Source organism: Ambystoma mexicanum, chromosome 12 (assembly GCF_040938575.1).
Source record: "Ambystoma mexicanum isolate Mex_15411 chromosome 12, UKY_AmexF1_1, whole genome shotgun sequence".
NCBI classification, from domain to species: domain Eukaryota; kingdom Metazoa; phylum Chordata; class Amphibia; order Caudata; family Ambystomatidae; genus Ambystoma; species Ambystoma mexicanum.
The window spans coordinates 7,659,843-7,804,021 of NC_090936.1; positions in this window are offsets into that span (position 1 = coordinate 7,659,843).

A 144,179-nucleotide genomic window follows, 5' to 3' on the forward strand; every position below is an offset into this window, starting at 1 on the left:
CGTGTGGTGTTATTCCACTTACTCTGCACCTGTCTGCTGGGCCTCCTGGCCCGGATGTGTGGTGTTATTCCACCTACTTTGCACCTGCCTGCTGCGCCGCCTGGCCCGGGCGTGTGCTGTTATTCGTGTGGTGGTATTCCACCTACTCTGCACCTGTCTGCTGCGCCCCCTGGCCCGGGCGTGTGGTGTTATTCCACTTACTCTGCACCTGCCTGCTGGGCCTCCTGGCCCAGACGTTTGGTGTTATTCCACCTACTCTGCATCTGGCTGCTGCGCCTCTTGGCCCGGGTGTGTGGTGTCATCCCACTTACTCTGCCTCTGCACCTGCCCGCTGCGCGTCCTGGCCTGGGCATGTGGTGTTATTCATGTGGTTTTATTCCACTTACTCTGCACCTGCCTGCTGCGCCTCCTGGCCTGGGCGTGTGGTGTTATTCCACTTACTCTGCACCTGCCTGCTGCGCCTCCTGGCCCGGGGGTGTGGTGTTATTCCACTTACTCTGCACCTGCCTGCTGCGCCTCCTGGCCCGGGCATGTGGTGTCATTCCACTTACTCTGCACCTGCCTGCTGCGCCTCCTGGCCTGGGCATGTGGTGTTATTCATGTGGTTTTATTCCACTTACTCTGCATCTGCCTGCTGCGCCTCCTGGCCCGGGCGTGTGGTGTTATTCTATTTACTCTGCACCTGCCTGCTGCGCCTCCTGGCCCGGGCGTGTGGTGTTATTCCACCTACTCTGCATCTGCCTGCTGCACCTCTTGGCCTGGGCGTGTGGTGTCATCCCACTTACTCTGCCTCTGCACCTGCCTGCTGCGACTCCTGGCCCGGGCGTCTGGTGTTATTCCACGTACCCTGCACCTGTCTGCTGCACCTTCTGGCCTGGGCGTGTGGTGTTATTTGTGTAGTGTTATTCCACTTACTCTGCACCTGCCTGCTGCGCCTCCTGGCCCGTGAGTGTGGTGTTATTCCACTTACTCTGCACCTGCCTCCTGGCCCGGGCGTGTGGTGTTATTCCACTTACTCTGCACCTGCCTGCTGCGCCTCCTGGCCCGGGCATGTGGTGTTATTCGTGTGGTGTTATTCCACCTCCTCTGCACCAGCCTTCTGCGCCTCCTGGCCCGGGCGTGTGCTGTTATTCATGCAGTGTTATTCTACCTACTCTGCACCTGCCTGCTGCGCCTCCTGGGCCGGGTGTGTGGTGTTATTCGTGTGGTGTTATTCTACCTACTCTGCACCTGTCTGCTGCGCCTCCTGGCCCGGGCGTGTGGTGTTATTCCACTTACTCTGCACCTGTCTTCCGCGCCTCCTGGCTGGGGTGTGTGGTGTTATTCCACCTACTTTGCACCTGCCTGCTGCGTCTCCTGGCCCGGGCATGTGGTGTTATTCGTGTGGTGTTATTCCACCTCCTCTGCACCAGCCTGCTGCGCCTCCTGGCCCGGGCATGTGCTGTTATTCGTGCAGTGTTATTCTACCTACTCTGCACCTGCCTGCTGCACCTCCTGGGCCGGGTGTGTGGTGTTATTCGTGTGGTGTTATTCCACCTACTCTGCACCTGCCTGCTGCGCCTCCTGGCCTGGGCGTGTGGTGTTATTCCACTTACTCTGCACCTGTCTGCTGCGCCTCCTGGCCTGGGTGTGTGGTGTTATTCCACCGACTCTGCACCTGCCCGCTGCACCTCCTGGCCTGGGCATGTGGTGTCATTCATGTGGTTTTATTCCACTTACTCTGCACCTGTCTGCTGCACCTCCTGGCCCAGACGTTTGGTGTTATTCCACTTACTCTGCACCAGTCTGCTGCACCTCCTGGCCTGGGTGTGTGGTGTTATTCCACCTACTCTGCACCTGCCCGCTGCGCCTCCTGGCCCGGGCGTCTGGTGTTATTCCACGTACTCTGCACCTGCCCGCTGCGCCTCCTGGCCCGGGCGTGTGGTGTTATTCCACCTACTCTGCATCTGCATGCTGCGCCTCCTGGCCCGGGCGTGTGGTATCATTCCATTTACTCTGCATCTGCATGCTGCACCTTCTGGCCTGGGCATGTGGTGTTATTCATGTGGTTTTATTCCACTTACTCTGCACCTGTCTGCTGCGCCTCCTGGCCCAGGCGTCTGGTGTTATTCCACCTACTCTGCACCTGTCTGCTGCGCCCCCTGGCCCGGACGTGTGGTGTTATTCCACGTATCCTGCACCTGTCTGCTGCACCTTCTGGCCTGGGCGTGTGGTGTTATTCCACCTACTCTGCACCTGCCTGCTACGCCTCCTGGCCCTGGCGTGTGGTGTTATTCCACCTACTCTGCACCTGCCTGCTGCGCCTCCTGGCCTGAGCGTGTGGTGTTATTCCACTTACTCTGCACCTGTCTGCTGGGCCTCCTGGCCCAGGCGTGTGGTGTTATTCCACCTACTTTGCACCTGCCTGCTGGGCCTCCTGGCTTGGGCATGTGGTGTTATTCGTGTGGTGTTATTCCACCTACTTTGCACCTGCCTGCTGCGCCTCCTGGCCCGGGCGTGTGCTGTTATTCGTGTGGTGTTATTCCACCTACTCTGCACCCCCTGCTGCGCCTCCTGGGCCGAGTGTGTGGTGTTATTCGTGCAGTGTGATTCTACCTACTCTGCACCTGCCTGCTGCGCCTCCTGGCCTGGGCGTGTGGTGTTATTCCACCTACTCTGCACCTGCCTGCTGCGCCTCCTGGCCTGGGCGTGTGGTGTTATTCCACTTACTCTGCACCTGCCTGCTGCGCCTCCTGGCCCGGGTGTGTGGTGTCATTCCATTTACTCTGCACCGGCCCGCTGCGCGTCCTGGCCTGGGCATGTGGTGTTATTCATGTGGTTTTATTCCACTTACTCTGCACCTGCCTGCTGCGCCTCCTGGCCTGGGCGTGTGGTGTTATTCCACTTACTCTGCACCTGCCTGCTGCGCCTCCTGGCCCGGGGGTGTGGTGTTATTCCACTTACTCTGCACCTGCCGGCTGCGCCTCCTGGCCCGGGCGTGTGGTGTCATTCCACTTACTCTGCACCTGCCTGCTGCGCCTCCTGGCCTGGGCATGTGGTGTTATTCATGTGGTTTTATTACACTTACTCTGCATCTGCCTGCTGCGCCTCCTGGCCCGGGCGTGTGGTGTTATTCCATTTACTCTGCACCTGCCTGCTGCGCCTCCTGGCCCGGGCGTGTGGTGTTATTCCACCTACTCTGCATCTGCCTGCTGCACCTCTTGGCCTGGGCGTGTGGTGTCATCCCACTTACTCTGCCTCTGCACCTGCCTGCTGCGACTCCTGGCCCGGGCGTCTGGTGTTATTCCACGTACCCTGCACCTGTCTGCTGCACCTTCTGGCCTGGGCGTGTGGTGTTATTTGTGTAGTGTTATTCCACTTACTCTGCACCTGCCTGCTGCGCCTCCTGGCCCGGGAGTGTGGTGTTATTCCACTTACTCTGCACCTGCCTGCTGCGCCTCCTGGCCCGGGCGTGTGGTGTTATTCCACTTACTCTGCACCTGCCTGCTGCGCCTCCTGGCCCGGGCATGTGGTGTTATTCGTGTGGTGTTATTCCACTTCCTCTGCACCAGCCTTCTGCGCCTCCTGGCCCGGCATGTGCTGTTATTCATGCAGTGGTATTCTACCTACTCTGCACCTGCCTGCTGCGCCTCCTGGGCCGGGTGTGTGGTGTTATTCGTGTGGTGTTATTCTACCTACTCTGCACCTGTCTGCTGCGCCTCCTGGCCCGGGCGTGTGGTGTTATTCCACTTACTCTGCACCTGTCTTCTGCGCCTCCTGGCTGGGGTGTGTGGTGTTATTCCACCTACTTTGCACCTGCCTGCTGCGTCTCCTGGCCCGGGCATGTGGTGTTATTCGTGTGGTGTTATTCCACCTCCTCTGCACCAGCCTGCTGCGCCTCCTGGCCCGGGCGTGTGCTGTTATTCGTGCAGTGTTATTCTACCTACTCTACACCTGCCTGCTGCACCTCCTGGGCCGGGTGTGTGCTGTTATTCGTGTGGTGTTATTCCACCTACTCTGCACCCCCTGCTGCGCCTCCTGGGCCGAGTGTGTGGTGTTATTCGTGCAGTGTTATTCTACCTACTCTGCACCTGCCAGCTGGGCCTCCTGGCCTGGGCGTGTGGTGTTATTCCACTTACTATGCACCTGCCTGCTGCGCCTCCTGGCCTGGGCGTGTGGTGTTATTCCACCTACTCTGCACCTGCCTGCTGCGCCTCGTGGCCTGGGCGTGTGGTGTTATTCCACTTACTCTGCACCTGCCTGCTGCGCCTCCTGGCCCGGGTGTGTGGAGTCATTCCACTTACTCTGCACCGGCCCGCTGCGCGTCCTGGCCTGGGCATGTGGTGTTATTCATGTGGTTTTATTCCACTTACTCTGCACCTGCCTGCTGCGCCTCCTGGCCTGGGCGTGTGGTGTTATTCCACTTACTCTGCACCTGCCTGCTGCGCCTCCTGGCCCGGGCGTGTGGTGTTATTCCACTTACTCTGCACGTGCCTGCTGCGCCTCCTGGCCCGGGCGTGTGGTGTCATTCCACTTACTCTGCACCTGCCTGCTGCGCCTCCTGGCCTGGGCATGTGGTGTTATTCATGTGGTTTTATTCCACTTACTCTGCATCTGCCTGCTGCGCCTCTTGGCCCGGGCGTGTGGTGTTATTCCATTTACTCTGCACCTGCCTGCTGCGCCTCCTGGCCCGGGCGTGTGGTGTTATTCCACCTACTCTGCATCTGCCTGCTGCACCTCTTGGCCTGGGCGTGTGGTGTCATCCCACTTACTCTGCCTCTGCACCTGCCTGCTGCGACTCCTGGCCCGGGCGTCTGGTGTTATTCCACGTACCCTGCACCTGTCTGCTGCACCTTCTGGCCTGGGCGTGTGGTGTTATTTGTGTAGTGTTATTCCACTTACTCTGCACCTGCCTGCTGCGCCTCCTGGCCCGGGAGTGTGGTGTTATTCCACTTACTCTGCACCTGCCTGCTGCGCCTCCTGGCCCGGGCGTGTGGTGTTATTCCACTTACTCTGCACCTGCCTGCTGCGCCTCCTGGCCCGGGCATGTGGTGTTATTCGTGTGGTGTTATTCCACTTCCTCTGCACCAGCCTTCTGCGCCTCCTGGCCCGGCATGTGCTGTTATTCATGCAGTGGTATTCTACCTACTCTGCACCTGCCTGCTGCGCCTCCTGGGCCGGGTGTGTGGTGTTATTCGTGTGGTGTTATTCTACCTACTCTGCACCTGTCTGCTGCGCCTCCTGGCCCGGGCGTGTGGTGTTATTCCACTTACTCTGCACCTGTCTTCTGCGCCTCCTGGCTGGGGTGTGTGGTGTTATTCCACCTACTTTGCACCTGCCTGCTGCGTCTCCTGGCCCGGGCATGTGGTGTTATTCGTGTGGTGTTATTCCACCTCCTCTGCACCAGCCTGCTGCGCCTCCTGGCCCGGGCGTGTGCTGTTATTCGTGCAGTGTTATTCTACCTACTCTACACCTGCCTGCTGCACCTCCTGGGCCGGGTGTGTGCTGTTATTCGTGTGGTGTTATTCCACCTACTCTGCACCCCCTGCTGCGCCTCCTGGGCCGAGTGTGTGGTGTTATTCGTGCAGTGTTATTCTACCTACTCTGCACCTGCCAGCTGGGCCTCCTGGCCTGGGCGTGTGGTGTTATTCCACTTACTATGCACCTGCCTGCTGCGCCTCCTGGCCTGGGCGTGTGGTGTTATTCCACCTACTCTGCACCTGCCTGCTGCGCCTCGTGGCCTGGGCGTGTGGTGTTATTCCACTTACTCTGCACCTGCCTGCTGCGCCTCCTGGCCCGGGTGTGTGGAGTCATTCCACTTACTCTGCACCGGCCCGCTGCGCGTCCTGGCCTGGGCATGTGGTGTTATTCATGTGGTTTTATTCCACTTACTCTGCACCTGCCTGCTGCGCCTCCTGGCCTGGGCGTGTGGTGTTATTCCACTTACTCTGCACCTGCCTGCTGCGCCTCCTGGCCCGGGCGTGTGGTGTTATTCCACTTACTCTGCACGTGCCTGCTGCGCCTCCTGGCCCGGGCGTGTGGTGTCATTCCACTTACTCTGCACCTGCCTGCTGCGCCTCCTGGCCTGGGCATGTGGTGTTATTCATGTGGTTTTATTCCACTTACTCTGCATCTGCCTGCTGCGCCTCTTGGCCCGGGCGTGTGGTGTTATTCCATTTACTCTGCACCTGCCTGCTGCGCCTCCTGGCCCGGGCGTGTGGTGTTATTCCACCTACTCTGCATCTGCCTGCTGCACCTCTTGGCCTGGGCGTGTGGTGTCATCCCACTTACTCTGCCTCTGCACCTGCCTGCTGCGACTCCTGGCCCGGGCGTCTGGTGTTATTCCACGTACCCTGCACCTGTCTGCTGCACCTTCTGGCCTGGGCGTGTGGTGTTATTTGTGTAGTGTTATTCCACTTACTCTGCACCTGCCTGCTGCGCCTCCTGGCCCGGGAGTGTGGTGTTATTCCACTTACTCTGCACCTGCCTGCTGCGCCTCCTGGCCCGGGCGTGTGGTGTTATTCCACTTACTCTGCACCTGCCTGCTGCGCCTCCTGGCCCGGGCATGTGGTGTTATTCGTGTGGTGTTATTCCACCTCCTCTGCACCAGCCTTCTGCGCCTCCTGGCCCGGGCGTGTGCTGTTATTCATGCAGTGTTATTCTACCTACTCTGCACCTGCCTGCTGCGCCTCCTGGGCCGGGTGTGTGGTGTTATTCGTGTGGTGTTATTCTACCTACTCTGCACCTGTCTGCTGTGCCTCCTGGCCCGGGCGTGTGGTGTTATTCCACTTACTCTGCACCTGTCTTCTGCGCCTCCTGGCTGGGGTGTGTGGTGTTATTCCACCTACTTTGCACCTGCCTGCTATGTCTCCTGGCCCGGGCATGTGGTGTTATTCGTGTGGTGTTATTCCACCTCCTCTGCACCAGCCTGCTGCGCCTCCTGGCCCGGGCGTGTGCTGTTATTCGTGCAGTGTTATTCTACCTACTCTGCACCTGCCTGCTGCACCTCCTGGGCCGGGTGTGTGGTGTTATTCGTGTGGTGTTATTCTACCTACTCTGCACCTGCCTGCTGGGCCTCCTGGCCCGGGCGTGTGGTGTTATTCCACTTACTCTGCACCTGTCTGCTGCGCCTCCTGGCCTGGGTGTGTGGTGTTATTCCACCGACTCTGCACCTGCCCGCTGCACCTTCTGGCCTGGGCATGTGGTGTCATTCATGTGGTTTTATTCCACTTACTCTGCACCTGTCTGCTGCACCTCCTGGCCCAGACGTTTGGTGTTATTCCACTTACTCTGCACCTGTCTGCTGCGCCTCCTGGCCTGGGTGTGTGGTGTTATTCCACCTACTCTGCACCTGCACGCTGCGCCTCCTGGCCCGGGCGTCTGGTGTTATTCCACGTACTCTGCACCTGCCCGCTGCGCCTCCTGGCCCGGGCGTGTGGTGTTATTCCACCTACTCTGCATCTGCATGCTGCGCCTCCTGGCCCGGGCGTGTGGATCATTCCATTTACTCTGCACCTGCCCGCTGCACCTTCTGGCTTGGGCATGTGGTGTTATTCATGTGGTTTTATTCCACTTACTCTGCACCTGTCTGCTGCGCCTCCTGGCCCAGGCGTCTGGTGTTATTCCACCTACTCTGCACCTGTCTGCTGCGCCCCCTGGCCCGGACGTGTGGTGTTATTCCACCTACTCTGCACCTGCTGCTGCGCCTCCTGCCCTGGGCGTGTGGTGTTATTCCACTTACTCTGCACCTGTCTGCTGGGCCTCCTGGCCCAGGCGTGTGGTGTTATTTCACCTACTTTGCACCTGCCTGCTGGGCCTCCTGGCTTGGGCATGTGGTGTTATTCGTGTGGTGTTATACCACCTACTTTGCACCTGCCTGCTGCGCCTCCTGGCCCGGGCGTGTGCTGTTATTCGTGTGGTGTTATTCCACCTACTCTGCACCGCCTGCTGCGCCTCCTGGGCCGGCGTGTGGTGTTATTCCACTTACTATGCACCTGCCTGCTGCGCCTCCTGGCCTGGGCGTGTGGTGTTATTCCACTTACTCTGCACCTGCCTGCTGCGCCTCCTGGCCCGAGCGTGTGGTGTCATTCCACTTACTCTGCACCGGCCCGCTGCGCGTCCTGGCCTGGGCATGTGGTGTTATTCATGTGGTTTTATTCCACTTACTCTGCACCTGCCTGCTGCGCCTCCTGGCCTGGGCTTGTGGTGTTATTCCACTTACTCTGCACCTGCTTGCTGCGCCTCCTGGCCTGGGCGTGTGGTGTTATTCCACTTACTCTGCACCTGCCTGCTGCGCCTCCTGGCCCGGGCGTGTGGTGTCATTCCACTTATTCTGCACCTGCCCGCTGCGCCTCCTGGCCTGGGCATGTGGTGTTATTCATGTGGTTTTATTCCACTTACTCTGCACCTGCCTGCTGCGCCTCCTGGCCCGGGCTTGTGGTGTTATTCCACTTACTCTGCACCTGCCTGCTGCGCCTCCTGGCCTGGGCGCGTGGTGTTATTCCACCTACTCTGCACCTGCCTGCTGCACCTCCTGGCCCGGGCGTGTGGTGTTATTCCACCTACTCTGCACCACCTGCTGCGCCTCCTGGGCCGGGCGTGTGGTGTTATTCGTGCGGTGGTATTCCACCTAATCTGCACCTGCCTGCTGGGCCTCCTGGCCTGGGCGTGTGGTGTTATTCCACTTACTATGCACCTGCCTGCTGCGCCTCCTGGCCTGGGCGTGTGGTGTTATTCCACTTACTCTGCACCTGCCTGCTGCGCCTCCTGCCCCGGGCGTGTGGTGTCATTCCACTTACTCTGCACCGGCCCGCTGCGCGTCCTGGCCTGGGCATGTGGTGTTATTCATGTGGTTTTATTCCACTTACTCTGCACCTGCCTGCTGCGCCTCCTGGCCTGGGCTTGTGGTGTTACTCCACTTACTCTGCACCTGCCTGCTGCGCCTCCTGGCCCGGGCGTGTGGTGTTATTCCACTTACTCTGCACCTGCCTGCTGCGCCTCCTGGCCCGGGCGTGGGGTGTCATTCCACTTATTCTGCACCTGCCCGCTGCGCCTCCTGGCCTGGGCATGTGGTGTTATTCATGTGGTTTTATTCCACTTACTCTGCACCTGCCTGCTGCGCCTCCTGGCCTGGGCGCGTGGTGTTATTCCACCTACTCTGCACCTGCCTGCTGCACCTCCTGGCCCGGGCGTGTGGTGTTATTCCACCTACTCTGCACCTGCCTGCTGCGCCGCCTGGCCCGGGCGTGTGGTGTTTTTCCACTTACTCTGCACCTGCCTGCTGCGCCTCCTGGCCCGGGCATGTGGTGTTATTCCACCTACTCTGCACTTGCCTGCTGCACCTGCTGGCCCGCGCGTGGGGTGTAATTCCACCTGCTCTGCACCTGACTACTGCGCCTCCTGGCCTGGGCGTGTGGTCTTATTTGAGTGGTGTTATTCCACTTACTCTGCACCTGCCTGCTGCGCCTCCTGGCCCGGGCGTGGGGTGTCATTCCACTTATTCTGCACCTGCCCGCTGCGCCTCCTGGCCTGGGCATGTGGTGTTATTCATGTGGTTTTATTCCACTTACTCTGCACCTGCCTGCTGCGCCTCCTGGCCTGGGCGCGTGGTGTTATTCCACCTACTCTGCACCTGCCTGCTGCACCTCCTGGCCCGGGCGTGTGGTGTTATTCCACCTACTCTGCACCTGCCTGCTGCGCCGCCTGGCCCGGGCGTGTGGTGTTTTTCCACTTACTCTGCACCTGCCTGCTGCGCCTCCTGGCCCGGGCATGTGGTGTTATTCCACCTACTCTGCACTTGCCTGCTGCACCTGCTGGCCCGCGCGTGGGGTGTAATTCCACCTGCTCTGCACCTGACTACTGCGCCTCCTGGCCTGGGCGTGTGGTCTTATTTGAGTGGTGTTATTCCACTTACTCTGCACCTGCCTGCTGCGCCTCCTGGCCTGGGCATGTGGTGTTATTTGTGTGGTGTTATTCCACTTACTCTGCACCTGCCTGCTGCGCGTCCTGGCCCAGGCGTGTGGTGTTATTCCATCTACTCTGCACCTGCCTGCTGCGCCTCCTGGCCTAGGCGTGTGGTGTTATTCTACCTACTCTGCACCTGTCTGCTGCGCCTGCTGGCCCGAGCGTGTGGTGTCATTCCACCTACTGTGCACCTGCCTGCTGCGCCTCCTGGCCCAGGCGTGTGGTGTTGTTCCACCTCCTCTGCACTGCGTGCTGCGCCTCCTGGCCCGGGCGTGAGGTGTTATTCCACTTACTCTGCACCTGCCTGCTGCGCCTCCTGGCCCGGGCGTGTGGTGTCATTCCACTTACTCTGCACCGGCCCGCTGCGCGTCCTGGCCTGGGCATGTGGTGTTATTCATGTGGTTTTATTCCACTTACTCTGCACCTGCCTGCTGCGCCTCCTGGCCTGGGTGTGTGGTGTTATTCCACCTACTCTGCACCGCCTGCTGCGCCTCCTGGGCCGGGCGTGTGGTGTTATTCGTGCGGTGGTATTCCACCTAATCTGCACCTGCCTGCTGGGCCTCCTGGCCTGGGCGTGTGGTGTTATTCCACTTACTATGCACCTGCCTGCTGCGCCTCCTGGCCTGGGTGTGTGGTGTTATTCCACTTACTCTGCACCTGCCTGCTGCGCCTCCTGGCCCGGGCGTGTGGTGTCATTCCACTTACTCTGCACCGGCCCGCTGCGCGTCCTGGCCTGGGCATGTGGTGTTATTCATGTGGTTTTATTCCACTTACTCTGCACCTGCCTGCTGCGCCTCCTGGCCTGGGCTTGTGGTGTTATTCCACTTACTCTGCACCTGCCTGCTGCGGCTCCTGGCCCGGGCGTGTGGTGTTATTCCACTTACTCTGCACCTGCCTGCTGCGCCTCCTGGCCCGGGCGTGGGGTGTCATTCCACTTATTCTGCACCTGCCCGCTGCGCCTCCTGGCCTGGGCATGTGGTGTTATTCATGTGGTTTTATTCCACTTACTCTGCACCTGCCTGCTGCGCCTCCTGGTTCGGGCTTGTGGTGTTATTCCACTTACTCTGCACCTGCCTGCTGCACCTCCTGGCCTGGGCGCGTGGTGTTATTCCACCTACTCTGCACCTGCCTGCTGCACCTCCTGGCCCGGGCGTGTGGTGTTATTCCACCTACTCTGCACCTGCCTGCTGCGATGCCTGGCCCGGGCGTGTGGTGTTATTCCACTTACTCTGCACCTGCCTGCTGTGCCTCCTGGCCCGGGCATGTGGTGTTTTTCCACTTACTCTGCACCTGCCTGCTGCGCCTCCTGGCCCGGGCATGTGGTGTTATTCCACCTACTCTGCACTTGCCTGCTGCACCTGCTGGCCCGCGCGTGGGGTGTAATTCCACCTGCTCTGCACCTGACTACTGCGCCTCCTGGCCTGGGCGTGTGGTCTTATTTGAGTGGTGTTATTCCACTTACTCTGCACCTGCCTGCTGCGCCTCCTGGCCTGGGCATGTGGTGTTATTTGTGTGGTGTTATTCCACTTACTCTGCACCTGCCTGCTGCGCGTCCTGGCCCAGGCGTGTGGTGTTATTCCATCTACTCTGCACCTGCCTGCTGCGCCTCCTGGCCTAGGCGTGTGGTGTTATTCTACCTACTCTGCACCTGTCTGCTGCGCCTGCTGGCCCGAGCGTGTGGTGTCATTCCACCTACTGTGCACCTGCCTGCTGCGCCTCCTGGCCCAGGCGTGTGGTGTTGTTCCACCTCCTCTGCACTGCGTGCTGCGCCTCCTGGCCCGGGCGTGAGGTGTTATTCCACCTCCTCTGCACTGCCTGCTGCGCCTCCTGGCCCGGGCGTGTGGTGTTATTCCACCTCCTCTGCACTGCCTGCTGCGCCTCCTGGCCCGGGCGTGTGGGCGCCGTGCCACCCTCATTAGCAAGGAGCTGCCCTGGGGTTGTGGTGTTGTGCTCGTGGACCTGCGGTGACTTAATTAACCGTGTGGCTGCTGTCTCTGCATGGAAGGCATGACCAATGCCGAATGCCAAGGAACCAATATCACTCCAATAGGCGCGTCTCCACAGGCGCGATCACAGGTGTTGGAGCGCCACACCCTTGCAGGGGCTGTAGCGCATGCAAATTAATTCATGTCCCCCTTCTGTGTGCCTAGGCCATGGCTTGATTATACACTGGTGCTTCTCCTGCATCACTCTTTCCCTGTGCACCTCTTTCTCACTGGTATTTCGCCTGCATCACCTTTTCCCTATGCACCTCTTTGTCACTGGTACTTCTCCTTCATCATTCTTTCCCTTTGCACCTCTTTCTCAGTGGCTTTTATCCTGCATCACTCTTTCCCGCTGCATCTCTTTCCCACTGGTATTTCTCCAGCATCACTCTTTCAATGTGCACGTCTTTCTCACTGGTATTTCTCCTGCATCACTCTTTCCCTTTGCACCTCTTTCTCAGTGGTATTTCTCCTGCATCACTCTTTCCCTTTGCACCTCTTTCTCAGTGGTATTTCTCCAGCATCACTCTTTCCCGCTGCACCTCTTTCCCACTGGTATTTCACCCGCATCACTCTTTCCCGCTGCACCTCTTTCCCACTGGTATTTCGCCCGCATCACTCTTTCCCGCTGCACCTCTTTCCCACTGGTATTTCTCCTGCATCACTCTTTACCTGCACACCTCTTTCTCATTGGCCCTTCTCCTGCATCACTCTTTCCTTGTGCACCTCTTTCTCACTGGTATTTCTCCGACATCACTCTTTCCCCCGGCACCTCTTTCTCACTGGTATTTCTCCCGCATCACTCTTTCCCTGTGCACCTCTTCTTCACTGGTATTTCTCCTGCATCACTCTTTCCCTGTGCCCCTCTTTCTCAGTGGTATTTCTCCCGCATCACTCTTTCCCTGTGCACCTCTTCTTCACTGGTATTTCTCCTGCATCACTCTTTCCCTTTGCACCTCTTTCTCACTGGCCCTTTTCCTGCATCTCTTTCCCTGTGCACCTCTTTCTCACTGGTATTTCTCCTGCATTACTCTTTCCCTATGCACCTCTTTCTCATTGGTATTTCTCCCGCATCACTCTTTCACTGTGCACCTCGTTATCAATGATATTTCTCCTGCACCACTCCTTCCCTGTGCACCTCTTTCCCACTGGTATTTCTCATGCATCATTCTTTCCCTATGCAACTCTTTCTCACTGGTATTTTTCCAGCATCATTCTTTCCCTGTGCAACTCTTTCTCACTGGTATATTTCCAGCATCACTCTTTCCCTGTGCACCTCTTTCTCACTGGTATTTCTCCAGCATCACTCTTTCACTGTGCACCTCTTTCTCATTGGCACTTCTCCTGTATCACTCGTTCCCTGTGCAGCTCTTTCTCACTGGTACTTCTCCTGCATCACTCTTTCCCTATGCACCTCCTCTTCACTGGTACTACTCCAGCATCACACTTTCTCTGTGCACCTCTTTCTCACTGGTATTTAGCCTGCATCACTCTTTCCCTCTGCACCTCTTTCTCACTGGTACTTCTCCTTCATCACTCTTTCCCTTTGCACCTCCTTCACCCTGGTATTTCTCCTGCATCACTCTTTCCCTGAGCATCTCTTTCTCATGGGTACTCATCCCGGATCACTCTTTCCCTGTGCCCCTCTTTCTCACTGGTATTTCTCCTGCATCACTATTTCCCTGTGCCCCTCTTTCTCAGTGGTATTTCTGCTGCATCACTCTTTCCCTTTGCACCTCTTTCTCAGTGGTATTTCTCCAGCATCACTCTTTCCCTGTGCCCCTCTTTCTCACTGGTATTTCTCCTGCATCACTCTTTCCCTGTGCCCCTCTTTCTCAGTGGTATTTCTCCTGCATCACTCTTTCCCTTTGCACCTCTTTCTCAGTGGTATTTCTCCAGCATCACTCTTTCCCTGTGCCCCTCTTTCTCACTGGTATTTCTCCTGCATCGCTCTTTCCCTGTGCCCCTCTTTCTCACTGGTATTTCTCCAGCATCACTCTTTCCCTGTGCCCCTCTTTCTCACTGGTATTTCTCCTGCATCACTCTTTCCCTGTGCCCCTCTTTCTCAGTGGTATTTCTCCTGCATCACTCTTTCACTTTGCATCTCGTTCTCAGTGGTATTTCTCCAGCATCACTCTTTCCCAGTGCCCCTCTTTCTCACTGGTATTTCTCCTGCATCACTCTTGCCCTGTGCCCCTCTTTCTCACTGGTATTTCTCCTGCATCACTCTTTCCCTTTGCACATCTTTCTCACTGGTATTTCTCCTGCATCACTCTTTCCCTGTGCCCCTCTTTCTCACTTGTATTTCTCCTGCATCGCTCTTTCCCTGTGCCCCTCTTTCTCACTGGTATTTCTCCAGCATCACTCTTTCCCTGTGCCCCTCTTTCTCACTGGTATTTCTCCTGCATCACTCTTTCCCTGTGCCCCTCTTTCTCAGTGGTATTTCTCCTGCATCACTCTTTCACTTTGCATCTCTTTCTCAGTGGTATTTCTCCAGCATCACTCTTTCCCTGTGCCCCTCTTTCTCACTGGTATTTCTCCTGCATCACTCTTGCCCTGTGCCCCTCTTTCTCACCGGTATTTCTCCTGCATCACTCTTTCCCTTTGCACCTCTTTCTCACTGGTATTTTGCCGCGTCACTATTTCCCGGTGCACCTCTTTCTCACAGGTACTTCTCTTGCATCACTCTTTCCCTGTGCCCCTCTTTCTCAGTGGTATTTCTCCTGCATCACTCTTTACCTTTGGACCTCTTTCTCAGTGGTAGTTCTCCAGCATCACTCTTTCCCTGTGCCCCTCTTTCTCATTGGTATTTCTCCTGAATCACTCTTTGCCTGTGCCCCTCTTTCTCAGTGGCATTTCTCCTGCATCACTCTTTCCCTTTGCAACTATTTCTCAGTGGTATTTATCCAGCATCACTCTTTCCCTTTGCACCTCTTTCTCACTGGTACTTCTCCTTCATCACTCTTTCCCTGAGCACCTCTTTCTCATGGGTACTCATCCCGGATCACTCTTTCCCTGTGCACCTCTTTCTCACTGGTACTTCTCTTGCATCACTCTTTCCCTATGCCCCTCTTTCTCAGTGGTATTTCTGCTGCATCACTCTTCCCCTTTGCACCTCTTTCTCAGTGGTATTTCTCCAGCATCACTCTTTCCCTGTGCCCCTCTTTCTGAGTGGTATTTCTCCTGCATCACTCTTTCTCAGTGGTATTTATCCAGCATCACTCTTTCCCTTTGCACTCTTTCTCACTGGTATTTCTCCTGCATCACTCCTTCTGTTTGCACCTCTTTCTCAGTGGTATTTATCCAGCATTACTCTTTCCCTATGCACCTCTTCTTCACTGGTACTACTCCAGCATCACACTTTCTCTGTGCACCTCTTTCTCACTGGTATTCAGCCTGCATCACTCTTTCCCTCTGCACCTCTTTCTCATTGGTACTTCTCCTTCATCACTCTTTCCCTTTGCACCTCCTTCACCCTGGTATTTCTCCTGCATCACTCTTTCCCTGAGCATCTCTTTCTCATGGGTACTCATCCCGGATCACTCTTTCCCTGTGCACCTCTTTCTCACTGGTACTTCTCTTGCATCACTCTTTCCCTATGCCCCTCTTTCTCAGTGGTATTTCTGCTGCATCACTCTTCCCCTTTGCACCTCTTTCTCAGTGGTATTTCTCCAGCATCACTCTTTCCCTGTGACCCTCTTTCTCAGTGGTATTTCTCCTGCATCACTCTTTCTCAGTGGTATTTATCCAGCATCACTCTTTCCCTTTGCACCTCTTTCTCAGTGGTATTTCTCCAGCATCACTCTTTCCCTGTGCCCCTCTTTCTCGCAGGTACTTCTCTTGCATCACTCTTTCCCTTTGCACCTCTTTCTCAGTGGTATTTCTCCAGCATCACTCTTTCCCTTTGCACCTCTTTCTCACCGTTATTTTGCTGCGTCACTCTTTCCCGGTGCACCTCTTTCTCACAGGTACTTCTCCTGCATCACTCTTTACCTGCACACCTCTTTCTCATTGGCCCTTCTCCTGCATCTCTTTCCCTTTGCACCTCTTTCTCACTGGTATTTCGCCGCGTCACTCTTTCCCAGTGCACCTCTTTCTCACTGGTATTTCGCAGCGTCACTCTTTCCCGGTGCACCTCTTTCTCAGTGGTGTTTCTCCTGCATCACTCTTTCCCTTTGCACCTCTTTCTCAGTGGTATTTCTCCTGCATCACTCTTTCCCTTTGCACCTCTTTCTCACTGGTACTTCTCCTGCATCACTCTTTCCCTTTGCACCTCTTTCTCACTGGTATTTCGCCGCATCACTCTTTCCCGGTGCACCTCTTTCTCAGTGGTATTTCTCCTGCATCACTCTTTACCTGTGCACTTCTTTCTCACTGGTATTTCTCCTGCATCACTCTTTCCCTTTGCACCTCTTTCTCACTGGTACTTCTCCTGCATCACTCGTTCCCTTTGCACCTCTTTCTCACTGGTATTTCTCCTGCGGCACTCTTTCCCGGTGCACCTCTTTCTCACTGGTATTTCGCTGCGTCACTCTTTCCAGGTGCACCTCTTTCTCAGTGGTATTTCTCCTGCATCACTCTTTCCCTGTTCACCTCTTTCTCACTGCTACTTCTCTTGCATCACTCTTTCCCTGTGCCCCTCTTTCTCAGTGGTATTTCTCCTGCATCACTCTTCCCATTTGCACTTCTTTCTCACTGGTATTCAGCCTGCATCACTCTTTCCCTCTGCACCTCTTTCTCACTGGTACTTCTCCTTCATCACACTTTCCCTTTGCACCTCCTTCATCCTGGTATTTCTCCTGCATCACTCTTTCCCTGAGCACCTCTTTCTCACAGGTACTTCTCTTGCATCACTCTTTCCCTGTGCCCCTCTTTCTCAGTGGTATTTCTCCTGCATCACTCTTTCCCTTTGCACCTCTTTCTCAGTGGTATTTCTCCTGCATCACTCTTTCCCTGTGCCCCTCTTTCTCAGTGGTATTTCTCCTGCATCACTCTTTCCCTGTGCCCCTCTTTCTCACTGGTATTTCTCCTGCATTACTCTTTACCTGTGCACCTCTTTCTCACTGGTATTTTGCCTGCATCACTCTTTCCCTGTGCACCTCTTTCTCACTGGTACTTCTCCTTCATCACTCTTTCCCTTTGCACCTCCTTCATCCTGGTATTTCTCCTGCATCACTCTATCCCTGAGCACCTCTTTCTCACAGGTACTTCTCTTGCATCACTCTTTCCATGTGCCCCTCTTTTTCACTGGTATTTCTCCTGCATCACTCTTTACCTGTGCACCTCTTTCTCACTAGTATTTTGCCTGCATCACTCTTTCCCGGTGCACCTCTTTCTCACTGGTACTTCTCCTGCATCACTCTTTCCCTGTGCCCCTCTTTCTCACTGGTATTTCCCCTGCATCACTCTTTCCCTGTGCACTTCTTTCTCACTGGTATTTCTCCTGCATCACTCTTTCCCTGTGCCCTCTTTCACAGTGGTATTTCTCCTGCATCACTCTGTCCCTGTGCCCCTCTTTCTCAGTGGTATTTCTCCTGCATTACTCTTTACCTGTGCACCTCTTTCTCACTGGTATTTTGCCTGCATCACTCTTTCCCTGTGCACCTCTTTCTCACTGGTACTTCTCCTTCATCACACTTTCCCTTTGCACCTCCTTCATCCTGGTATTTCTCCTGCATCACTCTTTCCCTGAGCACCTCTTTCTCACAGGTACCTCTCTTGCATCACTCTTTCCCTGTGCCCCTCTTTCTCAGTGGTATTTCTCCTGCATCACTCTTTCCCTGTGCCCCTCTTCCTCACTGGTATTTCTCCTGCATTACTCTTTACCTGTGCACCTCTTTCTCACTGGTATTTTGCCTGCATCACTCTTTCCCTGTGCACCTCTTTCTCACTGGTACTTCTCCTGCATCACTCTTTCCCTGTGCCCCTCTTTCTCACTAGTATTTTGCCTGCATCACTCTTTCCCTGTGCACCTCTTTCTCACTGGTACTTCTCCTGCATCACTCTTTCCCTGTGCCCCTCTTTCTCACTGGTATTTCCCCTGCACCACTCTTTCCCTGTGCACTTCTTTCTCAGTGGTATTTCTCCTGCATCACTCTTTCCCTGTGCCCCTCTTTCTCAGTGGTATTTATCCAGCATCACTCTTTCCTTTGCATCTCTTTCTCACTGGTATTTCCCCTGCACCACTCTTTCCCTGTGCCCCTCTTTCTCAGTGGTATTTCTCCTGCATCACTCTTTCCCTGTGCCCCTCTTTCTCAGTGGTATTTATCCAGCATCACTCTTTCCTTTGCACCTCTTTCTCACTGGTATTTCGCCGCGTCACTCTTTCCCGGTGCACCTCTTTCTCACTGGTATTTCGCCTGCATCAATCTTTCCCTTTGCACCTCTTTCTCAGTGGTATTTCTCCTGCATCACTCTTTCCCTGTGCCCCTCTTTATCACTCTTTCCCTGTGCCCCTCTTTATCACTGGTATTTCTCCTGCATCACTCTTTACCTGTGCCCCTCTTTCTCACTGGTCTTTCTCCTGCATCACTCTTTCCCTGTGCCCCTCTTTCTCAGTGGTAATTCTCCTGCATCACTCTTTCCCTGTGCCCCTCTTTCTCACTGGTATTTCTCCTGCATCACTCTTTCCCTGTGCCCCTCTTTCTCACTGGTATTTCTCCTGCATCACTCTTTTCCTGTGCCCCTCTTTCTCACTGGCATTTCTCCTGCATCACTCTTTCCCTGTGCCCCTCTTTCTCAGTGGTATTTCTCCTGCATCACTCTTTCCCTGTGCCCCTCTTTCTCACTGGTATTTCTCCTGCATCACTCTTTACCTGTGCCCCTCTTTCTCAGTGGTATTTCTCCTGCATCATTCTTTCCCTGTGCCCCTCTTTCTCAGTGGTATTTTTCAAGCATCACTCTTTCCCTTTGCACCTCTTTCTCACTGGTATTTCGCTGCGTCACTATTTCCCTTTGCACCTCCTTCACCATGGGATTTCTCCTGCATCACTCTTTCCCTGTTCACCTCTTTCTCGCTGGTACTTCTCTTGCATCACTCTTTCCCTTTGCACCTCCTTCACCCTGGGATTTCTCCTGCATCACTCTTTCCCTGTTCACCTCTTTCTCACTGGTACTTCTCTTGCATCACTCTTTCCCTGTGCCCCTCTTTCTCACTGGTATTTCTCCCGCATCACTCTTTACCTGTGCCCCTCTTTCTCAGTGGTATTTCTCCTGCATCACTCTTTCCCTGTGCCCCTCTTTCTCAGTGGTATTTTTCCAGCATCCCTCTTTCCCTTTGCACCTCCTTCTCACTGGTATTTCGCCGCGTCACTATTTCCCTTTGCACCTCCTTCACCCTGGGATTTCTCCTGCATCACTCTTTCTCTGTTCACCTCTTTCTCACTGGTACTTCTCTTGCATCACTCTTTCCCTGTGCCCCTCTTTCTCAGTGGTATTTCTCCTGCATCACTCTTCTCATTTGCACTTCTTTCTCACTGGTATTCAGCCTGCATCACTCTTTCCCTCTGCACCTCTTTCTCACTGGTACTTCCCCTTCATCACTCTTTCCCTTTGCACCTCCTTCATCCTGGTATTTCTCCTGCATCACTCTTTCCCTGAGCACCTCTTTCTCACAGGTACTTCTCCTGCATCACTCTTTCCCTGTGCCCCTCTTTCTCAGTGGTATTTCTCCTGCATCACTCTTTCCCTGTGCCCTCTTTCTCACTGGTATTTCTCCTGCATCACTCTTTACCTGTGCACCTCTTTCTCACTGGTATTTTGGCGGCATCACTCTTTCCCTGTGCACCTCTTTCTCACTGGTACTTCTCCTGCATCACTCTTTCCCTGTGCCCCTCTTTCTCACTGGTATTTCTCCTGCATCACTCTTTCCCTGTGCACGTCTTTCTCATTGGTATTTCTCCTGCATCACTCTTTCCCTGTGCCCCTCTTTCTCAGTGGTATTTCTCCTGCATCACTCTTTCCCTGTGCCCCTCTTTCTCACTGGTTTTTCTCCTGCATCACTCTTTCCCTGTGCACGTCGTTCTCACTGGTATTTCTCCTGCATCAGTCTTTCCTTGTGCCCCTCTTTCTCACTGGTATTTCTCCAGCATCACTCTTTCCCTTTGCCCCTCTTTCTCACTGGTATTTCTCCTGTTTCACTCTTTCCCCATGCCCCTCTTTCTCAGTGGTATTTATCCAGCATCACGCTTTCCTTTGCACCTCTTTCTCACTGGTATTTCGCCACATCACTCTTTCCCGGTGCACCTCTTTCTCACTGGTATTTCGCCTGCATCACTCTTTCCCTTTGCACCTCTTTCTCAGTGGTATTTCTCCTGCATCACTCTTTCTCTGTGCCCCTCTTTTTCAGTGGCATTTCTCCTGCATCACTCTTTCCCTGTGCCCCTCTTTCTCACTGGTATTTCTCCTGCATCACTCTTTCCCTGTGCCCCTCTTTCTCAGTGGTATTTCTCCTGCATCACTCTTTCCCTGTGCCCCTCTTTCTCACTGGTATTTCTCCTGCATCACTCTTTCCCTGTGCCCCTCTTTCTCACTGGTATTTCTCCTGCATCACTCTTTACCTGTGCCCCTCTTTCTCAGTGGTATTTCTCCTGCATCACTCTTTCCCTGTGCCCCTCTTTCTCGGTGGTATTTATCCAGCATCACTCTTTCCCTTTGCACCTCTTTCTCACTGGTATTTCGCCGCGTCACTATTTCCCAGTGCACCTCTTTCTCACAGGTACTTCTCTTGCATCACTCTTTCCCTGTGCCTCTCTTTCTCAGTGGTATTTCTCCTGCATCACTCTTTCCTTTGCACCTCTTTCTCACTGGTATTTCGCAGCGTCTCTCTTTCCCAGTGCACCTCTTTCTCAGTGGTAGTTCTCCAGCATCACTCTTTCCCTGTGCACCTCTTTCTCACTGGTACTTCTCCTGCATCACTCTTTCCCTGTGCCCCTCTTTCTCACTGGTATTTCCCCTGCATCACTCTTTCCCTGTGCACTTCTTTCTCAGTGGTATTTCTCCTGCATCACTCTTTCCCTGTGCCCCTCTTTCTCAGTGGTATTTCTCCTGCATCACTCTTTCCCTGTGCCCCTCTTTCTCAGTGGTATTTATCCAGCATCACTCTTTCCTTTGCACCTCTTTCTCACTGGTATTTCGCCGCGTCACTCTTTCCCGGTGCACCTCTTTCTCACTGGTATTTCGCCTGCATCACTCTTTCCCTTTGCACCTCTTTCTCAGTGGTATTTCTCCTGCATCACTCTTTCCCTGTGCCCCTCTTTATCACTGGTATTTCTCCTGCATCACTCTCTACCTGTGCCCCTCTTTCTCACTGGTATTTCTCCTGCATCACTCTTTCCCTTTGCACCTCCTTCATCCTGGTATTTCTCCTGCATCACTCTTTCCCTGAGCACCTCTTTCTCACAGGTACTTCTCTTGCATCACTCTTTCCCTGTGCCCCTCTTTCTCACTGGTATTTCTCCTGCATCACTCTTTACCTGTGCACCTCTTTCTCACTAGTATTTTGCCTGCATCACTCTTTCCCTGTGCCCCTCTTTCTCACTGGTATTTCCCCTGCATCACTCTTTCCCTGTGCACTTCTTTCTCAGTGGTATTTCTCCTGCATCACTCTTTCCCTGTGCCCCTCTTTCTCAGTGGTATTTCTCCTGCATCACTCTTTCCCTGTGCCCCTCTTTCTCAGTGGTATTTATCCAGCATCACTCTTTCCTTTGCACCTCTTTCTCACTGGTATTTCGCTGCGTCACTCTTTCCCGGTGCACCTCTTTCTCACTGGTATTTCGCCTGCATCACTCTTTCCCTTTGCACCTCTTTCTCAGTGGTATTTCTCCTGCATCACTCTTTCCCTGTGCCCCTCTTTATCACTGGTATTTCTCCTGCATCACTCTTTACCTGTGCCCCTCTTTCTCACTGGTATTTCTCCTGCATCACTCTTTCCCTGTGCCCCTCTTTCTCAGTGGTAATTCTCCTGCATCACTCTTTCCCTGTGCCCCTCTTTCTCACTGGTATTTCTCCTGCATCACTCTTTCCCTGTGCCCCTCTTTCTCAGTGGTATTCCTCCTGCATCACTCTTTTCCTGTGCCCCTCTTTCTCACTGGTATTTCTCCTGCATCACTCTTTCCCTGTGCCCCTCTTTCTCAGTGGTATTTCTCCTGCATCACTCTTTCCCTGTGCCCCTCTTTCTCACAGGTATTTCTCCTGCATCACTCTTTACCTGTGCCCCTCTTTCTCAGTGGTATTTCTCCTGCATCATTCTTTCCCTGTGCCCCTCTTTCTCAGTGGTATTTTTCCAGCATCACTCTTTCCCTTTGCACCTCTTTCTCACTGGTATTTCGCTGCGTCACTATTTCCCTTTGCACCTCTTTCACCCTGGGATTTCTCCTGCATCACTCTTTCCCTGTTCACCTCTTTCTCGCTGGTACTTCTCTTGCATCACTCTTTCCCTTTGCACCTCCTTCACCCTGGGATTTCTCCTGCATCACTCTTTCCCTGTTCACCTCTTTCTCACTGGTACTTCTCTTGCATCACTCTTTCCCTGTGCCCCTCTTTCTCACTGGTATTTCTCCCGCATCACTCTTTACCTGTGCCCCTCTTTCTCACTGGTATTTCTCCTGCATCACTCTTTCCCTGTGCCCCTCTTTCTCAGTGGTATTTTTCCAGCATCCCTCTTTCCCTTTGCACCTCCTTCTCACTGGTATTTCGCCGCGTCACTATTTCCCTTTGCACCTCCTTCACCCTGGGATTTCTCCTGCATCACTCTTTCTCTGTTCACCTCTTTCTCACTGGTACTTCTCTTGCATCACTCTTTCCCTGTGCCCCTCTTTCTCAGTGGTATTTCTCCTGCATCACTCTTCTCATTTGCACTTCTTTCTCACTGGTATTCAGCCTGCATCACTCTTTCCCTCTGCACCTCTTTCTCACTGGTACTTCCCCTTCATCACTCTTTCCCTGTGCCCCTCTTTCTCAGTGGTATTTCTCCTGCATCACTCTTTCCCTGAGCACCTCTTTCTCACAGGTACTTCTCCTGCATCGCTCTTTCCCTGTGCCCCTCTTTCTCAGTGGTATTTCTCCTGCATCACTCTTTCCCTGTGCCCTCTTTCTCACTGGTATTTCTCCTGCATCACTCTTTACCTGTGCACCTCTTTCTCACTGGTATTTTGGCGGCATCACTCTTTCCCTTGCACCTCTTTCTCACTGGTACTTCTCCTGCATCACTCTTTCCCTGTGCCCCTCTTTCTCACTGGTATTTCTCCTGCATCACTCTTTCCCTGTGCCCCTCTTTCTCACTGGTATTTCTCCTGCATCACTCTTTCCCTGTGCCCCTCTTTCTCAGTGGTATTTCTCCTGCATCACTCTTTCCCTGTGCCCCTCTTTATCACTGGTATTTCTCCTGCATCACTCTTTCCCTGTGCACGTCGTTCTCACTGGTATTTCTCCTGCATCACTCTTTCCTTGTGCCCCTCTTTCTCACTGGTATTTCTCCAGCATCACTCTTTCCCTTTGCCCCTCTTTCTCACTGGTATTTCTCCTGCTTCACTCTTTCCCCGTGCCCCTCTTTCTCAGTGGTATTTATCCAGCATCACGCTTTCCTTTGCACCTCTTTCTCACTGGTATTTCGCCACATCACTCTTTCCCGGTGCACCTCTTTCTCACTGGTATTTCGCCTGCATCACTCTTTCCCTTTGCACCTCTTTCTCAGTGGTATTTCTCCTGCATCACTCTTTCTCTGTGCCCCTCTTTTTCAGTGGCATTTCTCCTGCATCACTCTTTCCCTGTGCCCCTCTTTCTCACTGGTATTTCTCCTGCATCACTCTTTCCCTGTGCCCCTCTTTCTCACTGGTATTTCTCCTGCATCACTATTTCCCTGTGCCCCTCTTTCTCAGTGATATTTCTCCTGCATCACTCTTTCCCTGTGCCCCTCTTTCTCACTGGTATTTCTCCTGCATCACTCTTTCCCTGTGCCCCTCTTTCTCACTGGTATTTCTCCTGCATCACTCTTTACCTGTGCCCCTCTTTCTCAGTGGTATTTCTCCTGCATCACTCTTTCCCTGTGCCCCTCTTTCTCGGTGGTATTTATCCAGCATCACTCTTTCCCTTTGCACCTCTTTCTCACTGGTATTTCGCCGCGTCACTATTTCCCTTTGCACCTCTTTCTCACAGGTACTTCTCTTGCATCACTCTTTCCCTGTGCCTCTCTTTCTCAGTGGTATTTCTCCTGCATCATTCTTTCCTTTGCACCTCTTTCTCACTGGTATTTCGCAGCGTCTCTCTTTCCCAGTGCACCTCTTTCTCAGTGGTAGTTCTCCAGCATCACTCTTTCCCCGTGCCCCTCTTTCTCAGTGGTATTTATCCAGCATCACGCTTTCCTTTGCACCTCTTTCTCACTGGTATTTCGCCACATCACTCTTTCCCGGTGCACCTCTTTCTCACTGGTATTTCGCCTGCATCACTCTTTCCCTTTGCACCTCTTTCTCAGTGGTACTTCTCCTGCATCACTCTTTCCCTGTGCCCCTCTTTCTCACTGGTATTTCTCCTGCATCACTCTTTGCCTGTGCCCCTCTTTCTCAGTGGTATTTATCCAGCATCACTCTTTCCTTTGCACCTCTTTCTCACTGGTATTTCTCCTGCATCACTCTTTGCCTGTGCCCTTCTTTCTCAGTGGCACTTCTCCTGCATCACTCTTTCCCTTTGCACCTCTTTCTCAGTGGTATTTCTCCTGCATCACTCTTTCCCTGTGCCCCTCTTTCTCACTGGTATTTCTCCTGCTTCACTCTTTACCTGTGCACCTCTTTCTCACTGGTATTTTGCCGGCATCACTCTTTCCCTGTGCACCTCTTTCTCACTGGTACTTCTCCTGCATCACTCTTTCCCTTTGCCCCTCTTTCTCACTGGTATTTCTCCTGCATCACTCTTTCCCTGTGCACGTCTTTCTCACTGGTATTTCTCCTGCATCACTCTTTCCATGTACCCCTTTTTCTCACTGGTATTTCTCCTGCATCACTCTTTCCCTGTACCCCTTTTTCTCACTGGTATTTCTCCTGCATCACTCTTTCCCTGTGCCCCTCTTTCTCACGGGTAGTTCTCCAGCATCACTCTTTCCCTGTGCCCCTCTTTCTCACTGGTAGTTCTCCAGCATCACTCTTTGCCTGTGCCCCTCTTTCTCAGTGGCACTTCTCCTGCATCACTCTTTGCCTGTACCCCTCTTTCTCGGTGGCAGTTCTCCAGCATCACTCTTTCCCTGTGCCCCTCTTTCTCACTGGTATTTCTCCTGCATCACTCTTTCCCTGTGCCCCTCTTTCTCACTGGTATTTCTCCTGCATCACTCTTTCCCTGTGCCCCTCTTTCTCAGTGGTAGTTCTCCAGCATCACTCTTTCCCTGTGCCCCTCTTTCTCACTGGTATTTCTCTTGCATCACTCTTTGCCTGTGCCCATCTTTCTCACTGGTATTTCTCCTGCATCACTCTTTGCCTGTGCCCCTCTTTCTCACTGGTATTTCTCCTGCATCACTCTTTCCCTGTGCCCCTCTTTCTCAGTGGTAGTTCTCCAGCATCACTCTTTCCCTGTGCCCCTCTTTATCACTGGTATTTCTCCTGCATCACTCTTTGCCTGTGCCCCTCTTTCTCACTGGTATTTCTCCTGCATCACTCTTTGCCTGTGCCCCTCTTTCTCACTGGTATTTCTCTTGCATCACTCTTTGCCTGTGCCCATCTTTCTCACTGGTATTTCTCCTGCATCACTCTTTGCCTGTGCCCCTCTTTCTCACTGGTATTTCTCCTGCATCACTCTTTCCCTGTGCCCCTCTTTCTCAGTGGTAGTTCTCCAGCATCACTCTTTCCCTGTGCCCCTCTTTCTCACTGGTATTTCTCCTGCATCACTCTTTGCCTGTGCCCCTCTTTCTCACTGGTATTTCTCTTGCATCACTCTTTGCCTGTGCCCCTCTTTCTCACTGGTATTTCTCCTGCATCACTCTTTGCCTGTGCCCCTCTTTCTCACTGGTATTTTGCCGGCATCACTCTTTCCATGTGCACCTCTTTCTCACTGGTACTTCTCCTGCATCAGTCTTTCCCTGTGCACGTCTTTCTCACTGGTATTTCTCCTGCATCACTCTTTCCCTGTACCCCTTTTTCTCACTGGTATTTCTCCTGCATCACTCTTTCCCTGTGCCCCACTTTCTCACGGGTAGTTCTCCAGCATCACTCTTTCCCTATGCCCCTCTTTCTCACTGGTAGTTCTCCAGCATCACTCTTTGCCTGTGCCCCTCTTTCTCAGTGGCACTTCTCCTGCATCACTCTTTGCCTGTACCCCTCTTTCTCAGTGGCAGTTCTCCAGCATCACTCTTTCCCTGTGCCCCTCTTTCTCACTGGTATTTCTCCTGCATCACTCTTTGCCTGTGCCCCTCTTTCTCACTGGTATTTCTCCTGCATCACTCTTTCCCTGTGCCCCTCTTTCTCACTGGTATTTCTCCTGCATCACTCTTTCCCTGTGCCCCTCTTTCTCAGTGGTATTTCTCCTGCATCACTCTTTCCCTGTGCCCCTCTTTCTCACTGGTATTTCTCCTGCTTCACTCTTTACCTGTGCACCTCTTTCTCACTGGTATTTTGCCGGCATCACTCTTTCCCTGTGCACCTCTTTCTCACTGGTACTTCTCCTGCATCACTCTTTCCCTTTGCCCCTCTTTCTCACTGGTATTTCTCCTGCATCACTCTTTCCCTGTGCACGTCTTTCTCACTGGTATTTCTCCTGCATCACTCTTTCCATGTACCCCTTTTTCTCACTGGTATTTCTCCTGCATCACTCTTTCCCTGTACCCCTTTTTCTCACTGGTATTTCTCCTGCATCACTCTTTCCCTGTGCCTCTCTTTCTCACGGGTAGTTCTCCAGCATCACTCTTTCCCTGTGCCCCTCTTTCTCACTGGTAGTTCTCCAGCATCACTCTTTGCCTGTGCCCCTCTTTCTCAGTGGCACTTCTCCTGCATCACTCTTTGCCTGTACCCCTCTTTCTCGGTGGCAGTTCTCCAGCATAACTCTTTCCCTGTGCCCCTCTTTCTCACTGGTATTTCTCCTGCATCACTCTTTGCCTGTGCCCCTCTTTCTCACTGGTATTTCTCCTGCATCACTCTTTCCCTGTGCCCCTCTTTCTCACTGGTATTTCTCCTGCATCACTCTTTCCCTGTGCCCCTCTTTCTCAGTGGTAGTTCTCCAGCATCACTCTTTCCCTGTGCTCCTCTTTCTCACTGGTATTTCTCTTGCATCACTCTTTGCCTGTGCCCATCTTTCTCACTGGTATTTCTCCTGCATCACTCTTTGCCTGTGCCCCTCTTTCTCACTGGTATTTCTCCTGCATCACTCTTTCCCTGTGCCCCTCTTTCTCAGTGGTAGTTCTCCAGCATCACTCTTTCCCTGTGCCCCTCTTTATCACTGGTATTTCTCCTGCATCACTCTTTGCCTGTGCCCCTCTTTCTCACTGGTATTTCTCTTGCATCACTCTTTGCCTGTGCCCCTCTTTCTCACTGGTATTTCTCCTGCATCACTCTTTGCCTGTGCCCCTCTTTCTCACTGGTATTTCTCTTGCATCACTCTTTGCCTGTGCCCATCTTTCTCACTGGTATTTCTCCTGCTTCACTCTTTGCCTGTGCCCCTCTTTCTCACTGGTATTTCTCCTGCATCACTCTTTCCCTGTGCCCCTCTTTCTCAGTGGTAGTTCTCCAGCATCACTCTTTCCCTGTGCCCCTCTTTCTCACTGGTATTTCTCCTGCATCACTCTTTGCCTGTGCCCCTCTTTCTCACTGGTATTTCTCTTGCATCACTCTTTGCCTGTGCCCCTCTTTCTCACTGGTATTTCTCCTGCATCACTCTTTGCCTGTGCCCCTCTTTCTCACTGGTATTTTGCCGGCATCACTCTTTCCATGTGCACCTCTTTCTCACTGGTACTTCTCCTGCATCAGTCTTTCCCTGTGCACGTCTTTCTCACTGGTATTTCTCCTGCATCACTCTTTCCCTGTACCCCTTTTTCTCACTGGTATTTCTCCTGCATCACTCTTTCCCTGTGCCCCTCTTTCTCACGGGTAGTTCTCCAGCATCACTCTTTCCCTATGCCCCTCTTTCTCACTGGTAGTTCTCCAGCATCACTCTTTGCCTGTGCCCCTCTTTCTCAGTGGCACTTCTCCTGCATCACTCTTTGCCTGTACCCCTCTTTCTCAGTGGCAGTTCTCCAGCATCACTCTTTCCCTGTGCCCCTCTTTCTCACTGGTATTTCTCCTGCATCACTCTTTGCCTGTGCCCCACTTTCTCACTGGTATTTCTCCTGCATCACTCTTTCCCTGTGCCCCTCTTTCTCACTGGTATTTCTCCTGCATCACTCTTTCCCTGTGCCCCTCTTTCTCAGTGGTAGTTCTCCAGCATCACTCTTTCCCTGTGCCCCTCTTTCTCACTGGTATTTCTCTTGCATCACTCTTTGCCTGTGCCCATCTTTCTCACTGGTATTTCTCCTGCATCACTCTTTGCCTGTGCCCCTCTTTCTCACTGGTATTTCTCCTACATCACTCTTTCCCTGTGCCCCTCTTTCTCAGTGGTAGTTCTCCAGCATCACTCTTTCCCTGTGCCCCTCTTTCTCACTGGTATTTCTCCTGCATCACTCTTTGCCTGTGCCCCTCTTTCTCACTGGTATTTCTCCTGCATCACTCTTTGCCTGTGCCCCTCTTTCTCACTGGTATTTCTCCTGCATCACTCTTTCCCTGTGCACGTCTTTCTCACTGGTATTTCTCCTGCATCACTCTTTCCCTGTACCCCTTTTTCTCACTGGTATTTCTCCTGCATCACTCTTTCCCTGTGCCCCTCTTTCTCACTGGTATTTCTCCTGCATCACTCTTTACCTGTGCCCCTCTTTCTCAGTGGTATTTCTCCTGCATCACTCTTTCCCTGTGCCCCTCTTTCTCGGTGGTATTTATCCAGCATCACTCTTTCCCTTTGCACCTCTTTCTCACTGGTATTTCGCCGCGTCACTATTTCCCAGTGCACCTCTTTCTCACAGGTACTTCTCTTGCATCACTCTTTCCCTGTGCCTCTCTTTCTCAGTGGTATTTCTCCTGCATCACTCTTTCCTTTGCACCTCTTTCTCACTGGTATTTCGCAGCGTCTCTCTTTCCCAGTGCACCTCTTTCTCAGTGGTAGTTCTCCAGCATCACTCTTTCCCTGTGCACCTCTTTCTCACTGGTACTTCTCCTGCATCACTCTTTCCCTGTGCCCCTCTTTCTCACTGGTATTTCCCCTGCATCACTCTTTCCCTGTGCACTTCTTTCTCAGTGGTATTTCTCCTGCATCACTCTTTCCCTGTGCCCCTCTTTCTCAGTGGTATTTCTCCTGCATCACTCTTTCCCTGTGCCCCTCTTTCTCAGTGGTATTTATCCAGCATCACTCTTTCCTTTGCACCTCTTTCTCAGTGGTATTTCTCCTGCATCACTCTTTCCCGGTGCCCCTCTTTCTCACTGGTATTTCGCCTGCATCACTCTTTCCCTTTGCACCTCTTTCTCAGTGGTATTTCTCCTGCATCACTCTTTCCCTGTGCCCCTCTTTATCACTGGTATTTCTCCTGCATCACTCTTTACCTGTGCCCCTCTTTCTCACTGGTATTTCTCCTGCATCACTATTTCCCTTTGCACCTCCTTCATCCTGGTATTTCTCCTGCATCACTCTTTCCCTGAGCACCTCTTTCTCACAGGTACTTCTCTTGCATCACTCTTTCCCTGTGCCCCTCTTTCTCACTGGTATTTCTCCTGCATCACTCTTTACCTGTGCACCTCTTTCTCACTAGTATTTTGCCTGCATCACTCTTTCCCTGTGCCCCTCTTTCTCACTGGTATTTCCCCTGCATCACTCTTTCCCTGTGCACTTCTTTCTCAGTGGTATTTCTCCTGCATCACTCTTTCCCTGTGCCCCTCTTTCTCAGTGGTATTTATCCAGCATCACTCTTTCCTTTGCATCTGTTTCTCACTGGTATTTCGCCGCGTCACTCTTTCCCCGTGCCCCTCTTTCTCACTGGTATTTCGCCTGCATCAATCTTTCCCTTTGCACCTCTTTCTCAGTGGTATTTCTCCTGCATCACTCTTTCCCTGTGCCCCTCTTTATCACTGGTATTTCTCCTGCATCACTCTTTACCTGTGCCCCTCTTTCTCACTGGTATTTCTCCTGCATCACTCTTTCCCTGTGCCCCTCTTTCTCAGTGGTAATTCTCCTGCATCACTCTTTCCCTGTGCCCCTCTTTCTCACTGGTATTTCTCCTGCATCACTCTTTCCCTGTGCCCCTCTTTCTCAGTGGTATTTCTCCTGCATCACTCTTTTCCTGTGCCCCTCTTTCTCACTGGTATTTCTCCTGCATCACTCTTTCCCTGTGCCCCTCTTTCTCAGTGGTATTTCTCCTGCATCACTCTTTCCCTGTGCCCCTCTTTCTCACTGGTATTTCTCCTGCATCACTCTTTACCTGTGCCCCTCTTTCTCAGTGGTATTTCTCCTGCATCATTCTTTCCCTGTGCCCCTCTTTCTCAGTGGTATTTTTCCAGCATCACTCTTTCCCTTTGCACCTCTTTCTCACTGGTATTTCGCTGCGTCACTATTTCCCTTTGCACCTCTTTCACCCTGGGATTTCTCCTGCATCACTCTTTCCCTGTTCACCTCTTTCTCGCTGGTACTTCTCTTGCATCACTCTTTCCCTTTGCACCTCCTTCACCCTGGGATTTCTCCTGCATCACTCTTTCCCTGTTCACCTCTTTCTCACTGGTACTTCTCTTGCATCACTCTTTCCCTGTGCCCCTCTTTCTCACTGGTATTTCTCCCGCATCACTCTTTACCTGTGCCCCTCTTTCTCAGTGGTATTTCTCCTGCATCACTCTTTCCCTGTGCCCCTCTTTCTCAGTGGTATTTTTCCAGCATCCCTCTTTCCCTTTGCACCTCCTTCTCACTGGTATTTCGCCGCGTCACTATTTCCCTTTGCACCTCCTTCACCCTGGGATTTCTCCTGCATCACTATTTCTCTGTTCACCTCTTTCTCACTGGTACTTCTCTTGCATCACTCTTTCCCTGTGCCCCTCTTTCTCAGTGGTATTTCTCCTGCATCACTCTTCTCATTTGCACTTCTTTCTCACTGGTATTCAGCCTGCATCACTCTTTCCCTCTGCACCTCTTTCTCACTGGTACTTCTCCTGCATCGCTCTTTCCCTGTGCCCCTCTTTCTCAGTGGTATTTCTCCTGCATCACTCTTTCCCTGTGCCCTCTTTCTCACTGGTATTTCTCCTGCATCACTCTTTACCTGTGCACCTCTTTCTCACTGGTATTTTGGCGGCATCACTCTTTCCCTTGCACCTCTTTCTCACTGGTACTTCTCCTGCATCACTCTTTCCCTGTGCCCCTCTTTCTCACTGGTATTTCTCCTGCATCACTCTTTCCCTGTGCACGTCTTTCTCACTGGTATTTCTCCTGCATCACTCTTTCCCTGTGCCCCTCTTTCTCAGTGGTATTTCTCCTGCATCACTCTTTCCCTGTGCCCCTCTTTCTCACTGGTATTTCTCCTGCATCACTCTTTCCCTGTGCACGTCGTTCTCACTGGTATTTCTCCTGCATCACTCTTTCCTTGTGCCCCTCTTTCTCACTGGTATTTCTCCAGCATCACTCTTTCCCTTTGCCCCTCTTTCTCACTGGTATTTCTCTTGCATCACTCTTTGCCTGTGCCCCTCTTTCTCACTGGTATTTCTCCTGCATCACTCTTTGCCTGTGCCCCTCTTTCTCACTGGTATTTCTCTTGCATCACTCTTTGCCTGTGCCCATCTTTCTCACTGGTATTTCTTCTGCATCACTCTTTCCCTGTGCCCCTCTTTCTCAGTGGTATTTTTCCAGCATCACTCTTTCCCTTTGCACCTCTTTCTCACTGGTATTTCGCTGCGTCACTATTTCCCTTTGCACCTCTTTCACCCTGGGATTTCTCCTGCATCACTCTTTCCCTGTTCACCTCTTTCTCACTGGTACTTCTCTTGCATCACTCTTTCCCTTTGCACCTCCTTCACCCTGGGATTTCTCCTGCATCACTCTTTCCCTGTTCACCTCTTTCTCACTGGTACTTCTCTTGCATCACTCTTTCCCTTTGCACCTCCTTCACCCTGGGATTTCTCCTGCATCACTCTTTCCCTGTTCACCTCTTTCTCACTGGTACTTCTCTTGCATCACTCTTTCCCTGTGCCCCTCTTTCTCACTGGTATTTCTCCCGCATCACTCTTTACCTGTGCCCCTCTTTCTCAGTGGTATTTCTCCTGCATCACTCTTTCCCTGTGCCCCTCTTTCTCAGTGGTATTTTTCCAGCATCCCTCTTTCCCTTTGCACCTCCTTCTCACTGGTATTTCGACGCGTCACTATTTCCCTTTGCACCTCCTTCACCCTGGGATTTCTCCTGCATCACTCTTTCTCTGTTCACCTCTTTCTCACTGGTACTTCTCTTGCATCACTCTTTCCCTGTGCCCCTCTTTCTCAGTGGTATTTCTCCTGCATCACTCTTCTCATTTGCACTTCTTTCTCACTGGTATTCAGCCTGCATCACTCTTTCCCTGAGCACCTCTTTCTCACAGGTACTTCTCCTGCATCGCTCTTTCCCTGTGCCCCTCTTTCTCAGTGGTATTTCTCCTGCATCACTCTTTCCCTGTGCCCTCTTTCTCACTGGTATTTCTCCTGCATCACTCTTTACCTGTGCACCTCTTTCTCACTGGTATTTTGGCGGCATCACTCTTTCCCTTGCACCTCTTTCTCACTGGTACTTCTCCTGCATCACTCTTTCCCTGTGCCCCTCTTTCTCACTGGTATTTCTCCTGCATCACTCTTTCCCTGTGCCCCTCTTTCTCACTGGTATTTCTCCTGCATCACTCTTTCCCTGTGCCCCTCTTTCTCAGTGGTATTTCTCCTGCATCACTCTTTCCCTGTGCCCCTCTTTATCACTGGTATTTCACCTGCATCACTCTTTCCCTGTGCACGTCGTTCTCACTGGTATTTCTCCTGCATCACTCTTTCCTTGTGCCCCTCTTTCTCACTGGTATTTCTCCAGCATCACTCTTTCCCTTTGCCCCTCTTTCTCACTGGTATTTCTCCTGCTTCACTCTTTCCCCGTGCCCCTCTTTCTCAGTGGTATTTATCCAGCATCACGCTTTCCTTTGCACCTCTTTCTCACTGGTATTTCGCCACATCACTCTTTCCCGGTGCACCTCTTTCTCACTGGTATTTCGCCTGCATCACTCTTTCCCTTTGCACCTCTTTCTCAGTGGTATTTCTCCTGCATCACTCTTTCTCTGTGCCCCTCTTTTTCAGTGGCATTTCTCCTGCATCACTCTTTCCCTGTGCCCCTCTTTCTCACTGGTATTTCTCCTGCATCACTCTTTCCCTGTGCCCCTCTTTCTCACTGGTATTTCTCCTGCATCACTATTTCCCTGTGCCCCTCTTTCTCAGTGATATTTCTCCTGCATCACTCTTTCCCTGTGCCCCTCTTTCTCACTGGTATTTCTCCTGCATCACTCTTTCCCTGTGCCCCTCTTTCTCACTGGTATTTCTCCTGCATCACTCTTTACCTGTGCCCCTCTTTCTCAGTGGTATTTCTCCTGCATCACTCTTTCCCTGTGCCCCTCTTTCTCGGTGGTATTTATCCAGCATCACTCTTTCCCTTTGCACCTCTTTCTCACTGGTATTTCGCCGCGTCACTATTTCCCTTTGCACCTCTTTCTCACAGGTACTTCTCTTGCATCACTCTTTCCCTGTGCCTCTCTTTCTCAGTGGTATTTCTCCTGCATCATTCTTTCCTTTGCACCTCTTTCTCACTGGTATTTCGCAGCGTCTCTCTTTCCCAGTGCACCTCTTTCTCAGTGGTAGTTCTCCAGCATCACTCTTTCCCCGTGCCCCTCTTTCTCAGTGGTATTTATCCAGCATCACGCTTTCCTTTGCACCTCTTTCTCACTGGTATTTCGCCACATCACTCTTTCCCGGTGCACCTCTTTCTCACTGGTATTTCGCCTGCATCACTCTTTCCCTTTGCACCTCTTTCTCAGTGGTACTTCTCCTGCATCACTCTTTCCCTGTGCCCCTCTTTCTCACTGGTATTTCTCCTGCATCACTCTTTGCCTGTGCCCCTCTTTCTCAGTGGTATTTATCCAGCATCACTCTTTCCTTTGCACCTCTTTCTCACTGGTATTTCTCCTGCATCACTCTTTGCCTGTGCCCTTCTTTCTCAGTGGCACTTCTCCTGCATCACTCTTTCCCTTTGCACCTCTTTCTCAGTGGTATTTCTCCTGCATCACTCTTTCCCTGTGCCCCTCTTTCTCACTGGTATTTCTCCTGCTTCACTCTTTACCTGTGCACCTCTTTCTCACTGGTATTTTGCCGGCATCACTCTTTCCCTGTGCACCTCTTTCTCACTGGTACTTCTCCTGCATCACTCTTTCCCTTTGCCCCTCTTTCTCACTGGTATTTCTCCTGCATCACTCTTTCCCTGTGCACGTCTTTCTCACTGGTATTTCTCCTGCATCACTCTTTCCATGTACCCCTTTTTCTCACTGGTATTTCTCCTGCATCACTCTTTCCCTGTACCCCTTTTTCTCACTGGTATTTCTCCTGCATCACTCTTTCCCTGTGCCCCTCTTTCTCACGGGTAGTTCTCCAGCATCACTCTTTCCCTGTGCCCCTCTTTCTCACTGGTAGTTCTCCAGCATCACTCTTTGCCTGTGCCCCTCTTTCTCAGTGGCACTTCTCCTGCATCACTCTTTGCCTGTACCCCTCTTTCTCGGTGGCAGTTCTCCAGCATCACTCTTTCCCTGTGCCCCTCTTTCTCACTGGTATTTCTCCTGCATCACTCTTTCCCTGTGCCCCTCTTTCTCACTGGTATTTCTCCTGCATCACTCTTTCCCTGTGCCCCTCTTTCTCAGTGGTAGTTCTCCAGCATCACTCTTTCCCTGTGCCCCTCTTTCTCACTGGTATTTCTCTTGCATCACTCTTTGCCTGTGCCCATCTTTCTCACTGGTATTTCTCCTGCATCACTCTTTGCCTGTGCCCCTCTTTCTCACTGGTATTTCTCCTGCATCACTCTTTCCCTGTGCCCCTCTTTCTCAGTGGTAGTTCTCCAGCATCACTCTTTCCCTGTGCCCCTCTTTATCACTGGTATTTCTCCTGCATCACTCTTTGCCTGTGCCCCTCTTTCTCACTGGTATTTCTCCTGCATCACTCTTTGCCTGTGCCCCTCTTTCTCACTGGTATTTCTCTTGCATCACTCTTTGCCTGTGCCCATCTTTCTCACTGGTATTTCTCCTGCATCACTCTTTGCCTGTGCCCCTCTTTCTCACTGGTATTTCTCCTGCATCACTCTTTCCCTGTGCCCCTCTTTCTCAGTGGTAGTTCTCCAGCATCACTCTTTCCCTGTGCCCCTCTTTCTCACTGGTATTTCTCCTGCATCACTCTTTGCCTGTGCCCCTCTTTCTCACTGGTATTTCTCTTGCATCACTCTTTGCCTGTGCCCCTCTTTCTCACTGGTATTTCTCCTGCATCACTCTTTGCCTGTGCCCCTCTTTCTCACTGGTATTTTGCGGGCATCACTCTTTCCATGTGCACCTCTTTCTCACTGGTACTTCTCCTGCATCAGTCTTTCCCTGTGCACGTCTTTCTCACTGGTATTTCTCCTGCATCACTCTTTCCCTGTACCCCTTTTTCTCACTGGTATTTCTCCTGCATCACTCTTTCCCTGTGCCCCTCTTTCTCACGGGTAGTTCTCCAGCATCACTCTTTCCCTATGCCCCTCTTTCTCACTGGTAGTTCTCCAGCATCACTCTTTGCCTGTGCCCCTCTTTCTCAGTGGCACTTCTCCTGCATCACTCTTTGCCTGTACCCCTCTTTCTCAGTGGCAGTTCTCCAGCATCACTCTTTCCCTGTGCCCCTCTTTCTCACTGGTATTTCTCCTGCATCACTCTTTGCCTGTGCCCCTCTTTCTCACTGGTATTTCTCCTGCATCACTCTTTCCCTGTGCCCCTCTTTCTCACTGGTATTTCTCCTGCATCACTCTTTCCCTGTGCCCCTCTTTCTCAGTGGTATTTCTCCTGCATCACTCTTTCCCTGTGCCCCTCTTTCTCACTGGTATTTCTCCTGCTTCACTCTTTACCTGTGCACCTCTTTCTCACTGGTATTTTGCCGGCATCACTCTTTCCCTGTGCACCTCTTTCTCACTGGTACTTCTCCTGCATCACTCTTTCCCTTTGCCCCTCTTTCTCACTGGTATTTCTCCTGCATCACTCTTTCCCTGTGCACGTCTTTCTCACTGGTATTTCTCCTGCATCACTCTTTCCATGTACCCCTTTTTCTCACTGGTATTTCTCCTGCATCACTCTTTCCCTGTACCCCTTTTTCTCACTGGTATTTCTCCTGCATCACTCTTTCCCTGTGCCCCTCTTTCTCACGGGTAGTTCTCCAGCATCACTCTTTCCCTGTGCCCCTCTTTCTCACTGGTAGTTCTCCAGCATCACTCTTTGCCTGTGCCCCTCTTTCTCAGTGGCACTTCTCCTGCATCACTCTTTGCCTGTACCCCTCTTTCTCGGTGGCAGTTCTCCAGCATAACTCTTTCCCTGTGCCCCTCTTTCTCACTGGTATTTCTCGTGCATCACTCTTTGCCTGTGCCCCTCTTTCTCACTGGTATTTCTCCTGCATCACTCTTTCCCTGTGCCCCTCTTTCTCACTGGTATTTCTCCTGCATCACTCTTTCCCTGTGCCCCTCTTTCTCAGTGGTAGTTCTCCAGCATCACTCTTTCCCTGTGCCCCTCTTTCTCACTGGTATTTCTCTTGCATCACTCTTTGCCTGTGCCCATCTTTCTCACTGGTATTTCTCCTGCATCACTCTTTGCCTGTGCCCCTCTTTCTCACTGGTATTTCTCCTGCATCACTCTTTCCCTGTGCCCCTCTTTCTCAGTGGTAGTTCTCCAGCATCACTCTTTCCCTGTGCCCCTCTTTATCACTGGTATTTCTCCTGCATCACTCTTTGCCTGTGCCCCTCTTTCTCACTGGTATTTCTCTTGCATCACTCTTTGCCTGTGCCCCTCTTTCTCACTGGTATTTCTCCTGCATCACTCTTTGCCTGTGCCCCTCTTTCTCACTGGTATTTCTCTTGCATCACTCTTTGCCTGTGCCCATCTTTCTCACTGGTATTTCTCCTGCTTCACTCTTTGCCTGTGCCCCTCTTTCTCACTGGTATTTCTCCTGCATCACTCTTTCCCTGTGCCCCTCTTTCTCAGTGGTAGTTCTCCAGCATCACTCTTTCCCTGTGCCCCTCTTTCTCACTGGTATTTCTCCTGCATCACTCTTTGCCTGTGCCCCTCTTTCTCACTGGTATTTCTCTTGCATCACTCTTTGCCTGTGCCCCTCTTTCTCACTGGTATTTCTCCTGCATCACTCTTTGCCTGTGCCCCTCTTTCTCACTGGTATTTTGCCGGCATCACTCTTTCCATGTGCACCTCTTTCTCACTGGTACTTCTCCTGCATCAGTCTTTCCCTGTGCACGTCTTTCTCACTGGTATTTCTCCTGCATCACTCTTTCCCTGTACCCCTTTTTCTCACTGGTATTTCTCCTGCATCACTCTTTCGCTGTGCCCCTCTTTCTCACGGGTAGTTCTCCAGCATCACTCTTTCCCTATGCCCCTCTTTCTCACTGGTAGTTCTCCAGCATCACTCTTTGCCTGTGCCCCTCTTTCTCAGTGGCACTTCTCCTGCATCACTCTTTGCCTGTACCCCTCTTTCTCAGTGGCAGTTCTCCAGCATCACTCTTTCCCTGTGCCCCTCTTTCTCACTGGTATTTCTCCTGCATCACTCTTTGCCTGTGCCCCTCTTTCTCACTGGTATTTCTCCTGCATCACTCTTTCCCTGTGCCCCTCTTTCTCACTGGTATTTCTCCTGCATCACTCTTTCCCTGTGCCCCTCTTTCTCAGTGGTAGTTCTCCAGCATCACTCTTTCCCTGTGCCCCTCTTTCTCACTGGTATTTCTCTTGCATCACTCTTTGCCTGTGCCCATCTTTCTCACTGGTATTTCTCCTGCATCACTCTTTGCCTGTGCCCCTCTTTCTCACTGGTATTTCTCCTACATCACTCTTTCCCTGTGCCCCTCTTTCTCAGTGGTAGTTCTCCAGCATCACTCTTTCCCTGTGCCCCTCTTTCTCACTGGTATTTCTCCTGCATCACTCTTTGCCTGTGCCCCTCTTTCTCACTGGTATTTCTCCTGCATCACTCTTTGCCTGTGCCCCTCTTTCTCACTGGTATTTCTCCTGCATCACTCTTTCCCTGTGCACGTCTTTCTCACTGGTATTTCTCCTGCATCACTCTTTCCCTGTACCCCTTTTTCTCACTGGTATTTCTCCTGCATCACTCTTTCCCTGTGCCCCTCTTTTTCACTGGTATTTCTCCTGCATCACTCTTTCCCTGTGCACGTCGTTCTCACTGGTATTTCTCCTGCATCACTCTTTCCCTGTGCCCCTCTTTCTCACTGGTATTTCTCCTGCATCACTCTTTCCCTGTGCCCCTCTTTCTCACTGGTATTTCTCCTGCATCACTCTTTCCTTGTGCACCTCTTTCTCACTGGTATTTCTCCTGCATCACTCTTTCCCTGTGCCCCTCTTTCTCACTGGTATTTCTCCTGCAACACTCTTTCCCCGTGCCCCTCTTTCTCAGTGGTATTTATCCAGCATCACTCTTTCCTTTGCACCTCTTTCTCACTGGTATTTCGCCACGTCACTCTTTCCCGGTGCACCTCTTTCTCACTGGTATTTCGCCTGCATCACTCTTTCCCTTTGCACCTCTTTCTCAGTGGTATTTCTCCTGCATCACTCTTTCTCTGTGCCCCTCTTTCTCAGTGGCATTTCTCCTGCATCACTCTTTCCCTGTGCCCCTCTTTCTCACTGGTATTTCTCCTGCATCACTCTTTCCCTGTGCCCCTCTTTCTCACTGGTATTTCTCCTGCATCACTCTTTACCTGTGCCCCTCTTTCTCAGTGGTATTTCTCCTGCATCACTCTTTCCCTGTGCCCCTATTTCTCGGTGGTATTTATCCAGCATCACTCTTTCCCTTTGCACCTCTTTCTCACAGGTACTTCTCTTGCATCACTCTTTACCTGTGCCTCTCTTTCTCAGTGGTATTTCTCCTGCATCACTCTTTCCTTTGCACCTCTTTCTCACTGGTATTTCGCAGCGTCTCTCTTTCCCAGTGCACCTCTTTCTCAGTGGTAGTTCTCCAGCATCACTCTTTCCCTGTGCCCCTCTTTCTCAGTGGTATTTATCCAGCATCACTCTTTCCTTTGCACCTCTTTCTCACTGGTATTTCGCCGCGTCTCTTTCCCAGTGCACCTCTTTCTCAGTGGTAGTTCTCCAGCATCACTCTTTCCCTGTGCACCTCTTTCTCAGTGGTAGTTCTCCAGCATCACTCTTTCCCTGTGCACCTCTTTCTCAGTGGTATTTCCCCTGCATCACTCTTTACCTGTGCACCTCTTTCTCACTGGTATTTTGCCGGCATCACTCTTTCCCTGTGCACCTCTTTCTCACTGGTACTTCTCCTGCATCACTCTTTCCCTGTGCACGTCTTTCTCACTGGTATTTCTCCTGCATCACTCTTTCCCTGTACCCCTTTTTCTCACTGGTATTTCTCCTGCATCACTCTTTCCCTGTGCCCCTCTTTCTCACGGGTAGTTCTCCAGCATCACTCTTTCCCTGTGCCCCTCTTTCTCACTGGTAGTTCTCCAGCATCACTCTTTGCCTGTGCCCCTCTTTCTCAGTGGCACTTCTCCTGCATCACTCTTTGCCTGTACCCCTCTTTCTCAGTGGCAGTTCTCCAGCATCACTCTTTCCCTGTGCCCCTCTTTCTCACTGGTATTTCTCCTGCATCACTCTTTGCCTGTGCCCCTCTTTCTCACTGGTATTTCTCCTGCATCACTCTTTCCCTGTGCCCCTCTTTCTCACTGGTATTTCTCCTGCATCACTCTTTCCCTGTGCCCCTCTTTCTCAGTGGTAGTTCTCCAGCATCACTCTTTCCCTGTGCCCCTCTTTCTCACTGGTATTTCTCTTGCATCACTCTTTGCCTGTGCCCATCTTTCTCACTGGTATTTCTCCTGCATCACTCTTTGCCTGTGCCCCTCTTTCTCACTGGTATTTCTCCTGCATCACTCTTTCCCTGTGCCCCTCTTTCGCAGTGGTAGTTCTCCAGCATCACTCTTTCCCTGTGCCCCTCTTTATCACTGGTATTTCTCCTGCATCACTCTTTGCCTGTGCCCCTCTTTCTCACTGGTATTTCTCCTGCATCACTCTTTGCCTGTGCCCCTCTTTCTCATTGGTATTTCTCTTGCATCACTCTTTGCCTGTGCCCATCTTTCTCACTGGTATTTCTCTTGCATCACTCTTTGCATGTGCCCCTCTTTCTCACTGGTATTTCTCCTGCATCACTCTTTCCCTGTGCCCCTCTTTCTCAGTGGTAGTTCTCCAGCATCACTCTTTCCCTGTGCCCCTCTTTCTCACTGGTATTTCTCCTGCATCACTCTTTGCCTGTGCCCCTCTTTCTCACTGGTATTTCTCTTGCATCACTCTTTGCCTGTGCCCCTCTTTCTCACTGGTATTTCTCCTGCATCACTCTTTGCCTGTGCCCCTCTTTCTCACTGGTATTTTGCCGGCATCACTCTTTCCATGTGCACCTCTTTCTCACTGGTACTTCTCCTGCATCAGTCTTTCCCTATGCATGTCTTTCTCACTGGTATTTCTACTGCATCACTCTTTCCCTGTACCCCTTTTTCTCACTGGTATTTCTCCTGCATCACTCTTTCCCTGTGCCCCTCTTTCTCACGGGTAGTTCTCCAGCATCACTCTTTCCCTATGCCCCTCTTTCTCACTGGTAGTTCTCCAGCATCACTCTTTGCCTGTGCCCCTCTTTCTCAGTGGCACTTCTCCTGCATCACTCTTTGCCTGTACCCCTCTTTCTCAGTGGCAGTTCTCCAGCATCACTCTTTCCCTGTGCCCCTCTTTCTCACTGGTATTTCTCCTGCATCACTCTTTGCCTGTGCCCCTCTTTCTCACTGGTATTTCTCCTGCATCACTCTTTCCCTGTGCCCCTCTTTCTCACTGGTATTTCTCCTGCATCACTCTTTCCCTGTGCCCCTCTTTCTCAGTGGTAGTTCTCCAGCATCACTCTTTCCCTGTGCCCCTCTTTCTCAGTGGCAGTTCTCCAGCATCACTCTTTCCCTGTGCCCCTCTTTCTCACTGGTATTTCTCCTGCATCACTCTTTGCCTGTGCCCCTCTTTCTCACTGGTATTTCTCTTGCATCACTCTTTGCCTGTGCCCCTCTTTCTCACTGGTATTTCTCCTGCATCACTCTTTGCCTGTGCCCCTCTTTCTCACTGGTATTTCTCTTGCATCACTTTTTGCCTGTGCCCCTCTTTCTCACTGGTATTTCTCCTGCATCACTCTTTGCCTGTGCCCCTCTTTCTCACTGGTATTTTGCCGGCATCACTCTTTCCATGTGCACCTCTTTCTCACTGGTACTTCTAATGCATCAGTCTTTCCCTATGCACGTCTTTCTCACTGGTATTTCTCCTGCATCACTCTTTCCCTGTACCCCTTTTTCTCACTGGTATTTCTCCTGCATCACTCTTTCCCTGTGCCCCTCTTTCTCACGGGTAGTTCTCCAGCATCACTCTTTCCCTATGCCCCTCTTTCTCACTGGTAGTTCTCCAGCATCACTCTTTGCCTGTGCCCCTCTTTCTCAGTGGCACTTCTCCTGCATCACTCTTTGCCTGTACCCCTCTTTCTCAGTGGCAGTTCTCCAGCATCACTCTTTCCCTGTGCCCCTCTTTCTCACTGGTATTTCTCCTGCATCACTCTTTGCCTGTGCCCCTCTTTCTCACTGGTATTTCTCCTGCGTCACTCTTTCCCTGTGCCCCTCTTTCTCACTAGTATTTCTCCTGCATCACTCTTTCCCTGTGCCCCTCTTTCTCAGTGGTAGTTCTCCAGCATCACTCTTTCCCTGTGCCCCTCTTTCTCACTGGTATTTCTCTTGCATCACTCTTTGCTTGTGCCCATCTTTCTCACTGGTATTTCTCCTGCATCACTCTTTGCCCGTGCCCCTCTTTCTCACTGGTATTTCTCCTGAATCACTCTTTCCCTGTGCCCCTCTTTCTCAGTGGTAGTTCTCCAGCATCACTCTTTCCCTGTGCCCCTCTTTCTCACTGGTATTTCTCCTGCATCACTCTTTGCCTGTGCCCCTCTTTCTCACTGGTATTTCTCCTGCATCACTCTTTGCCTGTGCCCCTCTTTCTAACTGGTATTTCTCCTGCATCACTCTTTGCCTGTGCCCCTCTTTCTCACTGGTATTTCTCCTGCATCACTCTTTCCCTGTGACCCTCTTTCTCACTGGTATTTCTCCAGCATCACTCTTTCCCTGTGCCCCTCTTTCTCACTGGTATTTCTCCTGCATCACTCTTTCCCTGTGCCCCTCTTTCTCAGTGGTATTTCTCCTGCATCACTCTTTCCCTGTGCCCCTCTTTCTCAGTGGTATTTCTCCTGCATCACTCTTTCCCGGTGCACCTCTTTCTCACTGGAATCACTTTAAACATATGTGGTAGAAAGTGTCAGAGGGGCACAGAAGACAGATACATTTGGGATTGAATGCAGAATGAGCAGGAATCTTTACGGTTGATGTTGCATTTCCGATTGTAAAAGAGCTAGAATGAGCCAGGAACAGTCTTCATCTCAGTTTTAAGTTGATTGCAAAAACAAAAAACAATCGGCATATAGGCTCCCAAATCTGCAGGGTTCTGTTTAAACCAAGCAAGTTATGGAACAGGCAGGTCTCCGCTGCCCCTTGGCTTCGGTTCAGGCAGCGTTCTGTGTTGGTGCTGCCCCTTGGCTTTGGTTTGGGCAGCCCCCTGTGTCAGTGCTGCCCCTTGGCTTTGGATCAGGCAGCCCTCTGTGTCTCTGCTGCCCCTTGGCTTTGGTTCAGGCAGCCCTCTGTGTCTGTGCTGCCCCTTGGTTTTGGTTCTGGCAGCCCTCTGTGTCTGTGCTGCCCCTTGGTTTTGGTTCTGGCAGCCCTCTGTGTCTGTGCTGCCCCTTGGCTTTGGTTCAGGCAGCCCTCTGTGTCTGTGCTGCCCCTTGGCTTTGGTTCAGGCAGCCCTCTGTGTCTGTGCTGCCCCTTGGTTTTGGTTCTGGCAGCCCTCTGTGTCTGTGCTGCCCCTTGGCTTTTGTTCAGGCAGCCCCCTGTGTCAGTGCTGCCCCTTGGCTTTGGTTCAGGCAGCCCTCTGTGTCAGTGCTGCCCCTTGGCTCCGGTTCAGGCAGCCCTCTGTGTCAGTGCTGCCCCTTGGCTCCGGTTCAGGCAGCCCTCTGTGTCTGTGCTGCCCCTTGGTTTTGGTTCTGGCAGCCCTCTCTGTCTGTGCTGCCCCTTGGCTTTGGTTCAGGCAGCCCTCTGTGTCAGTGCTGCCCCTTGGCTCTGGTTCAGGCAGCCCTCTGTGTCGGTGCTGCCCCTTGGTTTTGGTTCAGACAGCCCTCTGTGTCTGTGCTGGTCCTTGGCTTTGGATCAGGCAGCCCTCTGTGTCGGTGCTGCCCCTTGGTTTTGGTTCAGGCAGCCCTCTTTGTTGGTGCTGCCCCTTGGTTTTGGTTCAGGCAGCCCTCTGTGTTGGTGCTGCCCCTTGGTTTTGGTTCAGGCAACCCTCTGTGTTGGTGCTGCCCCTTGGTTTTGGTTCAGGCAGCCCTCTGTGTTGGTGCTGCTCCTTGGCTTTGGTTCAGGCAGCCCTCTGTGTCTGTGCTGCCCCTTGGCTTTGGTTCAGGCAGCCCTCTGTGTCAGTGCTGCCCCTTGGCTCTGGTTCAGGCAGCCCTCTGTGTCGGTGCTGCCCCTTGGTTTTGGTTCAGACAGCCCTCTGTGTCTGTGCTGGTCCTTGGCTTTGGATCAGGCAGCCCTCTGTGTTGGTGCTGCCCCTTGGTTTTGGTTCAGGCAGCCCTCTTTGTTGGTGCTGCCCCTTGGTTTTGGTTCAGGCAACCCTCTGTGTTGGTGCTGCCCCTTGGTTTTGGTTCAGGCAGCCCTCTGTGTCTCTGCTGCCCCTTGGCTTTGGTTCAGGCAGCCCTCCGTGTCTCTGCTGCCCCTTGGCTTTGGTTCAGGCAGCCCTCTGTGTCAGTGCTGCCCCTTGGCTCCGGTTCAGGCAGCCCTCTGTGTCAGTGCTGCCCCTTGGCTCCGGTTCAGGCAGCCCTCTGTGTCTGTGCTGCCCCTTGGTTTTGGTTCTGGCAGCCCTCTGTGTCTGTGCTGCCCCTTGGCTTTGGTTCAGGCAGCCCTCTGTGTCAGTGCTGCCCCTTGGCTCTGGTTCAGGCAGCCCTCTGTGTCGGTGCTGCCCCTTGGTTTTGGTTCAGACAGCCCTCTGTGTCTGTGCTGGTCCTTGGCTTTGGATCAGGCAGCCCTCTGTGTCGGTGCTGCCCCTTGGTTTTGGTTCAGGCAGACCTCTTTGTTGGTGCTGCCCCTGTTTTTGGTTCAGGCAGCCCTCTGTGTTGGTGCTGCCCCTTGGTTTTGGTTCAGGCAACCCTCTGTGTTGGTGCTGCCCCTTGGTTTTGGTTCAGGCAGCCCTCTGTGTTGGTGCTGCTCCTTGGCTTTGGTTCAGGCAGCCCTCTGTGTCTGTGCTGCCCCTTGGCTTTGGTTCAGGCAGCCCTCTGTGTCAGTGCTGCCCCTTGGCTCTGGTTCAGGCAGCCCTCTGTGTCGGTGCTGCCCCTTGGTTTTGGTTCAGGCAGCCCTCTGTGTTGGTGCTGCCCCCTGGTTTTGGTTCAGGCAGCCCTCTGTGTCTGTGCTGCTCCTTGGCTTTGAAGCTGTTAAGGTTTGATTTATGGTTGTGTGGTCTCCGGAACAGGCACATTAAAGGTTAAACGCTATTCCACCCTAAATTGTAGCTGATATTTGCAGACCATAAACGCATGTCTGAGAGGTAAAAGTTCAGTCCGTGTATATATTGCCTGTTAAATAGGGGCACTAAATCATTCTGACGTGTATGAAATGAAAAGCTTCGCTGTTAGTTTCTTTGTCTGAAGGGGAGACATGCCACGTGACACCGTTACAAGGAATATTATTTGAACATCAAGTTAATAGCCTTATTTATTTATTTACGAATCCCATTCGCCCGCCATTCATTACATGTAAAGTCTTTTTGCAGCGGGTATGTTATTTTATTTTGAAAGCGCTCGTGTCATTGGTGCTAAATAGAGACACGGCTTCACTTGCTCGCCCCAGTTAGGGCGCCCTGAAAACCTACACGTGACTTCTGGGCGCTTGGTGGCTTGCTTATGAGGGGTGGTGAGGCCTTCACCAGCTATGATGCAACCATTGGCCGAGGATCCCTCTCGGCTACACAGCAGCAGTATTTAAAGTGAGTGCTGCAAATAGTCGTGTGGGGAGTTTGCAATGTGGTAGATTCTGTTTATATTTTTATTTATTTTTCATTTCCATGCCGTGATTATGGTTTCGTTGAAGGTGGTATTGCTAACGGTTGTAGATATTACTTGTTTATAGATTACAAGCTTTAAGACACAAAAAAACAGTGAATTTCTTTTTTAGGGTAAGCGTGTGACGTTCTAACTTTTCGGCATGTTCGAATGTTTCCGTGTTGTCCTGGTATTAATATTTTCCAAATCGAGTGTTAAATGTCAGTTTCCAGATGTCATACGTATGCATGTCTTGCTTTTCCCACATGTTGTGTTTTGTCCTTTTCATAAGGTGGGTTATTCTGTGTGTGTGTGCACGCTTCTGCTGGTGTGCGTCTTTTCTGCTTCGTGTTGTGTTCACGCCAACATTGTATTGAGACCTTCAAAGGTCATAGCAGGCATGATTTTTCATTCTGATCTGCTTCTGTATCTTCTTCTGTTTCCATATCTGCGGTGGGTGTTTTACAAATATCGATGCAGAGATACGAAGTGTGTGTGTGAGGAGGCACTGCAGACATTTGCCTACATTTGCATATTTCCTTTCCTCTGGGTGGCCCATGCGATTGCCGCTTGTCCTAGTTTTCCGGACAGTATTGCTCAGTCCGTCACTCTCTCTATAAGTGAGAGCTCCGCCCAGCATTAAATAGTCACTGGGTCGCTTTGCAGTTCTCTGAGCACACCTCACCCGCATTAGCCCCCCTTATCATGATGATCTGCTTCATTAGGTCTCTGTTAGATCCGGTGTGATCAACCATTTTTGACGTTAAATCTGCTACAGAACAGGCGTTATAAGCAATTATTTAGCGGGGTGGGGGGGGGCTAACCCGGAGTCAGCCCCCTCCTTTCTTGTCTGGCGCCTTTCTTGGCTAGGGGTCAGTCTCAACAAGATTTGGCATTGTGCACCAGGCTCTCCTACCAGGCACCACTGGGGTGAAATGACTTCTGTCCCACATGGATGCCTACTCAGGTCTCACACTTCGACAAACCAAGAAGCAGGCAACACAATCCTACAGGTAAGACAGGCACAGCCAAGAGATGAACCTCCTTCGCCTGGTGTGGTAACGTGGGCCGAGGGAAGGCTACACTCTCAAGAGTGGTGTGAATGTAAAACACTAGCCACCCAACCCGCAAAGAACAAAAGTCCAAAATAAAGGACTATGCAATCAAGGGTCTACAAAAATATATATGCTTTAAATAAAATCACCATATGTAAATAGAATACACTACAAAAACCCACCTCTGTGGCAAGAGCACAGCATGTGCAAGAGGTAGGAGGCTGCAGCCCTCTGCCTTTCACCACGTGTTACTACCAAATCAACCACATTGTTTGGGAAAGGATATGTCCATGTGCAAAAAAGGGATTAAATGGGACAAAACCAGTCTCTTGGGCCCAAAGATGGACAGGGGGCAGTTAAGAATCAATAATGCTTTCTCACTGTTCTTGGCGAGGCAACAGCAGTGAACCAGGCTTCTTGGCGCTGTCTGAGTTGTTAGAAGATCCTGCAAGTGCCAAAAGCAGCATGTGTTGAACGCCTCAAAGCAGTTTCATGGGGGGGAAACACCAGGACGATGGTTGATCTGGCTCTCGGGTTACTGTGAGTCCCAATCCAGGGTCTCCGAGACAAGATAGGTCCTTGTTCTCCAAAACACGGGGAGGCTGGAGAATACTTATGGGGGTTTCTTACCTCCAGTGAGGTGCCGACATAGTCCGTGCACCCCACATATGTGGTCCCCGGTGCAGCCCTGCAAGGGAAGGTGATCACTTTGGTGTGTCGCTGTCAGACATTCTGTGATGGTGTGAACGGTTCCATGTCATTCCATCGCCTGTTTTTATTTTGCGATATTTGTTGCTGTAGATTTTTTTGCCACAAAAACTCATCTAATGTTTTTTTTTGTTTTTTGTTGGGGGGTTTACCCCCCAAATCCCCCTTCCCACCTATTTATAATCTATTCCAGAAATACCCCAAAACTTTATATCCCTCTATCCACCCCCATATTATTCGATGGGTTTTTGCAGTAAAAAATCTGCAGCAAAAAATGCTGCAAAAAAAAAACGATGAATGGACGTCATACCTGTGTGAACAGGTGTGGCATGCACACTGCACCAATCCCTGCAAGGCTCTTACACAATGTGGACCCGTTTATGTGCAAGGAGTTTCCAGCTGGTGGCGAACGACAGTTCTTTCAAAACTAGGCCGCTGTCTCCTCAAGAGGTCAGTGCTGGGCTACTGTTGAAACTGACATCGTTTAGTTTACTTCCGGTTGCTTCTCAAGCAAAACAAGCCCTTCCTCCGTGCAGGGCAGCGTGACTCTGCAATGGGGCGCGCTACATTGCACACTTCCCCTCCCCCACAGAGGAGGACGGTGTGCTCGTGCACGCTGACGGCGTGCAGGGCCGCTGGGATACTCGGGAGAGCTTGGTTTATTCCAGGAGCCATAAACATTTATGTTCGTGTCGTTTGGCAAGAGCTTAAATTAAGCAGAATGGAAATAAAGGCAAGAGGATGTTTTTTGCACTTTGCTGCTTTAATACTGTGGATCTGGGCTAAACGTTTCTTTTAAAGGCTACCCTACTATAAAGAGTCTCTCTTCCTACCATTATGGTTAATGCATTATATATATATATATATGTGAAAAAGTCCATGCTAGGCCTAGGCCGAGTTCCTTTATAAGGTCATGGAACTCATTACACGCTTTACGTACAGTAGTCGATATTGTATTCCTTATAATACATGGCCATACACTGTCATCCCTCTAATACCTTTAATGCGATTAACGAGATCTTGCAATTAGTGACAATTTAGAATCTAAAAGAAAAGCTACGATACAGCGGGAAAAGTAGTTAAAGAAGTTTTCATTTTGTGCTTTAAAATAAGTAATACCGCAGATTCTGGCTCTGAATGAACCTGCGGCTGAAAACTGTTCCTTATCAATTGATGGCTGCTAATCTCCGCAATTCTATCTAAAAGTGACGCATGCCAATCTCTGCAATTCTATCTAAAGGTGACGCATGCCAATCTCTGCAATTCTATCTAAAAGTGACGCATGCTAATCTCCACAATTCTACCTAAATGTCACACATGCTAATCTCCGCAATTCTATCTAACAGTGACGCATGTCAATCTCTGCAATTCTTTCTAAAAGTGATGCATGCTAATCTCCACAGTTCTATCTAAATGTGACACATGCCATTCTTCGCAATTCTATCTAAAAGTGACGCATGCTAATCTCCACAATTCTGTCTAAATGTGACGCATGCCAATCTCCACAATTCTATCTAAAGGTGACACATGCCATTCTTCGCAATTCTATCTAAAAGTGACGCATGCTAATCTCCACAATTCTGTCTAAATGTGACGCATGCCAATCTCCACAATTCTATCTAAAGGTGACGCATGCCAATCTCTGCAATTCTATCTAAAAGTGACGCATACTAATCTCCACAATTCTATCTAAATGTGACGCATGCCAATCTCCACAATTCTATCTAAATGTGACACATGCCATTCTTCGCAATTCTATCTAAAAGTGACGCATGCTAATCTCCACAATTCTGTCTAAATGTGACGCATGCCAATCTCCGCAATTCTATCTAAAAGTGACGCATACTAATCTCCGCAATTCTATCTGAAAGTGACGCATGCTAATCTCCACAATTCTATCTAAAGGTGACGCATGCCAATCTCTGCAATTCTATCTAAAAGTGATGCATGCTAATCTCCACAATTCTATCTAAATGTGACGCATGCCAATCTCCACAATTCTATCTAAATGTGACACATGCCATTCTTCGCAATTCTATCTAAAAGTGACGCATGCTAATCTCCACAATTCTGTCTAAATGTGACGCATGCCAATCTCCGCAATTCTATCTAAAAGTGACGCATACTAATCTCCGCAATTCTATCTGAAAGTGACGCATGCTAATCTCCACAATTCTATCTAAAGGTGACGCATGCCAATCTCTGCAATTCTATCTAAAAGTGATGCATGCTAATCTCCACAATTCTATCTAAATGTCACACATGCTAATCTCCGCAATTCTATCTAAAAGTGACACATGCTAATCTCCACAATTCTATCTAAAGGTGATGCATGCCAATCTCTGAAATTCTATCTGAAAGTGACGCATGCTAATCTCCACAATTCTATCTAAATGTGACTCATGCCAATCTCTGCAATTCTATCTAAAAGTGATGCATGCTAATCTCCACAATTCTATCTAAATGTCACACATGCTAATCTCCGCAATTCTATCTAAAAGTGACACATGCTAATCTCCACAATTCTATCTAAATGTGACGCATGCCAATCTCCACAATTCTATCTAAATGTGACTCATGCCATTCTTCGCAATTCTATCTAAAAGTGACGCATGCCAATCTCCACAATTCTATCTAAATGTGACTCATGCCATTCTTCGCAATTCTATCTAAAAGTGACGCATGCTAATCTCCACAAATCTATCTAAATGTGATGCATGCCATTCTCCGCAATTCTATCTAAAAGTGACGCATGCTAATCTCCACAATTCTATCTAAATGTGACGCATGCCAATCTCTGAAATTCTATCTAAAAGTGACGCATGCTAATCTCCACAATTCTTTCTACAAGTGACTCATGCTAATCTTCGCAATTCTATCTTAAATGTGATGCATGCTAAACTCCACAATTCTATCTAATGGTGACACATGCCAATCTTGCAATTATATCTAAATGACACGTGCTAAACTTCCCAATTCTATCTAAAAGTGACGCATGCTAATCTCCACCTCTACAATTCTATCCCCTTTAAACATGACGAAATGGCAACTGTGGCCAATTAATATAATGTGATGCCAGGTATGATCTCCCTACAGATTGACACTAGATTCAAATGCGTCTGTAGTTGGAGTGACTTCCATAGCTGGTGTGTTGAAAGGTTTTCCCTTTGAAAGGTTCTCCTTGGACCACCACTGCAGCGACGGAACCAGAGGTTGCAAAACCACCACTAGATTGTCCCACAGACCGCTTGCTTGAGACCATGGTTACGCCAGCCACTCTTGCATAGGACTCATCTTCGGGTGTATGCGCATTGACTTTTGCACTGTAACCTGATGACTTGCTATGCATTGACACAAAACATTCTCAGGCGATTGGCCAAAAATGTGTAAAGATGGCAGGTTTCATTAAAGGGGCAAAGAGCTGATCTAGTATTTAATTGCTCTGCACAAAAGAAGTTAGAAGCTGGTTTCTATGTAGCACTTTGGACGATATGACACCATAGGAGTAGCATCGAATTGGGAAATAACACTTGGTATTACAGTGCTTAGAAGCAGGAGGAATCCTGCTGAGATGTAGCCTATCCTTGAAGGAAGCCTGCACTTTTATTGCTTTCAGAAAACTAAATGCAGTATCATGATTTGCCAGCTGCCTGGAGTCAAGGGTTTTTGAGTTGATATGGTGCTTAGGTCAGGCCAAAAACATCTCAACCTTGGATGCAACAAATGTCTGTTGGTAAATTCGGGTGCTAGACAAGACAGACTAACACCCACCCCTTTATCCAATGAATTGACTATCATTAAATCGGCCAATATTACCAGCTATTCTCACAGAGTTTAGAAGCTGGTGCGCTATATCACAATTTGTTAATATTATTAATTTATGTATTTTATATTTTATTATTCGATTATCCCAATAAAAATACTCGGAAGTTACACATTGTCAGAAAGATGTGTAGTTTGCCCAGCCTCTCAGAAAGCTCCTTCTTAACGCAAGCCCTATTTCAGTATTCACCGAAACGCTGAAACGCGCCTCATATCGTTCAAGGATATGATCCGCCATAAATACACTTTTAAATAAATTGCTCAGAAATTTGAAAATAGAGCAGTTCCCTTTAAGCCAAGTCTTGGCCTTTGTCGCTTTTAGAAACTTGCATTTGGAAGCTTTAGCTATCCGTGGTAGCACATTCTGGCAATATGCAATTTCTTCTGAGAAGCACAATGCTGCGATGTGATCAGCGCCTGGAACTTTGATGTGATATTAATTAACGTGGCCCTCCTTATCTTGCGCCCTTTCCTTTGGATGTGTCGGCACAGGAGAACAATGCACAAAGGACCCAACCCTGCCGGGATCCGGCAATCTTTGCAATCAAGCCCTTGCAAGGTCACCTGCGCAGCCACGGAATCCAACCCCTCATGAAAGGAAAAGTCATTAGAATGGAAAATGTATGTTTGTCCTCTTGACCCCCTGAAGGACAGATCATTTAATGTGGATTTGCATCGAAAAAAGCACAGGAAGCTCTTAAGTGCAAGAGACACGTTCCTAATTCTCTTTCAGGCATATATATATATATATACATTCAAGGAAAAACCTTTAGTGACATTAAGGGACATTAAGGTGACAATTTAACACAACAAAACTCCCCTGAAATCAAGCTAAGTCTGCCCTAACTTCGCACACCCCTGTTGCGCAGCCTATGACCACAATGATTACATCACTGGTGACGTCAGCTCTGCACTCCCCAGTGGCCAGAGTGGAACTCCTGCACATGGACACAGCTTTCTTCCAGTCCTTGGACAGCTGATGCCTTCTCTATACTGGACTCTATTCTTCTCGCCATGACGTCGCTGCGCCCTGCAATGCTTCTCGCCATGAGGCCGCTTCTGCCGCTGCTGTGCAACTCAATTTCTCCTTTATTGCCTTTTAATTCTCCTCTCTTTTCTCTCTCCATGGGATAGGACTCCTGCGGGCAGTGGGTCCCACCCCTTCATACTTATAATTCAGATGTCATCCCCTTCCCCATCCAAATTACTACAAAGGAAAGCTTCACAAGTAGTGATAGGAGGCATGCGTAGCTGCTATTTCTCACAATGTACTCCTTGTAATGAACTATTCTAAAATGACATTTAGACCATCGTTACATCTCTACATATATGTGCAAGTACCTAGAGGGGCTGATTCATGGAATCATTTACGCTGAAAAACGGGGATTTGTGCGCCGTTCTGCCCGCAAATCCCCATTTGTTAAACGGGGATTTGCGGGCAGAATGGCACACAATAATTCCATGATTCAGCCCCAGGGGATCATAAGGGTGCCATCAGTTAAATAATCCTTGTTGTCCTATATGATGTTATTAATGATGTCATCAGTGAAGTCAGACATGATGGTATTAGCGATGTAACCACAATATCACATCACTAATTGCATCGTCTATGACATCATTGATGCAATCACTGATTACATCACAACATTAACCGACCATGGGCTGTGGCAACGACATTACACAATATGAGGCCACTGTAAACTGGGATGTCATCATTGTGGTCATAGGCTGCATGGCTTTAGCTGAATTTCAGGGGTTTTGTTGCGTTAAGTACTCACGTTAATGTCCTTCCAACTATTGTTTTTCCTTTAATTTCAAGGGTTTTGTTATTACATGCTTGCTGCCCACTGTATATTTTGGAACACTACCATACCTCAGTCACTCTGTTTTAAAACAGTTGCAACCCATCATTCAAAGACGCTCATCAATCACAAACTGATTTTGACCTGTCTGTTTAACACTGCTATTGTTATGTATAAAAGATTTCAGGCTTTGAGAACTCACAATGTTTTAGGCAATGCGCAGTGATATTAAATTATTTGCCATGGATCACACACTTTGGTTAAGCAGCGTGCTACAAGCCCCTTTGTGTTATGGCCAGTCTCTTGGTGACTGTTGTAATACATCGTACGGCCCCCCAACTAACTTTATTTAAGAGGCACGAAAAAAGCATTTTGGGGAATATTTTCTAATATATAATATATATACATCTATATATCAACAGCTTATTCCAGTTTAATGACTTTCTCTTCATCCAAGTGTTCCAGTAACTTTGCACAAAGACTACACTCAATATATCTTAAAATAGAACTTTACAGGACACGCATCTTTCTACATATATAATAAAAAAAAATGTCATAGCGGCGGCTATGAGAGAGGATGATGCGATTGCTTAAACGGCAGGCACGGTTCATCGCAGCAACAACGCATATCTGGTATACAGTTACCACGAAGTATAGCCGCGTCTGTGATAAAATATAAACAAATGTGTTTTGTTTTAACATACACTTTATTACATTGACCAATTAAACATTATTGATCCATTTATGCAGTCTTTTTATGGTCTCCTTTTATAACTGAAAAGCTGGCCCTGAACAGGGACATTTTGAGGGAGAGGGAAGGAGGCTGGAAATGGGTAGGGAAGAACACTAGGGGTTGATACATATAATAATGGGTTAAAAAGGCACACATTTATTTGGATTTTCTTTCTTCTATTTTTTACTTCAATGTTTTCACAAAAAGGGGCTAAAAATTGTCACATAAAAAAGATGCCTACTGGTGGCACTGAACCTGGTGTTTACAAATGATTCTTACCCATCCAGGTACGATGGCATCTCCCTCCACAACCCAATTGCGACATATGCAAAACACAGATTGTGGGCGCACACACACGCACATACGCATGCACTGCGCCAGATTGTGGGCTGGCAGCAGTGTAGGAGGTTCAGTAGTATTCCTTGAGGATGCACTTGTATCTGGTAGTCATGAAGGACAGAAGAGCTAGCACTTTAATTTAATTGTGCATTTGTAAGTCGCTTACACAGCAAGAAATTGTGTTTCAAAGCGCCCACAGGGCAATGGGGAGGCAACATGGGAACGAAAGGCAAATATAACAACAAAAGAAAGAGGCCTTGTGAACATTCAGAGCGTGCAAGTGCAGAGAGAGAGAGGGGGAATGAGGGGTGGTGGTGCTGGGAGTTCCATAGAAGGAAGTGCCTGGCAGAGATCACTTGGTAACTGCTGCTGTGTTCAGACAACATGTCAAACAGGGAGGAAAATGAAATAATAAAAAAAGACACCACAAAAAAAGACTTTACCAGTTAAAATGAAAAAAATAAAATAACAAATGTATACAAAACACAAGACAAAGTAAAGAGGGTTAGGAGGAAAAGAGGACAAGGAGCTTCCTGTAACATATATATGGTCTTGTGAGGATAGCTCAGGGGCAACACGCTCTTTGGAAGCAAAACGACGTGTAGAAACACAGGTTTGATACCTGGGTCCGCACTCAGAAACCTGTGGGTATCAAGCGCGTTACAATTACAATATACAAGGTTTCCGCAGCTATGCCCACAAACCAACCACTGTGCGCATTTTGAAGCTGAGGTTTGTCCTTAACATTATTCTAGTGGACCCGTAGTAGATGATTGATAGTAGCCTGGTGCAATATCTACTGTGTTTGTCTATTAGTCAGAATCATTTACCTCCATACACCCTAGCTAGAAACAAAGGACCCAGTTGACACGGCACAATTCATAAAAAACATCTCAGACTGACTTACTCTTGACTAACATCTGGAGAGGACTATTCAAGTCACAAAGTCACAGTCAGTTAATCTGAATAACTCTGACTGACACATTGTTTACTTCTAGTCCATCAGATTCTCCTCACTCCCACCACTGTGCCAGTTTCTCCTCTCTGCTACCCTGCTGACTCTCACTTCCCCATATACACACACAGGCCATCTCACACGTACTCTTAACTACCCTTCTCTCTATTCTTCCTCCAGTCAATCTTTCACAAACCTACAACTCAATTGCTACTACCCTCTGGGGTGAACAAGGAATGATACGCGAACAGAGAAGACTCGTAGTGATTTCTATAGATTTTTATTGAAATAATAAGGCTTGAAACATACCTAACCGTCCCTGTGCTAGGAGGTATTACCCAACCTCAACTAAAACTAAGGGTCTGTCCAGTGTCAAGATGTCCAAAATGAAATGTCCTGTGTCCGAAATACTATCCTAGCCCTCACACTTCAAAAGTAACCATAAAGTACTAAGGGTAGTGCCTCTGGAATAGAAAGAGCACAAATGTTCAAGTTAAAAAAAAAGGCAAATGCCTACAAAAGGTTCCAAATGAACAAGGTACACACTTCCGGGGGACAACTCCCTTTCCCTGTTTTTTTTCCACAACAAAAACAGTACACTTCCTGGGGATTACTCCCCCAGATTTCTTTCCACAACATGAAGCAGTTCAAACAAGCCAGAATCTTAAGGGCTTCTGTCCTCCTTATGATTCCCTTTTCAAAAAGAAATGATGGAACTCAAAAGCCACATCCCAGACTCGCAGGATGCCTGGTATACTCTCCTGCCAGACGTCTTTCATCCTCAATATTTAGTTCACGGTCCAAAGGCCATGAGTCTTCTTTGGCGCTTTATTTATGTTGTTCACTTTCCCTTTAATAAAGTTAACTTTGCATGGTATACTTTTCCAGGGCTTTTCCTTGTATACTTCACTTTCACACTTGGGAATTTGCCTTTGCTTGATTTACTTCCCTGCCGGGTTTGGTATGTATTTCCCCAAGATTTTGACTTAGTCTCTTTTTAAAATACTTGAGTTTGCCTGGTATACTTTTCTGCCAGGATTTATATGCAGCTTTCTTTCTTCTCTCCCACAAAGTAATATTTTCCCACTATTGTTTTGACAACTCTTGTTTAACACAGTTCGCTTTGTTTTCTATACTTTCAATTACTTGGATTCCTTTTTAGGGGACCAGTGACCTGTTCGTGGTCTGTTTCACAGCCCCTTTAAGCTCTTAGCCTCTCTTTTAGTGTGAAGCAGCATTCACCCTCAAACAACCCGTTCTCCTCTCCCGGGCTTACCGGATGCTTCAGTGGTCTCTTGCTGTTCAACCTTTCGGGTTGCCGCCCAGCGCGTGGTCTGCCAGTTGATGTTCCTTCACGTGCCTCGTTCTGCGGTATGCAGCTCTCACTGCTTCTCATGTTCTGGCGGCGAGCCGCTTGTCATTTGGTTTCCCCTTACAACGGCAGGTGTTTCTCCAGCCCCTCTCTCCCCGGCATGGTGGGTGTCTCTCCGGCTCTGGCACTTTCCATTCCCATTACTGCTCTTTTTCTCCTCTGTAAGCTTGGGTGAATTTAAACTTGTGGGCAAGGTGGAGTGCCTTCCAGAGACTACACTGTTGCATTGGCTCCTTGGTCTTAGTCATCCTCATTGCTCCGGTAATCTTCCTCAACCCAATACTTCCATATATATGGGATTGAAAAATGGTTCTGGGTATATTACTTCTACAGGTACTATCAGTAAGGTTTATGGGTGACTGATGGGAGCTAGGACAATAAGCCATAAAGGCACGAGACATAGAGTGGATTTCCCTAAATGTGTTTTCATCTGCCGATGCCTTGCTATCCCCCTGATGGACACCTCGCGCCATTTGTGGACCTTCCTCATATAGCTGCCCCCCAGGGTCAGGATCAGGTAGCGGTTTCTGTCTCCTGGCCACATGGGGAAAGGCCGCCCCTGGAAAAGATTCATCACACCTCACCGCCACTCTCTCACAACATTCCAACTGTCTCTTTGCAATGGTCGTTCACCTCCATGTCTGGGTTCCCCCTGGTAATTTAGGGTGACCAAACCCAAGTTCCTTGCAACATTTTTTTAAAAAAAGGTAGCAGGCACCCCGCTCTAGAAAGAACATGGCGGTGAGTCTGCAGCCATCACTTTTTACTCACTGTAGCTTTCACAGATGGGAAATATCCATTTGCATATCAGTCTTTGTCCCGCCCACATGGGCAGTCCAGTACCGAAATGCTATGGCAATTCCTCTCTGAACAAGAGTACCACCAGCAACCCCATACACGTGTTTCAGACTTGTTGGGCCTCATCAGTGAGGTGGAGCTGTGCCTCTCTGAGCAAAGTGAGCAGGGGGTCCACGTCTGGGTGCCCCCAGGTAATTTAGGGTGACCAACCCCAAGTTCCTTGAATATTTTCTATTTAAAAAGTAGCAGGCACCCGTCTCTAGAAAGAACATGGCATGATAACCTGTTCTGTGGTTCTTTCCTACTTTGAGAGTCTTCAGCCATCACTCTTTGCTCACTGTACCTTTCACAGATGGGAAATATTCATTTGCATATCTGTCTTTGTACGCCCACATGGGCAGTCCAGCACTGAAATGCTATGGCAATTCCCTTCTGAACAAGAGTAACACCAGCAACCCCAGACACGTGTGTCAGCCTTGTTGGGCCTCATCAGTGAGGTGAAGCAATATTTTCATCCACATTTCTCTTGTCTGCATGGCTCTTGTGAGCTTGGGTATCGCACCCATATGTAATCCCAACGTTCCTTTAGGAGCGTGCCTTTAAGTGCACTTTCCCACTTACGTGTCCTTTCCCACCTTTTTATGCAAAGCCACTTGAGATCTTTAACCTGTGCATTTAGGACTTTATAGGTGTACGAGACAAAAATCTTGGCCCCTGTGTGTGTCATGATCTACTTTTCGAACTGAGTCAGCTCCCTTGTCGCTGCCCTTTTGATGCATGGGGTGTACAGCCAGTGATATAGTTGTTCATATTTGTATCTGTCGTTAGCGTTCAGATCAAGCTGTGATGTGGAGTCTACAAATGATTTTATAAGTTGCGCCTGGTACATGTCCCCAATCATTTTACACCCCGCATCCTCCCACTTCTGGAATGCCCCTTTCTCCATTCCCAGCCGGAATTCTGGGTTATTAAATAGTGGCATAAAGGGGGCCAGGTCCTTAGTTAAAGTTCCCTTCTGGGTAGCTTTATTCCATATACTTAAAGATGTTTTCATAATCTCACTGATTTGCACATTGGGGTGTTGGTGTTGTTTTCTTATCCATAGATGTCAGGTGGGTGTCGTCGCCACCGCCCTATTTTGTGTGGCCCATATTTTCTTTGACTTATCCAGTATCCATTCTTTCAGCACCCATAATTGGGCCGCCTCATAATATTTCCTAAAGTGTGGCAGGGCGCAGCCTCCGTCTTTTTTCTGTGCCGTCACAACCGCACGTGATACTCTGGGTGTCTTATTTTGCCATATGTATGCTGTGATTATTTTCGTGAGAGATTTAAAGAAGGCCGCTGGGGTCCTGATCGGGGGGGCTTGGAACAGATACATACGTTTAGGTAATATGGTGATCTTAACTGCTGTTATCCGGCCCCACCATGATATTGATAATGGATTCCATCTCGTCATATCCCGTTTGATTTTATCTAGGAGTTGTGGGTAGTTCTGGGCATAAAGCTTGTCTATTTATCTTGTCAGGGTAATTCCCAGGTATTTTTTCACTACCTTCAATTGTAGGGCCTCTGCTACTGCTTGGATATGTGCTGTATTCCCGGCTAAAATCAGAATTTCTGACTTTTGTCTGTTTATTATTCGACCCGAGAGGAAACCTTATCTTTCTATCTCCTGCATGAGGGTCAGGAGTGATCTCTCTGGGTCTCCCAGCGCCACCAGCATGTCATCTGCGTATGCAGCGATCTTATGGGCCTGCTGTGCCATGTCTATGCCTTTATTTCCTGTAGGTCTCTGATTCGTGCTAGTAGGGGTTCCAGAAATATTGCATATAGAAGGGGTGATAGCGGGCATCCTTGTTTGGTCCCACTCTCTATCTGTACTTTCTCAGATAACCCACCGTTCACCGCTATCCGTATTGTCGGGGAGTTATAGTTTGCCCTAATCATGTTTATGAATACTTCCCCCATACCCATTTGTCTCAATATATGGGAGAGAAGCGACCACTCGACGCGGTCAAATGCTTTCTCTGAGTCGAATGCCAACACTATAGCTGGGAATTGCATAATCCCTATTTTCTCCGCCATGTGGATTACCCTTCTGATGTTGTCGTGTGTTTGTCTTTTCGGAACAAACCCAGATTGGTCCTGGTGGATCAGCTTTGGAAGGACTCGGGTCATTCTAGTAGCAAGCATCTTGGTGTGTAGCTTAGCGTCTAGATTGATTAGTGCTATCGGCCGATATGCGCTATGGAGTTGTGGGTCCTTTGCCTGCTTGTAAAAGACCAAGACCTTTGCCTCATTCATCGATTGAGTGACATTCCCTTTCCCTTTAAAAAGTATTAAACAGTGCTGTGAGGACCAGGGCTAGTATATCTTTGGATATCTTATAGAATTGTGCTGTTTTAGGCGTCCAGGCCTGGGGCTTTATTCCTAGGTAGGTCCTGAATTGCTTTATTCACCTCCTCCACTGTGATTTCCCTGTCTAGGTGTTGCCTTTCCTCTTCCGATATTACTGGGAGATGGACCCTTTTTAGATAGGCCGTTTGCTGTTCCTCATCTGGATGATCCGAGGATCTCTGATAAAATTGTTTAAATACGTGCCCTATGTCTGTGGTTAATGTCTTCGCTTGCCCTTTGTCATCTTTTAGTGATTTAACTGCCTGGGTCTGCTGTTTCCCATTTAGTTGCCTAGCTAGATGTTTGTCAGCTTTATTCGCCTTGACCTACTTCCAGTGCTTTGCAAATAATAGGTCCCTTTCCGCCTTTTTGGTGTGCAGGGATTCCAGCTGCCTTTGGGCGTGTCTCATGGCTTTTTGTAATTTAGTGGCTGGCTTTTGCGTGATTTCCACGTGCAATGCCCTTTTGTTTGCCTCCAGCTCGATTTCCCTTTGGCAATTCTGCTTCTCCCTCTGTGCCTTGAGCAATAAGGTGTCCCCTTGTCACCACCTTCAAGGCCTCCCACAGTGTTTCCCTGGATGTCCCTGGGACATCATTACAGGTGAGATATTCTGTGAGGTGTTCTTTGAGGGTTTTCCCCAGGACAGGATCTTTGATTGTTTCCGCTGGGAAGCGCCACCGCCATAGCCCAGAGTGGCCCAGTGTCAATGAGAGGTCTGCCCACTTTGGGGCATGATCTGAGAGTGAAATGGGGCCGATCTCCGAGTGTTGTACCTTCCCCAATAGCCCTGCCGAGACGCATCGATAATCTATCCTCGACATGGTACTGTGGATGTGTGAGAAATATGTGAAGCCCTTTGTGCGCCATTCATATTTCGACAGACATCTTCCCGCGCAAGGTCCTTCATTCTTTGTCTTAGGGCTTTTGACGGAGAGCCTTGACCATTTTGTCTCGGTCCCGATCTGTCTAAAATAGGGTTCCAGGTCATGTTGAAATCCGCTCCCATCACAATCTCCCCGGTGGCAAAGTGTTCTAGCTTGTCTAGGGCATCCTTTAGAAAGGCTTCCTGGCCCGAATCCGGGGCATATACTGCCGCCAGTGCAAGGGGATGCCCTTCTATTTTTATATAAGCTAAAAGATAACTCCCCTGCTTGTCTGATTCTGTATTTAGAATCTGTGCGTTTAGGGAGTCACAAATTGCTATCAAGACCCCAGCTTGTATCTCTTGTGCGTTTGCTTGTAATATTTGGTTGTATTCTTTCCTTCTGACCTTTCTTTTATCATGACCTTTTATGTGGGTGTCCTGAAGCATTATAATGCCATATGTCCCCTGATGTAGGAAGCGTTCAACTTTCCTTTTCTTAACCAGGGAGTTCAGCCCCCGGACAGTGTATGCTATAACTTTTAACACCATCCCGACTTTCTGGTTTGGTTGCTTTTGTGCCCAGCTCGCTTCACTGTGTGCGACCCTTTCCGGTTCCACCCCCCAAGCCCCCTTGTATTACGCAACCCCCAACTGTCACCCCCCTCATACCTGCCCTGAGGATAGCTCTGGGACCTATGTTCGCTCACGTGATCCACCTTGTGCGCCATGCCCTCAGAAACTCAAGGATAACTTTGAGGGGAGTCCTAAACTCCTCTCTGTGACTTCAGTGGCACCCGGGTCACCCCCCCCCCCTCCTAGCACCTGTTCGATGTCTTCTCGCTCCGATGTCTGCTTCGGGTGGAGCTTACATTGAGGTCTTTTCTTCACGGCATGTTTGTTTCCTTCTTGTTGCTCCTATATCTATTTCTTTTGCTGGGGCGTTTCGTCCTCCTATTTATTGTCTTCCCATGGGGTCCTACGCATGGGTGATCTTTCTCCACTGGTCTGTGGCTGATCCGGTTCTTGTCCAGCAGGTCCAGTAGCTGTAGTCCTTCCTCCCTCGTTGTTATCCTTCGTTGTTTCCCTTCCCACATGAACAGCAATCCGAAGGGGAAGGTCCACTTGTACCTGATTTGTTTTGCGGATAGTTCTCTCGTCACTTGGGCCATCTCCCTCCTTTTTTGGAGTGTCGACTGTGCCAGATCTTGATATAAACATATGTCCACTCCGTTCCTGCGAATGTGATCCATTGACCTTGCCTTCCGGAGGATTTGTTCCTTTTGGGAGTATGAGGTTTGGCCCACCAAGATGTCCCGGGGGCGCGCGCCCAGCTCTGCTGTTCTTTTTGGGCCCACCCTATGTATTCAATCGATTGGAACTTCTATTTTGTCTGTTGAGTCCAGAATATCTTTAAAGACCTGTTGTACCACTACTTTAAGGTCCTTGGTCTTCTACTGACTCCACCATATTTTTTATTCTAATGTTCGACCTTCTAGAACGATTTTCTAGGTCCTCGCATTGAAGTTCTAAATTGTGCGTCAGGCGGACCAGATGTTCCTGCGTCTCTGCATTTTGCTGTGTTTCCTCTTCCATATGCTGCACTACTTTGTCCAGGGTGTCCGTCCTCTCTCCTATGTTGGCCATCTCCGTTTTTTAACTCTTGGACCGCCATTTTGATTTTGCTTTTCATGGATTCAAATTGTGTGTTCATCGATGTCATAAATTGCGCCTGAAATTCCCCAAACCACAACTTTATATCCTCCTTCGTGGCCATCTCCTCAAGGGGGATTCTGGGTCTGTCGTTGCGCCTTGATCCTTTTGCGTTTTCGCCCTCACTTGAGCTGTTTTATCCACTCCCCAGAGCTGAACTAGGTTCTGGTCCTGCTTTGCTTGTGGGATCTGTGGGAGTGGTTGTGGTTGCTTCCCCCTTGATTTTGACATTAGTGCCACTATCGTGTGGACCAATTTCCTTGCATGCTCACTTCGGCCCTTCTCCTGTTGGATTTGGCTCGCTGCAGATTAGTTCTCACTTTCTAGGTCTTCCTGTCCACTGCTTGGCCGTGTGTCCTTCCTGCGGCTTGCTGCTCCGTTCCCGCAGTTCGAGGTCTGGATACTTGGGGTTGGCCTTAGAACCGTCTCCGTATTGCCTCTAGGTTCCTTTATTTGTAAGATCAGTTCATTGGGGGGTGCTGGCTGGCGTTCTTGACTTCTCTTCTGCGTGCTCGCCTGTTGCCCTGGGGGGGGGCCTGTTGTCTTTCCCACTTTGCTGGCTTTCCCTTCCAATTACACTGTTTGGGTAGAGCTTGAGGTTATGGGTGGCCCGCTCTCCGAGTGTATTGGCCCCGATCCCACCTTGGTCCCACTGCCCCCTTAATGCAGGGGCTGCAGATCTTTTCTTATGGGGCCCTCCTGGGGGTGCGGGGGGCCACCGTTGATTAACACAGTGTGTGTTGCCTATTATCCTCTGTGGTTGTTCCGCCGGCGTGGGTGTTCTTTTGCCTGTGGGGCCTGGGCTAATCCATAACTTTTCCTTTTCGATTGTCTTGCGCCTGTCAGGGTGTCTCCTCGAAGGATTATCCTGCTCTACCCTCCCCCTTGTGAAGTATCATAAAGTCTCAATCTCCTGTGGTGTTCTGGTGGAGGATGGTCCAAAAGCAGTACTCCCTCACCACGGCCCATGGTCCGGTTTTCAGATCCTCTCTCGTTTGGCCCCTAACTGAGAATACCTCTGTTTGCCGCCTGGCTGCTTTTGTTCTTTTGCTCTCGCTTCTTGCTGCCACTCGGCTTGTGGTCCCCGGTCTTGCGCTGCTCTGGGGCGAGCCCGCTCTTGAGTTTGGCGGATTGGTCTCAGGGTCGCTTTCCCTCCGGATCCCCTGTTCCTCTGCCCAGCATCGGAGCCATATGAGCACACCAATATGGCCCATCTGTACGCTCCGGCCTCGCGGGTTTGGATTACCTGTCATTCTTTCTTCTCTGTATCGCTTCCGCTCCTGCTCGGTCCGCGCTCAATGCTCCTTCGATGTTTGCGGGTTTACGTCGCTCTGGGAGCCCTGCATCCTCGCTCGGGTTTCTGCACTTTGGCCTGGGGGTAGGCATCCCCGCTTCGGGTTGCAGCATTTCGGATCCGGGGGTGGAGCCACCGGCCCTCACCCTCTTCGGCTCGCTCCTCTACGAGGGTCTGCTCCGGTGCCGTCTCCACCCGTTTCCATGCTTTCAAGTGTCTCCTGGAGAGCGAGGCCCCGCTAATTGATGAGCTTTGTTGTTGCGGCTCGGAAGGGAGACTGAGCTCAGCTCACGCACCTCTTCCCCCCCATGGCCGCCATCTTGAAGTCCTGCAATTTCTTTTTTTAAACGGTAGCAGAAGCCCCTCTCTAAAAGGAACATGGCATGATAACCTGTTCTGTGGTTCTTTCCCAATATGAGAGTGCCCAGCCATCGCTTTTTTCACAGATGGGAAATATCCATTTGCATATCAGTCTTTGTCCCGCCCATATTAGCAGTCCATCACCGAAATGCTATCTCAATTCCCTCTGAACAAGAGTACCGACAGCAACCCCATACACGTGTTTCAGCCTTGTTGGGTATCATCAGTGAGAGGGAGCTGTGCTTCTCTGAGCACAGTGAGCAGGGGGTCCAAGTCTGGGTGCCCCCAGGTAATTTAGGGTGACCAACCCCAAAGTTCCTTGAATATTTTCTATTTAAAAAGTAGCAGGCACCCGTCTCTAGAAAGAACATGGCATGATAACCTGTTCTGTGGTTCTTTCCTACTTTGAGAGTCTGCAGCCATCACTCTTTGCTCACTGTACCTTTCACAGATGGGAAATATTCATTTGCATATCAGTCTTTGTACGCCCACATGGGCAGTCCAGCACCGAAATGCTATCTCAATTCCCTCTGAACAAGAGTACCAACAGCAACCCCATACATGTGTTTCAGCCTTGTTAGGCATCATCATTGAGAGGGAGCTGTGCCTCTCTGAGTACAGTGAGCAGGGTGGAGGAAGTCCACGTCTGAGTTCCCCCAGGTAACTTAGGGTGACCAACCCCAAGTTCCTTGCAATTCTTTTTAAAAAAGGTAGCAGGCACCCCTCTCTAGAAAGAACATAGCATGTTCTGTGGCTCTTTCCCACTTTGAGAGTCCACAACCATCGCTTTTTGCTCAATGTACTTTTCACAGATGGGAAATACCGATTTGTATATCAGTCTTTGTCCCACCCACATGGGCAGTCCAGCACGAAATGCTATGTCAATTCCCTTCTGAACAAGAGTACCTGCAGCAACCAGTGTTTCAGCCTTGTTGGGCCTCATCAGTGAGGTGGAGCTGTGCCTCTCTGAGCACAGTGAGCAGGGGGTTCACGTCTGGGTTCCCCCATGTAACTTAGGGTGACAAACCCCAAGTTCCTTGCAAAGATTTTTCAAAAAGGTAGCAGGCGCCCCTCTCTAGAAAGAACATGGCATGTTCTGCGGTTCTTTCCCACTTTGAGAGACCACAGCCATTGCTTTTTGCTCACTGTACCATTCACAGATGGGAAATATTCATTTGCATATCAGTCTTTGCCCAGCCTAAATGGGTAGTCCAGCACCGAAATGCTATGTCAATTCCCTTCTGAACAAGAGTACCTACAGCAACCCCATACACGTCATCAGACTTGGTGGGCCTCATCAGCGAGGTGGAGCTGTGTCTCTCGGAGCACAGTGAGCAGGGGGGAGGAGGTCCACGTCTGGGTTCCCCCAGGTAAGTTAGGGGGAGGGTGACCATCCCCAAGTTCCTTGCAAACATTTTTAAAAATGGTAACAGACGGCCCTCTCTATAAAGAACATGGCATGATAACATGTTCTGTGCTTCTTTCCCACTTTGAGATTCCGCAGCCATCGCTTTTTTCCTCACTGTACCTTTCACAGGTGGGAAATATTCATTTGCATATCAGTCTTTGTCCCGCCCACATGGGCAGTTCAGCAGCGAAATGCTATGTCAATTCCCTTCTGAAAAAGTCTACCTACAGCAACCCCATACACGTGTTTCAGCCTTGTTGGGTCTCATCAATGATGTGGAGCTGTGCCTCTCGGAGCAAAGTGTCAAGTTTGTCTTTCACTTCTTGAGTGTCACTTAATTCAATCTCCTCCTCCTCCTCACCTGGGTCTTCAGAAGAGCTGTCTTGCAGCGTCCCTTCTTTTTCCAGTCTCTTTGTTTTTTCCTGAAGAGATATGGCCTCCCACGGATTGAAGCCACTCTGGCACCTTAATAGATAAGGTAGACAGAGGACCCCGTTCCGAGATTGCCTCAGAGTGGAAAAAGCCTAAACAGCAGGAAAAACCTCTCGTAATCCATGGAGCGCGGTATCCTTGAACTGAAGAATCCCAGAGGACAGTTTGTACAGGGGCCGAAAGACCGGTGGAATTCCGAGATGAGAAGAGTCCAGTACTCCTGAAGACATGGGCTAGGTCTTTCAAGCAGGATGGTAGTAATGGAGAATGACCTTCTTAGTTAGGGATTCAGGCTTCCCGGAAAGGGAAAGCAGGATACAACTGATCACAAGCCAAGCCGGATAATACTGAATGCCGTGGATCCAAAACAGAAGACAGGTAAGACAGAGAAAAGAAGAGGAAAAAAAAGGCAAGCGCTGAAAGGAAAGAGGAACTGCCCATGAGGAAAAATAAAGGTAGGAAAGGAAGGTAGAGGCAGAACTGGAGTAAGTATAGAAAGCAGAGCAAGAACCGCAAGAGAGCCTGGTAGCGAGAAAGTACGGGGGAAAAACCTGTGTGAAAACAGACAGAGAGATATGTACAGAAAGGAACGGGGCGAGACCCGTATAAGAAATGTAAAATGAGGGGTAACAAGAAAGGAAGAGTAAACAAATCAGAAGCACGAAAAGAAAGCAAGTGAACTAGTGCGTAAACCCAGAAACGAAAGCAGTAGGGTTGCAAAGTGCGACGCCAAGGAAGGGGTGTGGTTAAAAAGGAAAGAACACAGAGACAGACAGACTAGAGCGCGTATCCAGGAAATGAAAAGAAAAAAGATGGCACATATTAATGGCGGAGAAGCCGCCATGTATTCCATAGTCTCAGGACGGCAGGCACGTGAGGCGTGTGACAGTATGCCCCCTCGTCAAGGGTGGACCACCCGGTTTGCCGGGATGACAGCGGTGGAACCATCGAACCAGTCTGGGAGCCTGGAGATGTGATACTGTTTCCTAGGAGTCTTCAGAGGGAGAGTACCCCTTCCAACGAACCAAATACTTGAGGTGTCCCTTTCAATAGCACGAGTCCATGATCTTTTCCACTTCGTATTCTTCACGGGTGTCATCCACAGCAGCAGGTGCTTTAGGTCTTGGGTGACGAAAAGGGTAGTCATGGTATGCCTTGAGAAGAGATGAGTGAAAAACTGGATGGATGCGCCTCATATGACTGGGTAACTGAAGTCGGCAAGCCACAGGATTGATCCGGTCCAAGACAGAGAAAGGGCCTAGGAATCTGGGAGAAAGTTTAGCGGGTCGCAACCAGCGGGGAAGGTATTTTGTGGTAAGCCGTACCGTAGTACCTCTCATCCTTGTAGGAGAAGATTGACGGTGAGGATTCTTTTGTGTACATTATCGTAGTTGACTGTCCTGTAGGCCCTCCTTGGCCACCCGGTGGGCTTCTGTGATACTAGAAAGAACAGCATCCACTGAAGGTACCGAGGATGCTTGTGCATTCTGAGGTAACAGAAAGCAAGGATGAAAACCATAGGTACCAAAAAACGGACTGAGTCTGGTAGCGCTGTGCCTGCCATTATTAGAGGAAAATTCAGCCGTCGGAAGCAAAGTCACCCAGTTGTCTTGTAGGTGATTGATGTAACAGCAGAGGTATTGTTCCAAGGAAACATTCAGCCGCTCCGTCTGTCCATTGGTTTGGGGATGATAGCCAGATGACATAGCCCTCTCAATCCCCAGTCCTTTGCAAAGCGCCTTCCAAAAATGTGAGGTGTATTGACTTCTTTGGTCCGAAATGATCTTCTCGGGTAACTCATGGAGACGAGACACATCCTTGATGAAAACGACTGCCATCTCCGTAGCGGTATGCAGGCCTAGGCCTGGTAAGGTAGAGAAGTGCGCCATCTTGGAGAAAGAGTCTACTGTCACCATTATACAAGTACAACCTTCTGACTGAGGGAGGTCTAGATGAAATCAGTAGAAATGGTGCTCCAAGGCCTAGTTGGTGGGATATCTTGCTGCAACAGACCCACAGGCATTTGAGTGTTGTTCTTAGCCTGGCAGCAACCAGAACATGTTCTTACAAAACGGTTAACATCTGAGGCCAGCTCAGGCCACCAAAACTGTCTTTTGAGCAGGCCCTTAGTGTTAAGTACCCTCCTGTGGACGGCAAAAAAAACGTCATGGCACCATCTTAGAGCATAGTGTCTGGAAGTGGCATCTGTTAAGTACAACCTGTGGTTAACAAAAATTAGGCCATCTTGCGAGGACGTGATGTTCTGTGGATTGATCTTGGGAGGAAGCCCTATAACTGGTCGGTAGCGTCTCTGACACCTTGGAGGAAAGTAGAGATGTGGCTGATAATCGTCTTCTGGGGAAGAATCAAATCCGGTAAGAGATCCGATGCAACCCCAGGAATGGGGATCCGGAACAAAGCGTCTGCCAGTATATTCTTAGTTCCTGGTAGGTAAGTGAGAACAAATTTGTATTGGGAGATGAAATGAGCCCTCCAAGCCTGGCAAGAACTCACACACTCCATTTGTTGGATGACCTTTAGGTTTTTATGGTTGGTTCGGAGAAGAAATGGGTGATTAGCCCCTCGCAGAAATTGGCGCCATTCCTTGCAGGCGGTCTTCATGGCTAGTAATTCCTTCTCTATTATGGAATAATTAGCTGGGAGTGAAAGTTTAGAGACATATGCCACCGGATGTTCTATTCAGTTGTGTTCCTGGAGTAGCACTGCTCCTAAAGTGGCGGCGGAGGTATCTGCCTCAACAATGAAAGGGCGTTCTTGGTCAGGAAGACGCAATATAGGAGCAGAACAGAACAACTTCTTCAATCTCTGGAATGCCTCCTCGGCTTCCTGTGACCAGAAGAAAGGAACAGAAGCCTTCTTTAACAAGGAAGTAATGGGTAATACCGTCTTAGCGAACTTGGTTATGAATTTGCGGTAGAAGTTAGCCAGGCCAAGGAACTTTTGAACTTCTTTCACAGAGGCAGGAGCGGGCCACTTGAGGATAGCATCCACTTTCCTAGGATCCATTTCGATTCCAGCTTCAGACAGTATAAATCCCAGATAAGGCACGGTAGAGGCTTGGAAGATGCACTTCTTTGGGTTAACCAACAGATGATTCTCCTTGAGGCGCTGGAGCAGTTGTCAAAGGTGTTTGTGGTGAAGCTCGAGAGAGGAAGAAAAGATCAGGATATCATCCAAATAGATTATGGTACACTGCAAAAGGAGATCAGAAAACAAGCGGTCCATGAACCTCTGAAATATGGACGGTGAATTAACCAGGCCAAATGGTATCACCCGGTATTCATAGTGTCCGAACGGGGTCTGAAAGGCGGTCATCCTTTGGTCACCCGCTCGGACATGTAGCAGGTGATAAACTTGCCGTAGATCGAGTTTAGAGAACACCACTGCACCCTGAACAGCCTCTAATATGTCCTTGATCAGTGGCATAGGGTGCCAGTCTCGGATAGTAACACGGTTGAGTCCTCTGTAATCTATGCAAGGCCTAAGCTCTTGTGTGTCCCTTTTTGGGACAAAAAACAGAGAAGCACCTGCCAGAGAGCGTGAAGGTTGTATTAGGCCGTTAAGCAGGTTAGAGTCCACATATTTTCTGAGAACCACCTTTTCTTTGAGGGAGAGTGAGAACATGCGACCAAAGGGAATGAGAGCATCAGGCTGAAGATCTATGACACAGTCCCCGGGTCGTGTGGTGGAAGTTCTTGTGGATCCTTGTCCAGAAATACCTCACTATACTCGTGCAATCCGACAGGAATGAGTGGATGCCTAGAGTAGCTTGAGTACCAGATAGGTCTGAAACGGTCTTGGCCGCGGTGTAGTTGTCTCCCGAAAGGCAGGATTTAAGACAGTAGCTGGAATTGAAGGACAATTGGTTCTTGACCCAGTCTATGGCAGGATTGTGTTTACGAAGCCAAGTAACCCCAAGTGTGATGGGAAAATGAGCTGCGCTGATTAGGTTGAACTGAATGAACTCGGAATGCTATTGTATAGTCATGGGTAAGGTTGCTGTAGCATGTGTTATTAAACCAGAACTCAAAGGCTGGCCATCAACTCCTTCAACCTTCTGATCCTCTCCTTTTTTCCCGCTGTTCAACTTTCATCTGGTTGGCCCATAAAACATCCAAGAAGCAACCTGCCGCCCCACAATCTATCAGGGCCAAGGCTTCGACCATCTTAAGGTTGATGAGTAACTGAACAGCGACTACCATAAGGAAGTTGTCTTCGGTAGCTACCGCAGAAGCGACTGACATGGATACATAGGGACAAGAAACTTCCCCTCGGATGCTTGTCCCTGCTAGTTCTGAGGTTGATCGTTTCCCGACCGACAAGGGGGCAGTTGTGAGCAATCTCTTAGAAGATGCTTGTCAGATCGACAGTACATACATAGACTGTTCTCCTGGCGTCGTCTGTGTTCTTCGGGGGTTAGCGGACCTCTCGTAATTCCGATCTGCATTGACTCTTCTTTGGTTGTGCGAGACGAGGAGGGAGAGGAGTAGACAGATCCAGAGGAGGGAGAGGAGCGCGGTTCTTCCTTTTCTCAGAACGTCTCTCAGAGAGACGAAAATCGATCTGAAGAACAGTGGACAGTAATTCAGGAAATGTTGCTGGACGAGGAGACCGAGCTAATTCGTCCTTCAATTCCTCTCCGAGACCACGTCTGAAGATCGTATATTGGGCAGTATCCGGCCAACCTGTCTCAGCAGCAACTCGCTTGAACAATGAGATATATGACAAAAGGTCTGAAGAACCCTGACGTGTGTCCAACAGTTCTTCGCTGGCGACTTGTGTGGAAGCTTGCCGTTCGAAAGCCTCCTCAAACTGTGCAGTGAATGCGCTGTAGTCCTGTAGGAGGGGACTGGCACTGGTCACCAATGGGATTGCCCAAGCCAGAGCGTTCCCGGTCAAGTTGGATATTAGAAACCCAATACGGGAATGATCAGAGGAATACGTTTGAATCAGAAAAGTGAAATGCATAATACATGCTTCCTTAAAGTTCTTGAATCTGCGTGGAGATCCATCAAACTTTCCAGAGGTAAGAGGCATCGGAGGTAGTTCTGTACGTTGCAGATCTCTATTGGCTATCAATTGACGGAGATTGGTGTTCTCGGTCTTGAGTGCTTGGATCTCCTGGGATGAGCCTTGAATAGCATTGGCCATTTCCTGTAGTTGCTCAGCAGTGGCCAAAGTGGTTTCCTTTTGGCGTTGAAAACTGTCAGGTTTGTCTTTCACTCCTTGAGCATCGCTTAATTCAATCTCCCCCTCCTCCTCACCTGCGTCTTCAGAAGAGCTGTCTTGCAGGCGTCTCTTCTTTTTCCGGTCTCTTCTTTTTTTCCTGAAGAGATACAGCCTCCCTCAGATTGAAGCCACTCTGGCGCCTTAAAAGATGAGGTAGACACAGGAGCCCGTTCCAAGAGTGTCTCAGAGAGGAAAAAGCCCAAACGGCTGAAAAAAACTCTCATAATTCGTGGAGCGCAGTGTCCTTGAGCTGGAGAATCCCAGAGGACAGTTTGTACAGGGGCCGAAGGACCAATGGGCTAGGTCTTTCAAGCAGGATGGTAGTAATGGAGAATGACCTTCTTAGTTAGGGATTCAGTCTTTCCGGAAGGGAAAGCAGGATACAACTGATCACAAGCCAAGGCGTTAGATACTGAATGCCCTGGATCCAAAACAGAAACAGGTAAGACAGAGAAAAGAAGAGGAAAATAAAGGCAAGCGCTGAAAGGAAAGAGGAACTGCCCGCGAGGAAAAATAAAGGTAGGAAAGGAAGGTAGAGGCAGAACTGGAGTAAGTATAGAAAGCAGAGCAAGAACCGCAAGAGAGCGCGGTAGCGAGAGAGGATGGGGAAAAACCTGTGTGAAAACAGACGGAGAGATGGGTACAAAAAGGAACGTGGCAAGACCCGTATAAGAAATGAAATAACGAGGGGTAACAAGAAAGGAAGAGTAAACAATCAGAAGCATGAAAAGAAAGCAAGAGAACTAGCGCGTAAACCAGGAAGTGAAAGCAGTGCCAAGGAAGGGGCGTGGTTAAAAAGGAAAGAACACAGAGACAGACAGAAAGACTGGAGCACGTAACCAGGAAATGAAAAAAAACAGATGGCCCATTTTAATGGCAGAGAAGCCGCCAAGTATTCCATAGTCTCCAGGGCGGCCGGCGCGTGAGGTGCTTGACATCCACGTCTCAGTACCCCCAGATACCTAGAGTGACCACCTCCAAGCTCCTTGCATTTTATTTTTAAAAAGGTAGCTGGCGCCCCTCTCTAGAAAGAACATGACATGATAAGATGTTCTATGGTTCTTTGACACTTTGAAAGTCCACAGCCATCGCATTTTGTTCACTGTACCTTTCAAAAATGGGAAATATCCATTTGCCTAAAAGTCTTGGGCCCGCCCATATGGGCAGTCCAGCACCGAAATGCTATGTCAATTCCCTTCTGAAAAAGAGTACCTACAGCAACCCCATACACATGTTTCAGCCTTGTTGGGCCTCATCAGTGAGGTGGAGCTGGGCCACTCTGAGCACAGTGAGCAGAGGGTTAACGTCTGGGTTCCCCGAGGTAACCTAGGGTGACCAATCCAAAGTTCCTTGGACATTTTTTTAGAAAAGGTAGCAGGCATCCCTCTGTAATAAGAACATGGCATGATAACCTGTTCAAAGCTGGCCGAAAAATAGAGGGGGGGGGCGTGGCGGAAAAACAAAATGTGGGGCCCCCCTGCCAGCCATGCTGAGGCCCCTCGCCCAACTCAGCAACAAATCATGGGTCGCACCACACTCTGGGCCGGCCTAGATTATCACACTTGCGCAATACGCACAAATGTGCTGTTGAAGGAGTATGCCACACAGATATACATATGTCTTTTAATGCAATATACAGCACTTTCTGAGGAAAATTGGCTAAAAAGCCAGAGTGTTTGCAATGGTTTTGTGGGGTAACACCAATGCAAGTCACCAACAGTGAACAGGAACATTAATGCCTTGCTATTAAAAATGCCATGCCACAATGAAAACATGTCCAACTGGCTGCACAATGTAGACCAGTGTAGACATGTAATAACAATATAATAAAGCTTGCCAGGCCACATTTAGACATACCTAGACTGGTTGCACCAAAATAACACTCATCAAGAAGAGAACACACATTCAAGCCTCCGTCTCTGTGGCCTCTAACAACACAGCCATACTCTTTAAAATCTGTAAGTAACTGGTCAATCCTGTTGCGGTCTTTACCTCTCCTGTTCCCTCCCAGGCTCTGTTCTCTCACTTATCCGCTAAAACTCAGGATATCTAGTCCCCCATCTCCTCTTCCTCTCCATCTTCCTCTCTTGGCCCCACCATTGGCAAGCTCTACTTCTCTTCCTCCTTTCTCCTCTTTCTCTCTGACAATAACTGATGAGGTTTCTAGACAAGTCTGATCTTTGAATGTGTTGTCCAAACAGGTGCTCCCCTGCTCCTCTAGAACCATCAAGGACCCCCTTTCTCCAGCCTTGGCTGATTTCTGTAATCACTTTTTCACCACTGGAATGTTCCCCTCTCCCCTTAAACACTCCCTTGTGCACCCACTCCTCAAGAAGCCATCTGCCTTTCCTTCTTGCCTGGAAAACTATCGCCCAATATCCATCACCCATTTCCTGGGCAAACTGTTGGAAAAAACTGGCCATCTTCCAGCTTACTCACCACACTGAATCTGTTGGTTGTCTCTATGACCATCAGTCTGGCTTCAGAGCTGCCAGAGGCACGGAAACTGCTCTCCTGAACACCTGTGAAGATCTGCTCTCTAACCTTGATTCCAGCATTCCTTTGTCCTTATCCTCCTTGATTATTCCTCTGTTTTCGACACGGTCAACCATGCCATCCTGATCAAACCTGATCAATCGACTCCATGAGAACCTGGGCATCACAGATCAGGCCCTTGAGTGGCTGACCTCCTTCCTCTTGGACTGCCCCTCTCAGATGCACCTTGGTCCCTTTCCCTCTGCCACATCTCTCTATACCTGTGGCATTCCCCAGGGCTCCATCCTCTCAGCCTGGTTTTTCAACCTCTTCTTGGCCCCTTTGGCCCACCTGATCGCTACCTTTTCCTCTTATGCAGGTGACACTCAGCTTTCCTTCAGGCTCCCCTCAGACTCGACTCCTCTCCTCTCTCTCTCATTCCTGACTGTCTATCCGCGATTCAGGATTGTTGCGCATCCACCAATCTCTCCCTTAATGCCAGTAAGATGGAGATCCTTCTCATTTGGACCCCTGCCTCTGCTTTCCCTCTCGCACTCTCTCCGCCCACCTTGGGCCCCCTTCTTTCACCTTTCTGCGAGGCAAAAAACTTGCTTGTTATCTTTGACTCCACTCTCTCTTTCTCTCCTCACATCTTGGACGTCGCCAAGAAGTCCCACTACCAGCTGCTCCTCCTCAAAGGGACTCTTCCCTTTCTCACTTTCCCACAGAAGCTCACTGTCTCCAGAGCCCTGGTTCTTTCTAGGCTGGTCTACTGCAACAGCCTCTTTCTGAACCTGCCTTCCTCTACTCTCTGCCCTCTGCAACTAATCCAGAACAGGACTGCGAGACTTATCCTTGGCCTCAAGCCCAGGGACCTTATCTCTCCAGCACTGAAATCTCTGCACTGGATCCCGTTTGCTGCATGGATCAAGTTCAAGACTCTTTGCATTGTCCACAAAGCTTTCTGGGCCTGGGCCCACACTACATCTATCGCTCTCTTCCAAAATGCCTTCCTTCTCAAGCCCTTTGCTCAGCTACCTCCAACTCACTAAGGGTTAGACACTTCCCTAGCAGAGAGGGGGTAGATCTCTCTCCTATGCAGGTGCCTCCCTCTGGAAAGGCCTCCCTGCCCCTCTCAAACTTGAGCTGGACCACATGAAGATCCAGAAGCAGCTCAAAATGTTCCTCTTCTCCTCTGCTTTCTCTCTCTCCCTCCCCTCCTGGCCTACTTCACCTACCTGTCTGCTGCACCGACTGGTTGCTGGGCTACCCTTAGAGTCTCACTATGTCCAGGCTCATTCTTGATCAGTCACCCTTGCACTTCCTCTGGGCCTACCATGCACTTAGGAGCTGTAACTGTAACCCTACAGTCCCTTGTTCTCCTTGCACTACCCAGAGTTGCACTGCCCTGGCTGCACTTACTCAGAGAATTGCTGCCCTGTTTTTCCTTCCCCTCTCCCCTGCACTTCCCCCCTACCTTTCCCCTTGCACTTCTCGTTGTCACACCTGCACGATCTGAATGACACAAGGCCTAGTAAGATCATTTGTCTTGTCCTCCCTCTATCTTCCTTCCGATGTCTTGTCGCGCCTAGAAACACTTGTGTACAGGCGTGTTATGAATGACTTATTTCAAATCATTTTATCACAGATGCCCAGAAACATATACAATGCCCCAGTAAGAAATGACTAGTCTGGCAGGGCTAGGAGTAATGAGGATTACCAATAAGTAATCAAGGCATTAAACACAAGTAGTGGTGCAACACCATTGAGTTGACTGAGATTCAGCAGTACCCCCACTCGAAATGTTGGGCTATGTTGACTCGACCTGGCTGACCTTCAGAGCAGTTGCCCAGAACAGGACACAGATGTTAAATGGCACCTGGGTTTTGCTGTTAGCAAGAGCCCAGTAATTACTAAGATAAAGCATTTCACTGTTAGTACCTGCATTCAAATGCCTAATTTTTTAGCCAGTTGAAATCGTGATATGGGTTTAGTTCTTGCATGCCAGGGGAGTGATTGGAAGGGTAGGGAGGGAACAGGAGACCACTTAAATCTCTCCTTTAAGGTTTAAAGCTCACACTTATGGACTGCTGCGAGAATTAACTGCTTGTAACATTGAAGCTGCACTGGAATATTCACATTAAAATGCGGAAAGCAATTGGATGCCCCCACACAAATAAGTTTGCCTATCCCCCACCGCCCCTGAAGTTAGCGCTCCCAACATTTGAATGGTTAGCTCCCCCCGAAATGTAGGTTTTATTGCAACCCTGAACATAAGCGTGCACACACCATTCACCATACACACACATGCACACCCAGCCATCCATACATTTAAGTGTGCACCCTTTCACCATATAGGCGCACACACACAAAGGCACCCACCCATACATTTAAGTGTGTACCCTTTCACCATACACTCACACAGGCAGCCACCTATAAATTTAAGTGTGTGCCCTTTCACCATACACTCAAATACGCACCCCTCATGGGGTTAAGGGGAGCCCTATTCAAAGAGAAATTGCTTCTTTTTGAAGTCACGTTGACTTGGACTGCACCATAACAGAAATAATTTCTTTATGAATGCAGAGTGACTTCAAAAAGATAATGGGGGTCATTATGATACTGGCAGTAGCCGTGCCAGTAAATACCAGAGTCATTAATTTTTCGGTGCCCGGGAATGCGCAATTACCGGTGCATTACAGCCCCGGCGGACCCGGTAATTTCACATTCCCGGGCGCTGGAAAATATTACTCCCTATTCCCTTTTGAGTCCTATTGGACTCAATGGGGATGGGGAGGCCGGATGCACCGGCACCATTCATGAATGGTGCCGGTGCATCCGCCAAGTTCTGCGCGCCGGTGCCGTTCCGCCCGCCAGGTCAGACCTGGCAGGCTGAAAGACACCCTCTCGCAGAACTGGTAATTTGCCGGTCCTGAAACAACGGTACCGGCAAGCTTACTGGTACTGTTGTTTCCGGACCGGCAAACTCGTAATGAGGCCCACTGTTTCTTGGGCTTCCCTAACCCATGACATGGAGGCCTCCAGCCTAGCGTCTTCCATGGGGTGAGGGGCGATCCCTCGGACTTCAAAAAGGAAGTTTCTTTTTGTAGTCACTCTGCCTTCATAAAGTCATTGGGTCTGATTCATGGATTATTTACGCCCAAAAAAACTGGATTTGTGCGCCATTCTGCCCGCAAATCCCCATAAATTAAACAGGGATTTGCAGGCAGAATGGCGCACAAATCCAGTTTTTTTGGTGCAAATAATCCATGAACCAGGATTATTTCTGTTACAGAAATCATTTCTTTATGAATGGAAAGTGAAACCAAAAAGGAAAAAAAAGTTTTGAAAAAATAAAAAAAAAAATTCTCCAAGTGGGGCACCCTCCCTGGACATGTGCTGGTGGGGCCCCCGTTACGCCAGTGATTGGTTGCCATGTGACATGCTGGCGTTATGCTGCATGAGCTGGGCGTGTCAGTAGAAGTGGGCCAACGTTTCCAACCCTTTAGGGAAACGGGGTGCCCTGTCGCTTTGTGCATGCGTGCGTTCTTGCGTGTCACAGCTTCATAAAATGGGCGGTTCCCAAACTCATGGGCTTCACACGTCCAAGGAAACATTTATATAAGTGCCTTATAAAAGAAAATGCAGGGGGGGGGGATGAGCGGCTTGGGGGCTACTCAGCCACTCGCAGTGAGTGACTGAGTTAGTGAGTGACTCACTAATCTCAGCACCCGCCTTGCCTCTTGTGCAGTTCTGTCCGATTAAGCTTCAACACGACGCCCTGAACACTTGATGGTCAGACAGGCGCGGGGGGCGGAGGGGGTCGGAGGGGGTCAGAGGGGGAAGCTGTCCCGCTTTCTTCTGTAACAAGCACTCTTTGCCCCCGCAGAGACTTTGAGACGTTTCAGCTGCAGACTCTGCTGGCGGGCATTCTAAGTGCTGCAGCACGGCGTGCATCGAGGCCACATGCATGGACTGCACTGTTAAATGCACAGAGCAGCACCCGGGTTCCAACTGCAATGCTCAGTAACAGTCCCTAAAGTAAAATCTGAAAAGGTAGCACAGCAGGCTAGGCGACTGTTGCTGAGATTTTCTGTGTTCTAGGACCCCTCGGGTCTTTTCTAATTCATACCGCAGAACTTCACGTGCTCTAAAAAGCCCCAATGTCCACCGGGGAAGAGGTCCCCGTTGGCTTTATTCTCCGGGAGAGTGGGGGGCAATGTTTGCCCCTGTACTGAAAATCAAAAGTAGGCCCCCATGGGTTTGTTTGCTTGCAAGGAATGGCTAACTCCGGCCTGTAGAGTGTTATCTCTTAATAGAACCTGCGTGTGAGTGCTGTCGATCTGCCCTCGCATTTAACCTGAACCGTTTGACCCTGCGAAGGTCAAGTAAGTCTGCCCTTGTGATCTTGTGAAGGGCAACTAACCACATGTGTTATCCTTCACACTGGGCCTGCATCCAGTGTGAAGACATGATGTGGAACTCGCTTGTCAACAGCGTTCAGATATTAGGGGAGTGGTGACATGGGACGCCCCCCAGCCCCCGCACCATCACTGCTGCAGCCATATAGAATAAAGCAGGTATTTCTGCATAAGGAGGATTAGCTCCTGGGAGGTAGAAAGGGCTGTGCATAAGCCAGGCTGGTCCTGGGGGATTGCAGAAGGCCTCCCATGGCAACCGTGCTGCAGACTCTTTAATTGCGCTGGGTTTTCAGGGGGGGGGGGGGCCTCACCCGGAGTCAGTTAGAGAGGCTTTGTTCGCACAGGAGCGAGTCCATTATCTCGGCGCAGCGGTGCCAGGAAGTGCCCCCCCCCCACACCTCCCCTTACCCTGTCATGTCCTCGCTGCTTTTCGGTTTTCTCTAGGCCCTAATTGCCTGCTTTTGTGGGCGCTACGGTATCCTGCCATGACTGTCCTCTGTCCTTGACGATTTACTGTTGTCATCCAGGAGCGGGGGGGGGGGGTAGGGGGGGAAGCCGAGATGCACTCAGGACGCTGGTTCTGCATTCGTGTGCGAGCACGCACCTTTCAATATAAAGGGCTGAGTCTACAGCACAGAGTGACCTCAGGACTCCCATCGTTGCTTAGCTCGTCTGTGCCACTCCTGTAGCGACCATAGCAAGACAAAGGAGGTGATGGCTGGAAGGTTTAGAATACATCATAACCTCTGGCATTGCTCTGGGCAACACTACAGACCATCGTTCTTTGCCTGGCAAGCCATTACAGAAGAGGAAAGACCATATGCAAACCAGGTTTGGTCCCACCCCCAAAAGGGCAGTCCAGCCCGAACTGCTAGGTTGCATCCATTTTGCAGGAGACCACAAGCATCCCAGGCGTGTTTCGGCCTTCCTGGGCCTCATCAGTGAGGAGTAGCTTGGGTCTTTAGGCCCAGTAGGCACGGGACCCACGTCTGGGCATACCCGTCCCACTCGGGGTGACAAAGCAAAAACAAAGAGGTGATGGCTGAAAGGTTTAGAATTAATCTTAACCACAGGCATTGCTCTGGGCAACCCTACAGACCATCGTCCTTCGCCTGCCAAGCCATTACCTTGCTCACTCTACCCTGCCCTACCCAAAAGTGGGGTTGTCTCCCAAACTGTATGCATTGGCAAAACCCCACCCCCAAATGGGGTGTTTACTCTGCAGGTGCTGGCTGGTCCACATGCCATCTGTTGCAAAAGGGTCAACCTTCCCCAAAAATACATGCTCCTCCAACTGCCAGAATATTTGCCCACTGACAAATCCGTTCAACCCCACCAAAACATGGGGTGTTCCCTCCCAAGCTGCCACGCGGAGTCCAATAAAACCCAACATGTATTTTATCTCCAAACTTCCTTTCTAATCATTAACTGATGCCATTAAGAAGATCATTAGTTTTGCTCTGGCCTATCACTGTGCTCCTCCTGGCAATGAGGGCAGTGCCCGCTTTCTGCATCCTCCGCGCTTTCCGCCATGTGTCTCTTGTAATTACACATGTCTCCTTTCCCCATTGAAGCGTACTGTGCTTTGACAGTGACAGGCGCTCGCGGACATGGGGGGTACAATACAAAGAGTAGCTGGTCTTTAAACCACAAACTACATACAAAAGAGGCTACAGCCCCCTTAACCCCCAGCAGCAAAGTAAATGCAAGTACCATTCACGGAGAGGACACGGTGCATAATGGCACAGTTTTAGTACTTGTATCCCCAATAGGGGGCGTACACAAATGGGGATACAAATTGGATAGTTATCCAACTCATTTTCATATTAAATAATCACTTTAATAACAAAAGACATAGTTACACGGTTCAAAGTAGTACCCATAAATAGATGCTTCGGCAAGGCACCATGGCACACAAACATTAAAATATAAAAAACAAGAAGTTTATGAAGCCCACAATTTACAATATATGGTACATATAGAACAAAGTATGACAAAGCACGATAATGCATTATGTTCCATTTTATGAACTACAATTAATGATATGAATGCTCGACTTAAGTTTCGGCCGTGTGTCCTTAAGCAATGACCTTGTCTTCTTCAGGACCAATGTGGTATTGGTCGAGAGTTAAAGTCACATCTACAGGATCAGAATCTAGTGAACTACTGAGGAGCCATGTGCCCCATTTATCCAGGGGCCTAAGGGTAAACCTAAGCGTTTCCCATAAGAGGAAAGCAAGCAGAGGTAAAAAGACCAGTAAGACAAAAAACAAATAGAGAGTGATAACATGGTTGTCAATATATCGAGTAAACAAGTGGCCAATTGGACACTTTGAACTGGGGTCTCTCAATTGTCCCCACATACAACACTACCCTCTCTGAGGAAAAAAAATCAACTGACATAAACTCTTAAACAAGATATGACTAAAGTTTTTTTGAAACAACAAAATATACAGGAGGTGGATGACAAACTAGAAATGAGGCCTAAAAGCCATTTTGACCCTCATATTCACAACTCATTTCTTAATATGTTCGAAAATAAAGTCAAAACAGAATTATTGAAGATCAATCATCAGAGGGCAACCGCTTACAATATTAAGAACTCACAATTAGAACAGGGGGAAATATTAGCAAGGGATGAACCATACAACCTGCAGATAAAGGGGGCGCTATAATTGTGATGTACATCATTCTATCATGAGAGTTCCTTGACACTCCTAAGTGATGGGTCTACATACATTCCACTTGATCATGATCAGAATAACGAGATCAAAATTCTGATCGGCAAGACAGTAGATAAAGCGTTGGAATATGACTGGATAAGTGAGAAAACTAAGAACTATCTCATCAATCGGTTTAGGGACTACCCAAGATTCATTAAAACCGCACAAAAACCCCATTACGACCAATTGTAGCGGGTACCGATAGCGTCTTCGACCCTTTGACTATGTACGTCGACAGGATATTGCAACCATTGGTCCAGGAAATACCCACGTATCTGAGAGACACCGCATATTTCCTTAATTGCCTCAAATTACTGCATTAACATCTGAATGTTTCCTCTTCTCATTAGATGTCTGCAGTCTATACACCTCGATCCCACACAACAAGGGCCTTGAAGCCGTAGAGTGGCTGTTGCTAAACTCAGAGGATGTGAGAGGCAATAGACAATTCATTATGGCGTTACTTAACTCATTTTATAAAATAATTACAGGCATCAAGGACATCTATGGGGTCAGCAATGGCCCCGGCATATGCCAATATATTTATGTATAATTTTGAAAGAATGTTTGTACTTGAACAGGCACATTGGGCAAACAAAATTATGATATGGAGAAGGTCCATAGACAATATCTTTGGGATTTGGTGTGGCTCGTATCAAGAGCCTACATGTTCTTTGATTACCTGAACCAGGTCCATACCCGTATCAAATTTACCTTGGAAGTTGGTCTGCCTACATTACAATTTTTGGATGTGAGCCTCTCACTAAATGAGGCTGAGATAGTGACTACATTATATCACAAGCCCACTTACGTAAACAACTTGTTACACTACTCTAGCTTTCACCCGAATGCCATGATGAAGAGTCTCCCTACAGTCAGATACTTAGACTGAAAATGATAATTTCAGATCCAGAGGTTTTCGACGGTGTAGCTGTCTCAACGCCCTAGTGCCAAATGGGGTGTCTCCCCCTTTGGGAAAAGGGGCGAACTGCAAGGATTCGTCACAGTACACTGAGCTTAAAAGTGGGTGTAGACCCTCTTGAGTGGCAACCACTCTAGAGAACAGATCAGGTGGCTGTGTTCTCTGTACAGGGTCTGCCACATTTTTGGATATGTTTGTGACTAAATTGCAAGCGAAAACACATACAAAAACAAATTTCCTGGATTTTCTATCAGCACAATATGTGGAGTACACTAAGAGTGTTCAGTTAGTTTTCTGGGACGCAATCCTGCATTCAATTAATTTGCATGGTGTGTTATGTAAAGAATCCTACGGATCCCTCACTGAATCTGTGCCGGCCAGGGAAAGGCAGACGCTTCCTGATCCTGTCCATGGGGGTGGTGCACTGCCGGAGGAACACCTGGAAGGAGACAGGGCACAGGGTGGTGAGGAGATCCCGTGGGATGAGATGCAGTATTTGTCTTCTGAAAGGAGCTGCCAATAAGATATTGGACTCCGGGTACACATCATGTTAAATCTGAGCAAACCTTCACAATGGAAATAACTAGTAAGAATACATACCCTACTTACTTCCTAAGGTATGATATGAAAGGATCTAGAGAAAATGTTTTGTACTCCGCTGTAACAACTAATCCTAATATTCCCTCTTTTACTGAGTTTAAGGGAATTAAATCTACACTTAAAAATAGCTCAATTTTTCATAAACTAACTTTGTGGAAGGGGACTACAAGTCCCATAATCCTTGAAGTACTGGGAAGAGAAAGAGGGCTGAAGAAGCATGTAGTTGCAGGAGTCAGGCAATTAAGCCTAACAGCCCACACCTGAAAGAACCTCGGAGGCATGAAGGGCCCCCTCAGTTGCAGGCAATTGGAAAGAGTGGAAGGAGTTGAAACCGTGACTGGAGGGTGAGCTGTAGCAGAAGAAAGAAGGCACAAGTATGGCAAAGCAAGCAGAAGTGGAAGAACAAGAGGGATGCTGAAACATGGAGACATCAGATTTCCAATGCGTGTTCTGAGAGGGTCCTGTTCCCCCAAACTCTGAAGTGGAGCGGCTGCACAACGGAAGATGTGGAGCAGAGAATTCTTTTCACATGTGGGCCTGATTGATGTTGTTGCCGAGGCAAGAAGTAATTATCTAGCCATGCGTGGTAGGAGTGAAAGGAGCTCCCAAACAGTGAGGCCGGACCGAAGACACCTTTTCAGGAGAAGCGTGTGTGATTCCAGCGAGACAGAAGCAGTAGAAGTTGTGGCAAAGTTGGGAAAGCAGTGCAAGCCGCACAGCAAGTGTTTAAGAAGCCGATGAGTGAAGCACAGCGCTCAAACACATTGCACAAGCCTTGCCGGTAACAGTATCCAGCTCCCTGTAACGCTCACCTGATTCCCACGGAGGCGCGGGTCTTGGCAGGAAGGTGTCTGTAACACGAAACGTGATGTGCAGGATTCGGTTGGCTTCTGGGGTCGACCCTCTCCGCACTGTGTGTCGGACTCGAAGGGTGAGGTTTCTGCAGGTGAAATAATATGGGGATTAAAGGTCTGGGTTGCTGAATGTCCCTATCTCTCTCCTCCCAGCTTGTCTGTTGAACCCCCCTCCCAGGTCAACGTGCTCACCTTAGATAGGTGAATGCTGGGCTCTCCATCTGCGTCTAGTGCATGGTGCCGTTGCCAGTTCCTTCACTGGTGAAACGTGGGCCTCTTGACTTCAGAGGATGGGTACCGTCGTTGACTGCACGACCGGTAAGTTTCTGGACACCTTTAGTCTTTATAGTCTTTTATGCGTGGCACTGAAGCGCCTGGAGTTGCGTAAGTATGGCAGCGCTCTTACTGTCTCTTTCTTTGTCTTTGCAGGAGACGATGCAGAATGAAGAAATCCGGAATTCGCCACGTGCCGGTAAGTGTGACACTGCTGTTGTCTTTGCAGGTGAAGATGCGGCGTGAAGAATCCGGAATGCACTGCGTGCCAGCAAGTAGAATAATGCTGTTTATCTTTGCAGGTGCAGATGCAGCGTGAAGAATCTGGAGTGCACAGCGTGCCAGTAAGTATAATAATACTGCTTATCTTTGCTGGTGCAGATGCAGCGTGAAGAATCTGGAGTGCACAGCGTGCCGGTAAGTATAATAATGCTGTTTATCTTTGCCGGCGGAGGTGCAGCGTTAGACACGGCCGCTGCCGATGGATCAGGTAAGCAAGCACTGCGTGTGAAAGTTCGTTCTGCTAACCTGTTGTTTCTGGTCTTTTGCAGGTGCTGATGTTGCTCGGGTACAGGAATGGTAAGTATAATTCTTGCAGGTTCAGGATCCCAAGAAGAAATGCTGGAACAGACTCGGTGAGCGTTCTGCTGCAGATGCAGAATAACGCGAAGCACGTTTCATCAATCGGGTGTGGTTTAAATAGCCTTGGAGTGATGAGGCGTCTCCTTCCACGGCCCCGCCTAAGTAAGAAAAGAGTTCCTGCTTCCAGAAGAGTTCCAGTGCTGTATCCAGGGAGTGGAGCTGCCCCACCCAGGTAAGAAAGTAGTCCCAGTTCACCGAGGACTTCTAAGAGTCTGGCAAGTAAGCAGCATGGTCTGCCGCAGGTAAGTCCACCCAAGCACCTTCACACCAATGATGAGCCCGGCGCTTCCAGTGCCGGGACCGATGCTTCTGATGAGCCTGGTGCCACCGGCGCCAGGACAAGGTCCAAAAGGTCCCTGTGGGGACCGGATGGTGCCTAGGATCAGGGTTAGGGGCCTGCTTCCAAGGACGTTGGGCTGATCCTGGCTCCTTGGAAGCAGTGATCATGACACTCCCTGTGAACTCGGGTAAGACATTAAGCGAATAGAAGTTGTTTGTTGCTTCTAAAATACATTGAACAATGGAAATGTAGCACTCGTCTATAACAGTAAACTCTTTTACTAGCGTGAGAAGCTAAAGGGACTGTAATCCATTGTTCTGCTAATCTAAGACTATTATTGCTTGAAGGAGTGGTCACGTGCCCCTAATTAAGTTGAGGGAACACTGCTGGGAATACCGAATACATAACGTTAACAATATTTAACATGTGAAAATTACATCAGAGAATGGTCGCGTGTGCCCAGTTGTGATTCCCAAAGGAGACCTGAACTCTATCCTTTGCTTTCACACGGGAATGCACTTAAATACCAATCTTTAAACCCTGAAAACGATATCAAGAAGTGGTCTTGTGTGCTGTGAAGGCACCATGAAGCAAGACACAGACAACAGTCTTAAAGTAAAAACAAAAGATATTTAATAACTTAAATGTCAGGCTGGCTGAATGCCTATCTTGCCCTATGCTAAGGTGGTATTTCCCTACCTGAACGGAACTAAAGAAAGTCTGAGTCAAAGAGATCAACTCAATAGTCCATCTGTGTCCAAAACCTATTCTTGTCCTCACAGCTAGAACAAACAAATGTGTAGGAATGTCAAAGTCCAAAGAAACGGTATTCAACTTAAAGTTCTGAGCTTCTTCTAGCTCCCCTTCCCCAAGCACAGGAAAGTTCCATGACCAAAGTCTTGAAAGGCACCTTTCTCCAGTTAATGTTAATGTTAATGTTAAAGGTATTTATATAGTGCACCGTCACCAACGGAGTTTGTCTCCAGGCGCTCAGGCGGATCTGTAAAAAAAGGTAGACAGGGTGGGGTAGTGGGTGAAGAGGGCGTAGGAAAGTGAGAGGTTGTGTACTGTTGGCAGCTTCAGTTCGGTTTTCACTGTGCGCTGAGTTTGGGTGTGCAAATAGGATCGAAGCGGGTCCTCGCGTGCTGTTGTTGCGATCTATGTATTGGTTGTTTGTTGTTGCAGTGTGGTGAAGTCCGTGCTGTTTGCTGTGAAAGAGGTGGTTGTGTGGGTTTTGTGTGAATTAAGTAAGCAGAAATTGGAGGTTTTGGTTAGTGGGTTGTATGTCTCATAATAGCTGTAGTTTTGTTTATGTATCGGTAGTAAAATTGGGTTGGTATATCTCTCTCTAGGTTTACTGAGTATCTAGTTTCTGAGGCGATACTGCGGCTTGTTCAATAGTTTAATTGGCATATTAACCCAGGTTCGGTGAGCATAGTCCTTAGATCGATAGTGGTGTTTTATTATCATTACCCGGCTTCTTTCTATCTATTTACTGTCAGAAGTCTATTGGGTGGTATACACTTCTCTTCCCTTTCCTGACCGTCTAGTATCAGGCCGGGGGAAGAGGTTGGCCTCAGCTAACATACTGAGCTTGGTACACCCAAGGGCGGGCATTATCCCCGCTTAGGTAGTGTAGTTATATTATTTTTCCCTGTTTATCCTTTGTATTACTGTCTATGGTCCATTGCTGCCTGTGCCCTCGCGGGTGCCATGTGCCATTGCGGGGAAATACCTTGTTCTCCCTTCCGGGTGTTCTTATTTATGATTGGTGAGGTTTGTTTTTAATTGATAGTGGATATGTTACATATTAGTATATCCTTGTATAATAAAGCTTGATGATTTAGGGATTAAGGGTCGGCTCTTCTCTCGGCCTAGATCATTATGGGCATTCTTTCTGGTTATGGGGTGAAGAGCCATGATGTGAGGAGTTTCCTGAATTGCAGGTGATCTCTTGTGTTCCGTATGTTCTTTGGTAGTTCGTTCCAGGTTTTTGGGGTGAGGTGAGAAAAAGAGGATCCTCTGAGTTTCCTCTTGTTGTATGATTTGGGTTCCAAACGGATGTCGCTGCTTGATCTGAGTGGCCTTGCAGTGTGATGAACGTCTAGTTTTCTTCTGAAGAACTCTGCACCTTGGTTGTGGATTGCTCTGTGGGTTATGCATATTGATTTTAAATTGATCTGCTGTTTGATGGCTACCCAGTGTAGCGTTTTTAGCACTGGTGTGATGTGTTCTCTTCGGGGTAGGTTAAGGAGCAGTCTGGCCGCCGCATTTTGTATGCGTTGGAGTTTATTTAGGAGTCGTTCTGGGAGACCTAGATATAGACTGTTGGCGTAGTCTAGTCTGTACATGATGATGGCAATGACGGCAGTTGTTTTGTTGGTGAATAAGAGGAATGGTATGATCCTTTTAATCGATTGCAGGAGAAAGAAGGATTTCTTGATTGGGGCATTTACTTGTGGTTCTAGAGTGAGTTCGCTGTCCATCAGGACTACCAGGTTTTTTAGAGTTGATTATGGGGCTGGGGTTTCACCAAGCACAGTTGGCCATAGGATGTAGAGGTTGTCTTCTCCATTTTTTGTGATGATCATTATTTCTGTTTTGCCTGGGTTGAGTTTAAGGTAGTTTAAGTTCATCCAGTTGTATATTTCACGAAGGCATTTCTCTAGTGTTGCGTTGTCTTCTTGTGAGTCTTGTATTTTGTAGATTATTTGTGTGTCGTCAGCGTAGTTGCAGCAGGTGAGGCCATGTTTTTCGATGATGTTAATTAGTTGTGACAGGTAGATGTTGAATAGACGTGGCGAGAAGAATGGTCCTTGTGGAACTCTGCATGATGATTCTCCAGGGCTTGATTTGTTGGGTTTCATCCATATTGTTTCTGTTTGTTAGGAAGGACATGACCCAAAGTAAGGCGTTGTCAGTGATTCCAAATTCTTCCAATCTCATGATGAGGGTGTCGTGGTTAACTGTATCGAATGCTGCAGAGAGGTCTAGAAGTATCAGAGTGGTGCCGTTGTTTGAGTCTGCGTTGGCATTTAGATCATCCCAGTTCAAAAGCAATACAATTCAGAGTCACTCCTGGGATTCCCTTCCCCAAGTTTCAAACACAACAATCCAAACAAAAAACGGGGTCTTGAGATCCCAGTCCCAAGACACTTGCCAAGCCTCAGGTTTCCGTTCCCCAAGACTTCAAGGTCTGTAATTCAATGTCGGACCTGGGGTTATGATGTAGCATTTATACACAAGTGTTTCTAGGCACGACAAGACAAGGAGGGAGAAACAAAGGGAGGACAAAATAATGGTTTTACTATGTCTTGTGTCATTCAGATCGTGAAAGTGCAGGGAATAGGGAAGGGGAGAAGTGACAGGGGGAGGAGAAGGGGGAAGTGCAGTTAACTCACAAGTGCAGCCAGCGGGTGGCTTGTAAGTGCCGAGAGAAGGGACTGTAGGGTTGCAGATATAGACCCTTAAGTGCTGGGGGGCCCGGAGGCAGTGCCAGGGCAACTGCCTGGGCCCGAGTTCAAAGGGTTACCACGTGATCAGTGCGTGGATCAGTCAGGTGCATCAGCAGAGGGAGAGGAAGAGAGAAAGCAGAAGCGAAAAGGAAGGTCTTGATTTGCTTCCGGAACAAGAGGTGGTTCTGCTCATGTTTGAGAGAGACAGGGACGATGTTCCAGAGGGAGGTCCCAGCCGAGGAGATAGATCTGCCCCCATCTCTCTGCTTGGAGAAGCGTCTGACCCTCTAAGTTGGAGGTGGATGAGCAGAGAGCTTGAGAAGGAAGATGTTTTGGAAGAGAAATTGGAAGTAGAGCGGTCCCAGGCCCCAGAAAGCCCTGTGAATGATGCAAAGGGTCTTGAAGTAGTTCCTTACAGCCACTGGGAGCCAGTGAATAGAATTCAGACCTGGAGAGATACGATCCTTGGGCTTCAGGTCAAGGACAAGTCTTGCAGTCCTGTTCTGGATTAGTTGTAAAGGTCAGAGAGTAGAGGCAGGAAGATTTAGAAAGAGGCTGCTGCAATAGTGCAGCCCAGAGAGGACCAGAGCTCTGGAGACAGTGAGCTTCTGAGGGAAAGTGTGAAAAGGAAGAATACTTCCGAGGAGGTGCAGCTGATAGTTTGACTTCTTAGAGACGTCAGAGATGTGAGGAGAGAAGGAGAGGGTGGAGTCGAAGATGACACCAAGGTTCTTAGCCTCACAGGAAGGAGCAGCAAGAGGGCCCAGAGAGTGTGGCCAGAGAGAGAGAGAGGAAAGGAGGGAGCAGGTGTCCCAATGAGGAGGATCTCAGTCTTACTGGCATTAAGTAAGAGATGATTGGCAGCACACCATTCCTGAATTATGGCCAGACAGTATGGTATGCAAGAAGAAGCAGAGGTGGCAGAGGGGAGCCTGAAAGAGAACTGAGTGTCATCTGCATAACATTGGAAATTGGAGCAGAAAGTAGAGGTGTGGTGGGACAGAGGTACCAGGTAGTGGTTGAAGTTCCAGGGAGAGAGGTTAGACCCATGGTAACCCCACAAGTAGAGAGAGAGAGAGGAAAGAACCCAGTTGGATCTGAGAGGGTCGGTCGGTGAGAAAGGGGGTCAACCAGGCCAAGGCCTAATCCGTAATACCAAGGTTGTTGCGGAAGTGATCAAGCAGGATGGCATGGTTGACTGTGTCAAAAGCAGAGAATAGATCGAGGAGAATGAGGACAGAAGGGAGATTAGAGTCAAGATTGGAGAGCAAGTCTTCACGGGTGTTCAGTAGAGCAGTTTCCGTACTTCTGGCAGCTCTGAAGCCAGACTAATGGTCATGGAGGCAATCAACAGATTCAGTATGTAGATTAAGTGGAGATGGCCAGCTTTTCCAAGAGTTTGCCCAGGAAAGGAGTGATGTAGATTGGGCGATAGTTAGCCGGAGAGGAAGGATCGGGTGAGGGCTTCTTTAGAAGGGGGTGCACAAGAGAGTGGTTAAGGGGAGGGGAGGGTAAAGTTCCAGTGGCAAAGGAGTGATTGCAGAAATCGGCCAAGGCTGGAGCAAGGGTTTCAATGTGGTCCTTGATGGTCAAGGACTCTTCCCCAAGTTTCAAACATAACAATCCAAACAAAAGAGAGAGTCTTGTGATCCCAATGCCAAAATACTTGCCAAGGGTTCCCTTCCCAAGACTTCAAAGTCTCACACAGGATCCTTGGAACCTGGGACGTCATTTCACCAAAATGCCTGGGGTATTGGAACTGACCTCACATGACACTTGACATCTGATGACATCACAGGAAATTATGTCATTTGACCCCGCTCCCAAGTGTTATCACAGAAAGAGATGGCATGCAACCATTCATCCCTTGATAAAACAGGAAGTGGCATCACATAGCGTTGTTCTTCAGTACACTAAGAAAAATACGGTTACGATATCACTGTAATATGATATACATTTTATACAAGAATGGATCAACATAATATCAGTGTATAGAGGCCCATATTACCAAATTACTGTGAATGTAAGCAGACGTCCAAGACAACAACCTGGACTATTATACATCACTCGGGCAAAATTGTAAATTGACAGAGCATTTTGAAGAGGCCTGAACTCCAAAGCGCAGACATCCAGTGCCTGCCAAGTGTCTGGCCACAGACTGGAAACAGCAACTGACCAACACAAGTCCAACCATAAAAACAATGGTCCGGAGGGCTGCCCAGAGCTATAGCCGTGGTTATGAATGATTTGAAACCTTCCAGCCATCACCTTTCTGTTTTGCTTATTTGGTAAATAACCCACAGTTCTTTTTGTTAGATGGGAGATGGAGGGGAAGGATGCGTTGCACATCACAGTAATTAAAATGTAAGCAGCAGCTCCACGACATCTGCCCTAGAAAAGCCTGCTGGGCCTAAAGACCCAAGCTACTCCTCACTGATGAGGCCCAACAAGGCTGAAACATGTCTGGGGATGCTTGTGGTCTAGTGCAGAAGGGATGTGACCTAGCAGTTCCGGCGGGACTGCCCCTTTTGGGGGTGGGACCGGGCAGGATTTGCATATGGTCGTTCCCCTTCTGTAGTGGCTTGGCAGGCTGAAAAACGATGGTCTGGAGGGTTGCCCAGAGCTGTGCCAGTGGTTAACAATGATTTGAAACCTTCCAGCCATCACCTTTCTGTTTTGCCTATTTGGCAATTAACTCACTGTTTCTCTTGTTAGATGGGAAATAGAGAGGAAGGATGTGTTGCAGGTGACAGTAATTGCAGGTTTTCTTTTATTTTAAAATGTAAATAGCAGCAGCAGCAGCTCCATGACATCACCCCTAGAAAAGGCCAATTGTATTATTTACTTTGGTCCTTTATATCTTGCTTAATGCCCACCCCCTCCAGCTTCTAAGCACTGGAACAGGAACTGAACCAATGTTGCACTCCATCCTCTCATTCTCGAAGCAAGTGCGTTGCCACTGAGCGATCCTGCCAAATATATATATTTCTTTGCTTGAGGAAGCAACAGATGGTTTACCTCAAAGACGGAGGGTAATTTCATGTAAATTCATGATCTCACCATCAGTGTCCCTGTGATGCAGGTTGGGCAGATCTGGGTCAGGTCACACAGTGCCCAGGCAGGATTGGTGGCAGAAGCCACTGTGGTACAACCCTCTCATCAAAGGCTCAGTGGCTCACTGGATGTGCAATGCAGACAACGAGAAGCACTGAGATTTGCGTTCATGCTGTGCTGTCACTGAGTACTGCAGGCTGCTCTTCCCAGCTAGCCAGACCTAGCCCTCATACCCTTCCTGTAGTTACAGTACTGGGTATGAACTGCACACCTCTGAACCCAACAATTCTGGCATTCTTCACTAATTGACTGCCAACCTGTTAGTGATGGTGGCGTCATGGTTTTTCCAGCATCCCCGTTATTTCTCCAGCTAAAGAGATCTAGACTCCAGGTGAAAAAGCTGATGCACATTTAGCTGCATTTACAAGCGCCTTTTTCAGGTGCAACACAGATATCTGCCCTTGACACTGCCTCTTTGTCCCGTGGCCCAGGGGTCGCAAGGACAGGTCTAGGGGTAGCAGAGGGGGAGCCAGGGGTAGCAGCTGCTACCCCTGGTAACCCCCAAATAACGTCCCTGCTTGGAAATGGCTCCTGTGCATCAAGTTTGAGTTTGTTCGTTGTGCTACATGCAGTTAATACTCAACGTTCTATTGGTTTGCTTCACTGTTGAATTTCCCTTCTAGTTCGATATTCAATGCACACTCTTTTATAAGTTCATTTGGCGCGCAGCATGTATTCAGCATTCAGTGTTTTACTGCTCTGGTTTAATGTCAAACTTCTCTTTGAGTTCGGTATTCAATGTACACCCATTCGTTATTCAATATATGTGGCTTTCAGTACTTTCTGTTTTTGAAGACTTTCAAAAACGTTTCTTTCAGGTACGCGACAACTTACAACAATCTCAATCAGTTCACAAAGAAAGGATTTGTAATGTCTGGAGGCTTTCGAAAACGTGCTTGTTTCTTTAACGTGGCATACAACCACTCTGCCACATTATATCAGTTTCGGGCTTCATTGACAATAGCAGTTCACTTCCCAAAGCTTGCGTTACAGTAACACCGGGTTTCTTGCTTTGAAAAACTCGCTGGCTCACCTGGAAGTCTTCTTCTGCATCGTGCAGGCCACAAACCTGACAGCTTCCATCCAGGGGGGATTCACTCTGCCCCTCAAACACTGGGGGGCAAGGCGCTCGCCTTGGAAGCAAGACGATGCAGAGCAACTCAGGTTCGATCCCCGGGTGCGTGCTTAGAAACCTCTGGGTATTAAGTGCGTTATAAAAAGCCAATTATAATTATGTCATTTCAGACCTCAACCAGAGTTGGGGCACTGGCCTCCCTCCAGCCCTTTGCTCCAGGTTCCATCTGCTAATTTGTGCCTGAGACTGTGCCAAAGTTAACTGTTCAGACGAGCATGTCTGATTTCTTGTTCACTCCTGCTGTTATTCATGTACTGCCTCTGGTAATACTTCCTATTTGTGCTTAATATTTATTCAGCATTTGGGGTCGATGGGAATTCTCTGTGTTTTCTCATTTCGAAGAACCCTAATTGTCTATCGGCACACTAGGTGGGGCGTTCTCCCCCAGTTCAGAAGCGCAGTGTTTCATCTGCTTCTCAATGCTCAAGGCCAGACTAAATTTTACTGTTCAAAATACCACTGCCATTTTTCATGGTCTCCAGGCTCTCAGGCGGATCTGAAAAGGAAGGGGCGGGATTATTGGGGTTACGAGGGAGCAGTGCAAGAGAGCTTTGATGTAGCTTCAGTTTGGAAACTGAATGGTGTGCTGGTGGTATTTGATAGATTGGCAATTTGTGTGTTGTGTGCGTATATTCTTGTGTGTTTGGAGGGATGGAAAAATGTTTTCCTTTCGGTGTTTCGTGTCTGAGGTTTGTGTCAAGATGGTGGTTATGCTGAATGTTAGATGGTTCCAGAGATGTAGGGTTCCAGAGATGTAATAGGTTTGTTTGGGTTTGTTGCGATGGGTTAGCTCTTTCACTTTGCTCCTGGTGTGTTTGTGGTTGACATTTGAGTGGTGCAGTCTCGGAGTTCTCTTGCGTTGTAGTGTGTGGATATTTTGTCGCTCCGAAGTTTTCTTCAGCTCGGAGTGTTAAATGGCCATGTTTTCAATAATTTCCGGAACCTGTTGCTCATATGTCCTTGTGTTAATACAAAAATGATATGTGTTGGGTCAGTAGGAGAAAGGACAAATATACCATGTTGCTGGGCCGCACTAGTGCGTAAAGGAAAATACAGAGCACTGCGCCAAAATGAGTGTTGCGCAGCAGTGGATCACTGCATCTTACACAAGATTTGGAGCAATGTGCTCACGCCAGGCCACGCCGCAGCAAGAATGCGTGTCATCTTAGCGCAAAGAGAAGGTAAACTGGGCAAAAGGCAAACAGACGAATAAAACCTTCTGAAAAACCTCTTTGGTTGAAATAACGACTTTCACAATCTAAAAAGAAAAAAACGAGTGCCGGGAAACGGGTATGAGCCGCATTGCTGGCACTGAGGTTTTCTCCAGAGCAGGGCAGCAGGGGTAAAATTACTAGAAAAAATAAATAAAAGAGCAAAGCGATGAATAGGAGGCGTCTAGAAAACAAATAAAAAGAGGGAGAAAAGAAGCAAGACAACAAAAAAATACTGCATCAAAGTGAATATTCAGGATGCGTTCATTTAAAAAGTAGATTATGGAGAGCTAAATCTTAAGAAGCCCGGCAGTGCCGTGAAGGCATGCCACGTGCACCCCGCCACAGGCTCCCCCGAGAAGTGCAACACGTCAGCGGTGGCGCCCGCAGGAGCACGTGCGGTTCTGAGGTCTAGGAGGCGGTGCCGCCCCAGGGCTGGCTGTCTGCAGAGTCTCCATGTTCCGGGCAGAGAAGCCAAGGAGACGCCATGCCTGCCTCTTTGATGAAGCTGCCAAGAAAGTCTCCACCCGCCATATAAACACAGACCCGGCCGGGATCCGGGGGAGGTAAACACAACCCGTGAAGCACTGGGGCACCAGCTGCAACCAGACTGCCAGTCATGCACAGAATTACGCAACGGGGCAAGGTTATAACCGGGGCACTTACCCATAACCCCATTCTTCACTCCACCCAGGAGACTCCTTGAAATGACAGAGCCTTAGACATTGCATGGGATGGAACAGGCTGCAGAATGTATTAAACATCAAAACTGACAATCAAATCACAAACCAACATATGCTGCGGAAAAGGGGAGTGATGCCAGCGACCAGTTACACATCTCTTCTAGGTGGCCCAGTTACACATCTCTTCTAGGTGGCCCAGTTACACATCTCTTCTAGGTGGCCCAGTTACACATCTCTTCTAGGTGGCCCAGTTACACACCTCTTCTAGGTGGCCCAGTTACACATCTCTTCTAGGTGGCCCAGTTACACATCTCTTCTAGGTGGCCCAGTTACACATGTGGCATGGCAGAGGAGGCATAGCTCTCAACCCACATGATTTTGGCGAGTGTTACCCAAACAGCTGACTCACCCGCCAAGTCTCCTGCACGCACATGGATCATGAAGAAGGGGGCAGCACAGGAGAAAGGCAGGAAGTGGAGGGGCTACTAGAGCCCAGGAAAACCACAATTTTATAGAGGAGAATAAAGGAAGGTCGAAACCTCCCATGGCTCCGTCTTCTCTATGCTCCTAGGCCAGAGCCGTCCACAGAGGCCATTTGGTCCAATGCATAATATGTGGCTCAGCTAGTGAGGGCCACAACAACTGGCAGCGAGGAGAAACGTCCCCCACGCTTCGCCATATTGCTCCAGGCGAGTCCAGCCCCATCCAAGGAGGAAAGAAAGAATGGGCATTCCGGCCTCCGCTGTTCCCAGGGTTCAGGAGAGATAAAACGGGCACTCCGCCCTCTACTGATCCCAGCGTCCAGGAGAAATAACAGTGGCACTCTGCCCTCCACTGATCCCAGCGTCCAGGAGAAATAACACGGGCACTCCACCCTCCGCTGATCCCAGTGTCCAGGAGAGATAACACGGGCACTCTGACCTCCGTTGATCCCAGCGTCCAGGAGAAATAACACGGGCACTCTCACCTCCGCTGATCCCAGCGTCCAGGAGAAATAACACGGGCACTCCACCCTCCACTGATCCCAGCGTCCAGGAGAAATAACACGGGCACTCCACCCTCCGCTGATCCCAGTGTCCAGGAGAGATAACACGGGCACTCTGACCTCCGCTGATCCCAGCGTCCAGGAGAAATAACACGGGCACTCCACCCTCCGCTGATCCCAGGTTCCAGGAGAGATAAAAACGGGCACTCTGCCCTCCGCTGATCCCAAGGTCCAGGAGAAATAAAACAGGCACTCTGCCCTCCGCTGATCCCAGCGTCCAGGAGAAATAAAACAGGCACTCTGCCCTCCGCTGATCCCAGCGTCCAGGCGAAATAACACGGGCACTCTGCCCTCCGCTGATCCCAGCGTCCAGGAGAAATAACACAGGCACTCTGCCCTCCGCTGATCCTAGCGTCCAGGAGAAATAAAAGTGCCACTCCGCCCTCCGCTGATCCCAGGGTCCAGGAGAGATAAAACGGGCACTCTGCCCTCCGCTGTTCCCAACGTCCAGGAGAAATAACAGTGGCACTCCGCCCTCCGCTGATCCCAGCGTCCAGGAGAGATAACATGGGCACTCTGCCCTCTGCTGATCCCAGGGTCCAGGAGAGATAACACGGGCACTCTGCCCTCTGCTGATCCCAGGGTCCAGGAGAAATAACACGGGCACTCTGACCTCCGCTGATCCCAGCGTCCAGGAGAAATAACAGTGGCACTCCGCCCTCTGCTGATCCCAGCGTCCAGGAGAAATAATAGTGGCACTCCGCCCTCCGCTGATCCCAGCGTCCAGGAGATATAACACGGGCACTCCGCCCTCTGCTGATCCCAGCGTCCAGGAGAAATAACACAGGCACTCTGCCCTCTGCTGATCCCAGCGTCCAGGAGAAATGACAGTGGCACTCCGCCCTCCGTTGATCCCAGCGTCCAGGAGAAATAACACAGGCACTCTGCCCTCTGCTGATCCCAGCGTCCAGGAGAAATAACACAGGCACTCTGCCCTCTGCTGATCCCAGCGTCCAGGAGAAATAACAGTGACACTCCGCCCTCCGTTGATCCCAGCATCCAGGATAGATAACACGGGCATCCCGCCCTCTGTTGATGCCAGCGTCCAGGAGAGATAACATGGGCACTCTGCTCTCCGCTGATCCCAGCGTCCAGGCCAGATAAAACGGGCACTCTGCCCTCCGCTGATCCCAGCGTCCAGGGGAAATAACACGGGCACTCTGCCCTCCGCTGATCCCAGCGTCCAGGAGAAATAACACAGGCACCCTGCCGTCCGCTGATCCCAGCGTCCAGGAGAAATAACAGTGGCACTCTGCCCTCCGCTGATCCCAGTGTCCACGAGAAATAACACGGGCACTCCGCCCTCCGCTGATCCCAGCATCCAGGAGAAATAACATGGGCACTCTGCCCTCGGCTGATGCCAGCGTCCGGGAGAAATAACACGGGCACTCGCCCTCTGCTGATCCCAGCGTCCAGGAGAAATAACACGGGCACTCCGCCCTCTGCTGATCCCAGCGTCCAGGAGAAATAACATTGGCACTCTGACCTCCGCTGATCCCAGCGTCCAGGAGAAATAACACAGGCACTCTGCCCTGAGCTGATCCCAGCGTCCAGGAGAAATAACACAGGCACTCTCCTGGACCCTGGGATCAGCAGAGGGCAGAGATAACACGGGCACTCTGCCCTCTGCTGATCCCAGGGTCCAGGAGAGCTAACACGGGCACTCTGACCTCCGCTGATCCCAGCGTCCAGGAGAAATAACAGTGGCACACCGCCCTCCGCTGATCCCAGCGTCCAGGAGAAATAAGAGTGGCACTCCGCCCTCCGCTGATCCCAGCGTCCAGGAGAAATAACACGGGCACTCTGCCCTCCACTGATCCCAGCGTCCAGGATAGATAACACGGGCATCCCGTCCTCTGTTGATCCCAGCGTCCACGAGAGATAACATGGGCACTCTGCTCTCCGCTGATCCCAGCGTCCAGGACAGATAACATGGGCAATCTGCCCTCCGCTGATCCTAGCGTCCAGGAGAAATAACACGGGCACTCTGCCCTCCGCTGATACCAGCATCCAGGAGAAATGACACAGGCACTCTGCAGTCCGCTGATCCCAGCGTCCAGGAGAAATAACACGGCACTCCGCCCTCTGCGGATCCCAGCGTCCAGGAGAAATAACAGTGGCATTCTGCCCTCTGCTGATCCCAGCATTCAGGAGAAATAACACGGGCACTCCGCCCTCCGCTGATCCCAGCGTGCAGGAAAAATAACACGGGCACCCTGCCCTCTGCTGATCCCAGTGTCCAGGAGAAATAACAGTGGCACTCCGCCCTCCGCTGATCCCAGCGTCCAGGAGAAATAACACGGGCACTCCACCCTCTGCTGATCCCAGCGTCCAGGAGAAATAACAGTGGCACTCTGCCCTCCGCTGATCCCAGCGTTCAGGAGAAATAACAGTGGCATTCTGCTCTCTGCTGATCCCAGCATTCAGGAGAAATAACACGGGCACTCCGCCCTATGTGATCCCAGCGTGCAGGAAAAACAACACGGGCACTCTGCCCTCTGCTGATCCCAGCGTCCAGGAGAAATAACACTGGCACTCTGCCCTCCGCTGATCCCAGCATCCAGGAGAAATAACATGGGCACTCTGCCCTCCGCTGATCCCAGCGTCCAGGAGAAATACCAGTGGCATTCCGCCCTCGCTGATCCCAGCGTCCAGGAGAAATAACACGGGCACTCTGCCCTCCGCTGATCCCAGCGTCCAGGAGAAATAACAGTGGCACTCTGCCCTCTGCTGATCCAGGCGTCCAGGAGAAATAACACGGGCACTCCGCCCTCTGTTGATCCCAGCGTCCAGGAGAAATAACACGGGCATTCCACCCTCCGCTGATCCCAGCGTCCAGGAGAAATAACAGGGGCACTCCGCCCTCTGCTGATCCCAGCGTGCAGGAGAAATAACACAGGCACTCCACCCTCTGCTGATCCCAGCATCCAGGAGAAATAACACAGGCACTCTGCCCTCCGCTGATCCCAGCGTCCAAGAGAAATAACACAGGCACTGCGCCCTCCGCTGATCCCAGCGTCCAGGAGAAATAACACAGGCATTCCGCCCTCTTCTGTGTTGGGTGTCCTGACCCACGTTTGAGCTATCATGCTGCAACATTTGGTGCTGTGGGCTTAGAAAATCCAAGATGGCCAAAAAGCCTACATGTACGCCAGAATAGGAAAACTGTGCAGTACTGGCATGGAAAACATCATGATGGCCAGAACTTCCCAGAAAATGCACAGGGAAATGCATGAAGAATAGGCTGCCACCCATTTTTGCCTATGTTGTGAGCACAGGAGGGCACTGCCTAAAACCACCATTGGGCTACCCACACAGTAGCCTGAAACCATTGGGAATGGCAATGCTTATTGCCAAAAGCAACCCACAACTATTGGGAATTCATTCCTTCAACGGGCACAACATTATTTTACTGCAGAACCTCACCAGTGCCATGTGCTGAACCTGGATAATATACTTCCATGTAAAATCTCTTGTTTGGAATGCATTCATTCAAGACTGAGCCACAAAATGGACGCAGTACCGATAAATACCTCAAGGCGGCGCTAGCGGTCTAAACCCTAACAGGGAAACTGCATGTCAGGAGTTGCAGGAGAGGCCTTTACATCAAAGGCTGGGAGTTAATTAAAATCTTAACCACATGCTGTTCCCAGAAGACAATCTGATTTTATTAACAGGCCAAAAGGCTGGGAAACCTCTCACCTCTAGAGATTCACACCAGGAGTTAGAATCTCACATGACCTCTTGATTGATAGAAGGCAGACTGGCTGGCAGCCTCCTGGAGACCACACAATAGGCTCTTGCACTTGAATAGAATATGCTGATGTTGACTGTTGACTGTACACAAAGAGCTCCCAGCAGAAGAGACATGTGATCACTAACCCACCCAAGTCTTGGAGGCGGACTCCAACACTCTGAGAACTGAATTGAAAGCAAAATATATATTTTACAGAAACACTGAGAACTCTTGGTAACCGGATGACAGAAATGTGAAATGTGGGGAACCTTAAAATGGAAACTTTGCCTACAATTCAAGCCCAAACTCCAATTTGTGTGATGTTCTGGGGCATAACCCCGCCATTTATTGACACCACAGACACTGTATTTAAGCTAGACAAATGGAAAGTTACTGAGATATGTGTAGTAGGAGGGTGTACATTTGTATAAATTTTAATGAAAAACCAATATTGCCAAACCAATTAAAAAGCGCAAAATGTTGCCATTTCTGATTGCAAGCCCCCAGGAAGAGCAGAGTTTGAACAGAGTATACCTCATGTGATATGTGATGGGTGCATGTAATTTTAAACAACTGTGTATCTATGAAATATGTCTTTAGGTCAAATATAGATTTGTGTGTAATTTGACAGGGGAGTGTCCTTTCTGCAGGCCATAAAACAGCATCACCATGACTCACATTTCCTTTCCCCTATCAAGGAAGAGAGAAAAGCTTGACCAATGATCAGTTGAGAGAGGGGCTGGCTTAGTGATGCTGCGCACACACCCACTTTCAAAACATATAAAAGGAACATTGAAACCCAGGTGGAGAGATTGAAATCCATTTGCTGCAACGCGTTTTGACGGACCACACAATATCCAGAAGATACCAGTTCCAGACTGACTCCAGCTACATACTCCAGAACCTAGAACTTATACTTTAGAACCTAAATCAGAGGCCTAAAACCACAAGCCTAGTTCTCTGCCGCAGGCTTCAAATCATTGCAAGCTACTCACAGCCGGGCAAGATGCTTGAATCCCTTGCCAAGAACTTTTGCCAGGACCAGTGCAGAGATCCAGGAGCCGTGCAGAGACCGCTGCATCCGGACAGACCAGACCAGAGATCCAGAGTGACCCAGACCGCTGTTAGCAGAACCAGAGAGCTGACCCAGATCACTGTGAAGTGCCGAGACCAGAACCGGAGTCCAGTCCAAAACCTGACCAGATCCGTGGCGAGGCCTATTTCAAAAATATATTGTGAGTACCTAGCAGAACTGTGCAGAACCAATCTCTTAGTTAAAATAATCTAATCCAAACTATTTTAATCTAACCAGAACTGCCTCCTAGAAGTTGTCACTTGTTATTTTGTAAAGCTGCACCACTGTCATTTGTCAATTCTGCAGCTGCAAAGCTGTCACCTGTCATTTTGAGTTTACTTAAAATCCGAAAAACTACCTATATTTAATCGTCCGTATCTCTGGAACCGTTTGGGCTACGAACTTGGTTTAACTTTCCTCTGAAAGCTTAGAATCTAAGCTCTCCAGCAAGCCTAGAACCGACTTCCTATTCTGTATACTTTCTCCGCCATCACGATTCACGCATTCGCGAATTTTGCCGCGATTTGCGATTTGGCCCGATTTCTTTACTTGTAAAAAGATAGCTGCTTTTGCCTGAACTGCTAAAATTCGTTTGCATCTTAAGAACATCCCTGAATCATTGCTAAAGTGAGCCTGAACTCATCCCGAGTAGCTACCACTCCCCCTGAACCTCCTAAAGGGAATTAAAACCATTTTCAGCATATTTCTCACTTCATTGCCATCACCTTTTAAAAGCATTTTGGGCCTGTGTTTCAAACTTCTATCTGTGGTCTAAGCTTGCTGGGGGGGAACTGAGTTATATTTGATTGCATTCCTAAGAACTGTGTGTGTTACTTCCATTTCCTTCCATTTCTTACATTGCATAGGGGAGGGGGGTGAATTGCCAGAGAAAAAGTGATTATCTTATCTTTTGCTAAAATCATCTCAAGTATTTCTGTACTGCATTTTATTCCTCATTGCTTTTCCCTTGAAATCATAAAAGTATTTTTGCTACTTTATCCATCCTATACTAACTCCTCATTGATTATAAAGAAGTGTGCTAGTGCCAGACTACCCATTGTTGATCAACATCATATGTCTAAGTGTACTATCAGATATTAATTTATTATAAAGTGTGATATATATATATTGTTTAAATTCTCAAATAAACCTTTTAACTTGCAAAACAGAACTACTTCTTGGCTCAGTGGGGTCAGGGGGATTCTAAGAGAGGGGTGTTATATAGGGGTAGTCATCCAGAACTCATGAACTGGACATAAAGATATATTAATAAGGGTTTCCATTCAGTATCCCAGACTAGGCATTGACTTAGCTGTAGTGTTGAATTGAATACTCTTACATCTGATCCCAGCGTCCAGGAGAAATAACACGGGCACTCTGCCCTCCACTGATCCCAGCGTCCAGGAGAAATAACACAGGCACTCTGCCCTCCGCTGATCCCAGTGTCCAGGAGAAATAACAGTGGCACTCCACCCTCAGCTGATCCCAGCGTCCAGGAGAAATAACACGGGCACTCTGCCCTCCACTGATCCCAGCGTCCAGGAGAAATAACACGGGCACTCTGCCCTCCGCTGATCCCAGCATCCAGGAGAAATAAGACAGGCACTCTGCCCTCCGCTGATCCCAGCGTACAGGAGAAATAACACGGGCACTATGCCCTCCGCTGATCCCAGCGTCCAGGAGAAATAACGTGGGCACTCCGCCCTCTGCTGATCCCAGCGTCCAGGAGTAATAACACAGGCATTCCGCCCTCCGCTGATCCCACCGTCCGCCGATCTCGGCATATGGAATATAGACATTCTGCCTCTGCCGATCCCGGCATGAGGAAATAGGCAGTCCGCCTTTCCGCCAATCCTGACATGAGATAGGTCTCCCGCGATCCAGCATGACACTATGTGACACACGGTCTGCCGCCATACATTGCCAATCTGCCGATCCTGACACAGGAGTAAAGCCACGATACCAGGAGTAATACCAGGCTACAGGCCTGTATGATACTAGCCGATCACACAATCACATCGCACAGTTGCCCGCTACTGCAGCAAGGACACTGCCGGGGGCAAGCCGCCACACTGCACAAATGCACCAGTCTGCCGAGTTGGCACCTGACAGAAGCTAGCTGCTCTGGGGGAGGAGGCAGGCCACATCCAGACACATCCACTACCACCCATGGTGTGAGTAAAACCTGCCAACCTGCACCACCCCTGGCACATAACGAAAGCTGCAGCTGAGCCCCCACCGGGTTCGCTGTGGGCATACAAAGAGCAGAGGCAGTCCGTCCTCATTCCCCTATCTGACGGACAGTAGCGGATGCCCGCCACCCACACAAACAAAAGGTGGGTAGAGGTAATTCGGCGCAAAAGCATTTACAAAAGTCATCCGCCGAACGTGGCCAACTTGGAATATAGGCAGACCATTGCAGTAGAAAGCAAAGCAGGTACCACTCGAGTGGGGTGTGGGACACATTGCAAGCCACATTGACAAATGAGGATAGTAGGAATACGAGCAAACCCAAGGCTTTAAACTCTTCTCAGCACCCAGGCTAGAAACCCCTATATAATATACGAGTACAGCTGCAGGCCTGTATGTCCTGTAGGGGGCAAACTAGGCCCAAGGGGTGAAACCTGTAGACTGGTGGAGAGTGATCCCACAAGCAAACATCTCCCAGTCGAACAAAGGAGCATCGAAGAGCGGAGGGTGGTCTAACGGGACAACGGTAGTAGAAGGGTGCGTGCGTAAGAGAAAAGCAGTCAGCACATAGCACAGGACAAGGGCTGCAGCACCTCTGACGCTACACTGCAGAGGCAAACGCTAACATGAACACCAAATTCATAGGCCACGCTCCCCTCAAGACTGCAAGTGCTAACGCCAGTGGGCAGAGCACTGTGCACCGACACAAGGATAAACAGTGTCAAGACACCATCAAAGGAGACTGCGTCCAAACAAGAAAGCCAATCTTCACCAGCCCGATCAACAAAGGAAACTACAAGGGTAACTGTCCAAGAGCTTGTTCTGGCGGCTCCCTCGTCTGCTTGAACAAAAGGGGAACCTGTGTATCAGCAGTCGCAAGGCGACAGTCCATGGAAATCCGTTCACCAGCCGACCGTAGAAGCAGAACAAGATACTACAGGGATACAGGCCCACCGTAACATAGCGTTGGAACAGATATGGTCATGAGACAGCGGTTGTGCGTATTGTACACTCCCAGAACATCTCCCAGGGACGGAACTCCAAAAGAAGAACGATTGTGGCCTGTTAAGACAGATTTCTGAACTCTGACCTGGTGGGCAGAGGTACAGAAGGCCAGCCTAGTTTCTTGGAACAGGGTAACCCCTGGACAAGCCAGACCAATCAGGGTAGCTATGGTCTGCGGTCAAGACTAGGTCTCTGGAGGGGTGAGGGTGTCTGAAGGATCTCAATGAGCACACAAAGCAAGGGCACTTACAAATCACCCCCAGACAGGTGTATATATCAAAAATATAAACGCATGTATTACAAGGCCTTTGTAACTCAACACACAGTAAAAGAATCACAGCAATAATATCAAACCAACACAACACTATCAATACAAGATATATACAAGACCATTGGGGTCTAAAGGGTCAAAGGCATGAAATATATTCTCAACCTAGAGGGAAGGAAAATAGGCAGTGCAGATAGTCTTTAGGCCCCTTCGACATCAAACACACATCTAACTAAGAGGCAGTCCAAGCCCTAAGAAGAGAGGAGCCTTATGCTCAATAGTACATGCAATGCAGGCGCACGTGGTTGTTCCAATGGGAAAAACGGGGTCTCTTCAGGGGTCTCTAGCAGCTCAGGGTGAGGCGATGAAGAATAGATTCCCACTATTCAAGGAGGGCCTCCACTTGAAGGCAGAGGTGATTGCAAGGTTCGGGAATAGTTCGGTACTTCGCACTAGCAGAGGAAAGGGGAGGGACCCCCAGGGGCCACTCGTGCGTAAAAATGGATGGAGGCGCTAGGGGCCACCGGTTAGGGATGTGATTACTCACCAACACCCAGAGCACTCCGGACCAAACTTCGCCAGTCTAGTCCACTTCAGTTGCAGGTTCAAATGCGGCAGATACAGTGATGATTCCCAAACGGGACAGTGGCAATTTCTCCGCTTCTGATGGATGGATCAGGCCAGTTTCAATGCAGCAGGCTTCAGGGGCAAGAGGGGCACCTGCAAAGATAGATGCTGCGGCTGGGCAACACAGTTACCGCGTTTACTCCGTTCCTGGCGCACTCGTCTCACTTCAGACCTGGGAACGCCAAGTGTACGGAATTCGGTGTGAGGGTGCCGTGGACACAGAGCTAGCAGTACACCAAGTTTCAAGGGCCTCCTCAAAACGGCGGCAGAGACAGAGCAAAGGTCCTGCGTAAGCTGGTCAGCCCACTGGTTGACCCAGGGACACTTCCGATAAGGCTTACTTGCAGGTTTTGTTGAAGGTGCTGAGAATAGTTGGTCCCACTATTCTAATGGGTCGAAGCATCTTTTCAGACCTTTTAGGACGACCAGATGCAGAGGGGTCACACGAGACGACAACAGGCTAAGGGTGCCAAACCTTCCAGCGGTTCACCAGCGGTTCCTCGACTCGGCTTCTTAGTCTCAGGATACTTGGATCCTATCCTTCGTTCAGTGAGAACTCCAGAGATCGACATGGTATGGTGGTTTGGGGCCTCCTCTTATCCAGAGTCTTCTTCATGCCAAAACCAATGGGAGATCTGCTCACAAACACACACTCCATACGTGGACCAATCATGGACCACGGTGGTCCCAGGCATTCACAGCACTCCAGACTCTTTGGCACCCAGGATGTTTATTGGGGACAGACACCCCAGCCCACATCCTGGATGCACACACACAAGGCATGCAGAAGCCCGCGAAAGCTTTGCGTTTCGTGGGAAACTGCATGACCAAAAAAGGACTAACCCAGGTCGGCTCTACCTGGGGAAGGCAAAGGGGCAAGATGGCCAAAGGACAGGACAAAGAACCTTGTGGCATGGCCATTTTGGAGCCAGGCCACCTATTCGTGCCAAACACGGTAATCACAGTTTAAATGCAGGAAAGGGTTAAAATTACATGAAAAGATAAGCTGCCACCAGCCCTGCCCATGACACATCTGCACATCTCCTAAAAAGTCCAACAAGAGTATCTAGGGCCTTTGGAAATTACTATTAGACCCCAGAGCACTGTACTGGAAGGTACATCGTGCACTTGTTACATGTTGCAGAAAAGTTGCAACATTGGAAAAGGACTAAGGTAAACAAAGTCTCCCAGTACTGACTGTCTTAAGGGCATGTCAGTTTCCCCATAAAAAGTGAGCGAAAGCCCAGGGGAGTCCAGCAGAAGGCTGTGCTCCCCTGGCAAAGTCAGACTAAGGTGTTTTGAACAGCAGCAAAAAGTTTGGGGGTGTACAACTGGAGGGAAAATTACATATAAAATGAAATCTTTCCTAACATGGCCCCACATGAACAGAGGAGCGTGCCCCTAGACGAATATTGGGGAAAACAGAGATCATCATCAGGAATTGGCCCCACTACAAAGATGAAAAGACCAGCCTTAAGCACGAAAGATGAGCAATCTCGGTCTGACACCAGCCCCTCGAAGTACAACTCAGAGGATTGTGCCCCCAGCGCAAAACGAAGAAAGGAGAGGCTGCCAGTGACAAATGAATCCTACAAGGGGACGGCAGAAGAGTTTGACCTCATTGAACATCGGAAGGAAGGATGTGGTAGGAGAGCTACCACAGTACACCCTGGATGACCCGGTTTCCAAAGAAAGGCGGGTGTCCTAAGGGTAGGCTCTGGGGTATATGATATGGTACATCTGAGCTCCCTCGTAAAGTGACATCTCCGGTTTCGCAGTGGTACACAGACTTGATCTTAAAGACGTCTATCTACGGTGATACTAAGGAAGAAGAATTGCCTCACCATTACATGCCTCTAGACAAGTAGGAACCGTAGCACAGAGCGGTGGCAGTGACACCGCTCTGCTGCATGCCCATGAAAACCATTATAAATGACAAGAAGAGACCAATAGCTGAGGGAAAGAACGAAACACCATCCGCATTCACACAGAATACCCGGAGTTGCAAAAGGAGAAAGGAGACGTGTGAACACAAGAAGGTGACTAGCAGAGTGTTAGCCGAACAACAGCGGGAGCAGGAGACAGTAGAACAAAAGAAAAGGAGAGATAATGTCAAAAACAGCAGAATGAGAGTATTGGAAGAGGCGGCACAAACATATATGTAGCATGAACGTCACGGGCAGCTATGTGGTCCAACAAAATGTGACGGAAGTAAGGAGACGAAGACCCAAGAAGCAGGTGCAAGGGAAAAGGGAGTGAAGAGAGAATGCAGGAGGATGTCATTAAAAAGAATGATACTCCACCTCCAAGTACACGGAAGGACGTGAGAAGACGCAGAGAAGTGGCACGTGGCAAGAGAGGCAAGGTTGCCGTAGCAGAAGGACCAGGGCTGGCTGAGGTACATCCCGGAAAGAACAGGAGATGTGAAGGTGTGTAAGCATCAGGGAATTGGTGAAAGAGTACAGGAAGAGCAGGGCTAACCGAGAAACAGATCAAGGGAAAAGAGGGTAACACACCAAGGGTTAAAGGGGGATGTGAGCTTATCATTGAAAATGGAACCCAAGGATAAAGAGGTGGCACCAGTGGTGTGTACATACCATGACCATCTCCAACTTGGGACCAAGCGAGAGGTCACAGAAAGGTGGGCAGTCGCCAGAAGAGCGTATGACTGAATTCCATACTGAAGAAGGTGGTCAGGAATCGACACCGAGATGTCAAGGGAGAAGAGGAAGTTAAGAAGAACTACAGAGGGGAAGACCTAGAAGAATCCATCGGAGACCACCAGAAACCATCAGAAGGAAGATCACTGCACAATGGACGTTAGGCAGGGGGTGATGTTGTCGGTGGAACTGCAGAGGAAGACCTTCAGGAAGGAACGACCTTACGGATCAGACAGAAGGGGGCAGAATGGCTAGTAGAGCCCGGGAAAACCAGAATGTTGTAGAGGAAAATAATTGAAGGTCGCAACCTCCCATGGTTCCTTCTTCTCTACGGTCCTAGGCCAGAGCCGTACATAGAGTCCATTTGGTCTAATGCATAACATGTGACCCAGCTAGGGAGGGCCACAACAGCACCCCCCTCCCCACGGCTCCATCCACCCTCCGTCTCCGATTGCTTCCCCCTTTCCCTGCTTAGCCAATGTCCTGGGTTTTGCCTGTGTGCCGGGGTTTAAAGCAGTGCTGTACATTGTTCACAAGTCTTGAAAGATGTGGGGGGAGCGGCCTTTATTCTTCTTACACGCCTGCTGCCGTTTAGCATACAAAGGGGCGTTTCAGCCGCTTCATTCCGTGTGGGCATACACTCCCCCCCCACTTGGCAATACATCATCCATACCTTGTGTGAACTGTCCCACCACGACAAGGGGGTTTTCATCTCCTTGTGCCCCCCCCCCCCTTTTCCTTTATCTGGTTATGCAGAAACAAGTCTAACCCAGCGTTTGACAGGTGAACCCCACCTGACGCATAGTAGCCAGGCTTGTCTAGGTTTATCAGCCCATGCCTTATGCAGAAAAAAACCCGACCCTTCACAACAATGTGCCATTGCCTTCTTTACGTTCCTTCTCGATTTCTCCATTCCAGTGCACAACAAATTCTACCACCTCATGAGATAACCCCAGTGCTTGCTGAATTCAGGGTGGCAAGGTAGTTCTCCCAGTTCGTCCATTATCGCATGGGTGTGGACGGTGCCAGGCCAAGTTGATGAGGCCTCTTAGATCATCATAAATCATGCCCCATAATGGGAATGGTGCAATCTGGTGCCAATCTCCTGAACCTGTCCCACTGGAAACGAGAAAGGGTGTCAGCCACTCCGTTCTTAACACTCAGGATATGCCGAGCACTTGCCGTTTGTCAAATAAGTAGTTGCAACAGTGAGAGGACGCGAGGGTAGGATGCACAACCTGTATTTACCATTTGCACAACCTCTAGGTTGTCGGACCATAATGTTAACCTCCTGTTCTTGAGAAGGGCTCCCCTCAGCTGGAAGTCCACCACTATTGGGAAGAGTTCCAGCAAGGTCATGTTGGCTGTAAGGCTGCAGCTGGCCTAGCTACCAGACCACGCCTGTGTGCCCCATTCCCTACCCAACACTGCAGTAAAGCCCCCACTACCGGATGCATCACTTCCGGTGCATCACTGTCGACCCACGGGTCTTTCCACATGACAACACCGTTGAAATCAGTCAAGAAACGGCCACATCTCGAGGTCAGCCCTGATCCCAGTCCTCAGCCGCACGTGCAGGTGGCAATTTTTTCACCAATCGCATGCGAAGGCTCTCCCAACCGGGATGACTTTACTCGCAAAATTCAGCTTCCCCATCACTTCCTGCACCTCTTTCAGGGGGCTTTCTCTATTCCCGCTAGCACCAGAATTGCCCTGCAGAAGCCGAGGACCTTATCCCGGGGGAAACTGCACACACCATCATCACAGTCAATTTCGATGCCCAAGAAAGTGAACTTGCCCTGGTGTTTTTTTTCGCTAGCCAAGGGGACAACGCAAACCTCTGGTCCACACTTCTTTCTCGCGATTTCACCGGATTTCCCGAAAGCCACGCTCACTCTTATTTACATATGAATATGATGTCATGAAGGTCATCTGCTGTAAGGCTACTGAGCTGTCTGTCTTCTTCTTGCTGATAGATTATATCCATCAGCTGTGATTTTTTGAGACCGAGGCTTGAGCCTCATTACTCCCTCTTCTCGGGTTGAGGGTGTAGTCGTGGGTTAGGATTCTTCTTGGTCTGTGTGGACTTGTCACAGTAGAGCTGGTTTCACAGGGTCTTGGCAGTGATGGGCCGCGGGTAGCAGTCGTGGGTAGTAATTGTGTGTCTGGGCCGAGTCTGTCTTCTTCTTGCTGATAGATTTTATCCATCCGCTGTGATTTTTGAGCCTCATTACTCCCACTTCTCGGGTTCAGTGTGTAGTCCTGGGTTAGGATTCTTCTTGCTCTGTGTGGACTTGTCACAATAGGGCAGGCTACTAAGATGTCCGTCAGGCCAAGTTGAATAAACCAACATTGTACCAGTGGTTGCAGATAGCCACCGCTTATAGGCTTGTTGGCCCCAGTATTGTGCCGTCAATCTTTTCTTGAGGCATACGTTGACTAGTTGCTTCAGAGGGCCCCCTCCCTGAGTTCCCCCCCCACCCACAGTAATGGGAGCAATACTGCGGAGCTCTGCATAGGTGGCGCTCCCCTACCATTGACACATCACTAAACCGACCTCTATCAATACATGCAATCAAAATAAGATTTAGCGCACGCCTTCCATTATAGACCACTTCTCAGCCAATCAGAATGCTTGGGATGCAATCTCTAATCTCTGGTAATTTTGATTTGAGCAGCAGCCTGGCAAGTAGCACTGCAGCTGTATAAAGGCAGAGAGGCGCACGTGCAGCTCATTTTCGCAAACTAACAAACAGCAATGCAACAGTTTGAAGCCTCAGTGATGGGGCATGGCGAAAAGACAGCTATGGGGCATTAAGAGGTTTCAGTTGAGGGTATGTAAGATGAAGGGGGAGTCTTAAGTTCCATTAAGCATACACTGGGTCCTCATATAATGCGCTCGAGAGTTCTTAGGTGTACTGTTTGTGGGTGGGGGGGCCGGGACGGGGTTCTTATATGTGGATATGAAAATGCCATTCTCGGGGCAGGCGCCACTGGCAATGCCCTGTGAGGGTTGGGTCTGTGGGCTATGAAGTTAGTCTAAAGTTAGTCTAAATTAGTGTAGGTGGTTCTCTAGTCTAAATTAGTGTAGGTGGTTCGCCACTCTAAATTAGTGTAGGTGGTTATGTAGTCTAAATAAGTGTAGGTGGTTCTACACTCTAAATTACTGTCGGTGGTTCTCTAGTCTAAATTAGTGTAGGTGGTTCTCTACTCTAAATTAGTGTAGGTGGTGCTCCACTCTAAATTAGTGTAGGTGGTTCTGTAGTCTAAATTAATGTAGGTGGTTCTCCACTCTAAATTAGTGTCGGTGGTTCTCTAGTCTAAATTAGTGTAGGTGGTTCTCTACTCTAAATTAGTGTAGGTGGTTCTCTAGTCTGAATTAGTGTAGGTGGTGCTCCACTCTAAATTAGTGTAGGTGGTTCTCTAGTCTAAATTAGTGTAGGTGGTTCTGTAGTCTAAATTAGTGTAGGTGGTTCTCCACTCTAAATTAGTGTCAGTGGTTCTCTAGTCTAAATTAGTGTAGGTGGTTCTCTGGTGGGTGCCGTGCTGGGGTCGGAATTAATATACGAGGTTGGCAGTAGAGCTGGTTTTGCTAGTTGGGTGACATGTTGATTTGGTTCAAAATGATTGAAACTATGCATTGGACATGTTGCTGCATAACATGAAAGGACATTTTACTACAGTTCTGTTTATGTTGCTCAGTAAACCTGGTGAAACACAGCCTGCGATCCTATTCTACCAGTAGAAAAAGCGGCACTTTATGAATTTGTTCCATTTGTTTAGGGAAAGGGCGGGGGTACCATGCCTCTACCCGCTGCCAGTTCCCACAGACCCTCCACCCAGGTGATCCTCCCTCGCTTGCCCACTCCAAGAGCGATGGCCTTTTCCTGGCCCCCTGCACAGAGGATGCCTGGGGAATAGGAAACACCCTGGGGTTTGTCATATACTGTGCTAGTCATTTAGAAGCCAAGGGCCCTGGTTAAACTTGTCACGATTAGCATCAATCTAGGGACAGACTCTTTATGCAATTGATATATTGTTAAAGCAGTTGTTTCTGCACCCCACTAACACTGGAACCCGCAAACTCCATTGATATGTTGAATAATGGACTCAGAAAAGGATGAAGGCCAGGAAGCGAGGGTGACACTTCTGCACCCAGTAAACTCTTCTCTCCAGTTCTCTTTTGTGATCTCTAGGGCAATATCAGGCGATGTGCACCCCACATTGCTGGGTGAGCAGTCACCTGTGTGAGGCCTGCAAGTTCCATCATGCAGGCCAGTGCAGGATTCCGGGGCTCTGCACGGGTGACGTCATTAAGCCCTGAAGCAATCAGGGACATATATGCATTAGGGATTAGGGATGCTGAGTGCATCGCTCCACTCTGCAGAAAACGAATACACTGCGAGGCATTAAGTCCTGCAATTGCCAGAAATGGGTTATATATTTGCCATTGTCAGCAGGGATTAGCGCTCTTAATCCGGTGCCAACGCGGGTCCCAGCATTCAGCAGGACCCGGAATAATAAACGGTGAAGAAGAGGCTCCATTAGAGTAATTGCACAGTCATCCAGGTCCTAATAACCAGAGCGGACCGAAGCACTCTGGCTGCGGTTGGAAAAAACAGCCATTCCTATACGCTTACTTGCAAACCCCAACTCCCCCATCTTGGCCGGGTCACAGGGGCGAACCTCATGGTCATTTCTTTTCGCTCACACTGATTTTTATGTGAGTTCCTCTGCGTTGTTTTCTTACAGAACTGTGTACATACCCTCGTTTTTAGTTTGGGGTACTAGGTGGCCGAAACTATTGCATTAGAATACGGATAGGGAGAAATGGCATATGTAAGGAAGGCATGGTATCAACAGTGAGACAGACACAGGTGACCACAGTCCAAGGGTGTTTATTGAGCTTCAACAAGGGTGTGAAAAACGCCCATCTAATCCTAAATCTACAGATGGGAGCAAGCTACGACCATCAGACAGTAATAACGCAGTCCTAGTGGTGTATTGTCAAGATAAAAGGGCCTATACCAAAACCTATTTCCAATCCTTGCCAAATAGTGTGGGAAACAGGGTTAAGAAAAAGAAAGAAGTGTTAACAAAATGATATGTCAGGATGTTCAGGCCGTTGGCCTCCCTTGCCCAGGTTTTCAGCACGGGACAAAGCTGTTCAACCAAGCTTAGCAGTGTCTCTGGCTTCTCTAGCACGTGGAAACAGTTAAATCATTAGCACCAGGGCCTTCCGTGCCCAAGTCTCTTTGCCTGTCAGAGTCTCTTCTTTCCGAGGGCCTCATGCGACAAACCAACAACATGTTCTTTTCCTCTTCGGATTTCACAAGTACTCAATTTCTCGGGTGATTCACTATTCACCCCGGATCCCCCTCTGCCGGGCTCGGATCATCTTTAACGCAATGGTCAATTAGTCTCCCTGCGATGGGCTCAGACCAATTTCAATTCAACTTTAACACAAACTTGCTTTAACCAAAAAGCTTGCAGCTGATCTCCCACCGCCAGGCTTCGACCAACTTCATCTACTTTGTCATTAACTTTTGTTCTGCTTTTAACATTGAAGACTTTCGATTATGCACAGGATTTTGCTTGACCTGTTGCAGGACCCCTTCAATTTACAATTCTTTGTCACTCCGTCACTTTTGCCATTTTACAGAGACTTTCGAATGAGCACGCACGTGGTGCTGGACAACTCTGTCGAAGATATTGTATCTTAGCTTCAAAGTTCAATAACGTACTTGCGTTGATTATCACATACGCTTCATACCCTGTTTGCTTTAGCGTTCAATATACAATGTTGCCACTTGCAACCTTGGCTTAAAAAATAGACCGATCTGGTATCAGTCTCCACAACTCACTGGCTGTGCTCACTTCACTGGTGCTGTTTTGTTGTAGGAGCCAAGGACAGTAACACAGCGGCAAGCGATTCTCCCCTCCTTGACTATCGACGCAGGAGAGCCCCAGGTACCTCTGACACACAATGCAGGATTCTTAAGCCTTGCTTCCTGGCCTTACGTTTTCTATTCTCCAAGGTGCAGGAAAATAACGGTTCTTCGTTGAAAAGGTCAAGGGCACTTCACTCCTTGTGATCCCCTTCTGTTTTACCGTCTTTTCGCCTTGTACTGCCATCTTGGAACTGCTGCTTCCTCGTGTGCTTTGCCTCGCTCAGAGTGTGCTCTCGTGCTCCGCCTTTTATCTGTGTGTGGAAGTGTAATGGAAGTCAGATGTGTGTAATGGTCAGTAATTGCCTGACCCTGCCTGACCATTGGTCCACCCTCAGGAACTGGATCCAAAAGCGAAGGCTGTGTCCTGGTCACCTGCACCCTCAGGTTTCTCACACATATGAGGTGGCACACACAGCTTGTTTGGTTATTTGCCCACCCATTTACTGCCCTTGCCCATGCTTATCCCTATGACAATTCCCATCCAGTTCCTGCACCCCTACCCAGAACACCTCCTCATGGGAACTCTTTGAGCTAGCTTTAACAAGCCTTACTATCAAACTTTGCACTCGTAGTCCTTGACAGTGTTTTTCAAAGAAGTTTTCTGAGAGTTAAAGACTTAATTTGGAGTTGTAAACACAACACTGGTGTAATATAAATGTCTTAACCAGGTCTGCCTTAAGCCACCCGATTTATAAGCACTATGCGTGTCCTTTACTGAAGTCCTGTTAAACACAAGCCAAAACTGTTGGCTTTGCCAATGCTTGTTTTTAAGTGTTAGGCATTTGACAGTCACTGCTTATAGATGCCCAAGTACTAGCACCATTTTGCAGCTGCTACCATCGATGGCCAGTGAATACCACCACAGCAGTGCCTGGCAAGTGCCTTTACAATGCCTACACAATAGCCCAAACAGTTGGCATTGCCAATGCTTGTTGTACTTACCATTCACGCATCCCCACTTTGCACTTAACTGACAGCCCTGGTACATTTATCAGTTTCCACCCCCCTCTGTCAGCCCCGTCAATCTCACTCCCCTTGGGGCACCTTGAAGCGATTGTATTGCAACAGGCGCTTTATACAGCCCCAGTGAGTGATTGAAAGGGGGTGAAATGCATATGCGGGTGCCTCCAACCTTCAAAACTCTCACTCTTGGTCTGATAAACTTATTTATGAAAGAGCAGTGGCGCAAAGGCAGTGGCATTGATTTCAGACAAAGTAAAATGCATGCAATTCTCCCACAGCTCTGAACGGGAGGTGAACTTCCAGGGATGGCTACTAGGTGGCGCTCTGACATCTGTCATCATTACAGTCGGGCTTCTTTTTAAAATCCCTCATAACATTGTTGTGTTTGAAAAAAAAAATGCCAAGGTCCGCCAAGAAAATGCACAAGAGTTTGGTTTGAAAGTGGTTCACATTCTGAGGTCAGTTTTAAATCACAGAAAACGTACAGCAGGTGCAGTCACACCCTTTCTGCCAGGCCCAGCTGGTTTAGCAGTCTGATTTGAGATATAACAAATCGAAGGGTAAATTACACTCTTTTAAATTCTTTTACATCATGACAGAGATCACAAATGTTGGTGTAAGTCTCACTAAGCCTCAATTCCTTCTCTAAAGTCCTAGTAAACAGACGCCTTGTTTACACTGCTTCCGGCTGCTGTGTGTGCTCTGGAACCGGAGCAGAAACTGTGTGGCAGCCTGCCAGGCTATGCCAGGCTATGCCAGGTCACCTCATCTCCTGAAACTAGACACCAAGGTGATGTTTAGAAACTTTATCTACAAAAAGGGCATTTTTATTTAGAAACAGGGCAACAAAGGGGATGGTGTGGGGGTGGGCAAAGGGGGCAACTAAACAGTGCCGCATGCAGGCCTGCATCTAATATTCAGCTAAAGTAACAGCACGAAATTAGCCCAAACCTTTTTGCTTCAAGGGATGGACACTTTTTATTTTTTTGGGCTGGCTCTTGCTGCCCCGTTAATTGGATCTATTTGTATTTACAATGTTTGCAGCACAAATTATTCGCATTTTGTTACGCCTGTCCCAAAAAGTGTCTGGAATCAACAATTGAATACATCGATTTGACATAAAATTATGCTACAATTAAACTGTTTGCTAACTGTGAGGGCACCACCATAGAAGCATTCACAAGACATGTGCATGTGGGGTGAGGATTAGGCCCCATCGCGGAGAAGCTCCCGGCGGCTTTACGTGAGGTTAGGAAACATCCATCTGTTCACAGGCTGATGATGTTTTTATATTGTTTTTCGTATTACGTGTTGGTGCATTCTCCTTTTTGCTATTTTTCTCCTGCTGTGAACCATGTTTCGCTCACAGCCCTTCTTCAGCGACCAGACGTTCTTTTCTTGACTACGCTCGCTTTCTATGCGTCCAGTTGCTTTTCACTTTTGAGGGATATTTCCATTTGGATTCTAGGCTCACTTATATACAATAACATTGGGCAGTATTTTACTTTCAATCAGTGCTTTTTAGTTTTGGCTGTAAGGCGGCACTAGTGCTAAACCTATAAGCCAAAATAATTGCATTAGAGTACAGGTAGGACTTCACCTCTACTACAGTTTACCATGAGGACATTCTAATTTGCCTCATAGCCTTCCACTTCATTTGTGCCACTGAAAGTTTGCATCCACTGACAATCAGATACACCACCACAGCTTCAATAGTGTTGGGACTCAAGACAGACTTTGACAGGACTCACTTCATGGTACTTCAACAGCTTCCTATCGGCACCCTTCCTCTGAATAACTCTCTTCAAAAGGAGCAGCCTCTTTGCCTCTCTTGTCTGTCAGCCACAACAACAACCTAAGTTTGCCTTTATGACCCACTTGTCTCTTTCCCTTACAGTCTTTGGTACAATAGGTTGTGTCAACTTCAAATCATCTTTATAAGCAGCCAGGCTGCCCACACTTTCTCTGCCAACTGGTAGCCAAACAATCACCCAAAAGCCTTGGTGCCACTCTCTTAGCTTCAGGTAATGCTTGCATATTGATGTCTCAAGCAAGACTGAATTTCAATTGGCCTCACAGAATTGATAAAAGTGCGTTATGGCCCTGTGAAAGGCTGCTTTCAGTGTCAATAGGTAAAAGACTCTTGGCTTGGGCAATGCTTGCGCTTTCTCTTCAACAGCATATGCAATTATACACTGTTTAACCACTTCACTTCTTACATGAGTTGTACATTTTCATGGTAATAAAGGGTTAGAGTTCAGTATTCATTTTGAAATCAAAATTAGGCACACGCGACTACTTCGGAATTTTTTTTCAAAGGTTAGAGATTCAAAAATGTCTTTTGCAATGTTTGCTCTGCCCAATGGAAGACACACAATGACTTCTTAACAGTGTTTATGAGCTTTCAGGGTTTAACAATGGTCTGGGTAACGTTGGCTCTTCATGCAAGTGAAATGTGAATTACTCGATCACACGCAAATGCTACTTTCCCATTGTCCCTTTATTTAAAGACTTCAACAAACACTTCAGCTCGCGAGTGAATATTTGAACTGGATACTGTTGCCAGCGGTGCTCGTGTAAGGAATCAGAACGGCTGGTTTGACTCACTGGCTTCTGTGAACCTTGTTCTACGGATTGCCCAACTTCTATGACTTCAGGCACATGTTCTACTGCTTCTGGCTTCTCAGAGACCTGCACCCGTCCTCACTGAAGGTATCTTTGGTCCAGCCACTTAGTTTTGGAGCCCCTCACGCTTTTGAAACCTGTGACTCACTCGCTGCTCCTCGGTTCGGTCTCCAGCAATAACAGCAATCAGGCTCACATGAGGAAAGACAGCCTCCCTGTACGTCTTCTGTACGTCTTCTGCTGCGCAGCCTCTGCACTTGAGAGTTTGGGAAACTAGGACACTCTCAGAACAAACAAGTGAAATCTGCTGCATCCACGTTCCGGCGTCCCTCTGGTTCTCCCACTTCTGCTTGATTTGCCTGCACTGTCTCTTCTTCCTTCTGCCTCTGCTAATACAGCGCTAACTCCAGCAACAGTTCCAACTCCCTCTCTTAGCCTGCACTTGAGGGGACCATTTATGCCTCCCAGGTATCTTCAGGCTGTTAGGCTCAATGGCCTGACTACTGCCACAGCATGCCTCTTCAGCCTTCTTCCTCGTCGCAGTACTCATGGGATTATGGGACTTGTAGTCCCTAACAACAAAGTTAATTCTTTTAGGTATTTGCTTGACTTTAAGGGTAGATTTGCTTCCCTTAAAGTCATTTAAAATGGAACCTTTAGAATTGGATATTACACAGGAAGACAATTTATTCAAAGCAACATTTCCAGATTTCTTTATATTATACCTTTGGGAGTAATGAGGGTATTTAGCTTGAAATATCCTGAAGAGTATTTCCATTGGTAACGCTTGTTTAGATTGTGCCCAAAATACCAGATCGTATATGTAATGACAATAATCCATGATCTGTTTTGGTAAGCTAGAAAGTTTATTCCTTTCAGAAGACAAATACTGTGTATGATCCCATGGAATCTCCTCACAACCATGGGCCTGGTCTCCTCCCAGGTGACTCTCCCTCAGTACACCACCCCCAGGGTTGGGATCAGGAAGCATTTGCCTTTTCCTGGCCACTTGGGAGGAGACTTTAGACAAGGTTTCAGTGGGGGATCTGCAGGATTCTTCACATTTCCTTTTGGCCCCACCGGTGCACCCTGTACCCAGTCAGGGTCCCCATCTTCCGAGGGGGGGGGGAATGAGCAAGATTTCCGCAGAGCAAGGCAGATGGAAATGGTCTCAGGATTAATCTGAGGGGAAACACTTTCAGGTTGTGGATCAGGTTCTCTAGGAGTGGTGTCTGAACTCGTAGGTTTAGGAACCCACACTGGTGTCTGGTGTCTGGTTGTAGTAGACGCCAAACTGATCACCATTGGCATCATCACTGGCTTCTGGTTGGCCTTCCTCTGATCACTTGCTAGAAGCTTCTGAGGATTGAGCCAACAGGCATCTTCCTCTTTGTGTCTGTCATTGTGGAGTCACTGCTGTCTAGTCATTGGTCCCTCGGTCGATGACTCTTCTGTCACTGCCGGTTCCAATCCACTTTCATACTGGTTGGGAGAAGGTGACTCTGGTGCAAGGTCTTGATGTTCCTTGGCCATCCTTCCTCTCGCAGCAGGTAGACCGGGAGCTCTCCTAACTGATTCACGATGAACAGTTATGACTCTCACTTATTGCCCAGCTTGTGCCGCCCTCTCTTTCCCAGGCTTGGATCAATACACGATCGCCAGACTGAAGAGCGTGAAGCTTGACCCTAACATTGTAGCAGCATTTATTTCCCTTTTATGCAGCAGCCTGGGCCTGGGCTTGCTCACATTGACCTTTTAGAGCTGCTTCAGATAGCTGACATCTTTTTTGCTGCCTGTTCCATCAGCAGACACTGCAAAACACAGCTCTACAGGTAGGCGGGCATCTCTGCCGAACAAAAAGTAGTATGGTGTAAACCTGGTGGCATCATTCTTGGCACAATTGTAATCTTGGTTCAGGCTAAGCTCACACTTACGCTATCTGGCCTTCTCCTCGGTCCTCTGGGTGCCTAGCATCGCTAATAGGGTACGACTGAACCTCTCCTCGCCCCCTGAGGGCATTATGTAGTTGTACGTGTGCTCATGATACCAATCAGCTCCATCATCTGTTTTATGAGTGTCGACTCAAAATCGTTCCCTGGTCAGAATGAATCCATGATAGCCAAACGTAGTGCTTGAAGTCTCCCACAGCAGGTGGGCAACTGTAGCGGCTGATCTTTAGTGGGGAACGCCTGTGTGTACCAAGTAAAGTGGTCTGTTACCATCCAGATGTTCTGCACACCTTGCCTGTCCATCTCCAACTTGAAGAAGTTGATGTAGGCGAGGTAAATGGGCCCAGAGCTCTGCAGGTGATGAAGATATGCTGCAGGACGAGCTGCAGTCTTTCTGGTGACACAGCTACCGCAATGCAGTACTCTAGTACTTGATAGTCTAGGACAAAAGAACCTTCAGTGGACCAACTCAAAGGTTCTATTGCTACTGATATGTCCATGCCGGTCAAGGAGTGCTTACAATACAGCTCTGCGGAATTGCTGCGGTACCAGCCGGTCTCCAACTATGCTTTCCTTATATAGGATTCCGCCCTTTTGCATGAGCATCTTTCACTCCCTCAATATTGCAGCCTGTTCTGAGTCTTGGGAAACATCTCTGGCATAGTTGCTCCTGTGGTCTTGGCTTTCAGGAATGGAGTAATGCCAGGACCTGCTAGCTGGGTCAAAAGGATTTCATCTCAGTCAACTGCGGTAGCTCATATATTTCCTGGCTCTTGATCTCGCAGTAAACGGCTGGTACAGCCTCACACCACTGGTTTTTTGTAGCACCTGCTGGCTTGCAGCCTAGCAGATATCTCTGACGCCTGCTGATGACAATCCTTCCACAATGTGGATCCAGCTGCATCGCATGGTGGTGCACGAGGCCTCCGAGAGACTGCATCGCCATCAATGTTAGTGCACCTAGGTCAGTATTGTGAATTGAAATTGTACGTGGACAATGCAGCGTGTCATCGATGTACAGTAGCATCCAGCTTTGACGACTTCAACACATACATCTGCCCTCACAGTGAAAGTGGCGTTGTAGAGGTAATCCTGGAACATCTCTGTAATGCCTCACTTTCATGCCAGAAATTCCAACTTGTGTACTTGGTCGTTTATTTCTGCCGGGTGCAGGCAAAAGCGATCAGTCTCATCTTCCCGTTGGTGTCCTGGTAAAGGATATCTTTGAATCCTTCCAGACTCACTACCATGTGCAAGATGTAAGGCAACAGAGGATCCACTTAGGCCGGGGTGGTGCTGTGGTGAGGGTCCGCTTGAGCTCCTCGAAAGCCTGCTGTTAGTCCACCTCTCACCAAACAGCTCCCGTGAATGGTATGAAAGGCTAGGGAGTCCCCCGGCTCCTCTGGTATATCTTGTGACAAACTTCTGGTATTAGTTGCAAAATCCCAGTAAACTCTGCATCACCTCCGGGGTCTAAGGTCTTGGCCAGGTGACGAGGGCGTCCATTTTTGCCTCATTCATGGGGATGCTATCCACGGATACAATGTGTCAGATGTATTTGATGCTCATCTGGCAAAAATGGCTATTGTTCATACTGATCTTTAGCCCTTGCTCCCATAGGCAATCAGGCACCTTCATAAGCCTCCGGATGTGTCCTTCTATGGTTCGTGAACACAATGATGTCATCCAGGTACATTAGTACTTCGCCCTGCGTGCAAAGGCTTTCTCCACCAGCCCAAGGGACATTGGGAAAGGCCCACAGAGGGGAAAACAGAATCTGTGTGAGCAACAAGACGCCCTTCATGGAGTTACTGTGATGCCTGACCCCACGAAATGTAGAGGATGTATGCCGCCACCAGGACAATCTTCTGCAGGCAAGGGTCATCCAGGAGTCAAGAAGCCCCTACGCTTCTCCAATTGTGTTTGTGAATATACAGAAAGTGTGCCCCTCCGGCCTACACCATTGGTAGATCTGCCAGGGCTGGAAAGGTGCGGTTCGCCATTGGTACTCTCAAGTGGTGTATCATCTGGTCAGTCTGGTCCGCCAAAATATGATACTCCTCTTCATCTCTCAGGGTTAGTTTATCCTCTGAAAACAAACCTCAGGCTGCCATAAGGACTATGCTCAGAATGGCGTTGCAATGCACCTCATTCAACACGTCCTTGAAAGCATCTGCCATGGAAGAAGGTATCAGTCTGGTGCTTCTATTCTCTGGTGTAGAACTGGCATGGGCGCTAGGACCAGATGAACTAGGGGTGCCTGTGGGTAGTGCTACTCAAGTCACTGTGGGATGACTGGGCGCAGTGCTGGGAAAAGCAGAGCTTGGGCTAGGAATAGATGGTGGCTAGCCTGTAACCCTGTCCATGTTCAATACATCATGAAGCAAGACACAGACAACAGATTCAAAGTTCAAAATAAAATGGTTTATTAACTCAAATGACAGGATGGTTGAAGGCCTAACTTGCCGTATGCTAAGGTGGGATTTCCCTACCTGAACGAAACGAAGGAAAGTCTGAGTCAGAAAGATCAACTTAAAAGTCTGTCTGTGTCCAAAGCCTACGCTTGCCCTCACAACTAAAGCTAAACAATGTGTAGGGATGTCAGCAATAAAGGGATTGGTGATCAACATAGGGTTCTGGGCTTCTTCCAGCTTCTAGCTTCCTTTTTAGTTTCCCTTGCCCAAGTTCAAAAAAGGTCCACAGAAGTCTTGGGATTACCGTTCTCAAGTTCAAAACAGTTTAACAAATCCATGGGGTTCCCTTCCCCAAGTTCAAGGCAACGCAGTTCCAAAGAAAAGGGCATTGAGGGCTCCGTCCTTAAGACAGCATTAAAGTTCAAGTCTCAGGGTTCCCTTCCTCAAGACTTCAACTTGTCAACTTATACTTGGTTTCGGTCTTTCAATGTTCAAAACAACTCCAAATCAACTTAAGACTCTTTCTGGGTTGGCTTAACAATTCAATCAGCTTACTCCTTCTCGGTTTCCTTCACCAAAGCCATTGGTTTTCACACTTGAGGGTTCCCTGGTCTCGGCGCAGTTATCAAACCACACCGTCCACCCACTACAGGTCACGCAAACAAGGAACCCACACATGGTTCTTCTGTATCTGCCACTGTGGGAATGTTCACATTCACTTGGCTTCTCCTTGTCAGCCTCTTGGCTTTGCCACAATGTGTCACATATCCTTGGCCAGTCTATGGCCTTGTCATACTGTATTCATGCATAAAGTTCACTTTGTGGTGATTTTTACTCCTTTACCACCTTGCGACTATGCTCTGCAATTTTCAACTCTTGCTCACTTGCCTCTTACTTTGCTTTCAAACGGGCAATACTTGCACTTCACATTCATTTGTCATTTGTTCGTAACTTTGCCCATAAAGGTTTCATTCAGTTTGGTATTCAATATTTGTAAGTATTTGTTTTGCCGCTTAATTATCACCCAACCTCCGGCTTTGGGTTAATTTCGTTACTAAGAAGTTGGTTTCTTTATTTGGCATTCGCCTTGCTTCCCCATAGCCCCCAGGAGCGCCCCGGTTTGAGTGTCTTTCACCCTTTACTCACCTGGCGTTGCCTCCAGGTAGCTGTACTGTTCGGTCTGTGAGAAACTTGAGGGCGTCCTCACATTTTCTCCCCTTTGATCCCTTGCTCAGGTGGCCAAGGAAGGGCCATCGCTTTTGGATCCCGACCCTGGGGGTGGACATGCATGGGAGGATCACCTGAGTAGGGGGTCCTTGGGGAGTGGGAAGAGGATGCCTTGAGGTAAGACACAGTATGCCCCTTTTCAATTATCCATCTCCCTATTCTCCCTCCACCTTTATAGGATCTTTCCAGACTTGCCCCGTTTCCCCCTCTGTTTTTCCAACATGTACTAGGACGAAGAAGAGGAGATCAAGAGGAGTACAGATTTCCTATGAGAAACATCATTATAGTACTGAGAAGAAGAAGATGCAGATCAAGACACATCATTCTCTCCAATATCGATCCCTTTATTGAGGCCAGGCAGAGTCAGGCAATTGACAGCAATTATACACATCTGCAATCTATTGAACACCACTCCAGTACTAACCAGGAAAAAAGGAAACCTAAGGAGACCTAACAATTGCCTGGTGAGAGTCAGGCAAGGGAGGCCAAGGACTCACACTCGAAACCCCTTGACAGGGCTCAGGTGTATAAATGGTGGGGCATGCAGCAGTACAGAGAGTAGCAGTTGGGAGAGCAGAAGGGAGGATGTGCCGCTGAGTCCAGCAGGGGATACCTTCTTGTTCCTAAAGCAGTCTATACCAGAGAAAGAGCCATGGGAGTGACATGCCAAGAAGCAGGAGAGGAGCCCAGAAGTACCCGGTGGAGAACGGGATGCCGAAATGCTACCACGTTGTTTGGTGAGGGTGAGAGTGTGGCGAGGGAACCATGTCTCCAAGGAGCCAGAAGGATGAGAGTGTGGCGAGGGAACCGTGTCTCCAAGGAGCCAGAGTTCTGAAGCCTAGAGGGCAGCGTGAAGCAGAGTGCTCATTTCCCTGGGTGGGATCCAGACCCCGGGATGTTGGAGAGGCAGGAGGAGAGACCCTGACCTGCACGCTAAGAGAAGCGGACAAAGGGGAACCACATCGCGCTGACCGGTGAGTTTCTGAAAGTAAGAGAACCCCAGCATCCGTGTGAGTCTGAAGTCAAAAAGTGAAAGAAGAGATCCAAAAAGGGGGAGCTGTGTAAAACCATAAGTGTGAGCAACATTCCCAAAAGTAAAGGAAAAGAGACTTTCCAATAAACCAAGAGCATTGAGAAGCATTGGGGCTGGCCCCCCAGGCAGGAGACAGACCCAGGAGGGCCACAGAGACCCCTCTCTAAAGATAAAAAGATTGAAAAAGCATTGGGGTGTCCACCGGGCGGGAGATTGATGAAGGCTGGCCACATAGACCCCAGAATAAGCAATATAAGGAAAATAGAATTCTATTATGGATAAGGCACCTGGTTGCACGGCCCATAATGGGTGGACCGCGCTGTCTGACAACTGCGTCACGACCCGAGGAGCCCAATTGAAAGCAAGGTGCTGCATGATCTAATAAAAGGGAAAAGCTAAAAGGACTTGGTTCAGAATGGGGACGGGAGTCCCGAAAGAAGCCAAGTGAACTGTGATGTTAACAAGTGGACCCTTTGTGAGGTGAATTGTTTGCGTTAAAGAAACTACAATGAAACCAGCTGAACAGAGGTAACCACAAGGGTCGAAGCCTGGGCGAGGGAAGCCTAAGAGACCCATTGAACAAGTGTGAACTAGAGGGCTTCTGGGTTCACGGAAAGGAGACCCAGAGAAGCCTAAAGAACTTACCAGGAAAAGGTTCAGTGCACTAGATTTGCAAAGTGAACTTTTTGCCAAGGGAACTTTGCGCCAAGTGAACTTTTCTTTGCCAAGTGAAACCTGGGAGACTTGTGAAACTTTATAATCCTCAGTGTCTTAAACCTGGGGAAGGAAGCTGCAGAAAGGCTCCATTGTGACATTAACTTTACTTTGAACACTATTGAGTTGGCCAAATCCCATTCACCCTATTATTCTGTAGAAGGGAGGCAAGCATAGGTTTTGACACAGTCAGTATTTCGTTTTGGACAGACAGACTTACGCTTCCCTTAGTTTTCTTTCCGTTAGGGAGCATTACCACATTAGAGATAGGCGTTACACCATCCTGACCATTGAAAATAAAGGTTTTCAAACTGTGTTTCACTTTCCTCTTGATACCATGCCTGTCTCACAGGCCTTGGCTCCGCCCGCTGGCTTTTCTTTAACCACGAGCCCCGCTCGCACTTCTGCTGCCCTTTTGTCCTTGCCAGTAGCTCCACTGCGCTTCCGTGGACGCTGGCAGCGGCTTTGTTTCCTTTTCTTCGTCCACAGTTCTGGCTTCGTTTCTCCGTCCACGGAGGCTCCCAAACTTGTGGTTTTCTTACAGCCCGCCTGCTCCTGGGCTCCACAGTTCCTTAGGATCGTCTGCTGGAGTCCTGGCTTACCTGCAGGACGCACCACAGCTGCCTCCTTGCAAACAGGACTCAGTGTTGCTGGTTTCCTCCCTTCTTAACAGGTTGTAGAACTTGGGCAGAGTAGTACTCTGCAGGCATCTTCCTTCTCTCAGTACTAGAGTGCTGAAATGATTTACTGGTGTTCACTACTCCTAGTCGCCTCTTCCTCGTCCCAGTACTGTAGTAGGTTGAATGAGGGAAATGAGGACGTTTTACAATGGCCCACAAAGGCTGGGGGAGGGTTAGATTGCTTCTCATAAGGGAAAGTGGGATACCATGTCTCGCCTGTGGGTACTGTGAAGGCATCATGAAGCCAGACACAGACAACAGATTAAGGGGGTAATTCATAGAATTCAGGGCACAAGTGGCGCACGCGGCTGGCGCACAGTGTGCGCGTGCGAATCCCTGCGCCAGCCGCGTGCGCAAGAATCCATTTCCGCGCACAGCGTATTCATGGATTCCAGCCACCAAAACCAGCCGTGGCGCACAGTGGCGCAGCGACCCTGCAGCAGCGCCAGTTACGCCCCCAAGAACGCCTCTCGCGCAGGGAAAAGCCATCAATATACCCAATCCAGCGCAAAGGGCTGCGCTAACCCTGTACCAGCACAGCAAGCGGGCTACGTGTATCACTGGGGTGCGCGGGAAGTACCTCACACGATTGGCCCCGTGCGAGCAGGGTACGCGTATTTCAGGGGTGCGCGGGAAGTTCCACACGCGATTCCATCAAGGTACGTGTATTTCAGGGTGCAGGGGAAGTTGCACACGCGATTTCAGCAGGGTACGTGTATTCCAGGGGTGTGCGGGAACTTCCACACGCGATTCCATCAGGGTACGTGTATTTCAGGGTGCAGGGGAAGTTGCACACGCAATTTCAGCAGGGTATGTGTATTCCAGGGGTGCGCGGGAAGTTCCACACGCGATTCCATCAGTGTATGTGTATTTCAGGGTGCAGGGGATGTTCCACACACGATTTCAGCAGGGTACGTGTATTCCAGGGGTTCGCGGGAAGTTCCACACGCGATTCCATCAGGGTACGTGTATTTCAGGGTGCAGGGGAAGTTCCACACGCGATTTCAGCAGGGTACGTGTATTTCAGGGGTGCGCGTGAAGTTACACACCCGATTGGGCCCGTGCGAGCAGGGTACGTGTATCTGAGGGGTGCGCGGGAAGTTCCACACACGATTCCATCAGGGTACGTGTATTTCGGGGTGCGCGTGAAGTTCCACACGCGATATCAGCAGGGTACGTGTATTTCAGGGTGCAGGGGAAGTTACACACGCGATTTCCGCAGGGTACGTGTATTTCAGGGGTGCGCGGGAATTTCCACACGCGATTGGGCCAGTGCGAGCAGGGTACGCGTATCTCAGGGGTGCGCGGGAAGTTCCACACGCGATATCAGCAGGGCACGTGTATTTCAGGGTGCATGGGAAGTTACACACGCGATTCCAGCAGGGTACATGTATTTCAGGGGTGCGTGGGAAGTTCCACACGCGATTGGGCCCTTGCGAGCAGGGTACGCGTATCTCAGGGGTGCGCGGGAAGTTCCACGCGCGATATCAACAGGGCACGTGTATTTCAGGGTGCATGGGAAGTTACACACGCGATTCCAGCAGGGTACGTGTATTTCAGGGGTGCGCGGGAAGTTCCACACGAGATTGGGCCCGTGCGAGCAGGGTACGCATATCTCAGGGGTGCGCGGGAAGTTCCACACGCGATTCCATCAGGGTACGTGTATTTCAGGGAGCAGGGGAAGTTCCACACGCAATTTCAGCAGGGTACGTGTATTCCAGGGGTGCGCGGGAAGTTCCACACGCGATTCCATCAGGGTACGTGTATTACAGGGGTGCGCGGGAAGCACCACACGTGAATTGCACGTGTGGGTCCTCCCAGGTGTTCCCTCTACACCCTCCACGGCCCCTGCAGGTGGCTCACACCACAGGGGCCTACCCTGCACATGTCCTACAGGCACCCCACCCACCATGGCCATGCCCCCCAGCCAACCCACATGTCAACTTGCACTACTGCCCACCAATCCATGTCCCCCTGCACTCCCAGCCACCAGGGGCAGCCTCCACCAGGCCCCCACCCATGTCCAACTCATGTTCCCCACCACCCCCACCCCCCAGCACTGTGGGGCACCTGCCAGCAGGTCCCCACCCATGTCCAACTCATGTTCCCCACCACCCCCACCCCCCAGCACTGCGGGGCACCTGCCAGCAGGCCCCCACCCATGTCCAACTCATGTTCCCCACCACCCCCACCCCCCAGCACTGTGGGGCACCTGCCAGCAGGCCCCCACCCATGTCCAACTCATGTTCCCCACCACCCCCACCCCCAGCACTGTGGGGCACCTGCCAGCAGGCCCCCACCCATGTCCAACTCATGTTCCCCACCACCCCCACCCCCCAGCCACCAGGGGCAGCCTCCACCAGGCACCCACCCATGTCTCACACCACCCCCACCCCTCCCAGCAGTGCAGGGGCACCCACCACCAGGCCCCCACCCATGTCTCCCACCACCCCCACCCCCCAGCCACCAGGGGCAGCCTCCACCAGGCCCCCATCCATGTCTCCCACCACCCCCACCCCCCAGTCACCAGGGGCACCTGCCAGCAGGCCCCCACCCATGTCCAACTCATGTTCCCCACCCCCCCCCCACCCCCCAGCACTGTGGGGCACCTGCCAGCAGGCCCCCACCCATGTCCAACTCATGTTCCCCACCACCCCCACCCCCCAGCACTGTGGGGCACCTGCCAGAAGGCCCCCACCCATGTCCCACTCATGTTCCCCACCACCCCCAGCACTGTGGGGCACCTGCCAGCAGGCCCCCACTCATGTCCAACTCATGTACCCCTGCACCCCCACCCCCCAGCACTGTGGGGCACCTGCCAGCAGGCCCCCACCCATGTCCAACTCATGTTCCCCACCACCCCCAGCACTGTGGGGCACCTGCCAGCAGGCCCCCACTCATGTCCAACTCATGTACCCCTGCACCCCCACCCCCCAGCACTGTGGGGCACCTGCCAGCAGGCCCCCACCCATGTCCAACTCATGTTCCCCACCACCCCCACCCCCCAGCCACCAGGGGCAGCCTCCACCAGGCACCCACCCATGTCTCCCACCACCCCCACCCCCCAGTCACCAGGGGCACCTGCCAGCAGGCCCCCACCCATGTCCAACTCATGTTCCCCACCACCCCCACCCCCCAGCACTGTGGGGCACCTGCCAGCAGGCCCCCACCCATGTCCAACTCATGTTCCCCACCACCCCCACCCCCCAGCACTGTGGGGCACCTGCCAGCAGGCCCCCACTCATGTCCAACTCATGTACCCCTGCACCCCCACCCCCCAGCACTGTGGGGCGCCTGCCAGCAGGCCCCCACCCATGTCCAACTCATGTTCCCCACCACCCCCCAGCCACCAGGGGCAGCCTCCACCAGGCACCCACCCATGTCTCACACCACCCCCACCCCCCAGCAGTGCAGGGGCACCCACCACCAGGCTCCCACCCATGTCTCCCACCACCCCCACCCCCCAGTCACCAGGGGCACCTGCCAGCAGGCCCCCACCCATGTCCAACTCATGTTCCCCACCACCCCCAGCCCCCAGCACTGTGGGGCACCTGCCAGCAGGCCCCACCCATGTCCAACTCATGTTCCCCACAACCCCCACCCCCCAGCACTGTGGGGCACCTGCCAGCAGGCCCCCACCCATGTCCAACTCATGTTCCCTACCACCCCCAGCACTGTGGGGCACCTGCCAGCAGGCCCCCATTCATGTCCAACTCATGTACCCCTGCACCCCCACCCCCAGCACTGTGGGGCACCTGCCAGCAGGCCCCCACCCATGTCCAACTCATGTTCCCCACCACCCCCACCCCCCAGCCACCAGGGGCAGCCTCCACCAGGCACCCACCCATGTTCCCCACCACCCCCACCCCCAGCAGTGCACGGGCACCCACCACCAGGCCCCCACCCATGTCTCCCACCACCCCCACCCCCCAGCAACCAGGGGCAGCCTCCACCAGGCACCCACCCAAGTCCAACTCATGTTCCCCACCACCCCCACCCCCCAGCACTGTGGGGCACCTGCCAGCAGGACCCCAACCATGTGCAACTCATGTTCCCCAGCCAACATGTCATCACAATCTAGATCCCTGGTCCCTATGGTCAGCCTCCAAATGCAAAACACCCACCCGAGTATTGCATCCACCCACTCATAATTTGCAATTACATCACAGAACACCGATTGCAAGTTCCGAAACAAACACATTTCCCTCACATACACCCAATGGGTGTCAGTGAATCTCAAAACACATATCATGAAAAGCATGAAACCAATGAGATACCACACATTGAAGTTCACCAAAAATAATATGTATTAAAGGAAACATCAGTAGAATAAAAAAAGAAGAAACAGAAACGTGAATGTACAAAAATGGAAAGAAGCATGTCCGTCAAAAAAACCAAAACCAAAAATAAAAATCCAAAGTAATGTCCAAAGTCGATGTCCACAAAACAAAATCCAATGGGAAATGAAAAAGAAAGCCATTGCTCCATGGTCAAAAATAGAAAAATAAAATACAAACCAACTGTCAACTATGTACATGGGAACAATCCAGGGTCCATTATCCGACAAAATAAAGGAAACATATCTAACTACACTAACTAATAAAAAAAACTATATACAAAAATGTGGCCAATGTCCGAAAGGTCCAAATAAAATAAAAACAAAAATGAAACCTAACACTACCTAGAAACTATGTACAAGGGCAGCGGGCTAGTTTCACGGCTCACTTGTGGATGTTACGGGCCAGGGCATCATCGAACTCCTCCTCAATATCCCGGAGGCGGTCCTCCTCCATGGCCCCGAGGGTCTGCAGGGCCGTCGCCGTGTCCACCTCCATACCCCTGCGGATTGCCTCGAGGCACTCGGCCCGCCTCAGGGCCCTCCGCATGGAGTTCTCCACCCTGACCATTGTGAGCCGTGCCTCTTCCGCCCGCTGCCGCTCCGCATCTATGGCGTGGCCCAACCGCTGCCACCTGGAAGACACTCTCTGTCCTGGGTCCTCCTGCCCTCCGGCCGATGCCTGCCCCTCCGATGTCGAAGGCCCCGAGCCTTCATGGCTCCCACCATGTTGCTGCTGCTGCTCTGCCTCTGCCCGTGCACTGCCTCCTGCTGCCTGCACATCCTCCGCCGGCTGGGGTGCAGTCGTAGATGTGGCCACCCCTGCTGGACGTCCGACTTCCGACTGTGGCAGGGATGCCTTCTCCACCAGCCTGGCCGCACCGTCAGAGGCAGCACCACAGGGCACCCAGGTGACTGATGGGTGGGAAGATGGCACAGAGGACGACTGGCGCGTAGGGGGTCCAGTTGAGGAGGGGGTCGGAGCAAGCCCCATCAGACGGAGGAATCCGGCCTGGGTGACCTGTCCCAGCAGGCTGACGTGGTCAACGAGCCATTCGAGATGACGTGCAGTCTCTCCATGAAAAGACTGCAGGTCACCTCGCATGGCCCGTTGACGCAATGCCACACCAGCCAGGACAGGCTCAACCCGGACCTGGATAGCCACGTCCGCAGGCAGAGGAAGGCCAGTTGACGTGAGCTCATCCCCTGCCTGAAAACGGGTCTGGACGTAGGCATCCCTGCTAGTGCAAGATGATGCAGGGACAGGATCGGGGACAGGATTGCACACAGGCACCTCCGCGGCGGCCTGTGCTGCCTCCTGTCCCTGGTCCTGCACTGCACCACTAGCACCAGTGGGATCCCCACCTCCAGACCCCGTCTCTGGTGCTTGCACGGCCTCCTCCTCCACCAAACCCCCCACCAACCTGGATGACTCCGTGCCATCTTCCCCTGTTGGGCCCTGTGGGGTCCCAGCTGCCCCTTCTGCTGCCGAGGAGTCCAACTCCAACCTCCGCCTCTTGGACCTCCCCCCGGCAGCTGCGGCCTGAGACGCGGCACCAGACTCCTCACTCCCCGACGAGATGACAACCTGGGAGGGGAGCCGGGCCTTGCGTCTCGGGCTGGCGGTCGGATCCCCGCCGCTGTGCTCCACAGCACCTTCTCCGCCCTCTTCATCAGTTGACGCTGCAGACAGGGAGAAACAAAACACAGGCATCAGGGCACTGTACAATGGACACATACGCACATGACAGTTGTACATGAGTGGCATTGGCAAACCTCAGACATGTCATCACAATCCCCAACACACATGTCATTGCAACTCGCACACATGAGCCATACCACAGCCATATCGCAACTGCCACCACCATCCATACACATACAACAGCATGAGCAGGCAAAGGTGAACCAGACATCACATGCAACACAGGAAGTGCACCACACATGTACACACACCACCACACTTGCATGCATGTGTACACCTCTGCCAAGTGTCTCACTGTTCAGACGGGCATCCATGTCACATCTGCAAATCAGGCTTCCACATACCGCTGTCACATGCATCCATGTTGCATCACTGTTGCACCCTTGTCAAATACATGCACATGTACACAGTGCTGATACATGCAGCCGAAAACAACATACATGCGTGACATCACGGACATGTCTACTTACATACACATTCATCCAAACATGTGTGCCCAAACAACTGCATTTTGCATGCAAGCCTACACACACAAGCACCATCCATGTCTCACACATTACAGCCCTCGCATGTGTCAGCCCCACGGCCCTGTACACCCCCACCCATACTCGACCCCATACAAACAGATGTGCAACCTGCACAATACTGAATAATCACCACACGCACTGCTCACAATCAGGTTGCATGTACACTCATTACTCGACTCCAGACGGGTCTGCTTCTCTAGGACCTGGACGTGGAGCGCTGGGGATATGCGTTCCAGGACCCTCATCTGTTCTTCCGACAAGTGGCCCCGGCGCCCCTTGGCATCCGCTGCCTTCAAGAGGCGCCGGGCCTTGTTCAGGGTCCTGGACCTGAAGTCCTCCCAGCGCTTCCTGACATGTTGTAAGTCGCGGACTGCCACCCCCTCCGCGTTGATGGCAGTCACAATGTCAGTCCAGATCCGAGTCCGTCCTTCCTTGTCGGCGCGGGAACTTCCAAAGAGGGCATCATACTGCCCCAGGACTTGCTCCACCAGGACACCAACTTCGGTGGCACTGAAGCTGGTGCCCCTCTGCCTCTCTGGCCGGGGGTTGTCAGTGGTCACAGATGGTGTTTGCCCCGACATGACAACCCCAGAGGCAGGAGTGGGTGGGCAACTGGGTCCTGGGGCTGGGCTGTGGAGCGATGGAATCCCAGTCGGGAGTCTTCGGTACCAGCAGGGGTGGTCACAGCAACAGCACCCCTGGCTGATGTGCAGGCAGCAAATGGCAGTGCACGTGGGCAGCAGGCAGTCAGGCAGCAGAAGATGGCAGGTGGGAGCGTGCTCAGGGCTCTGGGGGGCAGTAGTTCAGCCTTCTGGGCAGGAGCGTGGTCTTCCGTGTGCATACGCGTGGCCAGCTTGATACGGAGTGATTTGGCACGTGAAAAATCTGCACGTCAGCGTGTAATTTCGAGGAAAGGCCCTTAGCGCGTAAGCGCGTCTGCACGCATACGCATTTTCATTGGACAGAAGGCCCCTCAAGCGCAAGCGCCCCTGTGACGTGACGCGTACAGACGTGCATGCGCATTTCAGCGCGCGTGAAAAACTGCACGTCCGCGTGTAATACGAGGAAAGGGCCTTATCGCGTATGCACGGCAGCACGCATATGCGATTTCATTGGACCAAAGGCCCTTAGTGCGTGAGCGCGTCTGTGACGTGACGCGCGCAGGTGTTTCCCTCATTGCACGTGATGACAGAACACACGTGGATTACCACCAATCGCGTGTGAAAGTTCCCGGCACCCCGGAACACATGTACCCAGGCAAATCGCGTGTGGAACTTCCCGCGCACCTCGAAACACACGTACCCAGGCCAGTTGTGTGTACGCACACTCCCCTCCGATCACACGCGATGACACTCGGACTGTTTCCGAATACAGGAAACCCGCGCACGGCAAAAGACGTGCACAGGCGTCAACGCGTCTGCCACACGAAGGCAGGCGGAAGCGTCCCCGCGCACAGCATAAAAGTGCGCGCAAACAACAAACGCGTATATACAGCTACGATGAATGCCCCATTTGTCGCTGCACTGATCGTGGGACACCGCAGGAGGAGGAGAATAGCCAGGGCACGCATTTTCGCACCACGTACAAGCCTTTTTGGGATGCCTGACGACCAGGTCTATGGCAGGTATAGGTTTCCACCCCATATCATCCTAGACCTGGTCAGGGAGTGGGAAGATGACCTCACATCCCCCACCCTTTGCTCCCAAGCATTGAGCCCCTTGGAGAAGCTGCTCAATGTCCTGCATTTTTTGGCCACTGGGTCATTTCAGCGGACCACTGCCATAGTGGGGGGGGTCTCACAGGCCACGCAGTCACGCTGCCTACACCAGGTACTGGCAATCATGACAGCGCGCCCCTCAGTCCGCAGGCACATATACATGCCCAGAACACCCGCAGAAAGGCAGGCCGTTGTCCTGGATTTTTTCAGGGTGGCACACTTCCCCAAAGTGCTCGGTGCCATAGATTGCACCCATGTGGCCCTACGCCCACCTAGGGCCATTGAGCACATCTACCGAAACCGCAAGCACTGGCATTCCATCAATGTACAGGTCGTATGTGATGCAAAGGGAATCATCACCTCTGTCTATGCAAACTACCCTGGCTCCACCCATGACAGTTTCATATACAGAATGTCTGCCCTGAGCCGGGCCCTGGAAGCTGGGCAGCATGGCGACACATGGCTCCTAGGTCAGTACAAATGCCCTTGCACATGCATGCAAGTCACACACAGACAAATACCCAAACCCTAACAATCTCAACTATTATCATCTCCCCAGGGGACAGTGCCTACCCTCTGAGCAGCCACATGATGATGCCAATCCGGAACCCCACCACACCACCCCAGGTAAGATACAACGCCACCCATATTGCAACCAGGGGCATAGTGGAGCGCACAGTCGGAGTGCTCAAGTCACGTTTCCGCTCCCTTGACCGCTCTGGTGGGCAACTACTCTATGCACCACCAGTAGTGTGCAGGATCATTGTGGCAGCATGTGTCCTGCACAATGTTGCAACACGGCAGGGCGTCCCGGTGGACATGGTGGTGCCCCCACATCCCCAACCACAGGCACAGGCGCTGCCCATGGGAGGGGACAGGGCACGTGGCAAGGAAGCCCGGACCCAGCTTGTGGCCACATTTTTCACCTAAACTCCCACCCCTGCGGAGTGCACACAGGCCTGGCACATACCAGGTGACAATCGATGATGACAAAGAGACAGTCAACTGTCACAACCTTACCACCCTGAGATTGTTGCCATGGAAGTGCCACATCGTCTGCATCCCTAGCTACTTAAACACAAGCAATCCTGTGTGACCAAAAGGCACACATATGACATATGACATGATATGGGCCATACACAAGTATTCCAAGGCGCAATGAGGCAGGGAGGGGGGAACAAGGGAACACAGAGAACGGTACTACTAGGCCAGGTCTCATTGGGATCGTTCAAGTGCAGGGGTAGGGGGAATGGGAAAAGTCAAGGGGAAGGGTGGGGGGGGAGTCCAGTACAGGGGAAGTAGCCCAAAAAAATAATACATAGGTCGCCTGGTGGCAACTACAAAGGCAAGTGCAGACAAGTGCTGGGAAAGGAGGGCTGTAGGGATAGAGAGACAGTACTGCAGTGCAGGGGTTGCCAGGGAGGCAGTGCAAGTGGAGAGTGGCTGGGCCAGGGACCGAGGTCGGTGAGAGTGGCCCAGTTGCAGCTCCTGTGCAGTTCCAGTGGAGAATCCTGCAAGGGAGAGGCAGACAGTAAGCAGAAGCAAAGAGGAAGGTCTTGAGGTGCTTCCAGAACTGGAGATGATTCCCCTCAAGTTCAAGTCAGGCCGGAGGTCTGTTCCAGGGGGAGGGCCCTGCTGCGGAGAGAAATCTACCCCCAGCTAGTTGCTCTGAGAAGCGGATGACACGGACATGCAAGGTGTGCATCACACACACCTGCAAACCAGGCCATGGCCATCACTGTCATGTCACTCAAACCCTCCCAAACATCAACATGACATGGCACGCAATACCCATACACCAATGCAGTAACGATAAGGTGCACATTGCCATGTCCTAAATGCACAATGGCATCGGACACTGCTGCCTGACCCGGAATCAGATGAAATGACAGACCAACAACCTCCCACCCAAAATAAGTCATTTCCAAATGCATTACAACAGTCGTAGATGTAACATCACAATGAATGCCTGTCTACATGCACATTATGCATTGCAAAATCCACACTGCAGCTCATGTGTGCAGTGTCCTACTCCTGCATCACACTGCTCAGCGCACAGCACAGTGAACAGCCATTGTGTGTGATGCACACCCTGAGCATCACATCTAAGTGACAGACCATGTCAAACATCAAATTAGGCATGTACTGGATCCATGATCGGTCACAGAACATGTGCTGCCGGGACACAGTGGGCACCAGAAGGCAAACAGTGTACACGTGGATATGCAAGGGTGGGAGTACATGTAGTGCATCAGAGTGCAAGTGTGTGGTTCTGCAAGGACATGCACTCCACATATGTATGTGCACTCAAGTGACCATCAGTGTTCCCTAGACATCACATGTGAACATCCACCATGTGCACACCCCAGCATGTCAAACCACAACTATCCCCTCGCACCTGAAAGGAAAACACAACACATGAACAGGCATTGATCAGCAGAACACAACATGTACCTGGGATACCACCATTACTATGTCAGAGTTCCCATCACACTGCAGGACAAGGCAACTATCAACAACAACCCCCTCCCCCCCTCCCTCACAAATGACCATGACCCACTGAACAACTGCACCTGGGTCATGGAGCCTCCAAACCTCAATTCCACCTGGCCACAGGATCACCTTTACCCTTTGTCACCATCTCCCACCTTGTGTGTAAAAAGATGCCTGAACCCTCAGAATCCACACTCATTTCCAAAATCCCAAAATCCAAGGCATAAAAACGAACCCGAACACCCTCACGTAGATGACTTGACGTAGCAGTACCTCACAAAGGCCAAGTACTACCACAATGATGCAACAACCAAGGTAGCACAGCAAAACAATGTCACGACAGGATGTGAGACATGTGTGGTACATGACATAGGATGATGCACCATGAATGGATGTGTACTGTCAGAGGTCCCCTGTACAGGCGTGGGAGTGTCACGAAACAACCACCCCCACCATGTCCCGGGTGCCTGCAAGGTCAAACTCACACAGGCCCCTGAGACCCTGGTGGGGAAGGAGGTTCAGGGATATGCAGTCGGGACAGGTGTTGACACACTGGATGACTGGAATGAGCGGCAGGAGAGGGGAGGAGGAATGACACATGAAACTAGGGAATGCACGAAAATGTACGACCTGCATGAACACATACACAATCCAAACAGACTTGGACATCATTGTCAAGGCCTTCTGTAGTCCAGGCTCAGGAGTGGTACGAACCAACCACCCCCTCTAGGGTTTTGGCGCCTGCAAGTTCGGGGCTTACACAGGCATCCGCAACCCCAGTGGGGAAAGAGGGTCAGGGAACATTGCTTGGATAGGCATGGGAAGCAGGAACACCGGGTAGAGGGTACAGGTTTCGAAATTGCATAGGATCACGGGTGATTAGGGAGAAAATAACCTACCAAATTGAACCACACATACATCCATGCATCAGTTCACTCCCCAGCAAGCCTATGCAGAGCAGTTTGTAAGAAAAACAACAAGACACTTAGCTCTGGTTTTGAGTGCTGGCCTCCTGCCTGCACACTCTCAGGTCCGGTTACAGGAGCACTGCAATACTGCAAAGAGAGACACAGTCAACAACCTGTACGTGCCAATTGCACGAAAACACAACACCAAACATGCCCCATAGCAACAGACTACTCTACAAACAGACAATCTGTGGTTGATGCTTCGTACCCATATATAACATCACCCCTGTGACGGGTCATACACAGTCAATGCAGTAAGGCAGCCGCTGCTGGGTGCGTGGCAAATGGAACACCAATGTGTCACAATTCACACAACATGCAATGTTCCCTGGGTAAGCAGACAGACCCATATAGCAAGCCATGACTACAGAGCATGTTGCGTACCACCATGACCGAAACAAAGTTGGCAGTGCATTTATCATGAAGTATGTGGAAAAGACATGCACTGCACCCGAGTATGTCCCTTGCTGCATGTCCCTGTGAGCTGCCCCTTCCCATGTCTCGGAAGGCTACATGGTTGATACAAGTGCCTCAATGGACCTTGGTGTACCGGAGGGTATGTGCCACTGCCCCTGCATGTGTCCCAGACAACCCTACTATCAGCAGCCATCAGTCCACAAACACATCTGAGCTGCATTGTGTGCTTCAACACCAATATTCGTCTAAGCTCACCCTCAGTGCTGTGACTAAGCCTGCATGTGCAACTCGCCTGGTGCAAGCTTTGCTGGGTCGTGGCCCCCCTGTGATGCTCACCTTGCCTGGAGTTCCTTGGAACATGTCAGCAGTTCTAGGATGTGGGTCTGCAATCACTGTGCCTCTGCTTCTGCACACATGTGCATGTGGGCACCAACAAACGGGTCCAGAATTCCGTCGTCCAATGGGACATGTCTGCTGGCAAAGGTGCTCTGGAGGCTCATCCCCCTGCAGAAAGGGCATGAAACACATGATTAATGCTTCAAAGTCATCTGTGTGTGTCTCATCAGGCATCTCATTACTTGACCATACCAGAGAGTCACATCACAAATCACACTAAGCTGTAAACCTCCTTGTTCTCTTGCGCCCTGCTACCCTAGGGTCTGGTGCGCACAATAAATAAATAAACAAACAAACAAACAAACACCATCAGTCTGTCTTTCACCTACAAAGTGTGGAACACTATCTACAGCATGAATTGCAACAAGCACATGTACAGGAAAGAAATGAAACATACTACACAATGCATAGCAATCAATGTCCACATTAATCATGACACACCCCATCTAGCAAAAGCTGAACAGTGGACAATGACACCTAAATCATCCCCACTAGGGGTGTCAACACAAGTCACACATCACCAGACATGCCACAGATATGACAGTCCAATGCCCTTGTGTAAAATGCTGTAACACCGAACCATCCTTGCGAGCCCCTGGATAAGGGAGGCAGGAGTGGCATATGTGAGTCAAGGAACCCAAGCAGCAAACACATACACAAGACAACCATGAAGGGCCCAGCTGGAACAGACAGTGGATGCCTTCAAAAGCCACAAAGCACCGCACCGTCACATGAAAGCACAATAGACTAGCAATTTTAAACTAAATCAACTATTAACTAATTACACTAACTATGGAAAACCTACATTACCTATTTAAACTAACTATCAAACTGAAACTTAACTAACTAAACTAAAAGAAAAATCAAAAATGGCCACATACGACCTGGGGGGGAGGGGAGGCACCCAGGAGGGGGGAGGTACAGGGTGCTGCTCAACATCCACATGCGATGATGCTGAGCCAAAAAAAAAACCTCCATGGGCTCAACGCCTGCACAGCACAAACTATGTGGGAGATAGATGGTCGTCCGAGTCTGGCTCATCCTGGAAAGGAGGATGTGGCACAGTAGCCTGGCCACGCCTAGTTGCAGCTTGCCCCTCGTCGGCAGCAAGTCTGCCGGACGGGTGAGCCTGGTTCTGTGTGGCGATGTGACGTAGGTCTGCATGCAGAACCTCCCGTGATACACGTGCTTCCTCTTGCAAGGTAGCACGTGTAACACGGAGTTCCTCCTACAAGGCCTGGCTGGACAACCGCTGCACCTCCCGGCAAGCCTGTAGCTCAGCCGAGATGGTACACTCAAGCTGTGCAAACCTCTCCTCTGCCCGCTGCCTCTGGGACATCATAAGGACACCCAGAGTGGATCTGAGGGAAGCATACTCCTCCCTCAAGGCATCCATGTGCGCCTCTGCGTGAGCAGCAATTGCTTGACGCAGAGACGACATTTCAGCCTGGCGTGCCCTGTCTGAGGCCGCCATGCCCAGCCTGAGCGGGCCGTGGACCGTGCCGCCAGCTGCTGGAGAAGCACCTGCCTAGCAGTGGGGAGCACAGATCGGGCCACACGCTCCATGCTCTCAGCGATGTTCTCCATTGCTGCCCCCTGCCGTTCGGAATTGGCAGTCATGTCTTGCTCCCACTCAGTATACAGCGGTTGCGCACGGCGACCGCGTTGCCGGGCTTGACCCCTGCGGGACCCAAGGACCGGGGGTCCTCGCTGTGTTGGCACCGCCTGCGGCTGCACGGCTACATGCCCCCGTCGACGTGATGTCCCAGGCACATCAGTGACTGGTGTGGAGGGTGACCCTGCGTCCCGATCCACCACGGGTGGAGGAACCAAGACTGTCTGATCCCTCAGTGCAGGGGTCGCAGACAGAGGAGTGTCCACATCAGAATCACTCACCCCTGACACATGGACTTGATGGTCATCCAACTCAACATGGACGTCAGAGTCGTCATCAAGGCTGGACTCATAGGCAGCCAGAGACAAGATGGACTGCAGCACTTGGGGGTTTTCGTGGCCTACCACCCCACGACCCCCACTAGTGCCGGGTTGATGTGGCATTACCAACCCTGTGTCTGGCATGACAACACCATCCTCTGCCTCCTTTGCGTCATCACCTGAAAAATAGAGAGGAAAAGGTCAATACACATGTCAGAAGCACACGACACACACACACACCGACAGCAAAGGCATCAGGCAGACATGTGACACACAACATATGACCTGGCATGCATGCTGGGTCTACTTTGAATAGCTTCTGTGATCAGACCTGTTGAAAGGTGGCAGTTTCCATGGAAGTGGGTCTATGCAGTGCAGAAAATGTGTACGCCACTCACTACCTACATGTACAAGCACTACATGGTGTGTGCCAGGAAATGTGAAGGCAGTGCAATGTCAAAATCAGACATCACGTGCATTGTGCATTCAATGTGTACCATGTCTAGAAGCCAAGCACCCCTCCACCCCAGTACCAAAGCAGGGATGCCTAGCATGGTATCAAAAGGCTGACCATACACCTGTGTATTGACAGGCAGTGTTGACTGGCATCAACAGCTTCATGTGATTCAAATTACAACACTGCAAATGATGCTGGGACAGGGGGCACGACACATGATGGAAACTCCGGAGGCCGCCCACGTGTGAAGAAGACACAACAAGAGTTGGACAGAGTCATTGGCCATTGAACAGGCTGAGGCCTGTGAGCCACACAGATTGTCAGAGCCTAAACATGTGTGCAACGCAGAACTGAGGCACAGTTGACATGGGAAGGCTGATGAAATGGCAGGCAATGTATGTAACCAAGGACTTATATTAAAGTGATCATCCAGTCAAGGACACATAGGGGCATGCGTGCAATGCACATGGAGCATGAATGGGCACTCATGTCCCTGCGGGACATCTGACCCATGCACAGTACAAGTGAGATACCCTGCATCGAGTACTAAGGCTGTACCACATGGCATATGTCTGGCAGATTCTACGCTGGAAGTTAGCATCTACACAGGACACATGAACAAGAAACTACACATTGGCAAGATTGGAGCAGACCAGTGCAAAGGTGGAACTGGGGTGCAGAGTGGCAGAGGAGGGGCAAGGGAGCATGCCTACATGGAGTCCCGCATGCAGGCAGAGGAGACATGCATGACGGTAGCATTGCATTACTTACACATCAGAACCATGTACATGTCACATGTAGCAGCAATCATGCACAACACATCCCACAAGTGAAACACACACGTCCTCAACAAACACGCATCAACACTCACTGGACTGGGCATCAAAGTCCAGCTTCTCTCCCACTCCTTCGACCAATTCAGGTGGTATGAACTCCGCAACGAGAGCCTCATGCGGAGTGAGTTCTTCCTCCTCTGGTGCAGGCCCACCGCCAGTCACCAGAGTCAAGTTGTAATTTGAGGCACGCTTGGCCTTAGTGCTGCGCTTGATGTCATTCCAACGCTTTTTGCACTCTTGCGCCGTGCGCACCTCATGGCCGAATGAACTGACATGTTCCGCAACATGCTTCCAGTGGGTGTCACGTTGGGCAGCCGTGGTCTGACTATTGGCACCCACTAGCATGTCACGGCTGTGGCCCCGCACGTAGTCCACGAGGAAGTCCAGTTCCTGCTTACAGAAAGGCTTCTTCCTCGACGTGCAGGAGGTCGTGGCTGTGTGTGGGGTCCCAGCCCGTGCTGCAGGTGCAACCTTCCTCCTCTTGGACTGTGGCGCAGACCCTGGCTGGCTAATGCCGCCCTGACCAGCATGGCCAGTGGGTTCGGTGGATTTAGCCAAGGGAGTGGCAGGTGGAGGGATGACCAGAGGCCTGACTTGTGTCAGTGGCAGCTGGGTGCCCACTAATCGACCCTGCGCTGCAACATCAGCTGTGGGAGGGTGGTTGGCCGCAACGGTCCTGGTTGGCAGACTCACAACCGGGGTGCTGTTGGGTGCATCTGCCCCTGCACTTGCCAACACCCGGCTGTTCGGGGCAGCAGATGACATGACTGCCCCAGGGACTCGTGTCTTGGTCTGAGCAGCCCGGCCTGCCCCTATGGTTTCCCCCCTGGCCTGTTGGAGATCTACCAAGGGCTCTTCAAGTGCCAACGCAGCCTGCGCTGGCAGACCCTGAGCCTGGGTGGCGGTGTCCACAGCTGCACCGGCAGCTACCACCACCCTTGGGTCCGTGGCAGTCGATGGAACGGACTGCCGGGTCATATGGGTGCCAGTGCCAGATGCAGGAGCTGCATCCCCTGGAACCACAGGGGGTGGTGGCATGGCTGCACCGACACATGGCACAACATTGTGCTCAAGTGGCGCACCCCTGCCTCTTCCCCCTCTGTGGCTGCCCTGGACACCCTGGAGTCCCCCTACTCCCTGGTCACCATGGCCACGTCCCCGACCATGCCCGCCACGAGGAGTACGCCCAGCTGAGGCGCCCCTCACCTTTGGTGGCCTCCCAACCATGGCACAGATGTAGTAGTGCTGGCACAGATGGAGTGGTGCCAATGGGAGGTGTACACCACAATTGACCTGGGCAATTGGGGTGAAGGGGGTGGGAAGCAAGATGTTAACAGCCCCCCTGCACCTGCAAGGCTGTATGTGACCCCGGTGATGTGGTGTGATGTGCACCCCAAAACTGCAGTAAAACCGTGCACGCAACCCTGTAGCCTACGTGCGTGGATTCAACCTCCCGCAGTACGCGGTGGCACCCAGTAACACGAATAACGCATACGCGTGGGACACGCAGGCTACTATGACATCGAAAATGGGTGCGATACACAGGGGCACCCGCAGTGGGAAAAAGAGCGTGTGTGACTCACCGTCTGACTAGCGCGATGCAGAAAAACACGCGTAGCCAATACCCCCGCCAAAAGAAGAGATACGTCCTTGATAGCTGTGAAGTTGTCATGGCGCGCAAAACAACAGGAAGCAGCAACACACGTCGGTCTCCACGAAAGGCACGTACAGCGAACTGCTGGGCCCGCTCACCTTTAACCCGTGCTGAGGGAAATGCACGCGCGCGTCATGTCACTTACGCGCATAGGCTCTTTCCTGTATCACACGCGGACGTGCAGTTTCCACGCGCGCTTACGCGCATGGCCCTTTCCACGTATTACACGCGGACGTGCAGTTTCCACACGCGCTTACGCGCATGGGCCCTTTCCACGTATTACACGCGGACGTGCAGTTTCCACACGCGCTTACGCGCATGGGCCCTTTCCTCGTATTACACGCGGACGTGCAGTTTTTCACGCGCACTGAAATGCCCAGGCACGTCTGTACGCGTCACGTCACAGGGGCGCTTGCGCTTGAGGGGCCTTCTGTCCAATGAAAATGCGTTTGCGTGCAGACGCGCTTACGCGCTAAGGGCCTTTCCTCGAATTACACGCTGACGTGCAGATTTTTCACGTGCCAAATCACTCCGTATCAAGCTGGCCACGCGTAAGCACAAGGAAGACCACGCTCCTGCCCAGAAGGCCGAACTACTGCCCCCCAGAGCCCCGAGAACGCTCCCACCTGCCATCTGCTGCTGCCTGACTGCCTGCTGCCCACGTGCACTGCCATTTGCTGCCTGCACATCAGCCAGGGGTGCTGTTGCTGTGACCACCCCTGCTGGAACCGAAGACTCCCGACTGGGATTCCATCGCTCCACAGCCCAGCCCCAGGACCCAGTTGCCCACCCACTCCTGCCTCTGGGGTTGTCATGTCGGGGCAAACACCATCTGTGACCACTGACAACCCCCGGCCAGAGAGGCAGAGGGGCACCAGCTTCAGTGCCACCGAAGTTGGTGTCCTGGTGGAGCAAGTCCTGGGGCAGTATGATGCCCTCTTCGGAAGTTCCCGCGCCGACAAGGAAGGACGGACTCGGATCTGGACTGACATCGTGACTGCCATCAACGTGGAGGGGGTGGCAGTCCGCGACTTACAACATGTCAGGAAGCGCTGGGAGGACTTCAGGTCCAGGACCCTGAACAAGGCCCGGCGCCTCTTGAAGGCAGCGGATGCCAAGGGGCGCCGGGGCCACTTGTCGGAAGAACAGATGAGGGTCCTGGAACGCATATCCCCAGCGCTCCACGTCCAGGTCCTAGAGAAGCAGACCCGTCTGGAGTCGAGCGGTGAGCGTACGTGCATCCTGATTGTGAGCAGTGCGTGTGGTGATTATTCAGTAGTGTGCAGGTTGCACATCTGTTTGTATGGGGTCGAGTATGGGTGGGGGTGTACAGGGCCGTGGGGCTGACACATGCGAGGGCTGTAATGTGTGAGACATGGATGGTGCTTGTGTGTGTAGGCTTGCATGTCAAATGCAGTTGTGTGGGCACACATGTTTGGATGAATGTGTATGTAAGTAGACATGTCCGTGATGTCACGCATGTATGTTGTTTTCGGCTGCATGTATCAGCACTGAGTACATCTGCATGTGTGTGTATTTGGCAAGGGTGCAACAGTGATGCAACATGGATGCATGTGACAGCGGTATGTGGAAACCTGATTGGCAGATGTGACATGGATGCCCGTCTGAACAGTGCGACACTTGGCAGAGGTGTACACATGCATGCAAGTGTGGTGGTGTGTGTACATGTGTGGTGCACTTCCTGTGTTGCATGTGATGTCTGGCTCACCTTTGGCTGCTCATGCTGTTGTATGTGTATGGATGGTGGTGGCAGTTGCGATATGGCTGTGGTATGGCTCATGTGTGCGAGTTGTAATGACATGTGTGTTGGGGATTGTGATGACATGTCTGAGGTTTGCCAATGCCACTCATGTGCAACTGTCATGTGCGTATGTGTCCATTGTACAGTGCCGTGATGCCTGTGTTTTATTTCTCCCTGTCTGCAGCGTCAACTGATGAAGAGGGCGGAGAAGGTGCTGTGGAGCACAGCGGCGGGGATCCCACCGCCAGCCGGAGACGCAAGGCCCGGCTCCCTTCCCGTGTTGTCATCTCGTCGGGGAGTGAGGAGTCCGGTGCCGCGTCCTAGGCCGCAGCTGCCGGGGGGAGGTCCAAGAGGCGGAGGTTGGAGTTGGACTCCTCGGCAGCAGAAGGGGCAGCTGGGACCCCACAGGGCCCAACAGGGGAAGATGGCACGGATTCATCCAGGTTGGTGGGGGGTTTGGTGGAGGAGGAGGCCGTGCAAGCACCAGAGACGGGGTCTGGAGGTGGGGATCCCACTGGTGCTAGTGGTGCAGTGCAGGACCAGGGACAGGAGGCAGCACAGGCCGCCGCGGAGGTGCCTGTGTGCAATCCTGTCCCCGATCCTGTCCCTGCATCATCTTGCACCAGCAGGGATGCCTACGTCCAGACCCGTTTTCAGGCAGGGGATGAGCTGACGTCAACTGGCCTTCCTCTGCCTGCGGACGTGGCTATCCAGGTCCGGGTTGAGCCTGTCCTGGCTGGTGTAACGTTGCGTCAACGGGCCATGCGAGGTGACCTGCAGTCTTTTCATGGAGAGACTGCACGTCATCTGGAATGGCTCGTTGACCACGTCAGCCTGCTGGGACAGGTCACCCAGGTCGGATTCCTCCGTCTGATGGGGCTTGCTCCGACCCCCTCCTCAACTGGACCCCCTATGCGCCAGTCGTCCTCTGTGCCATCTTCCCACCCATCAGTCACCTGGGTGCCCTGTGGAGCTGCCTCTGACGGTGCGTCCAGGCTGGTGGAGGAGGCATCCCTGCCACAGTCGGGAGTCGGACGTCCAGCAGGGGTGGCCACATCAACAACTGCACCCCAGCCGGCGGAGGATGTGCAGGCAGCAGGAGGCAGTGCACGGGCAGAGGCACAGCAGCAGCAGCAACGTGGTGGGAGCCATGAAGGCTCGGGGCCTTCAACATCGGAGGGGCAGGCATCGGCCGGAGGGCAGGTTGACCCAGGACGGGGTGTGTCTTCTGTGTGGCAGCGGTTGGGCCAGCAGATAGGTGCGGAACGGCGGCGGACGGAAGAGGCGCGGCTCACAATGGTCAGGGCGGAGAACTCCATGCGGAGGGCCCTGAGGC